The sequence below is a fragment of the Convolutriloba macropyga genome, chromosome 12 (assembly GCF_964194025.1).
Source record: "Convolutriloba macropyga chromosome 12, txConMacr16.3, whole genome shotgun sequence".
NCBI classification, from domain to species: domain Eukaryota; kingdom Metazoa; phylum Xenacoelomorpha; order Acoela; family Convolutidae; genus Convolutriloba; species Convolutriloba macropyga.
In genome coordinates, this window is record NC_134479.1 from 19,509,824 (window position 1) to 19,637,864 (window position 128,041).

Below are 128,041 nucleotides of genomic sequence, written 5' to 3' on the forward strand. Positions count from 1 at the left end.
TCCAGCATCTTCAGACTTGAACTCGTCTTTATTATAACCCATACAGTAACGTTGTGTCAACTTGTGGCAGCAGTCAGATAGCCGCCACTTCTGTCTTGTTACTTTGCTGCAATTTTAACAGGTCTCATCTTGCTTAGAGGCCAATCTTGACCGTTTACCAGGAATTACACAACTGGCAACTATTTAATATTGGATCTCAACTATTCTTTATCTAAGTTGATGCTCCTCTAATGCAAATAACAAAATGTAGTGAGTTCGGATACGGAAATCGTTTCAAACTTAGTACCATCAAAACAGGTGAAAATTCAAATCATTCTACCGTCCACTGAAGAATTATGTAGCAAAAATTTACTGAAATTGATTGAAAGTGGATGCTATGTACTGCCTGTTGAGCAAAAAGATAGCAGACACCAGTTTACTCTAAACTCAAAAGTTTTTGAGACTAAACGTCACATTTGAGGGTTACTTTTATAATCTTTGCAAAGTTGAACTTGGCCTTGTTAAGCTATAGTTTTTCTAAATTGAACATCAAAACCAAAATAAAATGATTTAAAAGAAGGTAATGTCTATAATCACTATCAATTTTTCGAGGTTACCAATCAGAACATCTTTACTGGTAAGGATTTAATCTAAAAGTCTGGGTGCAGCATTTGAAAAATTTACAATTTGCCGCAAATTGTATGCTTTGAGTATGTTAAGGAACGCGTTTTCAATAGGATGACCTGAACATAAGCTTGAGCAGTTGATGATTAGACCAATTGATGATTAGACCAGTTGATGGGTAGCTATATGCACATTTGCTGCGGGACGGAAGAAGACAGAGTAAAACTGTCAAATTTTTATCTTTTTTCGTTTCTTCCCATGGTTATGAAGCATGAGGTAGCTGGTCCCTTTCTACTGTAATTGAGAATAATTATCTCACAACCTATAGTACACAAGTCCATGTTCCCCGTGAGCTGCAGAAATTGCCGAAGTTTTTCTCTTGGAGCAAAAAACTGTTAGTTTGGTAAAAAGAAGTCTGCATTCTTCGAAATTGTCATTGAGCCATGTTTCAGAGATGCAGAAAAAGTCAAATTATGAGTGGTTAAAAAATTGGCTCACATTTTCTGCTTTCTATTTTAAACAAATTATCTATAATGTAGCAAAGAACACTGTGATATCGCTTGTGCGAGTTGTCAGTCAATAACCAAATTGTTCGGGGGTCCTTTTTAGATACATAATATTGTTTCCTATTTCAAAGTTTGACTGTTTTCTTTCTCCTGATTCTATAAGGTCTCGTTGCTTTCTGAGTGGCTACCAATCTTTTGCTTGTTCCTCTTTGTTTACTGATTGAGAACTAAAAACCTTGTAGTTGTGGCCATTAGTATCTGGCTCTAAGAGTTTATGCAACGATGCACGAGATCAGAATTCTTTTCTCGCATATCACATGGGGAACTTTGCTAAAATTTGACTGGGTTGTCTTCGTTCTGGTCTGAACTTTCCAAGCCTATGAAAGCTGACTATTTTTCCGACTGTAGTCCGATTTTACTAACGGCAATTAGTGACATTCTCCCATCATGCGCTAAAACTTTGTTTCTGTTAATGTTTGGCTTAACAGGCATTTTCTAAAGCCTTCTCTAAAAGCATTCTCTAAAATATTCTCTAAAATATCAAGCATTCTCTAAAATATTAATTCGACCGGATAATCATATGAGCTTTTATTAATAGGCGAATACTTAGCATCAAAGCTTGTAGGTCAGGCGGCTGTTTCGGGGACAGTTATTCGAAACTTATTAACAGCCTCCTTTAGAGACTGAACTGTACGCTTCCGCACGGAAAATAGTTCCTTCAGCTCGAGTGATTTTGCATCGATAGCCATGTTTCCAAGGCTGATGATAAAAATGGGTCACAGATGAACACATTTCTTCTCGTTTTTTCCCGCAGACTTGAACTCTTCTTTATTATAACTCATACAGTAACGTTGTGTCGGTTTTTGGCAGCAGTCAGATATAAGCCACTTCTGTCTTGTTACTTTGCTGCAATTTTAACAATTCTGATATCGCTTTGAGGCCAATCTTGGCCGTTTACCAGGAATTACACAACTGGCAACTATTTAATATTGGATCTCAACTATTCTTTATCTAAGTTGACACCCATCTAATGCAAATAACAAAATGTAGAGAGTTCGGATACGGAAATCGTTTCAAAGTTAGTACCGTCAAAACAGTTGAAAATTCAAATCTCTCTAGAGTCCATTGAAAATTTTGTAGCAAAATTTTATTGAAATTGATTGAAAGTGGATACTATGTACTGACTGTTTAGCAAAACGATAGCAAACACGAGTTTACTGTAAATTCAAAATTTTTTGAGACAAATCACATTTGGGAGTGCCTATTATAATCTTTAATATTATCCACAGATGCACGAGATCAGAACTCTTTTGTCGCATATCACATTGGGAACTTTGCTAAAATTTGACTGAGTTGTCTTTGGTCTGGTTTGAACTTTCCAAGCCTATAAAGCTGACTTTTTTCCGCCCCTATTCCGAGATTACTAATGGCATTTTACTGGCAGCTTCTCATCATGCACTAAAACTTTGTTTCTGTTAACGTTTGGCTTTCTGAGTTCACGCATTCTCTAAATTTTTAATTAGAACGGATAATCTTCTGAGTTTTTGGCACTAGGTGAAAATTTAGCATCCAAATTTTTAGATCGGGCGGCTGTTTCGGGCAGAGTTGTTCGAAACTCAATAACCGCCTCCTTGAGAGACTGAAATGTACGCTTGAGCTCGGAAACAATTTCCCTCAGCTCGAGGGATATTGCATCGCTAGCCCGGCTGATGATAAACATGGGTCACAGATGAACCCAGTGTTCCCCGCTTTTTCTAGCAACTTGAACTCGTTTTTAGTCTAACCCATTCAATATCATTGTATCTAATTGTAACTGCAGTCAGACGGAAGCCACTTTTGCCCTGTTACTTTGCTGCAATGTTAACGGTTCTCATCTTGCTTTTGAGGCCAGTCTTGAGACCGTTTACCGGGATTTACGCAACTGGAAACTATTAAATATTTGCTCTCAACTATTCTGTATGTAAGTTGATGCTCCTTTAATGGAAATAACCGGATGTAGTGAGTTCGGATAAGGTAATGGTTTCAAAATTGGTAACATCAAAACAGGAAATATTGCAAAACTAGAGTCCATTGAAAGTTTTTCTAGCAAAGATTTATTGAAATTTATTGAAAGTAGATGCTATGTACTGCCTGTTAAGCAAATAAATAGCAAAAGCCAGTTTTTGTAAATTCAAAAATTTTTGAGACTACCAGTCACATTTGGGGTGCTGATTATAATCTTTGCTAAATTAAAAAATATTTTGTATAGATGCGTTTGGCCTTGTTAAGCTAAAGTTTTTCTACATTGAACATCAAAACCACATGAAAATGATTTGAAAGAAGGCTAATATCTATAGTCCCTATCAATATTGTGAGATCATCAATTAGGACATCTTTACTGCTAAGCAATTAGTCTAAAACTCCGGTTGCAGCAGTTGAAAAATTTACAATTTGTCGCAAATGATTTGCCTCGAGTATTTTTAAGAACGCGTTTTCAATAGGATAACTTGCCGATAAGCTAGACCAGTTGATGGTTAGACCATTTGATGTTTAAAGCAGTTGGTGGTGATCTATACGCATATCTGCTACTGTACGGAAGACGATACTGTGAAACTGTTAAAAAAATTTTTTTCTTTTCTTCTCTTGCCAAGGTTATCATGCATGGTTTAGATGAACCCTGTGTTTTGCAATTCAGCATAATTCTCTCACAATTGATAGTACACAAGTCATTGTTCCACCTTGAGCTGTAGAGATTGCCGAAGTTTTTCTCTTGGAACACAAAAAACTGTTAGATTGGTAAAAAAAGATCTGCATTCTTCGAAATTGTCGTTAAACCACGTTTCAGAGATGCAGATAAACCCAAAATAATGGATATTTGAAAAAATTGGCAAACACTTGTCTGCTTTCCATTTTAAACAAAATACGTACATTGTAGCAAAGAACACTGATATTGTTTGTGCGAGTTGTCAGTCAATAATCAGCTTCTTCGGTTGTCTTCTTTGAATACAATACTGTTTCTTGTTTGAAAGTTTTACTGTTTTCCATCTGCTTATTCTATGAGGTCTCGTTGCTTTTTGAGTTGCTACTGATCCTTTGTTGTTCTTCTTTGCTTGCCGATTTAGAAAAAAAAACATTATATTTGTGGCCATTATTTTTTTGGCTCTTAAAGTGTATTCAGCGATGCACAAGATAAATAATTATTTATCAAAAATCAACTTGTGAACTTTGCTAAAACTTGCCTGGGACGTCTTTGGTCTGGCTTGAACATTCCTACGAACGCTGAATATTTTTTCAACCCTAATCAGATATTACTAACGGCATTTAGTAATAGCTTCCCAACATGCGCTAAAATGTTTGTTCTGTTAATGTTTGGCTTTCTGATTTCAAGCATTCCCTAAAATGTTAATTCGAGCGGATAGTCACGTGAGTTTTTATCAATAGGCCAATACTAAGCATCAAAACTTGAAAGTAGGGCGGCTGTTTCGGGCAGAGTTATTCGAAACTCATTAACTGCCTCCTTTAGAGACTGAACTGCACGCTTGAGCTCGGAAACAATTTTCTTCAGCTCGCAATATATTGCATCTCTAGCCCACTGGCTGATGATAAACATGGGCCACAGATGAACACAATGTTCCATGTTTTTTCCAGCAACTTGACCTCATCTTTAGTATAACCTTAATAACTGTCGGGATAGTGCATTGCTAGCCATGTTCCCGTGGCTTAAGATAAACCTGGGTCACAGATGAACACAACTCTTCTCGCAATTTCCAGCACAATCAGACCAAAACTCATCTCTGTTTTCACCCATACAATCACATTGTCTCCTTTTGTGGCGGCAGTCAGACAGAAGCCAACTCTGTCCGGTTACCTTGCTTCAATATTATTAGGTCTCTTCTGGCTTTGAGGCCAGATGACCGTTTACTAGGAATTGAACAACTGGAACCTATTTTTAATATTGAATCTCAATCATTCTCTATTTAAGTTGATGCTCTTCCGATGCAACTAACAGAGTGTAGTGAGTTCGGATGTGGAAATTGTTCCAAAATTAGTAAAATCAAAACAGGAGAAAAAGCAAAACAATCTAGGTTCAATTAAAAATTTATGTAGGGAAAATTTACAGAAATTGACTGAGATTAGATGCTATGTTTTGCATGTTAAACCAAAAAAAGCGAACACCAGATAACTCTAAACTTAAAAATGTCACATTTGGGAGACTGAATGTTCGGAATAAATGTTGAGACTAAATGTCACATTTTTCGAGACTAAATGTCACAATTGGGAGTGCTGACTATTATCTTTGCAAAACTAGAAATCTTTTGCGCAGATGCGTTTGGCCTGGTTAAGCTAAATTTTTTCTACATTGAACATCAAAACCAAAAAAAAAATGATTTGAAAGACGGTAATGTCTATAATCATAATCAATATTTCGGGGGTACTAATCAGGACACCTTTAGTTGTAAGGGTTTAGTCTAAAAGTCCGGTTGCAGCAGTTGAAAAATTTACAATTTGCCGCAAATTAAATGCCTTGAATATGTTTAGGAACGCGTTTCAACTACGATAACCTGACGAAAAGCTTGACCACTTGATGGTTAGACCATTTGATGGTTAGAACAGTTGATGGTTAGCTATATGCAATTCTGCTACTGGACGGAAAAGATATAGTGAAACTGCCAAAAAGTTTTTTTCTTCCCAAGGTTACCAAGCAAGAATTAGCTGGTCTCTTTGTTTTGCAATTGAGAATAACTGTCTCACAATCGATAGTACAGAGGTCATTATTCCGCCTTGAGCTTTAGAGATTGCCGAAGTTTTTCACTTGGAGCAAAAAAAAGTTAGTTTGGTAAAAAGAGATCTGCGTTCTTCGAAATTGTTGTTAGGCCACGTTTCAGAGATGCAGATAAAGTCAATATCATGAAAGGTTTAAAAAAAAATGGCAGACACTTGTCTGCTTTCTATTTTAAACAAAATATGTATAATGTGGCAAAGAACAGTGTGATATCGCTTGTGCAAGTTGTCAGTCAATAACTAAATTGTTCGGGGGTCCTTTTTAGATACATAACATTGTTTCCTATTTGAAAGTTTGACTGTTTTCCTTCTCCTGATTCTATAAAGTCTCGTTGCTATTTTAGTGGCTACTGATACTTTGCTTTTTCAGCAGTTGTCACCATTAAAATTTGGCTCGTAGAGTTTTTGCTGCGATGTAAGAGATAAAAATTTGTCTGTCGCATATCGACTGCGGAGTTTGCTAAAACTTGACTGAGTTGTCCTTGGTCTTATTTGATCTTTCCAAGCCTATGAAGGCTGACTATTTTTTTCGCGCTAATCCAATAATACTAACGTCATTTAGTAATAGTTTCTCATCATGCGCTAAAATGTTATCTCTGTTAATGCTTTGCTTTCTGAGTTCCGGCATTCCCTAAAATCTCAATTCAAGCGGATAATCATGTGAGCATTCAGTAATAAGCAAATACTTAGCATCAACTTTTGCAGGTCGGGCGGCCGTTTCGGGTACAGTTGTCCCAAACTGAATAACCGCCTCCTTTAGAGATTGAACTGTACGATTGAGCTCGGAAACAATTTCCTTCAGCTCGCCGGATATTGCATCGCTAGCCATGTTCCCACTGGCTGATGATAAACATGGGTCACAGATGTCGTGATCGTTTACCAGGAATTACAAAATATGAAAGTACTCTTTATTAGGATCTCTACTATGGATTATGTAATTTGACGATCTTCCAACTCAAAGAACAGAATGTTGTGAATTGGGATATGCATATGATTTCAAATAAATAAAATCAGAATCGGAGAAATGCAAAACCATCTGGTGTCCATTGAAAATTGTTGTGATGAATTTTTGAAGTTCATCGAAAGTAGCTGCTATGTGCTGCCTGTTAAGCCAAAAGATAGCAAACACCAGTTTACTCTAAACACAATATTTCTCGAGACGAAATGTGAACAGAAAGATCTTGGCATCATAATGGAGTCGAAGCCTGACTCGAAGCCAAACGATTACAAGCGTTGCACAAAACCCTGGAAGGAGTTCTATGTTCTGAAGAGAAATACCTCATTTCGAATTACACGATCTGCTGGTGATTTTAGACATGCTTAAATGCAAATATGATATCCGTCTTTCAATTAAGATCACTGAATGCTCTGGCAGACGTCATATTGAGCTCATAGCAACTGAAAAACAAAACGAGGATCTTTTCCGTTTGTGCCCCCCAGCTTAGTGGGCGCATATTATTTGCACCCCCAGACGCACGTGCGTTATTTTTACATAGTGATTTACTATGTAATGGCACGTGCTCTGTAACTGGGGGGTGCATAACGTACTGGGGGGGGGGGGGGCACAAACGGAAAAGATCCCAAAACGAAAAAAGCATATAATTTTTTCTGGGTAAGAGACAGTAAACTAATCAATATAATCAGAAAATGTAGTAATTAATAATTATTCGTGAAGTTATTGCAAAAATGTTTGAGTAATTTAAGAATTTTATATCGACTTTTAAACTCTTTTTAGCTGTAGTAATATCAGTTTTCAGGAAATCGATAAAATGTTTATAACAAATATGTACTGGAATTACTTCAAACAGGATCTTGGCATTATAATGGAGCAATTCTCAGAAGCCAATTCATGTTCCTGGACGATATTCTGCAACTGTGCCAACTGCAACCGAGTTCAGAAAATGTACTCAGCCTTGAAGTGAAGGGTACAAACCCTTGTGATTTATCACTAAAGCAGTATCTCTCTCTCTCTCTCTCTCTTAAAAAATGGGGCAATAAGTTATGGGGCTGAAACAAAATTTTTGAAATTGACTTATGAAAATTGAACTATCACTTTACTCTAACGCATACAATAGCTGTTCGTCCGAACTAGTAAAATTTTTCCGTTCTCTCCTCGGCAGTCCGCATACTTTGACCCTTACTGGGGAAGCTCATCAGAAATCCACCCAGGGGTGATTGACCCTTCAGTTTTCAAGTCGAGTATTTTCTCGGCCACAAGAACAGGATCGTCCAGGTGCACGAATCCTGTTAACTGTAGCTTCTCTTGAAGTTTCCGGTGTGCATTTTTGCGAGCATTGCTTTATATAGTAGCTGTATTAGTCTTATTATCTGGAAATGTTTCACCATGTAATGTTGAGGAGTCTTGGTGGTCGCGTCCTGAAGAGGCTCATCTGTTTCGATATTTTGGAGCTTGAACTCTAATCTTGACGTGTTCGTTGTTGACAACGGATCGGAAGTATGCCGAGGTATGTGGTAATTGCCATTAATTGCAGCCTACAGGAAGAGATCTTCGTGAAGTTCATATATATTCAACAAGGTAAATAATTTTAGTTCGTTTAAGCGTTTTTTGCAATGTTTCTGACTTTCAATTTCAGCAGGTCACTTTCTTCTGTACGTTCTCCAGAGCCTTCATTTCTGCTATGGATCTTTGGGATATCAGGGCTGTGAGCGCGCTGCAATGTTGTGTTTCAATCTTCATGAAAAAGTGGTAGTCCTCCTAAAGATTTGTTCATTTTCAGAGTATTTGTTGAAGACGAAACATTTCTGAGTAAGCAGGGCTCTAATGAATGATGATTCGATTGATAACTCTGCAGCTGGCAATACTAGGCGAGTTCTTCATACCTCAAATTGGTTTTTCCCGTGTAGCAATGAGAGTTCATCGAATGATCCGGACAATTTTGAGGTAATCACTCCTAACATGTGTCGAAAGCTCGCGAGAAATCTCTTCATGAACTCGCTAGTTGAAGCAGGCTTTTCCTCAACGAATATGGGGAGCTCACTCTTTACATGTTGCGAAGCTGTTATCGATTTGATGGATGACGTTTTATTCAAGGCCTGCGTCGATGCAAAAATTTTGTTCGAAAACTCAGAACCAAAACAAAATTCAGAATTGGTGTTTGTGGCTCGAAGTCTTAAATTACATGGCTTCAAAACTAATTGATGGAGTCCTTTATCTGTCTAGTTATTGAAAAACATTTAGTTGATATCTTTTTGGCTTTTGCGATGTCTGGTAAGCTTCCGATGTTCATTTCAGGTTTCTTTGTTTGCTTTAATGCGTGAGCTGAGCTAATAGCAACCAGCACTAGATACTGTACGCCTTATTTCCTATATAAATTTTTTGCTGGATCATTTGATTGCAAGTGAAAAAAATGGGAGACGCATCATTATATCCGGAATGCACTCCTGAAATAGATATAAATGCATTAAACAGTTGGGATCGAGTCAAGAGTTTTGTAATTGCTAAATTCAAACTCGTCAAGGAATCTAATTTTGAGGAGCAGAACGTTCGACCACCTTTGGAGCAGTTAGATAATTTACAATTCAGGCTTCATAGACGCGATGAGCGAATGTTTGAGCAATTTTGTGATCTAATGAACCGGCTTGGTTTAATTCAGTTATGCGTGAAGTTCATGGAAAAGATCCCCATTGAAGGGTATTTTAAAGAGCCTTGGTTCGGAAATGTGCAGAATCTCTTGGGTCTTATTGTCTGCACAGTTGATTGGAACAAAACTATCAGAAACCGTGTCACCTATTATGGATTGCATCGTGTTTTCAGACGTCATTTTAAACACGCAGCTTTGAGCCGTGACAAAATGAGTAACGAAAATGCATACAATGCTGTGTATCATTGCTTGACAATTCTCTACGACACTGCAGGCGTCGGAAATTGGTTGACAAAGCCGAATCCTGATAACTTAGTTTCCATTAAGGAAATGCGAAATGACGGAGTCATCGATGACTGCTTTTACTACACGAAATCTTCGGATGCTCAAATAGCGACAAAAGCGTTGATGGCATTGAGTTTTATGGTCACTGATGATAAAGACTTACTCGAGACAAATGAGAAAAACTTGAAGTTCATTTGTGATGATCTTTTATGTGGCGCAATTAAAGCATCAAATCATCACAATTTTTACGGGCAATCGGTTGATGATGTTTTAAATGTTGTCGTTCGGATTATTTGTAACGAGAAAAACTGCAAAAAACTGATAAAACTTGGAATTCTTGATAAGTGCTTTGAAGTTCTGACGGGGGGTTACGGTGATTCAGAAATTAGGGAAGCCTTGATTATATTGTACGGGGTGGCGTTGGTTGACAAAAGGAAAATTGCAGACGATGTAAGATTTCTCGATCTACTGAAAAAATGCAAGTCCTTGTGCAACTCGGAAATCAGTAACGCAGCCGCAGCCGTTTTGATACAGTGCGATATAAATGATAAATTGGAATTGCCGGAAAATGCTCTCGACTCAGGTACTCAAATTTTGATTAGCTACAGTGCGAAAGACCAGCGGGGTGCATTATCAATTCAAGAGAAATTGGTTCTGAATGGGAACTCGTGTTCAGTCAACGCAAATCTAGCGACAGACTCTTTACTGCAGCGTGGAGCCGAAGCAATTGAAAATGCCCGAGTAATTTTATGCTGTTTATCGAAAGAGTACTTTGAAAATCAATTTTGCCAATCGGAAGCACAGTATGCGTACAAGCTAAAAAAGAAAATGGTATTTGTTCAACTGGAACGAGGCTATGAACCAAGAGGTTGGGTCGGTATGCTAATAGGTGTGAGTGAAATGGTGCCAATGTATGACAGTTTTCTTCTGGGGTTGAATTTGCCAAAACTTATGCGATCCGTTGATAATTGTCACCAAGATTTAAATTTTTGATAAGTTGTTTTAAACAGTTACATCCTATTCGATTTTGTCTCTGTATAGTTTGCGCATATTTGTTTTTTTAATGAAATGCATCTTATAGGTTTTTGAATTGTATTTTCAATTTTGAGCTATGTTGTCTAGCTGCTTGAAAAATTTTCAGGAATAATTGAATTTCACGGATTCATATTTCAATAATTGCTCCAATCAAACTTGTCGCAATCCTAGCCTTTTATGTAGTTTATCGTTTCTTTTTCATCGGGCCGATTTAGTTTTTCATGTAGAGAAACTGTATGAACTTGAAAAGCCCGAGATAACTAAATAGCCACGCGGTTTTCTGACTCAGAGTACGTTTAACCGAAACTTTTTAGGACCCCCGCTCTTCCATCTAAACCAGTAAGGCTAGTAGCACACCCAAATATTAATCTAGTTTTTAACAAAACCAACCAGTTGGAAGTTGTATGAGAGCAATGCAATCAACGATTGCCGCCTATAAATTAATCTAAATTAATTTAGTAGTTGCTTGTCAAATTTGTAAATGAGGTGTTCGGTGGAGCAAATCTGCGACTGACTGTGTCTTAGTATGGTGCTTTTAGCCTAAAAAAATGTTTCCATTGCGAAAAAGAACGCCACCGAACATTCCAAATTTTGAAGAAAACTTAATGGAGGAAAGTCCTTTTAAAAAGCGTTCAGTTCAAATAGGAAACATATGTGCGACCAGATTAGAGACGAATCGATTTGTTTTTATCACATTTCTTTATATCATGTTTCTTATTTTTGATTTAGGAGTTGAATGTGTTCAGATCCTATCTAACGAAGTTTGAAGCACTTATTGGACTTTTTGAGCGACTTTTAGACCTTGACTTCGTATATGTTTACTTGAATTCTTAATTTAGTTACCCGAGGGACTTAGTGCCCTCACAAGAGAGCGTTTGCGCCCGCGTGCTGGGCAGGATGCCCAAGGGGGACAAAGTTTTAACTAACTTATTTAGAGAACCAAAGGGTACGAAAGTATTGAAGTGAAGAGTACAATTTTGCCGATTAATGTTAAATTTAAAAAAATTATAGGTGTTGACGTAAACCAAACTTCTCCCTCTCTGATAGCGAAGCAGCTGATTATTTTTGGCGGTTTGATTCAAGACGTTAAAGTCTAATTTTTTGTCTTGAATTTAGTGTCCCAATGGACACAAAGTTTAAGACAAAAAATTAGACTCATTTATTTAACTCCAACTTTTAAACTAAGCTCTCTGCCTCGAAGTTCTAGTGACCGATGAAATCATACCCTGGGTTCTCCAATTTTGATTGGCATAGATTTAGCTTATTATTCCATCACAATTTCTAGTTGCACACAACTTTTTTTTAAAATTAGATGCTGGTGACCGGCGACCTCTAAAATTAGAAAACAAAATCCGTTTTTTTTAAAGATCAGGAAAACAGGCGATGATAGTTTGTTGGTTTAAGATGATTGTTTTTTATCAATAAAACAGAATTTTAAAGCATACTTGCCACATAGCCTGATTTTAATCAATCAAGCAATTTCATTCATCCAGTTTCTCAAGTTATAACCCCGTGTCTAAAATCCATTTCAATTGGTTTTCTGGTCAATGATTATGAAAGTTAATTTGCGTTCTTTAGACTTAAGGTCAATTTCTAGGATCATTGAAAATCAATAGTGAAGTTGTGTCGTTTGCCGCAGAATAATGGACATGAGTTGAAATTTTTGAATGTCTGTGTTTTCATCAATATCAGATCTTATTTTACTACGAAATGTTTTGCTTTTTGCCATCATCTTATAGTTCGGATATTCTCTAGAAAACGTAACATTAACGACAGAAAATAGAGATATTTGTTCTTGATATTGCTGATAGATTAATCTTTTTTTTAAAGATGCCACGATCATTCGCTTAAAACAGTTCTTGGAATATCTCAGAAGAAAGATCGCCCAGGAATTTTGAAATCAAGTTAAAATACGTCTAATTGTTGAAGAGAGACTTGACTGACGTTTTTCCTCCAGCGTGTTCATTGCACTCAAAGTTTGTGACAGATGCTGTCGTTTGCACTCTTTTAAGGTGCTAATTGCAGCCCTCCCCCCGCCCACTTAAATTAGTCCTGTGATTTTTATGCGCTTTTTCGCTCGACCGATTTTTTGTCTGAGACATTAACATTTCGTCCTCAAAATGGGATAAACAGGCAACTCTCGGAGGACATCAAGTTCTCTTTGAGCTTTAACAGTATTCTAAGAATGCGATTCAGCAAAACTTGTAAGGAGACGATTTAATCGTGCGAAGAATCCTAAAAGTTTGACCTCAGTCACCCTCCCCACTCACCTGATCCCCCGGTGATTTTGATAGATTTCAATAGATGTCGATAAACATTTTTTGAGCATGTTCAAGCAAGTTATTCTTTTCTCAGCGTGTTAAGTTATCTGAATAATCCTTTCTGCGAGAAAAATGAATTCGATGTAACAAACTGATATGGCACATAGTTTGAGTCAGAGAAGAGAGGAGTAGTTTTTGATTGAACCCATTGTTTTAGCTGATGTTTGAAAATTTCAGATCCGTTGTTGAAATGGACGACTTGTTTGGAGCGGAGGAAAAGAGTCTGCCACCTTCTGCTGATCCCTTCGGATCTATAAGTTCACACGATCATTTTCCTCACTCGGTGTTATCTTCAACGAATGAGTCATTGACCCAAAACTCACAACTACCTTCATCAGCAGCTGTAAACTTCGTGACCTCGACCCAGATACCGCATGATGAGCAACAGTTCAAACCTCAGATGTCCGTTATTGCACCGTCCTCCGTATCGGGTAAATCTTTCAGAGTTTTTGACAAAGGTTTTGAATTGGACCGTAGCAATTTTTTGCATGATTACATCTACTGTAGTCAAGAAACAAAGCTTAATGTTTATAGGTCTTGGTCAACCCCTTTTTAATGTATTTAGATTTTGCATTCTCAAAAAGATGTGCGCTCAATAAATTTATTGATCGATTGAAAATGATACGAGAACAGGTCCCGAATCAAATTGAAAAGAAAACAAAATGTTGATAACCCCCCTTTCAACTTTTTAACGTTAACATCAGCCTTTGGCAGTGAGCAAAACTGAGGCGACGAAAACTCGAAACATAAAACAGTTCTGTACAAAGGAGGACTCCTATTACTTCGAAATATAGCGTTAAATTTATCCAAGCCAAATTTTGCCTGAAGAAATTTTCTTTTTTAGTCACCCAAAAACATCAATTTTTGTGTGATAAATAGCGAACAATCATCGAGAAAAAATAAGGCAAAGACCAGAAAACTCGCGAAGCTATTTTTTGGAAAAGTTGTGGCTTCGAAGCTAGAAAACTCGTAGCCTCATATTAAAATAGTACTCAGAAACCACTTTGGAGTATTCAGTAGCTGAAAACCACGTGAATCTTTTCTGAATTGCATTTAGCAAAAAAGTTAATCACCAAAATTTTTCAAAAATAGATGATTTCTGAGTCTGTAGTTTCAATTACAAAATAAAACCACTCAGACACCCTGATTAAGAGACAAGACGACAAATAACAAATATGTACCAAACTAAAAATTTACCTTTTTAATAGCCGCCCTCATCTCAGCCGGCTATTATTGCGCTCGTATTTTTTTTTTACTTCGTCAAACTTTTCGCTTTACCATTTTGCCGCTTTTTCGACATTTTGCGTGAAATCTTTTTGAATTCTCTAGGCTAGTTTCTCTCTTCTCTCATTCTGCTAAAAGTGAATTTGAACATCAGTTGCTAAGCAAAGCAATTCAAAATGAACAGAGTCGGTATAAAAAAATTGAAGTCAGAAATAGAAACGGGATAAACCCATAAAGCCCAATTTTAGATGCACGCTATTTGAACGTCGTTCCTATAAGTCTTAGTTACAATCTCTAATGCCTATCGGTATTGATAGTAGCCCTTGTAGCCGCTCTCTAAGAAACAGAAGTATGTTCAACTACGAAATGCCATCAAAATAAATCGGACTTAAAAAATATTTTTGTACAAAAATCTTTTTTTTTTCAATATATTCTGTTCGTTCAATCCCAATCATGCTTATTGGAATCAACGGCGGCTATTTTCCGGCAATCTGCCGGGTATGTTTTTTAAAAGTGAGTATCAATGTAAAAAAATTTGATTGTCAGTCATGAGACTATAATGCAAAACTTAAAAATTGTTTATTAATAGCCACGAAACGATAGTGGCTATTATTGGGGACTTCGTGGTTTTTTTTAATTTGTCTTCTCAATCGATGATTGTTGCGACCATTGAGATCTTCAATTTCAGTGACTTCCACTGCTTTCCAGTTAAAATTTGTGTGCGTGACTTCATTTGTTCTGCTTTTACGTCAATTGCGTGACTTACCTCACTCAAAAAGTGACTTCTGAACTCACTTAATGAACATTAAGTTTTATGAACATTTACTAATTAAAGGTCAATAGTGTGCATCTAAGTGGTGCCAAACTTATATTCCCTAGTTCCTGAGTAATATAGTCTTGAGTTTTAATATCGAATATTAATTTTGAAAAAGCTCCATTAGGGTTTTTTCCTTATAGAGCGTATGTGTCTCATAAAAATGACTTTCCGTATCTAACCCAAAAAGTCTAGTGGTCTATTAAAGGACTGGTGGTCTATCTGCCTATCTTGTTTCTTTAGTTTTTTCTATTCCATGGAAGGCCACAAGCGGCTATTTTCCGGCAATCTGCCAGCTATGTTCATTTTTTGTAAATAGTGATTTCAAAATTGTAACCATCATAAATTATTGACCCCAAGGGATATTAATGTTATTAGTGGCTCATCAGTAAACCAATGGATGCCTTCAATCAGGAGACTTAGTGTTAATACCAGAAAAAAAATGCAAAAAAGCCAAAACAAGAATTAGGAAAGCCTAAAAATACATGTTGTCGAAGCCACAAAAGCCATGATATTGACTGAAAACATAATATAAGCTCATTTGTGCCACGCCAGAAATCCTGATGTTACTTTTCGATGATGACATTTAATAATGAGAAAACAAAAGGTACACGAATGGAGGCAAAACTCAAGAATTAATCAAGTTTTTTGAAACCATTATGTCAATATAATAAAGCAATTATCTTGTTCAATTCAAACATTATATAAGTTCACTGAAACCTTTTTAACCGTCAATTGAATTTTCTCTACTGAAACGAAACGACATGACAACAAAATTATTAACGAAAACGAGTAAACAAAGAGTCGCAAAATATTTGTTGATAAAAAAGAGTAGAAGCCACGGTAATCATTTGCTATTTTTTGTTCGATTTAAACAGTAGCATCTAAGGACATCTAAGGAGCTTATATTTAAGAGCATTTACTGTAAATGAAAAGAATAAAACATCGTGAGCAACAGTCAGTTTGCTCTTCGGGAAAAGATAACTCTAAAATCTAATAAGATATCTCTAAAATGTGCTCTAAAAAACAAACAACAGTCAGTTTGCTCTTCGGGAAAAGATAACTCTAAAATCTAATAAGATATCTCTAAAATGTGCTCTAAAAAACAAACAACAGTCAGTTTGCTCTTCGGGAAAAGATAACTCTAAAATGATAATAAGATATCTCTAAAATGTGCTCTAAAAAACAAACAACAGTCAGTTTGCTCTTCGGGAAAAGATAACTCTAAAATGCTAATAAGATATCTCTAAAATGTGCTCTAAAAACAAAGATATTTACGCTTTGAAATAACTCATTGATTTTATGCTGTTTTTATGGGTTACCAAAATTGCTACTTCAATTTGACTTCTAATTGACTTTAATAAATTGAAAAAAAATTGAAGATCTTCAAAAACAATTGTCTCCCCTGTGTCATCCAAATCCTTTCGAGTCTAAAAACCATAAGGATACTAATAACAGCCTGGCTATTGGATTGCACGGTCACTAGTAATAGAAACATGTCACTAGTTTTAAAATAATAGGGCAAATATATCAAAAAAGGGTCAAAATGAACATAATTGCGGTAAAACGTGCAATGTTCACAACCTGCATGATTCCCCGCAAACCACAAAAATTGAAAAATTCTTTTTTGTACGCTCAATGTGATTTATATTGATACCACTCATGTCTTTATACATTCAATATTTTGATCGACCAAAATTGACTACAAAAACTTAATTGAAAGTATATCTCGCCCCCCCCCCCCCCCACTACTAAGTGGGGTCTGAACAGTGGAGTTTTTGTTTGAAAATAAAGCCTTTCTTTTTCCCCAATGAGGAACTTGAAAATGGATTTTGAAGTTCTGTTACCGATCTTTTGTTGCTGTCATTTATTACTCCTTTTTAGTTTCTTAAATTAGGTTAAAAGAATAATTAACTGCGACACCAGAAAAGTTATTAATTGCTCTCAAACGAAGTTTCAATTGTATTACTTCTGCCTCTTTTTTCATACGATTTTTCGTCCTGCCCACTTATCGTCTGATAGCTAAGCTGCAGCCACCCACTGATGAAGCCAACCGCGCGCCAGTCGTTTGATACCAATTTGCACGCCGTTCGTCGGTTATGTTCATTTTTAATTCTGAAGACCCAATATTATTATCCTTCATGATAAGCATAAACTAAATTTTAATTCTAACGTCTTATATTTAATGGGAATTCTTTTGTCATTAGGTCTGAGTGCACACTTGAACCCACCAAGTGTCATGCCAATCACCCCAAAAAGTATCCAATCACAGATGAGCTCCATCACCGATTCCATAACACCTGTCCTACAAAACATTGTTGCCACAGTTAACTTATGCTGCAAGCTAGACCTTCGAAAAATAGCCCAAGGAGCTCGAAACGCGGAGTATAACCCGAAGCGATTTGCAGCTGTGATTATGAGGATACGAGAGCCAAGAACCACAGCTTTAGTGTTTTCATCGGGCAAATTGGTCATAACGGGGGCAAGGAGCGAGGAAGCGGCCAAACTTGCAGCCAGAAAATATGCCAGAGTTATCCAAAAGCTATCATTTCCAGCCAAGTTTGCAGAGTTTAAAATTCAGAACATGGTCGGATCTTGCGATGTTAAGTTTCCAATTAGACTCGAAGGTTTGATGTTGATGCACGGACAGTTTTGCAGCTATGAACCGGAGTTATTTCCAGGACTGATTTACAGAATGGTGAAGCCTCGAATCGTTCTGCTGATTTTTGTGTCCGGCAAAGTTGTGATTACTGGTGCCAAAACTAGAGAGGAAATTTATCTTGGGTTCACAAATATTTACCCAATTTTGAAGTCATTCAAAAAGAAGTGAATTCACCAGCAAAACTTCACAAATATGGAGATTTTTACTGGTCGTAAAACGCTAAAGGGACAGTAGTATAAGGTTTTCTCCATGACTCTTGGCTTTGTGCTTATTGGTAACAGCGAAAATAATCAGAAAGGGTGCATTTCAAATCTTATCGGCTTTTTAGTGGTGATCAATTTAGTCTCATTACGACCATAGAAAACTTTTGTCCTTAAATGGAGCAATCATCTTACTGTTCAAGCTATATTTAGTGATATCAATGTTAAACTCAACTTTTAATAGTTTAAAGAATTTGATTTATGTTTTCATTTATATTATTTTTTGTCGAGGGCACAATTTACATGGTTGTCACCAAAAAGTTTTGCATTTCCAGAAAGTAAGCTTTTTTAATAACCGCGAAGCGATAGCCGAGGCTATTATTGGCCTTCTCTTGGTTTTTGCAATTCAAAGAATTTGAATTGTTTTGGGCGCTCTTTTTTTTAAGATCTGTTCGCACATTTTCATGATTGTTGAAGTCAAATTGGAGTGTTGATTTTGGTCACGCCGAAGCAGGAAGTGGAGCGAAAAATCGAGTGATTTTGCGGCGTAAAATTTTTTCGCTTTAATTTTAAAGTAGAGTGAGAAAACGGTGTTTGAACAAAAATTCGCTTTCTCGCTAGTGGTTTTTTGTTCACATGCGGCAATTTCACTTTGATTTTTGCAGTTTTTTTGATTTTTTGGATAGGATTCTTTTAAATGGTTTTCCCAATCCATTCATAGTTCATTCTAGGCCTAGTTATTTGTTTGAACTAGTTTTCTATTTCTCGCTAGTGGTTTTTTGTTCACATGCGGCATTTTGACATTGACTTTCTGTTTTTCTTTTTCTTTGGTCTGATTTTTTAGAAATGGTTTTCCCAATTCGCTCATAGTCCATTCTAGGTCTAGTTTTTTTTTAATTCAATGAAGATTCTCTGAATTGTACGTCATGACTTGTCCTGCTATGTTTTTTATTTTGGTACGACCATATGACGTCACAATCACTTCAAATCTGCTTTTTGTTCATTCGTTCATGCAATTTGAACTGAATTGCGTGCGTGACGTCAGTTTTCACTCTTAGTGGAGCGAGTTTTTTGTTCATTCGCGTAATTTAGTTTTTGGTCACATGTGACTTAGTCTCATTACGACCATAGACAACTTTTGTCCTTAAAGGAGCAATCATCTTACTGTTCGAGCTATATTTAGTGATATCAATGTTAATCTCAACTTTTAATAGTTTAAAGAATTTGATTTATGTGTTCATTTATATTATTTTTTGTCGTGGGCACTATTTACATGGTTGTCACCAAAAAGTTTTGCATTTCCAGAAAGTAAGCTTTTTTAATAACCGCGAAGCGATAGCTGAGGCTATTATTGGCCTTCTTTTGGTTTTTGCAGTTCAAAGAATTTGAATTGTTTTGGGCGCTTTTTTTAAGATCTGTTCGCACATTTTCATGATTGTTGAAGTCAAATTGGAGTGGTGATTTTGGTCACGCCGAAGCAGGAAGTGGAGCGAAAAATCAAGTGGTTTTTCGGCGTAAATTTTTTTCGCTTTAATTTTAAAGTAGAGTGAGAAAACGGTTTTTGAACAAAAATTCGCTTTCTCGCTGGTGGTTATTTGTTCACATGCGGCAATTTCACTTTGATTTTTACAGTTTTTTGATTTTTTGGATAGGATTCTTTAAAATGGTTTTCCCAATCCATTCATAGTTCAGTCTGGGCCCAGTTCTTTGTTTGAACTAGTTTTCCATTTCTCGCTAGTGGTTTTTGTTCACATGCGGCATTTTGACATTGACTTTGTTTTTCTTTTTCTTTGATCTGATTTTTTAGAAATGGTTATCCCAATTCGCTCATAGTCCATTCTAGGTCTAGTTTTTTTCTAATTCAATGAAGATTCTTTGAATTGTACGTCATGACTTGTCCTGCTATGTTTTTTATTTTGGTACGACCATATGACGTCACAATCACTTCAAATCTGCTTTTTGTTCATTCGTTCATGCAATTTGAACTGAATTGCGTGCGTGACGTCAGTTTTCACTCTTAGTGGAGCGAGTTTTTTGTTGATTCGCGTGATTTAGTTTTTGGTCACACGTGACTTACCTCACTCTGAAAAATGACTTCCTCATTCTGAAATTGACTTTTCTTTATTTTAATTCAATGAGATAAGGTCAAGTGAGTGTATATCCCTCTAAATTGAAAGTTATTTTAAGAGCAGCTAATAGAAACAGCAATAAGTTATACAGATTCTTAATCAAAATTCAAAATCTTAGCCCTTAATGAAAAGAATAAATTTATTTTTGGTCTGTCTTTTTTACTTTCTTTTAGACTGCAAATCTACGAAGCTATTGCGGCTATTTTCTGGCAATCTGCCAGCTATGTTCTGTTTTATTTTACGGAGGCTTTCTATAAGATTTGTGGAAAAAAATTTACTGTAGATACTTTTCGTTGAATTTCAAAAATGTAGGAGTTTACATTGAAGGCCGTCTTTGGACAAAGTTCATATATATTGGTAAAATATTTTTTTTCAAGTTAATTGAAAGATATTTTTTTCAAGTGAATTGAAAATTAGGCGATGAGATTTGATATCTGTTCTCCCTGATTTAATCGTAGAAAATTGCGTTGAAATTGAGTTGAAACTGAATTGAAGCCAATTTACGTTGTATTAAGTATGTGTTAGGGCTGTTCTTGAGATCGAGTTATAAATGGAAAGTGAGCTATCAACAGCTTTTTATTACAACCCTAAAAGTTATCAAGTCATCAGAAAATTTCCCGTGCAAGTGGATCAGAAACACGTTACTCACTCATAATTTGTGTTCTTGCTTCTCTTGTTAATACAGAATATATCTAATCTTTGTGAAGTGCTATTAATCAAAGGTCTGCGATGTTCATCAAATGTAAATTGAGGCTTAAAGAGCCAAACAGGAACAAATAAAACTGAATTTTTCATTCTAGGAACACAGCGCTCTTTTGAATCCCAATGAGTGAATGTTTTCAGCCGTCGGTGTATGAAATCAGTAGGTACCAACAAATCTGTGGAATTGCATTTTTTTAAAAACAAAAAGCGCCTTTTCGGTAAAAGCCAAAATTGTAGTTTTTAGCCAAAATTGTAGTTGAATATTTGCTGAATGACTTTTTAAATCGATTATTTGTGTGAATCCTGTACAGGAGTTAAACCGTGCAAGAATTTGTAGATTTTTGATACTATTTTTTGTCATTTTCCTCGTTTTTTCCTCGTTTGCCAATTTTCCGCACTTGCATAAAATAAAATTTTTCGATGGTTTTTGTACTTATTTTACATGAACGTGGTAGTAAATAATAGTTTTTTCTGTTTACTTATTCGGGCGAGCTGTGCTATTCGAGTTTTTGGAATTCTTCTGGCTGTTTAGAATCCCTTCACTTTTGATGAATTTTGAACGACGATTTTGGGTCACACCGCAACACTAAAAAGGAGAGGAAATTAAATCGTTTTGTGGCGTTAATGTCTTTAAGTTTAAAATTTGAGAGAAAAACGGCATTCGAGCAAAGTTTGCTTTATTGATTGTGGTTTCTCTTCACGTGCGGCAATTTGATTTCGTGTTTGTCGTAATTTTGATTGGGTTTTCAAATTTTATTCTTATTGATTGCGTGATATAGATCTGGTATATTCAATGAAAATTTTTGAATTGAACGTCCTACTTTATTGTTTTAATTCGTCATCTCCATTGTTATGCGACCTTTTGTATGATTTTTGTTTAAAGATCTCATTGATTACTACCGCGCGACAATTTAATTTGTGTGCGTACAACTTTTTATTCTGTTTTTCATCAGCGTTTAGGTTATTGCGTAGTAAATCTTAGAATTTACCCACTCGAAAAAAGTTTCTTTACTTACTAGATGAAGTGTAAACTTTAAGAACATGCCGGAAATACTGGATTATAGAGTAGATAAACAAAGCCCCAATTTTATCGGCTGTAATTTTTGAGTTTTTCGAAATTTTAATTGAGAACTAGATTAACAGAGCTCTGCTCTTGCAGCTTTTCATGTCATATAAAAGTTGCACTTCGAATCCAAACCTCAGATTCTGGAAATTAACAGACGGTCAATTTATTGTTTCATTTTTTCTTTGCTTGTTTCAGTGCAATTGGAGGTCAACCATCTCCATCGTGCCCTTTTGCTTGCAATGAGGCGTCTGTTTGAAAATATGGCAAAAATAGCAAATTTCAGTAGGTGTTTACGGCGTTCCATTTTTTCGGCAAAGAACTTATATTACAAATAGGTAACCAGACAGTTTTAGTTAAAAATTGAAAGTGGTCAAATTATCGCTAACAGAAGAAAGCGCGAAAAAATACCTGCCAATATCTAACCTTTCAATTTTAACTATTTTTAAGAAACAAATCCCAGTAATGGGTTTTTTGCTTGAGTTCCGCAGAAAAAACGTTCAGAAGCATTGAATGATTGCAATTATTCTGAACCCTCGAAAATAATACCGAAAGCTTGTCTATCATATGTGTGCCAAAGGTCTTCTCTTTTTCCAATTTCTGTACAATATCAGAAAAGTTGAAAATTTGTAAAAAATGAAAAGTTGAATATCATAAAAGTTGAAAAATTAACAGGCGATATAATTTCAGATTATTGGTATTTCAAACAATCGCGTTTGATTGCTGTGAAGTCGGGGCAACGTCCTGATTCAATTTTTTTAAAACTTTTTGAATGAACTACGACGGATTTTTCCCCACAGACTCACACGAAACGTGTTGTTTCAGGATGGTCTGGCCTATAGGTAGCGTTTCTTCCAAATTTTTAATTGCTCTCAAACAAAGTTTATATAAATTGTATTAGTCCTGTGTTTTTTAATGCGTTTTTTTGTTTGAGCGACTTTTTGTCTGACCCGTTTGACTTTTTCTCAAAAACGGGATAAACAGGTAACGCTCGGAGGGCATTAAGTTCTCTTAGAGCCGTACACCTAACCTAAAAATGTGATTCACTAAAACTGTTTTGAGGAGGAGACATTTTTTTGGTGTGAAGGGCGGTTCTTGGTCTTGAAAGTTTGTTCCGCCAGTCACCTCCCCAAATCCGACCCCCACCTGGAGGTTGAGACTCCCTTTTTTTCCCTCGGAAAGAGTTTTGTTGACCAGAATGACGCCAGCATGCAGCCATTAAGGACTTGGCACAACTTCAGGTCATAGCCCTTAATAAGATAGAAACCATTTTATTTGCTATATGTGCAATTTCTGGATATCGGTAATGCTGCGTACATAGTTTAAGTTTTTAAGTACTATATCTACTAACCTATGAAAGCTGTTTTTGACAACTACCACCCATACTTTCATATTCGACCCAAAACAAGGTTATTATTCTTAAGGTTTTCTGAAAGGATTAAACTTCTGCTCTGGAGACATTTTGAAAAACGTTATCTAGGGAAAGATAGTATACTCAATTACCTATAGGCTGTTTGTCTGGACGCAGAAAATGGTTTCTAGCATGTTTCCGATATTGTGACGGCTTGATGATTATGCACTCTTGACTTGGCCTATTTGATTGCATCTCTTAGATGTGCTATCTTGACAAACTTAATTTGACAAAGCAAACATGCTAGTTGATAACAGCGAAATCGAGGCAGCTTTGGAACGTATTAAGCACTACATTCATCAAACGCCAATTTTGACATCTCAAACATTCGAACACACGTTTTGTCCTGGTAAAAATATATTCTTCAAATGCGACAACTTTCAAAAATGTGGAAGCTTCAAAATCAGAGGAGCCTTGAATGCAGTGATGAAACTGAAAGAGAGGGAGCCTGATGTGGAAGCAGTGGTGACTCATAGCAGTGGGAATTTTGCCCAGGCGTTGGGTAAGTTGACGGATGGTTTTACTTCTTCGCCTGACGGGTTGGATTTTTCTAATAATTCTTTCCACTCTTGAGATCCTGATTGTTCAAATCGGAAACAAGTAATTAAAGATAACCAGGTGGTAATGAAGTAGCGCGTTAGAAAATTAGAAATCGAAAGACAAGTCATTTTTTAATAGCCCCTATTGGCCTTCTCTTGGAGAAAGTGAGTAAAATTGCCGTGTGCACTAATTTTTTCTGAGCGAGAGAAGTTTTTTATCATGCGCTGCCGCTAGTGAATGACTTTTTGACTTTGAAAAGTACTTTTTGACTGAATGGCACATAAAGATAACCTTTTTTAGGTGGCGCAGTTTTTTTGGTTGCAATTTGGTTTGTTGTTGAAATAATTTTTATTGGATGCTATATGGCGATAAACCTAGAAAATTCATACCACAGTATTTTGCAGAGCCGTAAAATGCGTTTTACGTTCAAAATTGGCACATTTTTCTTGATTTTTTGGTTAAGTTTTTGACTTTTTTTTTATTAATTTCTTCATTTTTGGATCTTTCAGCCGTCTTTTTGTCAAAAATCAGTTAATATGGCAACTTCCGTTTGATAATTCATTCTTTTTATCTCGATTTAGTTTTGTTTTTTTTATAAAATTGTACATATGCTAATCCGATTTTGACAGTTTTTTTTCCCAATTTTTGTCGGTTTTTTGTTTGCATTAATTTTTGTTTTAATTACTAGAAATAGTCTTTTTGTACAACATGAGGGACTTTAATTTCGTTTCAATAAAAATTCAATCATTTTTGGCGTCAAGTTTTTTTTTAAAAAACTTGTTTCAATAATTCGCATGTTTGAATTCTGCCTTTTCTTTTTTTGTTTTATTCGAAGAATAGATCTTTGTCTCGGATGACTCGTTGTCTTTTCTAAGTCTCGAATGCTGAACAATGGAATGCATTCGTATTTCTTGATTTCTTAAGTTTGGCTTTTAACTTTGTCCATATTCTTCACATTCTAATTTGTATCATTCTAGCTTTGTCGTGGCACCTACAATTATTTTCGTTACTTCGATTTTTCGTTATATTGTTGAAGAATTGAAAGGTTTCAGCTTTTCTTAAATTTTTCTGCATTTCTTTGGTTTGAATTGATTTCATTCAACATAAGGCAGTACTGAGAGTATGCTAGAAAGCCTCATCCAAAATTACCATTTAATACTATTTATTGCCTTTTTTTCCGGCCTTGGTATTGTTTTTAAACGATTTTCTGTTCTGTTGTTTGTCTTTTCTATGGTTAGTTTAACTTTTGAATTCGTATGAAATCATGTTGTCTAGCATATATATTTATACACACACACACACACATATATATATATATATATATATATATATATATATATATAATATATATATCAAGGAAGAAGTATGTGTTGTTTTGTAATAATTGCAGTGATTAGAAATCTAATTGTGGTTTTCTGATTCTTAAATTTAAGCATTCTTTTTTTAAAAAAATTCAACTTATTTTTGAAGATGACTATCTGCCGTTTGCTTTTGCGATCTTTGAGATTAGAATCATGAATTATTTTGGGGCAATTGGTAGCCCTGTCAGCTTTTTTCAGCCTATCAGTATTCTGACCATCCTAATTATTTCGGACTTTTTAACGTTACCAAACGTTTTCAATAATATAAAATTTTGATTTATTTTGTTTCTCTTGGTGACAGTGGTTTAAATTTCATCAATATTAAGATCAAGCCTGGGGAGGTTTTGAGTTATTGGTTGAATACAAAAGTTAAAGGCTTCAGATTCAATTACGGATTTTTTGAAATTTTGTTACAACCATATGACGTCACAACCACTTTTTGTTCATTCGTTCATGCAATTTCAACTGAAGTGCGTGCGTGACGTCATTTTCCACTCTTAGTGGAGCTAGTTTTTTGTTCATTCGTGTGATTAAATTTTTGGTCACATCTGATTTACCTCACTCTTAAAATGACTTCCTCACTCTGAAATTGAATTTTATTTGCTTTATTTCAAAGAGATAACTTCAAATGAGTGGGTGTCACTCTAATTGAAGCTTATTTAAGAGCATCTAATAGAAACATCTAATAAATTATACCGATTCTTAATCAAAATTTAACATATCAGCCCTTTATGAAAAGAATAAGTTTCTTTTTTGATCTGTCTTTTTTACCTTCTTTTTGGGACTACGGATCTATAAAGCTATTGCGGCTATTTTCTGGCAATTTGCCAGCTATGTTTGAGTTTTGCCCCAATTTGTTGTCTTTGTTGGTTGGAACTTAATTGACAGGCCTCATTGGTTTCCTAATAAGGCATAAATGGCATTAATGTTTTGTTTCAGTGTGTTGCCTCTTCTATAACTCTGAAACTACATTTTTTCAAAAGAGGTTGAATTTTTGAGTTTTGCGCTTAATTTCCGTTCTTTTTGTTGTGTTTCTAAATATTTTCATTGAAGACAGGCTCCGTCGACTTTCAACTTTTTGATTAGAAGCGAGAACTTTTTAAAAGTTTTTGTTGATAGCTTATAGTTTTCCTGACTTGCCCCATGTGTTTTTCATAAAATTTAATGAGTTTTTTCTTTGCCCTACTTTTTTGTTGTCTCGGAGTTTGGTCTCATTTGTGACATCTCCGTTTGGCTTTCTGATGAAGAGCAAAAGAACCTATTTAATGTAGTCCAATTCGATTGATAAGAATTGCAGTGATTTTTTTGAGTTTTACCCGTACTTTGTTTTGTCGCCTGATCATGCTAATGAATGGTCTCTTCGCCCTTCTCATGCTGCAGTGTTTGATTAATTTTTCGGTTCAATTTTTTCAAGGGATTTGAGATAATTTTGAATCTTGCATTTTTAGATGTAACTTTTGTCACTTTGTTCCTGGGTAGAAATAAAGAAAAGATATTACATGGCTTCTTCAGGTTGAAATTTATGATATTGTCAAGGACTCTAATATGTGTTCATAAACATATAGCTGGCACTGTTTTGCGTTTTCATTCTTTTCCAGATATCTCTTTGTAGGTTGTTTTGAATTTTTGTAGCTCTGAATTTTTTCCTTAGTTTTTCTCGGCCTTCCTGTTTTGTGTGTGATTTCCAATGAAATGGAGCGTGGATTAATGTTATTGGTTTTGATAATTTTGACAATCACTAGTTTTCAAAATACTTATTTTTCGTTTAAGACTTTTCTCATTTTTTGTTTACGTTCATGCATATAGAGTCATATGCCTAATTTTGAAAAGCTGTTTCTGTTTCTTATGAGGACATTTAAGTTGGTTCATTTGGTGTTCATCGGATTATAATTCATAGCTTGCCCTGCTGTGTTTTTAATTCGCCATCTTGCCGTTTTTTATGATGACCATTTGATCACGCGCCAAGAGGTTAAAGTTCAATTTTTCGGTGACTTCTACTGCTCAGCATTTAATTTTGTGAGCGTGACGTGAATGGATGATCTGTTGTACTGAGTTTTTAGGTCAATCGTGTGATGTTTTTTATCATACATGCCCTCACTCAATAAAATCACTTAGCACTCATTTATAAAATCTAAATGGAGAATTTAAACTATTGATGTTTTTGAATTTCATCCTAACTAGATAATTGCAAGCTTATTTTGCTTGAGAGACATTAGTGCTTAGAATTGTATTTGAAAATAAGCGTAAAATTTGAATTCAATTCTTTTTAAAAAATGCCTCTGTTCTGTGACTTTTTGAAACTCAGAGTGTCAAACGTCCAATTTTCCGGCAATGTTATGTTTCATAGGTGCGATAGCAATTGATTATCAGAGATAATCTTTTTTTTCTTACGAATCAATAAATTTTTGGTCACACGTGCCTTAACTCACTCTCAAAATGACTCCTCCCTCACTATCAAATTTACTTCTGCTATCTTTAATGTGAGGAGTTAAGATCATCTCAATCTCACTGAAAGATATCTGAAGGTAATTTTAATTTAGTTGTTCCGACCCCTCTTGAGGGGGGAGGAACTATATACTCAAATGGGTTCTTTTTTGTTCAGTCAATTTTGGCCGATCGATATAATCATCGTAGAGAGTTGTGAGTGGTATCATTAGAAAGCTCGTCCAGCGTAGAATCTGCAATTAAAAAGATTTTTTCAATTTTCGCTTTCTATAGGGAGTTATCGAGGTTTAAAGTTTTGTGAATATTAGACGTATTTCAGCTGTTTTATTCACATTTTGACCAAATTTTCGCCAATTTCGATCAAATTTTCGTCAATTTTGCTAAAATATGTTAAAATTATTAACTGTAGTGTTATAGATTCTATCTCTGATGATAGAGGAGGGTTGTTGAGTTGTTCGATTCCAGTTTTTTGGCTAGAATTTACGCTAAATTTTTCAAAATTCAGACTTTTTTTCGTCAAAAATGGAACCAAATTTGCTTTTAACCCACTTGCTTTAAATTTGCTGGAAGAAGACACCTTAAAACTCCGACCAGATTCTATTTAAGCTCAAAAAAGGACTAGTTGTACTCCCGCTGGCCTTAAGGGTCTTCTGGAATTATAATTTTGCCAATTTTTTTTGCAAATTCATACTCGATAATTATACAAAATGCATTATTTATTTTTGACAAACTGAAAAGTTTATATTGAATTGATCTATTTCACAACCATTTCAACAATTGAGTGTTTTGCAAGACGCGCAGCAACATCTGGGCTGATCTTGATCTCACTATGGATCCTCAGATAAAATTTTTTTAGATTTCAACGGGGCGCGACCTTTCTTTCAAAATATTTCCGCTATGTAATTTTTTTTGGTAGATTAAGGACAAGAATATCAAATCAGGGCTCAATTAACGACGGACACTATTTACAATAAACGATACGCAACGAGATTTTATTATGGTTTTAAAGTTAAGCTCATGGTTTTTATGACTCTGACCAATTGTATTCGTAAAAATTTTATGAACTTCTTGCGTTTTGCTTTCACTTCCTTTACTTTTCGTAGCCCAATGACTTAGTGTCCTCAATCAAAGATCCAGCTAGCTTTTAGAAGGTATAAAAGAACCTAGAGATTTTTCTCAGTTTTTATCTAGTGTCTGTTATGATTTTGAATATAATTCTTTTGAGAAAATATCGATTTTTTTTCAAATTTGCCACTATTTTATCTTATTTCTCTCAACTTCGGGCGTAGTCTCAGTGGAAACATGGTTTTAAAATTAAGCTCATGGTTTTTATGACTCTGACCAATTGTATTTGTAAAAATTTTATGAACTTCTTGCGTTTTGCTTTCACTTCCTTTACTTTTCGTAGCCCAATGACTTAGTGTCCTCAATCAAAGATCCAGCTAGCTTTTAGAAGGTATAAAAGAACCTAGAGATTTTTCTCAGTTTTTATCTAGTGTCTGTTATGATTTTGAATATAATTCTTTTGAGAAAATATCGATTTTTTTTTCAAATTTGCCACTATTTTATTTCTCTCAACTTCGGGCGTAGTCTCAGTAGAAACAGGCGGAAATTGACTTCCTGTAAGTTATTTATTAATGTCGGTAACGGTTTCATATTCAACTTATGGTTTCTTTATTTTGGTACTACCCGTTTTCAGTTTTCCTTTTATTTTTGATCATAGCTGCATATTTTTTGAGTTTATTTTGTTTCCTTGTCGAATTATCAAATTATTGAAAAGTGCAATTAAAGGAAGGCATTGCAGGGAAAATGCACAACGTTGGAAAAAGGCGTATCAGGATATGTTAATTGTTTTTGTTGATGGTTTATGCTTTTTGGGCTGAGACAAAGTTATCTCGCGAAACTTGGTGGTTTTTTTTTATTTTGCCTGTTTTTCTTTCTTTTCGTTTTTGTGCGCCATACCTGACAGCGATAGATCTTCCCCATTATGTATAACTTAACCTAATTAAAGATTTCAAATTATAGCTGTTTGCTCTAATGACTTTCAAATCAAATTTAAAAAATATATATATTTTTCATCTGTCTACTTTTTGCTTTTATTTTCGTCGCCATGTAAATCAATCTCACTCATTGGAAGTATCTATTATTTTTGTTGATTCAAACACTTTTTTGGCGCTTGGTTATACGTTGTGGCTGATTGCTTCGACCATTTATTTTCATAAGAAGTTTTCGAGATTTTTAACACTGTTCAATTTTTGGGTATCTTTTTGTTGTCATGTCTAAGTAGTCCTCTTATAAGAAACCCTCGTTGATGTTAAGATGAAAACAAAATGATCATTTACAGTTCCCTGCAGGTAACATCTTATAATTATGGTGCCTTGAATAGTGTCATGTCGTCAAATTGTTTGAAGTTTTGGCTTCTTCATGTATTTTTTGTGGGCTCGTGACTCAGTCTCATTATTAGTAGGCCCAATTGGCTCCCTGAGGTGTTGAAACTTCATCCGTTGATTTTTGTTGTACTCATACGTCTGTTATGACTTTTGAAAAAATTTGTTTTCAAAAATAAATTTGAGTTTTGCGGTCGATTTATAGATCAGTCTCTGTAAACACAGGTCACAACCCGTTTCAAGTGAGCTATACCTCAATCTTTATAACGGTTTTATCTTGAAACATTGGTTGCTCGGCTTTGTTACTACTGTTACTACGAGGTTTCATAAAATGAATTCATGAATTGATTTTATATTTGTACATTTCAAAAGATTTTTGGTTTTTTGGTTTCTTTTCAAATTATAACAAAAATCGTTGATGTCATTAGCTTTGAAATTTTGAGCAGTGGAACTTTGGCTAATGACATGTCTCAATTGCTTCCTATGTAGGTATAAATCAATATTTTAGTGATTTCATTTGATATCTAATGACATTAATAACTGTGAAATTGAATGTTTTCAAAAGTATTTTTCAACTCCGCACCTATTTGTTTTTTTTCCGACCTGTTAACCGGTCGCAGTGGGGACAGGTCTCATATCTTTTCTAATGAAGTCTAGGTTTAATTTTTTTTTATGTTTTCATCTGATGCGAGTTTGATTTTGTTTTGATTTTTTTATTATAGACATCGAGTTTTGGTCGTAAATAATGTTTGTTGTTTGATTTTTATCATTGTCCTTACTAGTAGTCCTATCATCAACAACTTTCATCGACCCTCTAGCGTGGCTTTATCGTGTTTCTTTGGTTGTTTATTCAACGATGTGTATGTTTTTGAAAGTTTTCTATCTCTTCATCATTTGGTAGCCAATTAAGTAAAGAATATGGATGTGCAGGGTCGGAACATTATGTGCGTACGCACATTACCGAGCCTCCTTGTTTAAATCTATTATGCGGCAATTATTAGCAAAAACGTTTTCTTAAAATAAAATTTTAAGTCCCATTCTTTTTATTCGCATTTCGAGACTACTGGTCTACCAATCCATGGCATGTATTGTCTGCAAATCTGCAGCTATGGTTGAATTTTTCAATTTGGAGTTGTGGAAGAGTTTCTGTTTCAACAATATATAGTGCAGTATAATATTGAGTTTTATGAAAGCAAAATTTTACCCCAACTTTGTTTGAATTACTTCTGTCAATTGAATACGATAGTAAGTTTTGAAAAACAATAAAGCGCTAGTGTGCAGTTGTAACACTTAGTGATTTGAAAAGATTTGTTGTTCTTGAAAATGTATAGTTTTCACCAGTTAAAGTACTCTAAGACGACAATAACTCTAATAATTTGGCTTTGGTATGTCAATTCATTATCCAGAATTTCACCCAAATATCTTCAATACTTCAATGATTTGTAGCTTAAAGACCATTATTTCAGCCTTTCACATAATCCTTGTTGATTTGTCCATATTTGTTCCATATGAATATCGGTGTTCTCTAACATAATTTCGGTCGTTGTTTGCAGTCGCATCTTTTTTTTTGTGTCACATAAAATTGTATCTAAAACTTTCATACTTTTTCATGAATTTAAATCTGATCTTTAACTGAGCGCTAAATTCAATAAAAATGTTCGCTCTAAGTCGTTTTTGGGCGATACAATGGAGCATCGGTTCCTTTAAAGGCAACTTGTTTATGACCCCACTTTTAAAAGCAAATCGTCCAACATCAGTACTATGTCTAAAGTTTCGCTAAACGAACCAAAATCGAGAAACGAAAGAAGAACTCAAAAGAAGTGAAGCTAAACCCTTGTTCTCGGCTTTATGGCTTTTTTATTTGCTCATTTTTAAATCTAGGACGAATTCGTGGTCAACACATGGAGACGTGAATAACAAACAACATTACGTTTGTTGAACTTCTACAATTTCCCCCACCTTTTCTCGTGTTTTGGCTAGCAAAGGGTTTTGTTTTTTTTTAACGTGCTCGTCCGAGAGAAAACACACAGAAAAGTATTTGCTGTTGAAATTTTAGGCTTCAAAGGGTCGTTAGATGCACTCTCCTGAAAGGGGAGCCGTTTGGTAACACTAATCGGAAGTAACAAACCACAAAATTTGCATATTATTTCAAAAATTTTTCAAGTTAAGCAGTGTTTTGCGAAACACGGAGCGTCAGTGGTGTGCGTTCGCACATAATGTTCCGACCCCGCTCATCCACATTTTTGGCTTAATTGACTACCAAATGTGGACGAGATGGAAAACTTTCAAAAATTCAATTGCTAAAATTAATTTGTTTATGAATAAAAAATTTGCTTCCAACTCCAGTCACTTAGTCAAGTAAATAATGCCATAATATAGTGCCGATGAGACCTGCCATTATGAAGGCTGCGAGGCAAGCCAAACAACAAAATCGTAAAACTGCAAAAACAAAATTTCAATTGTTGTTCTTGAATATATATATATATATATATATATATATATATATTATATATATATATATATATATATATATATATATATGTATATATATATATATGTATATATATATATATATATATATATATATATATATATTATATATAGCAAACTAATTGTACTTCAACTAACAGTCCTTAACGAGGCTCGACAAAAAGAACGAAAACGGCGAAATTAAGAAATGCATTTTTGAGAAAAAATTCAAACAAAGGAAACCAATATATATCAACTGAAGTCTTCAAATAGTTTCATGGTCAGCCATTCCTCCATTTGGAGACATTAAGATCTGTCGTTGTCCAGAAAACGTTGTACGTCCACATAATCAGACGACAAATACAGACCAAAGACAAAAATTCATTATATTGTGATAGAAAGCGGTGCTGAAGCGGTTAAAAACTTAATCTATTCCATGGAAAATAAGATGAATTCGATTGCGTTTTTTGAACACCAATTATTAGTTATTAGTTACATTCAGTTAGATTAACAATTAGTTACTATGAACAATTAATGTGATATGTGACCTCTGAATTTTGAGTCAAGGCAGTGAGAACACAAAAAACATGTGTTTTTTAGAACAATTAATTTCAAGTAATTGCATTGAGATGTGTCATTTTTGGGAGTATGTCACACGTCTGCAAAAAGAACGACAGACACAGACAAAACTTAAGATAAAGTTCATTTTTTACAACAAACCGGTGTCAAGAGACGTTAAAGCATTAAGGAATGCGCTAAGAAAAATAAATATAATCAATTGTGCCTTTCTTGAAAATATATAATATGATATGCGACTTCTAATTGTTTAGACTAGTAAACAAGAAAAAACAGCAAAGTGCAAATTAAAAAATTCGTCTATTTTTTAAAAACATTTGATTTAGAAATCAGGGAAAACTTTAGCTATCAACTTAAATTAAATAATTATGTTCTTTTTTATCCATAGGACAAAGCTAAGACCTGCGATCATCCAGAGTTTTTCATACAACTACCAGATGAACGCCAAATAGAAACAAAAATGAACAATTCAGTAATTTTTGCTAGAAGACGGTGTCGAAGCCGTTAAAACCATTATCTTTTTACTGAAAAAGTTTATTTTCAATTTTGCTTTTATTTTGAGCGGCAAAGATGTGATAACTGACCTGTCGATAGTGTGTGAATCAAGAAAAGAAACCTCGAAATGGGAAATGTCAAAAAACTGAAAATTAGCAGTACTGAAAGGGAAAAACCAGTACGTAAAGCGTAAAGCGTAAATACAAAAATTAACCCCATGAGAAAGACAATTCGACCTTTCTTGGCTGATTTTAAGCTAAATTTCGACCAAAATGAGAAAGAAGAGCAGAGCTCTTTAAACCGTTATTTATTTTGAAAACAAGTTTAACGATAAAACGACCATAAGCTTTTAACTGAAAAACTAGATAGGTTTCTTCAAACCCCCGAGGACGCCAATCGGAGCTGTCATTAATAGGCCTTGATTTGATTAGTTCTTTTCTGTAATTAACATACGAAAAGTAAAAAAAATAAGAAACAGTGACTGATTACAGTCGGAATTATTTTTGGACTGTTAAAAACTACGATCTGACCACAACTAGCCTTGATGTTGCTCTTTCTTCATTAGTAATTTTTCCGAATATCGTTTTTATCACGATTATCTGGATAATTTGACAAAAAAGTCATTATATCAAAATGAAATGATGTACTTTTGAAAATTATTGAATTTCCAATCGGTTCCATCCGATTTATTTTTTAAATGTAAAAACAACGATTTGACCAAAAACGTCCTGGCTATCGCTGTTCTTTCATTAGTATTTTCTCCGAATATCAAGAAAATTACGATTATCTGGATAATTTGACGGAAAAGCCAATTTAGCAAAAATAAATGATACTTTTTTGGAAATTATCGAGTTAAATTAGTTGAACACCGGCAATTTTTTTCAAAAATACTTTCAAAGGAAATGCAAGTAAACTTTGCCCTCTTTGGAGTTAGAGAAGGTTTTGTCAGCATTTTTAATGTGTTTATACTGCAAATTTAAACAAATTGGACTAAAGAAGCTTTCATGCCATTTTGATGAAAAAAGGCTGTATTTTGAAAAAGTTAGCAAAAATTTTAGCCAAAAATGGACCAAATAGTTCAACAACTCTTCTATCTTTAGAAGCAAAACCAACAACACTATCGTTAATTTTTTAAAAATATTTTTAATCAAATTTGGCACGAAATTGCGTGAAAATTCTGAAATGTTAACAAAAACGAACAAAATCAGTCAGATGTTCCGAAAAGTTTAAACCTCGATAACTCGAGGTAGAAAAAATGCAATTAAAAAATTTTCTTAATTATATATTGTGCGCTGGACGGGCTTTCTAATGATACTAATCACAACCTTCTACGATGAATATATCGATCGGCCAAAGTTGACTGGACAAAAAAGAAAACACCCATTCGATTTTATAATTTTCCTCCCCCACTAAAGCGGGTCGCAACAATTAGTCATCCTATAGCCTATTTGTTCAGCCATAGACTCGTGCAATGAAAAAAAATGGTGGCACTTAAAAAAGTCTTACAATTTTTCCGGACTTTGAAAATGTGCGGCTGAATGCTTTTTAGTCCACTTTTCTTCAATAACCTCTAAAACTAACGATCAGGGGACTAATTTTTTGATTTAATTTTTGCAAAAGACCGTTGTCAGACCCTTAAAACATTAAGCAATCCGCTTAAAAATATATAATCAGTTGTGCCTTTCTTGAAAACAATTAATGTGATATGCGACCTGTAATTGATGAGACTAGTTGACAAGTTAACAAGAAAAAACTGCAAAGTGCAAAAATAAAAAATTCGTCTACATTTTATGAAAGCATTTGATTTAAAAACCATGAAAAAATCCTTGTGAAAAACACCTTTTGAGTATATAGTTTTCCTCCCCCAATAAAGTGGGTCGGAAGAATTGGCCATCCTAAAGCGTATCGGTTGAGCCACAGACGGCACTATCGGTGGAGCAATAGCGGCACTAAAAATAATCTTAATTTTTACCAGACTTCGAGAATTGTTGGTCGAATGCTTTTTAGTCCACGTTTCTTCAATAACCTCTAAAATCAACGATGAGGGAATTAATTTTACTTCCCTCATTAAACAAGTATTTCACAATTGTATCATAGAGCAATTAATTCTAAAAAAATTTTTAACCCCATTGATTGCTATAATTCTCATGTTTGCCACCAAATCACTCAAGGGTAGCATTGCGTGACAAAGCAATTGAGTTCTAAAAACCTTTCTGCGAAAAACTTTTGTTGTTTTTCCCAAAAAACTTTTAAACAATTTTTCATTTTAATAAATAATTTAACTATGTCAACAAATTGTAAATATGAGTACGCAGTTTTCTGAGTTTGACTGCGTTTCTGAGGCTCAAATATGCAAAAATTAGAACTCTTTGCAGTTTTTTCGCACATGGTTTCTCAAGAGAAATATGTAAGCTTTTTTTCTTATCTGATGTATGTAACTATGGCAAATAGACTTTTAATTTAAGGAAAATTAACCGTTTCCTCTGGTGATTGAGAAATTTCATGCATTTTTGCGAATAAACCCCTCAGCCGACCGTTATTGGTCGATCTTATGTATCTTCAGTTATATCACCCGTTTTCCTTCAAATTCGCAAACCTTTTTCCCCTAATTTTCTGGAATTCTATGTTTTCAGCGTACGCAGCGAAACTCACCGGTGTCTCGTGTTACGTTGTTTGCCCTTCAAACACAGTACAAGCTAAGAAGGATGCTGCTAAGGAGTATGGTGCACATGTTACCGAATGTGAACCAACTGAGGCAGCGAGGGAGGAGGGCGCCAATGCTATTATACAGGTTGGAATTCTTTTCGATACTGAAGTCTGATGCAAAGAACTTGCGGTAACTGTGCAAGATAACCCTTCTTTCAGCCAGAATATCGCAAAATACCATTTTTCTGACGGAATCTTCCAAGATTTACATGTGGTCTCGTGTTGGTAAGTTTGATTAAATTCGCTTTGATTATATGCACCTAGGTTTTTGTGCACTCCATTATTATTCCGCTTTGATTTGCGGAAGGGCGTGTATTTTGCGAATGTAATTATTTTAGTCCTGCTAGTGTTTTTATGCTGTTTTGGTCTGACCGATTCGATTCGAATTTTTGGCTTTGTGTAGGGAAATGGAGCAAGTTGGTGAAGCCCAATGGTATTAAATTGCTGCTCAGTTCTCTTAGCTTTCGAATTCTCTAAGTGTGGGGTTCATCAAAACTGGCAACGACAAATTTGAATTTCGATGAAATGAAATGTTGATAGTTTGGGACCCCGATATCTGAGTCATCGGAGTTTTGCTTCTGTTACTACTCATTTAGTTGCTCTGAAGTTTATAACAATCATAGTTAGGCTGTTCTTTTTAATGCATATTTTTTCTCACTTTTTTGTATTGTGTCTGACCAATTCGACATCTCTCGTGGTTTTTTACGCTTCTTTCCTGCGCTATTGCGTGATTTGAATTGCTCTCATTCAAGTTTTTAGTGAGCAGAACTGAATTGACGGCTATTTAGTACTAAATGTTCAATCGAAATTCGACGAAGTTATACGTTTTTAACTTTGAATCTTATGACTGTTCTCAAAGCATCATTTAAATCCCTATAGTTAGCCCACAGCATCAGCAGGCTACAATAGTCTCTTATTCGTGCCACGTAAGTGGCTAATGTTTTTAATTATACTAATATAAGTTGCGCAATCTATACTATATCCTGTCGAACAGTATATAATAATTAGCCCGATTGCTGTGATAAACTTATTAAATTGACATTGCTTAAGACCTGCGCTTCTACGCCATGTTTAACCTTCAAAGCGCTGTTGATCAACTGAGTTGTAATAACCCCATCCTGAACAATAAATTAAATCTCGTGAACAGTGAGATGACTGCCCTGAAGAATGACATCCAGAGAAAAGATGAAGATAGTGTAGTATCTGACACACTGTGTGGAGAACCTCTCCGAAAGAGTGCTGCAATTAGAGCGCTAAAGTAGAAAAGACAGTCTCATATTCAAACATTTTCCCTGTGATTGGTGATTTAACAAGACGCTGCATGACCAGGTAATCGGTTTCATGAACCACATCTTATATTCAAACATACTGCCGGAAAAATCTGAAAGCTTATCATTTCCTCAAGAGTGGACTAGAAAGGCAGTGCTCGTTGATTGTTAAATTTGATTATATCGCTGTCAAGAACTTTCTGTAGAGATCTCAATCATTTCTCTATGGAGCTCAACAGAAGAACACAACAGTTTATAAGTTTGAAAGAATGCCTCCCTGAAAAAGACAGAAATTTTGAAGTATACCGTAACCGCGAAACATCTCAAAGAATTGTGCTGTAAAAGTTGGAGTCACTAACAACGAAGGAAAACGAGAGTTAGTGGAGGTACGAACAAAAAATGATGTCAGTAGATTTGAAAACGTGGCAACTATGAAGAGGACTCGAACACAAGTGAACTCTCTGCCATCACAACCAATGGAAGTAAATGCATTGGGCAATCCAAAATTCCAATCAAACAACTTTACTGCTTCAAGCCTTCAACTACCAATGTTTACGTATCATCCGATCGCAACGTGCCTATAACCAATAATCGGCCGTAAAAGAGGACGAGAGCCTACTCCAGCAGAAGACCGGTATGAGGCGCTACTTCAGGCCTAAGGGAAAAAGTATCAGATGGAAAACTGATGGACTTTGTAGTGGGTATGGTAGGAAACTGCCCAAGTCCTAAAATTTGTGCTGTAGATAATGAACATATCTCCTCCAATAATACTTTTCGTTCTGAAATCTCTGAAGGTGTCACTTGTTTTCTCAGAAAACAGTATAATGATCTGGAGGCAGTTTTAACGAGTCAGCAGCAATCTCAGAAATCAGCTCTCACTGAAACTTGATTAAACGCTGATGATGCACCCAAGTACTTCGCTCTTCTAAATTACAAACTGTTTAACAAGCCTAGAGATATCTTTGAAGGACGTGTAATGATACAATGTTTCAATTATGTCTCTGTTGCTGAAAAACTTGACTCCGTTTCAAGAATGCGTGCTCCTAAAGGTCTTTTACCATGGTAATATAAATATATTTGATTGCTGTGGTTAACAATCCAGTGAGAATAAACAAATTGCTTTTGTCGAGGGACTTTCGTTTTTGGATAATTTGTCAAACTGTTTGGCTGTCCTGATTATTGGAGACATCAGTTTAGACATACCAAAGCAAAACTTTGCAACTCTTGGATACTCTTCCAAGCGGATCTCAATTGAAAGAACGATTGTTCCAGAAAATGTATTACTATCTACTTGTACATGACACTATAGAAGAAGCAATTATCAGTCCTGCGCAGTTGTTAGAATTTAATGAATTTTCAATTTGGCTGAGAGCTACATCTATTTGGCGATTTGCATACATCATAGAAGGTCTCGATAACCAAACCTCATCTTGTGCTGATCATATAAGCAATGTGATCGTTAAAAGCTGTTCCCAGCAAATAGCGAATGTTTTGTCTGGTATTATCAAAATTTTATTCAAAACATGTTTTGCCATTGGTGTTGAAGCAATTAATTATAATCCCATCTAACAAATGTGATCGCAAAAGTGATTTGAATAATTATCGTCCAATCTCTCTGCTCATGATTTTAATCAAAGTGTTGGAAACAGCAATGTAAAACATAGTATACTCATTTGTACAAAGTTTTGATCTTTTGCCTAAAAAGTAAATTGGATTCCGAAAAAAGCAGTCGACAGTCGGCGCTTCAACAAGTGTTGAAGCAATTAATTATAATCCCATCTAGCAAATGTGATTGCAAAAGTGATTTGAATAATTATCGTCCAATCTTTCTGCTCATGATTTTAAGCAAAGTGTTGGAAACAGCAATGTAAAACATAGTATGCTCATTTGTACAAAGTTTTGATCTTTTGCCTAAAAAGTAAATTGGATTCCGAAAAAAGCAGTCGACAGTCGGCGCTATTGCAGAAATCACGGAAAATTAAAAACTATCGATCCAATCACGTGGCTAATTTTTTCGATTTCATCAACGCCATTTGGTAACAAAAGCTACTCGCTGGTATTACAGGATCATCCAAAGAATGGTTGAGCATTTACGTAAAAGATAGGATGCAATGTGTTTCCTACAATGGCGTTTTCTCTAACGAGAAGTCAGTTAACTGTGGTAAACCAAAATTTAGTACCAGGTCCACTCCTTTTTTGCGTAAATGAGCTAGCGCTTGCGTGTAAGACCAGTGAGAATTTTCAGTTTGCGGATGACACAGACTTGACAGTGGTCAAGTGCGACCCTGAAGAACTAAAACATCAGACATTAAATCTGTGTTCAACTGGCTCGATAGCAAAAGGCTTCAACTAAATATCAAAAACAAACAGGCCACCCCTTGTTTTAATGGGCGTTGAAGTGAAAATAGAGAGCTCATGTCGTTATCTGGGCGTTATCATTGACTGTAAACTAAACTTCGAGCAGAGTGTAATTTTCATTATCAAAAAACTCAGTCGACATGTTTAAGAGTTGGTTAAACTTTTTTCACGATCTATCCTCAAGATGCACTCAAAGTTTTCTTATTAATTTGTTGTTGTTTGAAAAACTTATTCAACTGGAAGGTCAAATAAAAATTATTTCAGTTTTTCAATGTTAAAATATAAACTACAGCGATGCTCTATAAAAAATCGTGGAAGTAAACTGTTTAATATTTTGCAGAAAAGTTTCATCCTTGACGGCGAAGTCCTTACCAACCAAAACTTTTCGCCCACTGTCCATAGGGTTAAATATAACTGTATTTTAGGCAGTCAAGAGCAGTCAAGGGAAGTTTTCGGTCAATAGCCATATAAATAATTTTTTTGTTTCATTGTGCTCAACGGTTCAACTTCTTGCAACTGAATGACTTTAAACTCTTTAGCTGTGGTGTAGTCAATCGTGTTGGATGATTTTTCGATTTCGAAATACTTCATGTAATTTTCAAATGAATTACTTAAACTTATTTAGGGTATGGCTTAAACTTCTATCAAAAGATATTGCATCAAGTTCAATCATTAGCCAAATCACAATTTGCGAACATAATTTAAGACTTCATGCAAATGATGAAGTTTTTGGCTAATTTTGGCAAACCTGTTATGCCTGATGCGTGATTTTATAAAAATGAGGAGAAATTACGAAAAAATAGTTGCTATACTTTCGTAAAAGGCACCGCGATTCAATTTCTGCTGTCAAAATTTAACTTTTCTAAGTTCTAAATGTTCTTATGTTCTAACGAAGTTTGGGTGTTCCTTTAAGTCAGCTCTATTATGCCGTAGAAGCCGAAAAACAGTAGCGAATTGCTTTATTTAAGTTTGGCGTAATGCTTTGAATCGAATTTGTTTTGAAATATCTTGATTTTAAATACTAGTAATTTAGAAAGTTCATTGTCCATGATCCTTCTGGGCACGTTGTGAAGTAGGTCGAACGACCTCACTGTGTCTCTTTTTCTAGCTTGAAGTTTAGTATACTCTGCTAAATGTGCTATTCTATTATAATTTTGTTTTAATAGTTTTTGTTATTCTGAATTTAATTTATATATACTTTGCAAACGAGGAAAAATTCACTCTATCTCTCTCAGTTTGAATAACATGTATTCAGAAATGTTTAGCGTGTTCAGGTAAAAAATATGAAGATATCTTGTATTCAAAACAGTTCTCACCGCGCACGCATATACACGCACCCACACGCAATCAAACGCACACACACACCACACATACATATACACTCACAATACGCCAGACACAAACACACACCCGCGCACACATACTCACATACTAGCCCAAGTTTACAAGCTGGTAAAAATACTTTCGTAGTAGTAAAACGATTAAGTTCCTGTAATTGCTGATTTTGTTAGACTTATTATGAGTTCAGTTTGGAGGGGTTTCACGTTTTTATTGGTCTAAAACCTGCAGTGCTCTGAATATACTACAAATCTTAATGCTGATCCCATTGCGGATCATTTTTCGCTGTGTTCCGCTTATTCTGTTCGCTCTATTGTTGCTACCCGGGTCGCAGCTTCCTTGGTTCCATACAAGGATCTTATATGATGTCATTCAAATCATTTCCTAGTTCGATCGCATGGAGCCAAGGAAATCATATATGATTCTTGCATGAAACCGAGGAACTCATATATGATTCTTGTATGAAACCTAGGAAATCATATATGATTCTTGAATGAAGTCCGGGAAACCATATATGATCCCTGCATGAAATCGACGAAATTTTTAATGATCCTTATGGAAAATGAAGGATTTGAAGTAGGAAAAACCTCTCACGATACCTCAAAGAACGCGGAAAAGCAATTTTTGTAGATGTGTCAGAGCCAGAAAACACATGATTTTGTACAAGGATCATCTAGAACTTCCTGGGTTTCATACAAGGATCATAAAAAAGTTTAGTTTGTGAGCAGTCTCATTCTTACTGGATGCCAAACAAATAATTATCAAACCAAGATTCAGTTTAATCGTGATCAAACGCCTTAGTTCTACTGCAAATAAAACGTCCTTTTGCACAGAAAAAGCCAAAAGTAAAACAGAAATATTCAATCACATACTGGGCGTGGTCTAAAGTGGCTCACATTTACGCACTTGCCATGTGAGATGAGACAAGGCATGCGTTTTAGCAGAAAAAACGGTTTCTGTTTACTCCAGTTTCGTATGTCCCAGAGACCGATTAATCTGATTCTCTGCTTCATTGCAAAAAATTGAGTCTAACCTCGTAGTCGAATTGCGTAACTAAGTACACAAAAACTTTTAGCTCTCGTTTTATAAATTGCTTCGCTGGAAAGTGCTGGCCCGATATATAACAACCAAACTTTCAGCTCATTTGCCTTGAAGTACTAAATCATTGAGCGACCTCAGCGACTTTTTGAACTCCAACGGTATCTTAATATTTGAAACTGTGCGTCACAAACACTCGATGTCAGTTCGATGCGTTTCCTTTACGATAACTTGGAGCAGAATTTGTAGTTATGCCCAGATATGCTTGATGCATTACGTCTGGTGGAGCCATCAGCGGTAAGTTGTTGACCAGTTTAGACGACGGGTTGAACCACTTGACACCCACGTAATGCTGCAGATTTTCCATTTAAAACCTATCATGTTGTTCCCAATAGATCTGTCGCAAGGGCATGTGATACGTTTTAAGTGGATAAAATCATGAGCGCTAGTACACGTCCGTTTCAATCAAACATAGTGTGCAGCCGTATTTAGCTAGATGGTGTCGCGTGTTCAGCATAGATGCTGTTACTGGGATATCAGCTACCAGAAGAATTATATTAAAAGTATCATTCGAGCTCATTTGCTTGTTCTCTAATGTCAGTCGACGCGACAAAAGTCGACCTAAGTCATTGAAATGTGGATCCCAATCTGGTTTATTTGCTCCACGCCATTAAGCGGTCGGAACAATGTTTTCATAGGAGCTTCTCATAACTGGATGCACATCAGCAATAGCTAACCAGACGGGCCATAGCTGGTCTCTACTGGAGTTCACAAAGCGGACACCATCAGATTTGAGAACAGGCGTTGTTGTTATGTTTTTGTTATCGAAGTTCAAACAGGGCTGTAGTTTGACATCTTTGTTGGGATCACGATGTTGCAAGTATTCCTCAATAATTGCAAGGTTGCTTTGAACAATCTCGTGAAGCTCACTCACAAAATGAAGTACACAATATTCATCGTCAGAACAAGATTTAACAAAATTCTGATGCTCAGACTTGAATACGTGATAGCGGCGTTTTTAAATTTGAAAAATTTGATAATTTAGCCTCAGGGAAAGCTGATCTGATAAGATATAACCAATCTTTCGTCTTTTGATCAGAGGTGCCATGTTTTGCGACAATTGAGTTTATGGCTGTCGCGAAATTGTCTTCAACCAAAGAACAGGTCAGATCAGGGCTGTCAGGTGGAACAGTTGAGGAATCAGAAATATCTGGCGGAATGTCCTGTGTATGTCAGGGGCATTCTCATCACGCATTTTAATGACTTCATCATTATTCTCCAGTTCAGGATTATCGTTGCTGTCCTCATCTGTGAACAAAATAGAACTGTTCTCCAAAACAGCCGAGACGTCTTCATGGTCAATTGACGACTGCGACTCCCCTCCCGTTGAAAAACGCATATAATATGACCTCATTCTCTTGGGAGCAGTTTCATCCCGCTTTTTACGGTTGTATAGCCTAACGAATCTCTTTTCTAAGTTCGCTGATATTAATTAAAGCTGCTTGTTGCTGGAAGTCAACGGGTGTTCAGCGTGCATATCTGAATGTGGGCATTGGCAATCCGATTTCCTTTGCCGAAATTGTTTTCCCAGTAAAAGACAGTCAGTTCCTCATTCTTTTGTATATTTTGAGTTATGTTAAACGTGACACACTTCCGGTTTTTGTAGGTTGAAGCAACGTATTGAGTATTGGGTCTACAGGAATGATTTGCGAATCTGACCCTGCAAAAAGTGAAATGGGCTGAAACAGGTAAAGCACTTCACCTTTAACACTTTGAAGGAGAGCATGAAGGTTCGGCTACAACAGGTCACGACTCCCTGGGAATGATATTTTCATCCCTGCCGTAAAACAGTCCGTATCCTCCAAAGTCATCCTGCTCAACAATAAGTCCTGCTCCCAATGCTTCGTGCTAACTGGATCTTATTAGGTTATAGGTTTTTATCTGACATCTTGGTATCTAGCAGTTTTTTGAAGGCTTCATCGTCAATTTCAGCTACCATCGACCTCACGCGCCTGTTTTTTTGGTATCAAGTCATTTGAGACGTGAGGATTGCATTGAGCTCAGATAACTGATCGACTTTCTTTACTCTCCTGTATATCCTGCTCTCAAAACTTTTATTGGTCTTCATTAACAGGTTTAAAAAAGAACCAAACTCTGTCCGACGTAGCAATTTTCGTTTTTGTCTTAGTCGAATTGAGGTTATAACTAAAAATAAAAGTAAAATTAAAGTAGAATTAGCCTCAAAATATATAATAAAGCTAAAGGTCCGAATACTACTTGGCGTTTATTATGGCAACAATCAGCAGTTCACCTATCTGAGAATTTTGTCAAACCGTAATGTCATGCGGTTTGAAAAAGGTCTGAAAAATAGGCTTTTTACATTAATTTTCGTCACCACACTCGGTCCTTTTTTTAGGATGACATGAGGACATTGGAAGGAAAGTTATGGAAGGCTCCTCAACAAATTTTGTCTTAGCATATCTTTAGGGCCTCTAAAAGTGAGCGAAACATCAATAAAAGCGGCGGATAAACTATTGAATTGAAAATGGCGGAGTAGACATCAACTCTACAAATAATAAAGCTACCACCTGCATAGAATATAAATCAAAACTATCAATTGTGAAAGTTATTTGAACTTGCATTTCCACTGTTGCTCAACAATAAACTTTTGCTTAACAACAAAACATCGATCAGCACTTTATGGAGAGGCGGACAACATTTTTTAGAAAATTGCACAACAGAAAATTTTTTTTCGATAAGTTTCTTTCGAACAATTGCGAATTCGGGGCATTCGTTTCATCGCAATTTTTACAAGTTTCTTCTGTTTCCTTCACAGGCTACGGACAGAAAAATTAAATAAAAACGAGCACCCAATTGAACCTTTCTGATAATTTGTGGTTGGATGCAAAAAGGCTCCCTAAAAGTTTACTCTTAGTGATTACAATACTAAGAATGATCAGCAATACGAATTGATTGGTCCAGCACGCTTTGTAATGAGTTAATTCAGATGTTCAAAAGAAGAATTGAAGATGGAAAACGTGAAAGCTGGTTGGTACTTCTTATAGGAATAAACGATACAAACTGCATTCACGTTGGTTCAAGGTTGGATCACCACTGCTGCAGAAAGGTCACTCTGTTATCGCACAAAGAAAAATAGATTTTTACTTCACAAACTTCCAGATAAATAGGTTTTTTACATAAAGGAATTTATGTTTAGAAAATGTCGGCATCTGCAAATCGGCAATCGTGATTATCGCTTAAATCTGATTGCTCTTACAGAAGAGTTTCGTTCGATTAACAGAGTGCCGCGCACAGCAGAATTGCATGGAGGGCGCGCATATAATTCTTTTTTAATAGATGACCGATCATCTGATTTCATCAAACCACGCTTCTCAAATAGATGACAGTTCGCCTAAGAAAAAGCAATAGAAAGAATCCGCAAATCAAATCAGAAGTTGCTTTTAAAAATGTAATAAAGTTTTTCCAGGAAGCGTGGTACTAGTAAAATATTGAAAGAATTAACTTAGCATCAAACACATTTATTACGGTGCAAAAATTGTGCAAAGCAAATCAAATTTAGTTTACAGAAGTCTTGCCATAATCGGCTATTCAATACAATTGCGAACGTCTCACTTGTCAGCTTTCTTCGACGCTTTCGCGCATTTCTTTTTGTTATCCAATCCCAATTGTTTGGCGGCACTTCTGGCTTCCCGCAAGCGATATTTCGGCACGCGTGGGTTTTTTTGTTTAACAACTGTTTTGAACATTTTCTCTAACGCAAAGTCAATGCGAGGTATTGACTTTATCTTATATCTTTGCTGCCCGATCATGTAATCCTGGAGCAATTAGTTCCCGTTTTCCCCAATCAGAGCTTTCACCAGTTCTCTACCAAATCGACAAGGATCCGAATCAGCTACAAGATCCATTAAATTACATCCCAGTCGAGTCGAGAATACCGTCGAGTGCTGAGAGCGTTAATTATGGAGCATTGCTTTCGTGTAGAGGTCATCTAAACCGTACCTGCAGAGACGAGGTTTTTGGACGGCGGAAGCGTAACGTCGAGACCTATGTTGGATTCGTTATCTTTATTTGGAGGCAGCTCATGGTTTCCTTCAATGAGAAGAGGGCATAGGCTCATTTTCACTCTCTCAGTCGGAATTGTGCAGCAGTTGTTTATTGCTTATACGCGGCATGATGATTTCTTAAAAGCCGGTAAAAACTTGAAGACGCTAGAAAACGATATCCATAAGAATAATTTTCAGGCGAACGGCAAAACTGGTTTTTTTAAAAAAAAGCACACCCGAAACTAACCGTTTCTTTCAGACAACTAGCTGAACAAATTTTAAAATTTTAGAAGTCCCCCCATAGTCTGGAACACAATTTAAAATGAATGAGAGAAAAAGAGAAAACAAATGAAGTAATTTTTTCAAAATACCGCAATGTAGTCTTCAAATAAATAAATAACGAAAAAGCAACAAATTGTTATGATAATGAATAGTACAACTTAAAGAATCAGTTTCCACTACTCTAGAGGGAAAATTACCGATATCAGTTTAATCCGTCGAGACATTATAAATACTGTCAATTTCGGTATTTTCAAGGGAAACGTCTGATTGACTCAAGACAACGAATTTATTTAAAGAAAACTGGTGCTAACGAAAAGTACAATAAGAAGAGAACTGATCAACAAGCAAAAATGCAGTTTGCGAGTTGAACAGAGACAAATCGAAATGGTCCTGCAAATTAGAACTCAAATTGGAAAAAAATTTTTGGCTTTCATGTTTATTAGTATAGCCATAATAACGCCTAACAAAGTCTATAAAAACTAATAGCCAATAGCCACAAAATAGCCAATTGAAGTTCTTTTTTTGAAGACTTTTTCTCGTGAGTGGAACGAGTCACATTAAGAAAAACAGCTGCAGAGCAACTCAGTTCATCAGCCTCTATCTCTGCAAACAAATATATTCTATGCAATTGACAAAACCATTTACAACCTCTAATGGTAATTCACAAGTAACAAATTCAATCACAACTTTTTGTGAAAGTAAAGCAGATTTTGCAACAAAGGAAAGATGCTCCGAAGAAAAAGTATTTAAGAAACTGCTACTAGCATCGGACAATAACTGAAGAAAGCATAACTTCAATAAGTTTTTCCTGGCAGTATTTAAAAGCACTTTCAAAAACTTTAAATTGACATTTTGCCCTCAATAGATTCCCAACTTTCTATTCATGTCTGCACCATGTTCATTGGCACCACACACTGCTTCTCAGAGTGCCGAAATCATTTCAAGCGGAAAAGATTGAACCACACAATCTTTGAACAGAGCTGCTTTTGTAGTTGGAGAGGACCTATTTTTTCCCATTACTGATATTGATTTCGAAGTCGTTGGCCAATCATTTTGCACCGTATAATGTTGAGGTCAATTTACGACCGGAAGATGAATGGCGAAACTGAGCCAGTAGTGAGATTTGTTCTGATTGTTGCACTGAAAAGGCAATCCATGAGTTGTCACTGTATCCACAGGAACACCAAATTGCCGACCTCACTTTCTGCAACTCTTAGTTTCTCTATCAAGCTCGTTTCCTTGGGTCAAAAAAGCCTTAGAGTATAGAATGACAACCTGTTTGTTACTTCTGAGATTCACAAACACCCACCTCAGATCCTTGCAACGATTCATTAAATCATTTTCGGATACAGGATTTTCCGATTACTGGATCTCAATGGGTGACTTGGATGCAACAGACATATGCATAATTTATCTATGACAAAAATTATTTGAAAGAAATACTGCCAGTCCAATCAAAGACAACCTGCAGATTTCTAAACAGATTCCACAGCCAAATGCCCTAGTTTTCTCAATATGCTGTTGTGTTGAGTTCAAGTGAAAGTTGTTGACAGCTATAGGCAACAAGAACACTCCTACGCTGCTTCAGCAATTTTAAAAAAATACAATCAAAATGCCACATGTTTCTAAATCCTTTCTCAAGAGAGCAAAATTTTGAGGCACAATAAAGACGCTATTTATGATTAGGAAAACCTTGATCCAAACATTGCAAAAATTGCGGACAGAATTAGACAAAGAACGACGAGAGCAAGGGCCTCAACCGGTCCTTCGAAAAAAGTAGTTTTGTTAACCCAAAAACGTCTCCTACCGATCAAATCAATTTGCCTCTACAAAACATCCAGTGGAGATTCCAAACAAAAACAAAAAATAAGCACTCATGAAAACAAATCTGACTAGATTTTGGCAAATTTTCACAAAAGAGCGCGTACGGATTTGTGTATAAATCTATGAGCAATCATATCAAACTTTTAGCACACAGAAAGAGTGCAGATGAACACTTCAGGCGAATAAACTTACAAATCAGAATCCTCCAAATAGAAAAAAGTCAACAAAGCAGCAAAAACATGATTTTAAGGATAACAGCAAATAAAACTCACAGCACTGATAAATAAATACAATAACGACGCAAGTGGCTCTTTCGAAAAGCAGATAGCCTCAGTTGGCTCTTCTTTTTTCTTTACTGACTGCTTCAACATTTCTGCTTAGAACGTCAACATCAGAATTGATTCGCAGAGTTTGTTCTTCGTTGAGGAAGTGCCCGATGCATTTTCAAATTTTCTTACTTTTTGTAGCATCTGGTTCCAATCAACTGCTCGTACTGATCGCTCCAACGCAGAACAAATTTATTCAGTTGACAATAATCTTATTTCAAGAAATAGAGTCGTGAAGAGTCACTGAAAAGAGGCCGGTCAATTTGTTCGATTCAGTGTCCTCAGCATCTTGAAATTGATCAACATTGACATTTATTGTGGACAATTTAAACGGCTTTCCTCGAAATGAGAGCAGCCGTCGATTCCATTTTCGTCTAAAGAGTACCATTTTGTAAAATAAGAAATTTTGAGGGCAACAAAAGATAAACATTCTGTCAAAAGGTTCTTGAAAGTCTCTATCCGTTCACAAGAGCTCCGAGAACTCAACTTGAAAAATAGTTCACAGAAAAAATTATACGGTAATTTTTGAAATTGAAGATTAATGAAACGCAAAGTGTCTGATCAACGCAAAATCGTTTGTAAATAAAACGACAGAACATATGTCTTCAAAGTTTTCAACAAGCTTACAAACAAATAACCCGCATTACAGCAACTTCTTTCAAGGCAGTCGGTGCTTGCAGAGGCAAATTGATATAAACAGATTAAATTAACAGGAACAAAGCTGCACTTCACAGAAGATTTTTGAGAACCTAATTGTAGATTTTAATCAGCAATATCATGACAAATTGAGTGACAATTAGAATCCTGTCAACAAATGGGCCCATGATTTGATGAAATTGGGATATAGAACAGCGTAACGGCAATCAAGTTTATTAAGTTTTGCCGGTATCTATTAAAATCAGATTATTGCGAAATATAGTTCAGAGAAGAGTTAACGGAGTAACTGTTGAAACCCCAGGTCAAACTCAAACCGGTTCAACGCAAAACTATTTATTATCAAAATGTTAAAAGAACAAATGTAATCGGAATTCTCAAAAACCTACAAAGATCTATACTGAATTACAGCCATTTCATTTCAGGCACTCGGTGCTGGCACAGGCAAATTGATACAAAGAGTTTTGATATATAGACATAGCAAAGACGCGATTATAATACTATTTTGAGAGCCTATTTGTAGACCTCTGATACGCAATGTGTCAAATCCGGTGACAGTGACAAAACGAAAAAATACTCATCAATAATAAATGACATTAGAAGATCATATCAAAAATTTATGGCCATTTTTTCTGTAACTTAGGAAATAGAAAGGCATAGCGGTAGGCACACTGATGAGAAATTAACATTGCTGATAACTATATAATCAGTTTAGTTTGATGGCGTATATTGCACAAAAACTTGCGATACAAAATTAATAGTCTCAAGCGACAAATTTTTTAGCAAGCATGTTTCTGTCGCCTCAGTTAGCGACTTACTTGATTTACAAGGCCACAGTTAGTCCTACAGATCATCTTGTTCGCTGTTTTTGTCAACTGAGTGCGAATACTTGGTCTTCTTGTCTGTTTCCTTGTAAAGACTCTTTTTCAGTATCGGCCGCATTTCGACAGTTGTTTTGGCAACTTTTATGCCCAGCCTTTGAGTTATCAGGGCACGAGCTTTCTGCGCCAAAAATAGTTGCAGCTAGCAAGCGCCCAAACGATGACGGTCCACCAACAGGCTTCAAGCTCATTAGATCAAGTGAGTTGAAGATCAGAGGTTCCAATGACTGAGGCACTACAGCCTCGATAGTTTGATCTCGCTTCTGCTTCCGCAGCAATTCAGCAATCGGATTCGAAATCGTTTTTTGTACAAGGAGATTTTTCTCGCGTGCTCTTCGTGAACAGCGATCAGGCGACTCATTTTTGTTTCCATCAGTTTGACAAGCTCGTCCAATAACTCCTCCATCTGAGGATTCAAAGTGTGTTGACTTGCTTCATTTGAATCATCATTGACTTGTGTTTGCTCGAAGTACGAGACAGGTTCAGACGCAATCTCTGCTTATTTCGATGGGATCACTTTAATATTTTTTTTTGATTTAGTATTAGCTGGGAAGCGCTCGCCTACTTTCTGCTAACAGCAGTGCCTTGTTCTTCTTGTTCTTCGACTTCAGAAGCTGCTGTTGTAACGTTCGCAAAAGTCTTGGACTGCGTCTTATTTTCATGTAGACTGACATCACTCAGTGCTCCTCCTGCATCTACCATCAGTTTATGTACGTAGGCTATTGCACCGTCAATGACTGTATTAGCAATGAAACGCGTTAATGAACATTCGATTGGTTTACCTTCGTACTGTAGTGATTTTCGTTTTAGCAGGCTTTTTCTCCAAGTTTAAATTTTGCCGAACAGTCATTCCCGTCGGCCACATCAAGGTATTAAACAGTGTGACTAATGGTTGGAGGTCAACTTTATTGACAAAGAGCCATTTCAACGACCTTTCATTTGTCATCAGTTCGTCATCAAAATCCTCATAATTTTGTGAACCTTGACCTTTCGTGCTTCTCGGTGGTGCTTCTTTTCATGTTCAATCTATGGTAAAAAAGCAACTAAAGATAATTTTTGGCTGAGGACCCGCAAAAAGACTGTAAACGAGTAAAAAAATTTTGAATTGTTCTCACAAATTTTTGTCAGCTTTTCACTCATAACGCTTTTATTTTAAGATTGTCATCCTCTTTTGAGCTTTCCTCGTTCTCTGCAAAACTTGTTGCAAACAGTAAAAGTTAACTGGGAAACTAAACCAGATCCAGCTAATTAGATTAAACAGCAGAAGTATGGCAAAAATGACCGAGAGTGAATTGGCCTGTACTCATTGCGCATAGTTAGTCAACAGCCGTCTCAATACAAGAAAAAAGCATCGATTAACACAATTTTTTTTGCTAAGCATTGAAGAAGAAACACCAGCATAAGTAAAATGTTTTGTCACTTTGTGGCTTCCTGGCACTCATGAACTCAGAATAAACTTTCAAGTAAATGAATAAACTCACAAAATTTTCAATTCCATTTCAAAAATTGTCAACAAGATATCAAATCCGGCAGAAATGAACGTTAGTTCACAGTTTTAATATGCAAGTTTTTCAAATTATTTTTGAGTAGCGAGGTATTCTGCCTCTTCAATTAGTAGGAGGCCTTAAATTGGCGTTACAGTTCTCTGTAATTATCGCTTTTACAAGTTGCGGAGTCATCTTGGGAAACCTTAGCCATTGCAGATATGGAAGGATGCTGATTTTCAAGGCTCAACGAGCTGATTGCATCTACATGCTTCTCAACATCACGAAATTTTGCAGAATCAAGAAGGACAGTAGAAATTACCTCAATTAGCAAAGAACGAATTTGTTTTTCTTTTTAGTTCAGAGTCACCTTCGTTTTATAGGGCTCTTTTTCGAGAGTGACTTTCTCTGAACGGTTTCTGCGGCCGGCCTTATCACCCTTTTGTATGATATAACCATCACTTGAAATTCGCCTTCAATAATAAAAATCCCGCTCAGCCAGCTCGCGTAATCCAACAGTGCCTCATCACACTCCTCGTCTGTATGGGTAGCTTGATCTTTGATGGACTTTGAGGGCATTTCTGATCTTTTGTTGTGAAAACTGATTGATGTTCATTGTTTAAAAGGGGAAATGAGGTGTAGGAAGTTTAGATTATCTCATTTTAATCTACATGCAGAACTATTAATATCAGGAAGATGAATGGAAGAACAACAAGTGCGACTAAAATCGTGCCAAAAAGTTAAACCTCTGACTCTCACTCATATTTCTAAAGAAACTCAGCTATTCAGCCGAAATTCAAAAACGTGACATGTTATTCTTCACAACAGTTTATTAGTTTAGAAGAGAGAATCCACGACCAGAAAGATTCAAACCACAATTGATATCAGATTTGAAGCAATTAGAACTTTGAAGGACCTTCTGAAAGACACGTTTTGGCGTGAGAAAAACATGTTTTGACCCACCGTAGAACGAAATTAGCCCTGCAAATCTTTTGGATCGATGTTTTCGTCAACTGTGTGCGAATACTTGGTATTCTTGTCTCTTTCCTTGAAAAGAGACTCTTTTTCAGGATCGACCGCCTTTCGAAAGTTGTTTTTGGTAACTTTTATGCCTAGCCTTTGAGTTATCAGGTCACGAGCTTTCTGCGCCAAAAATAGTTGCAGCTAGCAGGCGCACAAACGATGACGGTCAAACAACAGGCTTCAAGCTCATTAGATCGAGTGAGTTGAAGATCAGAGGTTTCAATGACTGAGGCACTACAGCCTCGATAGTATGATCTCGCTTCTGCTTCCGCAGCAATTCAGCAATCGGATTCGAAATCGATTGTTCTCCAAGAAGATTTTTCTCGCTTGCTCTTCGTGAACAGCGATCAGGCGCCTCATTTTTGTTTCCATCAGTTTGACAAGCTCGTCCAATAACTCCTTCATCTGAGGATTCAAAGAGTTTTGACTTACTTCATTTGAATTATCATTGACTTGTGTTTGCTCGAAGGACGAGACAGGTTAATACGCAATATCTGCTTTTTTCGATGGGATCACTTTAATAATCTGTTTCGATTTAGTATTAGCTGGGAAAGCGCTCGCCTCCTTTCTGCTAACAGCGGTGCCTTGTTCTTTTTGTTCTTCGACTTCAGAAGCTGCTGTTGAAACGTTCGCAAAAGCCTTGGACTGCGTCTTATTTTCGTGTAGACTGACATCACTCAGTGCTCCTCCTGCATCTGCCATCAGTTTATGTACGTAGGCTATTGCACCGTCAATGACTGTATTAGCAATGAAACGCGTTAATGAACATTCGATTGGTTTGCCTTCGTACTGTAGTGATTTTCGTTTTAGCAGGCTTTTTCTCCAAGTTTAAGTTTTGCCGAACAGTCATTCCCGTCGGCCACATCACGGTATTATACAGTGTGACTATTGGTTGCAGGTCACCTTTATTGACAAAGAGCCAACTCAACGACCTTGCACTTGTCAACAGTTCGTCATGAAAATCCTTATAATTTTTTGAACATTGACCTTTCTTGCTTCTCGATGGTCTTTTCGTTTTCAATCTATGGTAAAAAAGCAAATAAAGATGGTTTTTGGCTGAGGTCCCGCAAAAAGACTTTAAACGTGTCAGGAAAAAAATTTGAAAAGTTCTCAAAAGTTTTTTTCAGCTTTTCACTCATTACGCTTTTACTTTTTTAAGGTTGACATCCTCTTTTGAGCTTTCCTCGGTCTCTGAAAAACTTGTTGCAAACAGTAAAAGTTTACTGGGAAACTAAACCAGATCCAGTTAATTAGATTAAACAGCAGAAGTATGGCAAAAATGACCGAGAGTGAATTGGCCTTCTCAATACAAGAAAAAAGATCGATCAACACAAATTTTTTTGCTAAGCATTGAAGAATTAACACCAGCATTTGTAAAATGTTAGGTCACTTTGTGGCTCCTTGGCACTCAGAATAAACTTACAAGTAGATGTATAACCTTACAAAATTTTTATACCCATTTCAAAAATTGTCAACAAGATATCAAATGCGACAGAAATGAACGTTAGTTCACAGTTTTAATATGCGAGTTTCTCAGAAAATTTTTGAGTAGCGAGGTATTTTGCCTCTTCAACGAGTAGGAGGCCTTATATTGGCCTTAGAGTTATCTGTAATGATCGCTTTTACAAGTTGCGGCCTCATCTTGGGAAACCGTAGCCATTGCAGATGTGGAAGGCTGCTGATTTTCAAGGCTCAACGAGCTGATTGCATCTACATGCTTCTCAACATCACGAAATTTTGCAGAATCAAGAAGGACAGTAGAAATTATCTCAATTAGCAAAGAACGAATTTGTTTTACTTTTTAGTTCAGAGTCAACTTCGTTTTTTTAGGGCTCTTTTTCGAGAGTGACATTCTCTGAACGGTTTTTGCGGCCGGCCATATCACCCTTTTGTATGGTATAACCATCACTTGAAATTCGCCTTCAATAATAAAAATCCCGCTCAGCCAGCTCACGTAATCCAACAGTGCCTCATCACACTCCTTGTCTGTATGGGTAGCTTGATCTTTGATGGACTTTGAGGGCATTTCTGATCTTTTGTTGTGAAAACTGATTGATGTTCATTGTTTAAAAGGGGAAATGAGGTGTAGGAGGTTTAGATTATCTCATTTTAATCTACATGCAGAACTATTAATATCAGGAAGATGAATGGAAGAACAACAAGTGCGACTAAAATCGTGCCAAAAAGTTAAACCTCTGACTCTCACTCATATTTCTAAAGAAACTCAGCTATTCAGCCGAAATTCAAAAACGTGAGATGTTATTCTTCACAACAGTTTATTAGTTTGGAAGAGAGAATTCACGACCAGAAAGACTCAAACCACAACTGATATCAGATTTGAAGCAATTAGAACTTTGAAGGACCTTCTGAAAGAAACGTTTTGGCGTGAGAAAAACACCTTTTGACCCACCGTAGAACGAAATTAGCCCTGCAGATCTTTTGGATCAATTTTTTCGTCAACTGAGTGCGAATACTTGGTCTTATTGTCTCTTTCCTTGAAAAGAGACTCTTTTTCAGGATCAGCCATCTTTCGACAGTTGTTTTTGGTAACTTTTATGCCCAGCCTTTGAGCTATCAGGTCACACGAGCTTTCTGCGCCAAAAAAGGTGCAGCTAGCAAGCGCCAAAACGATGACGGTCCACCAACAGGCTTCAAGCTCATTAGATCGAGTGAGTTGAAGATCAGAGATTCCAATGACTGAGGCACTACAGCCTCGATAGTATGATCTCGCTTCTGCTTCCGCAGCAGTTCAGCAATGGGATTCGAAATCGATTGTTCTCCAAGAAGATTTTTCTCGCTTGCTCTTCGTGAACAGCGATCAGGCGCCTCATTTTTGTTTCCGTCAGTTTGACAAGCTCGTCCAATAACTCCTTCATCTGAGGATTCAAAGAGTTTTGACTTGCTTTTCTTTGAATTATCATTGACTTGTGTTTGCTCGAAGGACGAGACAGATTCATACGCAATCTCTGCTTATTTCGATGGGATCAGTTTAATAACCTCTTTCGGTTTAGTATTAGCTGGGAAAGCGCTCGCCTCCTTTCTGCTAACAGCAGTGCCTTGTTCTTTTTGTTCTTCGACTTCAGAAGCTGCTGTTGAAACGTTCGCAAAAGTCTTGGACTGTGTCTTATTTTCGTGTAGACTGACATCACTCAGTGCTCCTCCTGCATCTACCATCAGTTTATGTACGTAGGCTATTGCACCTTCAATGACTGTATTAGCGATGAAACGCGTTAATGAACATTCGATTGGTTTGCCTTCGTACTGTAGAGTGATTTTCGTTTTAGCAGGCTTTTTCTCCATGTTTAAGTTTTGTCGAACAGTCATTCCCCTCGGGCACTTCACGGTATTATACAGTGTGACTATTGGTTGGAGATCACCTTTTTTGACAAAGAGCCAACTCAACGACCTTGCACTTGTCTTCAGTTCGTCATCAAAATCCTCATAATTTTGTGAACCATGACCCTTCGTGCTTCTCGATGGTCTTTTCATTTTCAATCTATGGTAAAAAAACAAATAAAGATAATATTTGGCTGAGATCCCGCAACAAGACTTTAAACGATTCAAAAAAATTTTGAAAAATTAACAAAAAACTTTTTCAGCTTCTCACTCATTACGCTTTTGTTTTTTTAAGATTTGCATCCTCTTTTGAGCTTTCCTCGGTCTTAGTATGACCGAGCTTTCCTCGGTCATAGTAAAAATTTACTGGGAAACTAAACCAGATCCAGCTAATTAGATTAAACAGCAGAAGTATGGCAAAAATGACCGAGAGTGAATTGGCCTTTGTTCATTTGCGCATAGTTAGTCAACAGCCGTCTCAATACAAGAAAAAGCTTCGATTAACACAAATTTTTTGCTAAGCATTGAAGAAGAAACACCAGCATAAGTAAAATGTTTTGTCACTTTGTGGCTTCCTGGCACTCATGAACTCAGAATAAACTTTCAAGTAAATGAATAAACTCACAAAATTTTCAATTCCATTTCAAAAATGGTCAACAAGATGTCAAATGCGGCAGAAATGAACGTTAGTTCACAATTTCAATCTGCAAGTTTTTCAGAGAATTTTTGAGTAGCGAGGTATGCTGCCTCTTCAACGGGTAGGAGGCCTTCAATTGTCCTCACAGTTTTCTGTAATGATCGCTTTTACAAGTTGCGGCGTCTTCTTGGAAACCGTAGCCATTGCAGATGTGGAAGGCTGCTGATTTTCAAGGCTCAACGAGCTGATTGCATCTACATGCTTCTCAACATCACGAAATTTTGCAGAATCAAGAAGGACAGTAGAAATTATCTCAATTAGCAAAGAACGAATTTGTTTTACTTTTTAGTTCAGAGTCAACTTCGTTTTTTTAGGGCTCTTTTTCGAGAGTGACATTCTCTGAACGGTTTTTGCGGCCGGCCATATCACCCTTTTGTATGGTATAACCATCACTTGAAATTCGCCTTCAATAATAAAAATCCCGCTCAGCCAGCTCACGTAATCCAACAGTGCCTCATCACACTCCTTGTCTGTATGGGTAGCTTGATCTTTGATGGACTTTGAGGGCATTTCTGATCTGTGGTTGTGAAAACTGATTGATGTTCCTTGCTTAAAAGAGGAAATGAGGTGTAAGAAGTTTAGATTATGTCAATTTAATCTACATGCAGGACTATTAAATACAGGAGGAAGATGAATGGAATAACAACATGCGCGACTAAAATGCTGTCCAAAACTTAAACCTCTGACTCTCACTCATTTTTCCGAAGAAAAACTCAACTATTCAGTCAAAATTCAGAAACGTGACATGTTATTCTTCACAACAGTTTATCAGTTTAGAAGAGAAGCCACGACCAGAAAGACCCAAACCATAATTGATATCAGATTTGAAGCAATGATAACTTTGAAGGACCTTCTGAAAGAAACGTTTTGGCGTGAGAATAACATCTTTTGACCCACCGTAGAACGAAAAACCATCCCGATCACCTCCATCCAGTTCATTATTTAGAAAAATTGATTCCCGTCAGGTTTTAACAGACATAGAGCAATGCAAAGTGAAGTTGGAAGGGGAATCAGACAAAAACGAGGAATAATTGGAGTGAAAAGCTGACCTCATTCAGACAAATTGCGAACCAAAATGAAATCGTGATGGCTCAGATTTCAAATTCATCGGGTTCCTTATACTTAGAAAACGATTCGTTCTTAGACAACTATCAGAAACTAATAAAAGTTACACCATATTGGCCTAAAAAAGGATAAACCTGTACCTCCCAGAGAGAAGGCCTTTTTCCGTGAAACTAAAGAACTATTCAGCCAAATTTTTGAAATCTGACCCACTTTTTCTGCAATGCGGCATTTATTAGTCTATTAGAGTTAAGCTACAACAATAAAGCTATCAAAAACGACAAGTGATATCAGATTTGAAGCAATTTAATTCTTCAAAAGATCTTGTGAAAGAACACTTTTGGCAAGAGGAACATATCTTTTGACCCACCGAAAGAGAAATCAGCCCTATCACCTCCAACCAGTTCATTAGTTAGTAAAATTGATTCGCCGTCGGGTTTTGAAAGATTTAGAGCAATGAAAAGGTAAGTGGCAAGGGAAATTAGGCAAAGAAAAACAGAATAAAAGAATTGAAAAGCTCACCTTATTTAGACAAGTTGCCAACGAATAAGATGAAGTATGTGATGGCTCAAATTTCGTATGCATCCGTTTCAATATACATGCAAAACGATTCAAGCCGAGAATAACTATCAGAAACTAATTAAGGTTACTCCAGTTTGGCCTAAAAGAGGACAAACCTGTAACCTGTACTTGCCAGAGAGAAAAGGCCAATTTCCTTGAAAAAAACAACTATGCAGAAAAATTTTGAAAACCTGGCCCACTTGTTCTGATATGCAGCATTTCTTAGTCTATTAGAGAGAAGCTACAATCAGAAAGCTCCCAAAAACAACTGCTGATATCAGATTTGAAGCAATTTAAATCTTCGAAAGATCTTCTGAAAATCTTCTGGCGAGAGAAACACATCTTTTGGCCCAGCGAAAAAAGAAAAACCAGCCCTATTACCTCCCGTCAGTTCATTAAAAAATACAACTGGTTAAGAGGCATAGAGAAAATTAAGCGGGAAGGGAAATTAGGCAAAAAAACAATAAAAAAAGAGAAAAGCTCGCCTGATTCAGACAAATTGCGAACCAAGAAGATGAAGTTTGTGATTTTGGGAACCAACTGCCTAGAGCATTCAAAAAAACTTCAGTATCAACAAGTTAAGTCTACGTTTGTTTTGTTTGTATAATATTTTGAAAAGAAATCAACAAACATAGGAACTGTTCCCATTTTGAGACACAATTGTCTCACAAAGTTGCGCAAAACAGCTAGACGCGACTCCTTAAACGTAAATCGGAACGCAATTATGGTCCACTATTTATTTTTTAAACACCAAAAACCATTATCGGTATGTTGGAAAAATTCCTAGATGGCCATGAAGGCCGGGGTTCTCTGGGTGTTTTTATAAAAAAGCAACAAGAGCAAGAAATTCCTGTAAAGCCGACAATTGGAAAATTGAAATGTAAATTGCACACAATTATGGGTTTAAATAGCTTCACGCGCACTGTTGGAGGCTGATTAGCACATTATATTTGTAACATCAAAACCCAAAATAGCATAACATCAATTGTAATGTATTAAATCGGCGGGTGTTAGATTTGTTTTGAGAGTTTAGAAACAAAACAAACTTTTAATGACCCAAATAAATAGAAGAACTCATTTGCTCAAGCTTGTTCAGCACTTTTAAGGCAGAAGGGAACCCTGAATGTTCAATTTGTTTGGTTTGTTGCATGGGAATCAGTAAAACTCCCAAAAGATATCTTATTTTCGAGTGGACACCCAATTTTCGCAAATTCATGTCAGTTTTTCAGAAAACAAGCTTCCTTCCACAAACTAAGAGGCTTCTTTCATCTAAACTCCACACTTATCGAGAAGTTGCTTGCATAGTAACTCGCCCGTTTTGTTGTACCAGAAAACTGATGTCCAAGAATATGCCAAAAATCAGCAACCTATACAAGTTTGAACCTCTATAACTTTTTGCCCCGACTGATTGAGGGAACCAAGTGCCTGGAGCTGTCAAGAATAATTTAGTATGAACAAATTAGTTTAACGTTTGTTCTGCTTGTTAAAATAGCTTAACAGAAATCAACAAACATATGAACTGTACCCCTTTTTTGGTTTTTAAGAGACATTAATTTTAATGTAAAATATTTCACTAAGGAACAAATATGTAAACAGGAAGGAATAACTTTGTTCAATCACTAAACATCAACACGTTTTTTTTGAGTTTGTTAATTTCAAGTGTGTTCTGACTTGATAAAAAGCTCCTATCTTTGAGGGCTTCTAGAGTTTTTCCAGGCAGTAATTTTGTACAAATCTTTTTAATCATCCTGTTAACTAATTTTTGAAAACAGTACAATGATGTTTCACTTCGGGAATACCTTTCTTGTAAGTTGATTTTGATAGTACAAAAAGCTACCAGGGGTTGCTGAGGCCGGTTTTACCTGCATATGTGCAAATGTAACGGTTAAAAGAACAATGATGGAAAGAAAAAAAAAAGCTGCAAAATTTTTGTTTGAAAGCTCCAATTTTCATCAAAAGTTGTTTTGTCTGTTTCAGTTTTTTTTTCATGCTCTATCAAGCCAAATTTGGTTCTTATGCAGCTGTTATTGCAAAGTTAGGAAAGAAAAAAGCCTTACATCTTGTACCGACTTACAATAGAAAGTTGGTCTGCAACCAACATCTGGTGGTCTAAACTGCAAATAAGTTCTTGAAACACTCTTCCATTTTAGCATAAAGAGCTAACCGTTATGTTTTGAGGCGTAAAAGATTTTTTTCTCCGAATAATTGCTTCGCTCTACGAATGTTTTTTCTCATATTTAGAGTTTTCTGCAATTAGCTTGAATCATAACCAACAAATGTTGCTGCGGCCATTAAACAAAAACTGGTGCTCTAAACTGCAAAAAATTCCTTGAAAGACTCCTCCAGTTTAGGAAAAATAGGCTTTTTGTTGTTTTTTGTAGTTTCATGTGGGAATTTTTCATCGAATTATTGTTGCCCACTACTAATAATTTGTGCAAGTTTGTTATTTTTTTGCAAATAGTTTAAATTCTCATGTTGACAAAAACCGGTAAAAGAATGTTGTTTTGAGCTAAGATTTTTGTTCAAATAATTCACTTCAAAAAAACCAAAATAATACAAACCATTTCTTTTATGGATTTGATCTCAGTGAAGCACCTTTAAGGACTAAATGCTCACTAAATGCAAAATGTCACTGTTTTTCAGCCAACTGAAAGCATCGATTTTGAGCAAAAAAAATGTTGTACTAAACTCTGGGTAGTACAAGCTCTGTCAGAACTTTCTTGCTGGTTCCGTGGGCTTTATGCCAAAGTTGGGAGGAAACCAGTTAAAGGAGGTACGTGTTTTGATGTGAATATATTGGTGTTGTGAAGTGCAGATAGGTCATTTAAACGATCACCCACATTAGTAACTCCGTTTATAGTTGGAGAATATGGTTTCTTTGATTAATTGTTTCGCAGTACGAAACATTTCATCATCTTTAAATCTTAAACTTGTGCATAGTGTAAATCCTCTTGCCAACCATAAACGGTACATGGCAGGTTGATATTTTCAGCTGAGAACTCTGTTCCAACAAGTTACTCTAACTGCAACAATTTGATACAAATTAGTTCCGTTGGTGGCTTGAACTACAGAGAGGCCTATGTAATGATTAAAACGTCATTAAAAGCAAACAAAAATTTTTCCTGATGGCGTTGATTTGCTTAAACTGTGATTGTTCATGTTTTTTTTTGTGTAACGAAGAGTTTGAACAAGCGAAAAATGGCTTTTGAATTATTTTTTTCAATTCCTTACGATCCTTGTATGACTACCAAGAATTCATGGAAATCATATATGACCTAGTACGATTACAAATTTATTTTCTCATTTTTTCTTTTTTTAACCACAGAAGTGCCATATATGGTTTTATTTGTTGCTTCTGAAACCCACTACATTTTTTAAAAGTCTGAGATAACTTTTGAAAATTTTTGTTTGATCCTTGTATGAGTACTAAGAATTCATACAAATCATATATGACCTAGTATGATTACTAAGAAAAAAATTAATTCTACGCTTTATGCGCCTTTGATTGATTTTTCCGTATCAGTAACCTGGAACATAGCGATTGAAGCCGTTTGAGAGTGGGTTTTATTATTTGTATGATCCTCATTTGACTACCGAGAAATCATACAAATCATATCTGACCTTGTATGATTACCGGAAAAAATGAATCTCAAGAACTCATCGTCGGGTTACTCTGGTGTTTTTTTTTAGCGTTATAGCTTTTACGATTAGAGTGGTTTACAACTATTTAAATTTTTTGTATGAAACTTGTACGATTACGGGGAAATCATACAAATCGTATATGACCTTGTATGGTTACCGGGGATCATATATGACCTTTTTTGAAATCAAGGAAAGTTGTAAGATGGGCAATCCGGGAAGATGTTGCTTGAAAGGTTCCGTCGGTTCTGTTGCAAAGGTATTTATAAATGAAAGTTTTAATTGAACTTAATTCAGAGTTAACTTTATATCAGCCGTTTTATAATTATCTTGTATCCAATTTATTGTGAAGTTTACTGTAACCAAAGTTTTTGTGTTGTTTGTCTCTGAATTTTTAGCAATCATAGAAAATTTTGTATCAATTTTTTTCTTTAGCTTTTGATTTGTTGCTGATGTCTTTGTTTTGGCGACATCAACAAAATTTTATGATAATTTATTAGCGATTTCTAATCTTTGAGACTTTAGGTTTGTTTTTTTTTAATACCTGAAAGCAAATTTTTTAGTAATTTTTTGTGGTTTTAAATAAAACTTTTTTTTTATTCCCGTAAGTATTCATATCTCTTTTAGGAGCAAAAATGTTTGTTTATCTGATGAAGATTTTTTGCATGCCTTTTTTGTGGTAACTTGACATGTTTTTGCAAATTAAAAAGCGTGAACAGCGTGCGCGATTAGGCTGCTTCCGTTTTTAGTTTGTTGATTTTTTTAAATACAATGTAATGTATAGAAGCTACTATTTTTTTGAAGAATGAACAATTGTGCTCTTACAGTGGCAATGGAAATCAAAATGCTATGACAAAGTTACGTTTGCTTTTTAATTTTTTCAAAAATTGATAGAGCGTATTAGTAAACAAAAATTGAAGAGTGGAGCGAAGAGTGATTTTTTCTTGAGCTGTTGAAAAGTTTTTAAAGTTAACAAAACTTTTTTTTCAAGTTCGACTTTTTCTAGCTAGTTTTGATATTTCTTATAAGTTTATTTGAGGCTCTAGTAATAGTAAAGTTGATTTGAGAGCGTTCTGATGATTTTTTGAAGAATGAACAATTCTGCTCTTATAGTGGCAATGGAAATCAAAATGCTATAACAAAGTTGCGTTTAATTTTTAATTTTTTCAAAAATTGATAGAACGTATTAGTAAACAAAAATTGAATTCTGACCCAAAATTTTGTATAGTTTTTTCAACCTAAGATTGATGGCACTTAAGCTGAATTTTAAAACAAGAAACTGGGAAAAATTTACAAACCTTTGAATTTCAAATAAATTTTTATTTAACGAATAAATCGAGTTCCCAATACATGTGCAGCCTGTCATATTTTGTATCTTTATTTGTTGCTGAAAAATCTTGTTATTCATTTCATTTTTTCTGGCGCTCTTCATGCTAGAACTTTTTTTGCACACTCAGAGTTACGCGCTCCTTGTTAATGAAGTTCAAGCAGTTACGATTAATTACAATTACAAGTTGCCAAATTACAATAGGTTATAGTTACAATAGGCTTGTTTCCCGGGCCAAGGATTTTCCCCAAAAATAACGGCGAAAAGAGTGTGAAAAGTGTAAAAATAATTACACTCTATTTCTCCGCTTAATTAAACGTGTAAGAGTGTTTTAAAAAATAAAAGTGAAAGGAGGTAATGCGGATTGATCCTCAATACTCCCTAAGTCGAATATGTTACTTTCTTTTTGAGCATTTACCATTGCGCCAACCGATACTAGTATTCAACGCTTCACTTTAGTGATATTGGTAATTGTGTAAGAGTGTAATTTTCTATCAGTCCATTCTAAATTACACACTTTGCAAAGAGTGTAAAACAGCACATTTTAAGCTTAAAAACTTAATTCAGTTCTGGAACATTGCATTTCCAGAAAATTTCAAGTTTCTTCACGTGCAGTTTTTTCATTATGATCATTTTGAGGTCATAGAGTTCGCCCGGACTAAACTTATCCCGCATAGTCTGAAAACTACTCATACCCCAAAATTAATTCTGAGCAGGATAATGTCATAATTTTGTAGCTTATAACTGGTAATTACTATAGTAGTATACACACTTTTTATGTATAAACTAGTGTGTACGCAATTACCACAAATACCGTGTAGCTCAGTGGTTACGTCTTGATACGCAAATAAATGTTACAAGCACCCACGCGGGAGTTCAATTCGAATTTCAAGCAGACCTTGTAGGCGGGCGTTTAGCTGAACATATTATTTTTCATGCAGTAAATTTTACGCAGAAATCAAGGCTGGCCAGTGTAAATTGGGACATGAAAAGAGTACAGGTCATCCTAAAAACAGAATGTCTCTATACTGATTCAGCGGTGATTTGATCTACCACCAACCTCCGGGTAATAAAATGATCATCTGTAGTTCTTACTAACTATGAAAATTCTTATAGGATTCTCTCTATCAATTGCAAGACCATAGATCATACTAAGAAGAATTAATTGTTAATTGACGTGTTTATGCAAATTAAAAAGCGTGAACAGCGTGCGCGATTAGGCTGCTTCCGTTTTTAGTTTGTTGATTTTTTTAAATACAATGTAATGTATAGAAGCTACTATTTTTGCAATTGTGCTCTTACAGTGGCAATGGAAATCAAAATGCTATGACAAAGTTACGTTTGCTTTTTAATTTTTTCAAAAATTGATAGAGCGTATTAGTAAACAAAAATTGAATTCTGACCCAAAATTGTGTATAGTATTTTTAAACTAAAATTGATGGCACTTAAGCTGAATTTTAAAACAAGAAACTTAGAAAAATTTACATCTGTAGTTCTTATTAACTATGAAAATTCCTATAGGATTCTTTCTATCAATTGCAAGACTATAGATCATACTAAGAAGAATTAGTTGTTAATTACTAGTGTTGTACACCCCGGATGGTTTTTTCTTAATCTGTCCATTTTCTCTCTATATGTAATACGTCCACATTACAAAAAAATAAAGAAAAAATTTATTTCGCTATTCAAGGATTTATAATCAGAATCGAGAATCAGCAAAAGGAGCGTCAAGCTTCCATTAGCAGCTTATCCTGTTACGTGTTTTTCGGAAATAAAAACTCGGAATTATTGTTCAGATTCGAATTCCTTCGGTTCAGGGAATCAGACAAAGATTGGTATCAGCGGTTTTAAATCTTTTAAATATTAACTAACAGTATGACTATTTGAAAATATATCTACAAAGTGATTAACTTAAATTGGATGGTGAAAGTACAGAAGGAAAGGGCTCAAGCTGTTTAAGATTACTGTCGCGCATTTTGCTTTTTTAAGATTACTTATGTCTATGAAAGATAAGGTTAAAATTGTTTGACACTAATTGTTGCTTTACTGTTATTGTTTGCAGTCTACGGGTGCAGTATTTGTTCACCCTTATGCACACCCGGACATCATATGTGGCCAGGGAACAGCAGGACTTGAGATGATCTCCCAGGTGCGACAGCAACTCGAGAATGGTGATATAGGAACACAGATCGACGCTGTGTTAGTGCCCGTTGGAGGAGGGGGACTTCTGAGGTATACTCATGATCTCTAATCACGCTTTTCCGGTCATTAATAGAACATCAGTTATGTGTTCAGGAGGCGAAGAGGTCATTTTAAATTCTGTGATAAACATTTTCTCTTGGTTCTTTCACTCTTTCGGTTTAGATGCGAGATTTATCTTAATTGCAGAATGCTGAAAGGTTATTCGAATTTTCTAGTTATGTCTTTTTAGGACTCGGAGTGTTTTTCAATCAGTATTTTTGGAGTGAATTTGAAGCAGGAAATGCAGTACGCGTTAAGATTTGTAGCTGAACAGATTTGAAGAGTGGAGCGAAGAGTGATTTTTTTCTTGAGCTGTTGAAAAGTTTTTAAAGTTAACGAAACTTTTTATTCAAGTTCGACTTTTTCAGCTAGTTTTGATATTTCTTATAAGTTTATATGAGGCTCTAGTAATAGTAAAGTTGATTTGATAACGTTCTGGTGATTTTTGTATGAACTGAATTGATACCTATTTGGCCTCATATACATTTTTTCGTTAATAATCTTATTTCCTGTTAGTGTAGTTGATCAGAAAGCTGAGAATAAATTGCAAAATTTTTTAAATATTTATGCCATTTTCTTGCAGTTTTTATTCTTGAAAGTTGGTGAACTTTGTGAGGTATCATGTTTTCGCTATAGCTTGTTATATCCATCGAGAAATCCTTGCGTAGCTGTCGACAATGCGTATTTGATTATGCTATGAAATTTCGCCACCTTCCACAGAGCAGAAAAGGTGACATGGTTCTTAAATTTTGATCTAATTTCAAAGCAGAGTCGTGCCAGTGTTTCAGATTTCCGAAGTCCACCCCCTCCCCAGATTAGTGGGTGCATTTTTCACCCCCAGACTCTCAAGCCATATTTTAATTTACATAATGATTTACTATGTAATGGCACGGGCTCTGCAACTAGGGGCGCATGTTTTTTGTAGGGGGTTGGGGTGCTTATCATTCATTCATCGATAAAATATGCAACTGTGTTAACACAAAGAGTTCGTTCAAGGCAGCTGGCTTCATCGAGAACCGGCCGTTGAAAATGTGTGCGATGAATCCTTCCCTTGTGCTTAACTCCAGTTAGACTCTTGTGGAATAATTATTTACTCGATGCCTGGTATTTTTTATTTTTACAGAAAGTTAAAAAATATTACAAAATGTAAAAAAATAATATTTGAATTTTTTATCTGTATGATGAATTAGAAAAAAAATTATTGCTAATTGTCAGTATATAATTATTTTTGGAACTCAATAAGGCAAATCGGTTGACCTTATTTTGAATCTATAAAATTAGGGTGTTAATCAAGAGTTTTGCAAATTTTTGTTGGTTTCGCCCCTTTTGTAGCCCTTTTAGTCTACGTGTATAAGAAAAAATTATTCATTCGTTTGAGAAAAATGTTTTTTGTTTTCTCTACCACCAAAAATGTGATAATCAGTTTTTAATGAAAGAAGTTCATAGCAATTATTGTAAACGTGTGTGTCTTTTTTATGCAAAATTTTCGCTTGATAATATTGACTTTTCGAATTATTTTACGCCCTTGACTTTTTGCCTTTCGCGAGATCTAAAATTCTCTCTCAATCACAATTTCAAGCAGCTGAACTCAATTGGCTGCAATTTAATACTAAAAGTCAAATGAAAAGTGCGCCGAAGCTGGCGCCATTTCTTACTTAAAATCTTAATAGTGGTATATGTTAACCTCTTATGTGGTTATTTGAAGTCCACTATTGAACTTCTTAGTCCCATTTAGGCTCCCCCTCCCTCCCTCCCTCCCCCCTCCCCCTCCCCCCCCCCACCGACTGAAGCAGGCTGCAATTGATTAGAGCTCCCACTAGTCGTTCGAGAGCAATTCTTCCGACGCTTAGTCGGTAATGTTTAATATCCTACCCCGCGGCCAAAGAGAGCTTTGAACGCGTACGGCGCGCGACGACGGATTATAGAGATAGAGTAGCAAAATTATTTTTTCTTTGTTACCTGTGAAAAAAATTGCATTTCATAGAAAAACTATTACTTTCATATTTTTTGAAATTTAGTTACAAACACGAATTTTTATTGATAAGGCGCTGTTGCAAGATGTAATAGCCTTCATAGCCTTGGTTTGTATTTTGGTATATTTTAAGAAAAATTATGCCAGTACGTTGACCTTTATTTTTTGTGCTTGAATTGATTTTTTAATCATATAAAACGTTGCTCACTTGGCAGTAGTGTTTTGCTTAGTTTTAGGGGGTGTTTAATTTTAGCGGGATATCAACCGCTATCAAATACAAGTACCCAAATGCTAAAGTGTTTGCAGTGGAACCAGAAACAGCTAACGATGCCAAACGTTCCTTCGATACGCGAACTCTGACACCTAATGAGAATTATCCGACCACAATCTGCGATGGACTACGGACCTCCATGAGTGAAATAACTTTCAATCACATGATGGCTAATGTCGATAACGTCATGCTAGGCAAATATTTGTTCTCTCATTTGGTGAAAGTTAATAAGACTGTAAATCATTTCCAGACTTTCTAATGGCTAAACCGTCATTGGTGCACTGAAAATGTCTGCCAAAATGTCAGCAAAAAATCTCTTTGAGGTTGCTTTCCTTAAAGTTCTCCATGAATTTTTGGCAAATTAATTCAAAATAAGTTGTATGTTGAATTGAAAGTGTCTCTAACCGTAAACACCATTGAGGTTGCAAGTTAAACAGCCCGGGTTCATCATACCAGGTTGTATTAGTCTTACAACTAAGTCATGTATGATTTGCAATCGCTTAATAGGGTATTTGTATTTTGTATGATTTCTTAGTAGTCATGCAAGGACCGTACAAAGAGTCAGACTTACTTCAAAAACGCTTTAATCGTTACGCAGAAATGGTTAAGTAGTGTCACAGTTTAATTTTTCTAGTCTCAGACGAAGAGACAGCCAAGGCGACTCGATTCCTCCTTTCTCGAATGAAAATGTGTGTTGAACCATCGGGTGCAGTCGGAGTGGCAGCTTTGATGAATGACAACAACGTGAACAAATACCTGAAAGGGCTGAAAAATATTGTCGTGTTCATATCTGGAGGGAATTTCGACTTCCTTACTCAAAGTGACTTGATTAATCAATATTTGTAGTAATTCAAAATTATAACCTCTTTCGATTTAATAGAAGAAAATAGAATCTCTAAAATTTCCGGTAATTTAAATTCATAAATTAAATTCTTTCAGTGGCATATTTCAAAGTCGAAGCTGCCGAATCATTTTGAGACTTAGATTTCGCGGAGATATCCATTGTTTTGAATTACCTTGTCGCGCGTGAGCTCAATGACAAGAAAGTATGTAGGGAGCCGCTCTAGAAACCAGATTTGACGCTGAACAGATTTAATATAATTACTTTAAAAAAGTGCTCTGAAAGTTAATATAAGTACTCTAAGTACTTATAAGTTAATATAAGTTAATCTGATAAAATTTTTGGAAATTTGTTAGATCTTCTGTAGCCTCAGACTCGCTGCTTTGCCAGGAGGTGCGAGTAGCAAAACTCTAATTTCGAGCAGCTTGGAACCCGTTTTTCCTCTAACACTGATTAACAAAATTTGGTATCTATTCTGTTTTCTCGCGCAGTGTTTTTGGCCTCACATTGCCTATTATGTGATTTTATATATCACGTTTCTATGTAACCACTGGCACGTGCGCCTTGGGATGTTAAAGATAGCTGCCCACAAAATCCAAAATTTCTACCGATGACGTCATCAAATTCTAACAGGATTTTATGCTTCTTTGGTAAGATGTATCTTTTCATTAGTTTGTGGTTGCCAAAATAGATGAGGGCGACTTATTTACGCTTGGCACGGAAACAATTAAAAAATGAATTGAAATCAAATTTTCTTGGAAACGTTCTTCACCAAAAACGATTAGAAACGCATTTTTCTAAGCAAACTAAAAAAAGTTAGTGAGGCTAATCGAAGCTAATTTGACTAAATGGTGAGGCTCAAAACTGTTTCATAAAATGAATTTCGCAGCTTAAAAAGTTGAACTTGTCCCACGTATAAATTTCTCAGTTGTTTGCACGGCGAGGTAAATTTTCAAGAGTGCGGCCTTTATGATTAAACTAGTTATAATAGGCAAGATCATTTTTGAGCTAAAATTGTAATTTCCAAATTTTAATTATCGCTTCTCATACTTTTGATAAGAACAAAAATCGAGACTCGACTTATCATCCAACTAAAGTTTTCCGTATGATAGCTCAATGCAATAGAATCGCAGATAAATCTTTCGTTTAACATGGTCATGAAAAAATCTTGGAGCTTTTTAATAGGTTTAACCGTCAGCTTCAGCAGGTGTCTCTTTGGAATTATCGGAATATACGTGCTGTGCGTTAATAAATTGTGCTAAAGTATGTATAAACAAACAGCATTGTTCAATGAGATTTACATATACATACTCAAAAGGCCATCAAAAGGCAAAAAAGCCTAGTCGTGTGATGCCTTTGGGAAGCAGTTCAAGTTTGTTAGCAAATAGGGGTGGGGGTAGGGGGTTGATATTGGTTTCTTTTTAAGGTTTAAAAAGATTTTCACTCTTGGTTTTTCAAGTGTGATATCTCAGTCAGCTATAATCAAAGTCTTGTCTTTGAAAATAACCAGCACCTCGCCTCATTCGTTTCCTTCGGTGATTTCGAAGTTTCTCTGCTGATGGATGAGGACAAAAACTAGTAAAATTAACTGAAGTCTCCACTCATTGGGTGACTTTTTTGACCCTCTCATTGGGCATAGCGGCATAATTGGTTTCGACAGTCCCCATCATTTCTGGCGCATAATCGCAAATCTCTTGCAATCAGCATTGTAGCTGAGCCACGCACTAGATCTCATTTCGTTCTGCTGGAGTCCAGACTTATGTCAATTGCGCTACGAATCGGTGCCCTTGCAAAATAACCTGAACCCTTTGATCAAATTTTAGCTGGAATTCCGCAAAAATTAATACATGTAAACAGGCCTTAATGTGTGGATTATTGCAACAAAAGAACGAATGGTCTCGCGAATGTTCTTTCGTGCCCAATTCTGCAAAATAGCGAAATAGGGTTTTGTAATATCGGTTAGCAAACGTTTTTCTCTTAGATTCCACACTGCAAAGACATAGTAATTTACAGTTGGGGGTCTTTAATCCCAGGAGCTAGAGCGCTCACAATAAAAAAATTAAGACCAGTTCTAACTTGAGCATGTTAGGTATCATACCATTGCTTTTGACCATTTAAAGCAAGATTCTGTTTAGAGTCGGCACTAAACCGGCAAATACCTATTTGAAGCGTACATTTGCCTAAGGTGGGCGTGAACTGCTGGCATGTTCTATAATATTAGTAATTTAAATTCATAAGTTCAATCTGGTTTATTAACTGAATAACTGAACTATAAGTTTTTCAGCAAATAAACATTTCCTTGAGAATCCTTTTTCCGATTAATTTCACATCAGTGTCTAAAAATGCTTTAACCTAAATAAGGGAAGTAGCGAGTAGTTTTTGAAGTCCGCTTTAAACCTATGCGAATTAAAGAGTTTTGACAAAAAAGTTGCTTAATAATCGTTTTTGTTTCCCTTAATAATATATGATTTGAGCCTGAACTTGAGGAAAGAGCCTAGAACGAATGTTGCTAATCACCAAATTAGTAATTATGCATGGAAATTTAATGTTTTACTTATCGCATGCATACATCAGCTGTATTAAGGTTGAATAGGATTTCATAATTTGGAAGTGGATTAGCTTTGAAGTGGGATTAGCTTACATCAATTTACCTGTTACGATCAAAAAAAATCCCCTTCCTAAATTTTGATCAACCTTGAACCCACCCCACTCCCGTCTATCAAAAAATCGAGGGAATTTATGGCGAAAATTCAAGCCTGTTTTATGTACGCAAAATTGCAATTGACCTCTTGTGCCCTAGAGATTCTACTTTCTGCTAAACCCTGATTGTTTCTCAACTGTTGCCAGCAATGCTGTTACTCGAACCACCCACTGTTTGATTAACAGAGCGATCATTTGCTGAAGGTTTGTCTTATCTCAATTGGTCAACAGACGTTACTGAAATTCATGCCAAAATCATTCAATTAGTATTATCTGTTAAAATTTTTGAACCTTAATTTTTGACACAATACCATTGGGTTTGTCATTGGAGCTATCATACCAAGTTCAAAAACAAAACATTAGTGTATCCAGGGTATAGGTGTTTGTCTTGAATGAAGTTTTGAATATAACTGAAAATCAAGATTGCCCAAAACGAACTCATTTTTTAGCAGATTTTATAAAAATTTTTGTTATCAGATAAACCCTTGAAATAAATTTCACCTGAAGCTAGATGTCAGAAGAGTCTGAACACTTTCAAACAGAGCACAAAAGCTCAAGTAGAAAAAGTAAATTTTCGTAAGACTTTTTACGGCCAATTTATTGTAAATGTCTCTTAAGTTTTTTTGTTTTTCGTTTGCCATAATAATTGCAATTAAAATGACAAATCAGTGTGAATCGAAATTTGATAAACCTCGATAATTATGCACGGTACTCCTCGATAATTATGCACGATAATTATGCACCTCGATAATTATGCACGGTGCCGCTTGTTTATGAAAAAAACAACAGCTTCCTTAGTTTGATCAGCATCACCAAACTACGACTTAACTTATATTTATAATTTATAGTAAAATCTCAGTAGCCATTTTTTTCAGTTTAATCTGGTTTTGTTTTTGTCTAACCTGTTTTATTTTTGTAGCGGAAAACAGCCTGCACCTTACTCTAAGTGCACTTCAGTACTGGGCCAATATAAATGCAATTACTCATCATTACTGAATCATAGACTGATTCATGTCACTTTTTTTTTACTCGAAGACGTTCTTTCATCCTGTTTTTACAATGACCGGACTTTTGCCAATTCTGATTTTTGCTTGCCAGACTGATTTCCGCAATTTTGCTTTTAGACTCAAAAATACGTCAACAATAGTCGTGAAAAATGTCAAAAATTGCCGAAAAAACAGGTAAAAAATATCCGAAAAAAGTCCTAGGGAGTGGTAAACATAGTGGAAAGCAGAAACACCTTAAAGTAACACTCAGCGAATTACTTTATCTCTGAAGTCGATTCCATCGCATAAAAGTTACTTTCAACATAGAAATAACGATCATTAATTTGAAGTCATTTTAAATTTTCTCTGCTCAGCGATTACAGTTTATCTTGTTCATTTTGTTCCGTACCTGGCTAATTATTTCTTATTGTGTTTCAATTGAAATTATATTGACATGATGTTGTCAATTACTATCATCTACTCTTATTTCTTGTTAGCATCAGCTGATTTTAAATCTGAATTCGGTCAGCCGTTTACCGGAGAATGTGTTGAGAAAAATGAACAGCGCTCAAACTTCGGCTCACGTAAGTAGCGTCAATTGCAATGCAGTTTTGAATTAACAGTAAAAATAAGTTAAAATGCTCATGTTTTTATCTCTTCAATGAATCCTAACTCTTTTCACTAAACACTGAATTAAAAAATTTCAAAGGATACCTTTTTGAGTATTGTACTGATGTTGAAATACCAATCCTTCCAACGAGAAAAAAAAATCAAAACGCTCATTTGAGCAGAAATATTTGACTATATGAAATTTTTCATTTTTCGCGCCCTGAAGACTGTCGGTTATCGGCACATTTTTAAATGCATTTAAGAATTTATTAGTTTTGGAGCAAATATCAATATATCTTATTCAAATTTACTTAGTCAAAATTACTTGAAAACATTCGAGAAAAGCAAATTCATGCAAAGTTAGGATCTACTCTGTTCCCCTCCCGTGTTTTTTACGCCACCAATTAAAAATTAAGTCTTGTTATATAGCAAATCACTACGTAAAAATTAGCACGTGGGCGTGAGAGCGTAAAAATTATATGCCCAATAATCTGGGAGATAGCAGAATTTAAACCAAATTTGCTCTCAAATGTAAGTAAAAATTACAGACTAGGTTTTTACATGAGCTCTTGATTACCATAACTATACGTTCACGACTCTGAGAGGTGTGGCTTGAGAGGAGCATCAATTTCAACAGCAAGAAGAAAATTAAAGTGTATTTTGTAGGAGTAAAAAGTAAAGTAAAAATTGATTGTTTGCTTGAAGAAGTGTATTGACAAGTTTCCCATGTAAGAGTTATTCACAAATATTTGCGTATGTTTCATAAATTCGTGAAAGCTATTTGACCCCCTCCCCTTCCCGTAGACCAATCCTTTGTGCGTCATCCTGTAATTGATACGATCCTACAGAATTTTTGGTTTAATTATGATAAGTAAAACAAAATTATGTAGATTTTTCAGCATTTGTAACGCTTTTTGTTGGTTTAAAATTGCTATTTTATTGTTATTTGAATCGATCTGGCTGAAGTAACTGTCTATTTTGAAATAAGAAAAATGTCGATCAATATTTACAGAAACAAAACTTTGATTTTTTTTGAACTTTACTGTTTTCTTAGGTGTACAAAAATGCGGCTTCGTAAAACAGAAAAGACTAAACTGGCGGTTTTTTAACTAAAATTAAAAAAAAAAAAACGTTCAAAAAGTGAAACGAATAAATGATAGGTGCTGTTGGATGCTTCTACATGTACAGGTGGGTCTGGCCAAAAGCCTGGCCTTGGTTCTGTTGTCTGAATGTAATCAGAGCTCAATCCAGACATTGCATGATCGGATTCAAATCTCATCATGACAGTCTCTTCAGAGCACATTCTAGAACCTTGTCATCGACTGATTTCCGTTATGATTATGAATTTCCGAAGAGAGCCTTGATTAGACTATTCAATCCGCAGAGTTGCAGCCCCATTATAAGACTAATGAGAACTTTTGAATCACGAGTCTTTTCATACGTGTACACCATTCATTAATTTAGTGTAATAAAATTAATTTGATGTAGTATTTTAGTTCAAATTATAGCTCAGAGATGTTTTTGTAACAAATAAAATTGACGCAGAGATCCAAAAAGATCTGCTGAAACAAACGGTGGAACCCAAAAAGGCCAAGGCCCTTGAGCTAGCTATCACTATGGAAATGGAGATGCGAAATCAAAAGCAAATCCAAGCACTTAACAAAACGCTTGTCCCGGCAAGCTTAAGCGCGATCCAAAACCAAACTAGCACCTGTTCCGCGAATTGGTCAACTACCAAATAGTTTCCAAAGATATTGCGGCTGAGCTTAACAAATCAGAAATCAAATTGAATAGCGCTTCAAGGTCATTTCAAGCCTTAAAGCTAGAATAGTGTGACAAGCGAAATTTAATACTACATTCTATCGAAGCCAAACGGATTTGGTCATTTTGTTCAACATTTATATTTAGCAACTATTATTACTACACAATCGTCATTCATGAAGTATAACTCAAACTGGAACTACCTCAACCACCAGCAAAACAATACTACGACTTAACATTATTGCATCAGATTCTCTGCGATTGGATTGCGAATCAACCTGTTATTGATACAGAATATTCGACAAAACTTCTACATGGTTAACAAACTTCCCATGACATCAAATTTACACTGAAAAAATGACGTTATGGAAAAGTGTTCACATTCTGTCGACATTATTATCTACAACCAATCAACAGTTGAATTTGACATGTAAATCCACGTGACTAGCAGCATAAAAAGAGCTTGAAAAACTACCCAAAAATCAGTTGAAACTTGGTAATTTGTCTTATTAAACTGACATAAAGTGCGTATTGAAGCACACTTTCTTGAGCGATAAATTACTTGTTATCGTGTCTTTTTTCTGTAGATCATATTAGTGATTGTACAGTTTTAACTTTATTTTGACTTGTGAAAAGAGAATTAACTTTGATATTCTCAAAACTTTCTTTCTGAGGAACGAAGTTCCTAAGTAAGAGAAACTTTGTGCAAAGCATAAAGTCAGTTTCTCTTACTGGCTTTAACGAAGCCTACTCTAGTTCGAAATTGGTGTTACTGAAACCAATAGAGAGACTTGCTAACATTAAAGTTAGAAGAATATTATTATTGTCAGATTTCCAACTGGTAAGACTTACCGTTTTACAACTGCTGACTGCAGAAGATTGAAACTTTGTATAGTTATAGCCAAGTTATAGGGCTACAATTTGTAGGATTGGGAATTCCTAAATTCGGTTTTTAACTTGAGTTATTAACAAAGAACTCAACAAAAATTTGATTGTTTTAATTTGAATTATTTTGTTATTCTGAGAGAAACAAGTTTGTTATAACAGCAAAGCTGTATAATTGGTTATCAAGAGTAATTGAGCAACAAGTAATGCAACGGTATTCTCCAGTATAGCGGATAATACAGTTCACAAAAGTTAACTGCAAAAATACAATATCTGGACAGATTTGAAACCGCTGAAACGAACTGGGTGGTGTAAAGTTTTCCTTGACTTTGATAGGAGAGCAGCCGTTACATTTGGTCCGCCGACCCGGACAGTGGAAGGTAAATTGCTGTCCAATCTGATGAAAAGAGTGCCGAAGGCACCTCCCAAAGAGAATCAAGCAAATCAACACCAACAGGCCAGCGAGGCGAACAGAAGAGTGAAATTCAATAAAGAAATTGAAGTGCGAACCCTGCTCAAAGGAAACCAACAAAGCAAAAGCGAACAGCAACCAGGCAAGTCAAGCACAACCAGCAGAGACGAGCTTCAATCAACAGCTCACAGGTACGATAAGATGCTTCAAGAGTTAGTGGAAGAAGTTAACACTAAAAGAAGGCTTGGCTACAAAATAATTGAAGATTCAGATCGACCCAACAAACTAAAGGTCCTCTATCAACAGATTGTCCACATCCTAGAGGAAGAAGTACCCAAGCAACTGCAGCGTCGAAACAAGCTTGTGCCCTACCAAGCAAATTTCGTTGAAGAGCATCTGAAAAAGCAAGAAAGTGCAAAGCAAGTTTGGACTATCATTGGCTTGCATATATAAGCAAAGGCACGCAACCAGAAATGAATGCCGAGCAAAGCAACGCAACCCAAGCAATGAACGACATTGAGGGCAACAAAAACTACCCAACGGACAACCCAGTTGCTCAAACAGTGCAAAATGGAGCAACAGCAAGCGGCCAAGAGACGGAGAATGCTTCGGAAATATCTTCAGCAAAGCAAAGGCGAGAGGAAAGATGAAGAAATTTGCTATCGAATTCGAAACCAAGATGCGACTCGAACAAGCACGGTTTGAGCGGAGGAGGCTAGAGCTGGAAATGCAAATGAAGGAACTGGAAACCAAGCATCAACTGCTGGAGGAAGAGCGTGAGCTAGAGCGCAAAGTGAAGAGAACAGCATTAGAGAACGATGATGCTCGTTCCCAATCAACCAGTGCTCGAGACAAATCACCCTCTAACTGGACACCCAAGAAGAGAGATGTCTCTGACTGGGCCAGCAGAATCGACAACCTTCTAACGAAGGGTTTTCAGCTTTCAAGGGAGAGCGAAGAGAAGAAGACCGAAGAAGCACAAATAGAGACAAACGGTTCTCGAAAACGTCGAACTTCAGCGCAAGTTCCAACGTTAAAGAAACGAAGCAAACGCAAAGTGATCACTGTCCGCTAGCTGTTGGCACTCATAAAATATGGAACTGTCCGCTATTCAGGAACATGAGTGTGAATGATCGGTACGCAGCAGTGAGAAAGCAACGCTTATGTTACGGATGTCTAGGTAAAGGACATGCAATCAAAGATTGTAAAGTCAATGCGTGCGGCATCAATGGATGCATCAAGAAGCACAACCGATTGCTACACTCAGAAAACCAAATGGACGAGGGCAATCAAGCAGTCAACGTAAGCGCAGCAACAATCAACCAGAGTAACGAAGTTACTAGTTTTCTTCAGATAGTTCCTGTCTCAATACAGAGCGGTGGCAACAGGCTAGACACATATGCTTTCCTCGATAGTGGATCAACGGTTTCATTCATCGATCAAAGTGTGCAAGAGAAGTTACGGGCCCAAGGCACCGGTGTGACGCTCAACATAGCTGGCATACACGGAACGAAGGATCTGAAGACAGAAAGGGTTCCTCTCAAAATAAAGGGACTACATTCAAAGGTGCATTCAATCGAAGCGTTTGCACACCCGTCAATCTCCTTGGGAAACACAAACTACAACTACAACAAGCTGAAGCAAACCTTCAACCACTTGAGTGTTTTAGCCAACAAAAGCTTCAACTTGATGGAAGTTGGCATCATCCTTGGTCAAGATGCTTATGAGCTACAACGCCCATTGGACTGTAAGATAGGAACACGAAGTGAACCTTTCGCCGTTCTAACAGAGCTAGGATGGGTAGTCAGTGGACCCATGGCGGGCAAAAGAAGACAAAATGTTTGTCATTTCGCCTTCACTGTAGATGTGAAAGTGGCGGAGAACCTGGTGGGACATAGAAACCTATGCTTCCAAAATCAACGTCGTCAGTCAGTCAAAAAAGGAACTGCAGGCACACAAGATGCTAGAGAGTACGACAAAGTTCACAGGCGAGCGGTACGAAGTGGGAATGCTGTGGAGTGAACCAGAGCCGAACCTACCGAACAACTACAGCTCAGCCTTGGGTCAGCTTTACTCACTGGAGCGAAGATTCCAAAGGGACCCAAACCTGAAGAATTTGTATCAACAGTCAATACATACAGAGGTAGAAAAAGGATTCGTTAAGATATTGGACGAGTCCGAAAAGAAAGGCACTTTCGGGAAAGAATGGTATTTGCCGCACCATCCAGTGCTAAACCCGAACAAGCCTGGCAAAGTAAGACGTGTTTGCAATGCTGCCTCAAAGTACAAAGAAGTATGCCTTAATGATAAGCTACTAGCAGGACCTGATCTGCTACATGGGTTGATTGGAACAATGTTCAGATTCCGTGAAGGACCAATAGCCCTGACAGCTGACATCGAATCGATGTTTCTACAAGTGCAAGTTCCCGAACAGGACAGAAGTTGCTTGAGATTCTTATGGCGTCCAAGAACTAACGAACCTGTTCAGATATACGAATATCAGCGTCACGTATTTGGAGCTAAAAGTTCTCCAACTTGTGCAAACTATGCTCTCAAGCGAGTGGGACTGGACAACGAAAAAGAGTATCCGATTGCAGCAAAGGCAATACAAAACAACTTCTACATGGACGATTTCATCAAATCGGTAGAAACCTCTGAAGAAGCAATTGAAGTCTTCAATCAACTACAACCTCTTCTCTCACGACATGGATTTGAATTGAAGAAGTGGATAAGCAACAACGAGGCAGTTACCGAAGCAATCCCAGAGGACTTGAAGTCAATCAGCAACACAAAGCAAGTCGAAGTGGAACCCAATACGGAGGGATCCTCAGTGCTAGGACTACAATGAACCGTTACTGATGACAGTCTTCAAGCATGCAGAGGTACAAACAAGGAAGTTGAAGCACCTATAACCCAGAGGAAGATTCTGTCACTGGTATCTTCAGTATTCGACCCGATCGGATTGTTTGCTCCGTTCAGTGTTCATATGAGACGACTTCTGAAAGGCATCTGGACTAAGAATGGACAACATTGGGACAACGAAGTGGAGCCTAGTGAAGAAGAAGAATTCCTGAGATGGAAAGAACAACTTCCAATAGTGGCTGAAACAAGCATCGATAGAAGATACTTCAACGGAGAGAGGGATAAAACTGAGCTACATGTGTTTGCTGACGCATCTGAAGACACGATGTGTGCAGTGGCTTATCTACGTTCACAACCAAAAGAACACTCAGCGGACTTAGCATTTGTTATTGGAAAATGCAGAGTGGCACCGATGAGGCATCTTTCAATACCACGATTGGAGTTGCAAGCGGCAGTCATGGCAGTGAGGTTGAAAGAACAGATAGTCAAGGAACATGAAATGAAGATAAATAGTTGCAGTTTTTGGTCAGACTCAACTACGGTACTGCAGTGGGTACACAGTTCCCATCGTAAACAACAAGTGTTTGTGGCCAATCGGGTAGCTGAGATACTAGATACAACTGATGTTTCACAGTGGAAACATGTGAGCGGTATCAACAACCCAGCGGACATTGGTACCAGAGCAATCAACATTGAAGAACTCAAGAGAAGTGAGTGGCTCACTGGGCCGGTTTGGCTAAAACGACCAGAAAGTGAATGGCCAGAGCAGGTGAACCTAATCTTTGCATCAGATGAAGAGAATATAGCCTCATCAGTATTCATGATACAGGCTGAAGAAAAGAAAGCTGTTATTCAGTGGGAACGATTCAGTATTTTTAACAGACTAGTAAATACAGTGGCATACGTACAGCGAGCATTGAACAAAGACAAACCTGCAACACTCGTAGTCAACATTGAAGAAAGAGAAAAAGCAAAAGCAACAATCTTCAAGTTACTACAACAAGAACAGTTTGGTGAAGAGATGAAATCTCTCAAAGCTGAAAAGGAAATTCCAAAAGTCAGCAAAATTCTACAATTCTCCCCCTTCCTGGATGATGAAGGACTTATTCGAGCCAAAGGCAGAATAGGAAAAAGTCAGTTGGACTTCAATGCAAAGCATCCAATACTGTTACATTGGAAACATCGTGCGATTGAATTATTCTTGCGAAACGAGCACAAGGACAATCAACACGAAGGCACTGAGCATGTGAGAAACATTGTTCAGCAAAAGATGTGGATCCTAGGCATACGGAACGCCTTAAGATCAATCAAGAACAAGTGCATTACCTGCAGAAAAGGCAGAGCACAAACGATAGCACCAGTAATGGCAGGTCTACCCGAAGAGCGGCTAGATGCTTCAACAGCCTTTACAAATGTTGGAGTCGAATACTTTGGCGCTTTCATTGTGAAGATTGGGCGAAGAAATGAAAAGCGATGGTGTTGTCTCTTTACTTGTCTAACTATGAGAGCGGTGCATATAGAAGTGGTACCTAAGTTGGACACAGACAGTTGTCTCAATGCAAAAATGAGATTAATTGCCCGAATAGGCAAACCAAGTACAATCATCAGTGACAACGGAACAAACTTTGTTGGAGCTGAAAGAGAGTTTGCGGAGTATGTTGCGGCATGGAACAAAGAGGGGATCGAAGAACATCTAATTCAACGAGGGATCAGATGGAAGTTCAACCCACCCGCAGCACCTCACTTTGGAGGAGTATGGGAGCGGTTGGTGAGAAGTTGCAAGAAAGCAATGTATGCAGTGTTGGGGAACAGATCAGTCACCGAGGACGTTCTTTCAACCACGATGTGCATCGTTGAGCAGACTTTGAATGCGAGACCTTTGACTCCAGTCAGTTCAGATGTTAATGACTTAGAAGCATTGACTCCCAATCACTTTTTGCTTGGCAACAGGAACGTTTGCTTACCCTATCTACCATGTGCGGAAGAATTTGTTGATCATCGAAAGCTCTTTCGACAAACTCAAGCCTATGCAAATCTCATATGGGACAGATTTCGTAAAGAATATCTGCCAACTCTGAATAATCGGCAAAAAATGGCGATCTACGGCGAACGAAACCCTTAAAGAAGGCGATCTCGTTTGGTTGATTGAATACAGCGATAAGCGTGGATATTACAATCTAGGTCGAGTTGCGGAGACCATCGATGGGTCTGACGGTGTGATTCGATCAGCTATAGTTCGAACGAACGACGGAGTGTACAAGAGACCAGTAGTGAAGCTCGCCCCAGTACTACCTGGAAAAGATGTTTTCGCGATAGAATACAGGGCCGGCGATATTGCGGCTGAGCTCAACAAATCAGAAATCAAAATGAATAGCGCTTCAAGGTCATTTCAAGCCTTAAAGCTAGAATAGTATGACATGCGAAATTTAATACTACATTCTATCGAAGCCAAACGGATTTGGTCATTTTGTTCAACATTTATATTTAGCAACTATTATTAATACACAATCGTCATTCATGAAGTATAACTCAAACTCGAACTACCTCAACCACCAGCAAAACAATACTACGACTTAACATTATTGCATCAGATTCTCTGCGATTGGATTGCGAATCAACCTGTTATTGATACAGAATATTCGACAAAACTTCTACATGGTTAACAAACTTCCCATGACATCAAATTTACACTGAAAAAATGACGTTATGGAAAAGTGTTCACATTCTGTCGACATTATTATCTACAACCAATCAACAGTTGAATTTGACATGTAAATCCACGTGACTAGCAGCATAAAAAGAGCTTGAAAAACTACCCAAAAATCAGTTGAAACTTGGTAATTTGTCTTATTAAACTGACATAAAGTGCGTATTGAAGCACACTTTCTTGAGCGGTAAATTACTTGTTATCGTGTCTTGTTTCTGTAGATCATATTAGTGATTGTACAGGAATTAACGGGAATTAACGGGAATTCCTAAATTCGGTTTTTAACTTGAGTTATTAACAAAGAACTCAACAAAAATTTGATTGTTTCAATTTGAATTTTTTTGTTATTCTGAGAGAAACAAGTTTGTTATAACAGCAAAGCTGTATAATTGGTTATCAAGAGTAATTGAGCAATAAGTAATGCAACGGTATTCTACAGTATAGCGGATAATACAGTTCACAAAAGTTAACTGCAAAAATACAATATCCGGACAGATTTGAAACCGCTGAAACGAACTGGGCGGTGTAAAGTTTTCCTTGACTTTGATAGGAGAGCAGCCGTTATAAAAGCAGTCGACCCAAACCCCAGAAGAATTTTCAATGCCGAAATTGCTGATTAGTTTGGATCCCAGGTAACAAGGACAAATTTTTTGCTTGTGGTGGGACATGCAATGACTGCGGCATAATGAATATTTTCGCAAAGGTTTGTAGAAAACCGAAATAAGCATTGTCTCAATTCGAAATAAAAAATCAGTAAATACATTAGAAGAAGAAAGCCCAACGGATGACTCGGTAAGTTTAGTGCAATCATCATCAGGTAAAGGACTGCACCAGTCAGACTATAGTAGCAGGGATGACAACATGGTGGCTACGATCGATGGTGGTAACAAAAAAAATTCAACCTTAGATCATGCCAATCAAAATAGGGAATATTTCCTTTACCCTACAAGTTACTTCAAGAATCACATGCAGTTTTTTAGAAAAGTCATGGGCAACGCGAGTGGTATAAATTAACCTGCAAGCATTCTGGTTGAGCAAAGAAATCAAATCTCAATTGCGCACGATCTCTCAATTGCGCCAATCCAGAAAAAAAGAGAAGTTTGTACCACGATGACAAACAACGGCCGTCATGTCCCACTTGCAGAGTTCACAGTTGTGGCAGACGGACTGTAGCCCTTAATTCGCCGCAATTTTTTTTTTACTATATCCGACTTGCTGTTACACAGCTTCCATGTACAAAAGGTAACCAAGTGAACAATAATACAGCCTATTTTGAAATAAAAAACAGGGAGCAAAACAGTTTCCTAACCTTATAGCTCGCATTGGAAGATCAAGAACTTCTAAAGCTAAATCGAAACTGCGTAGGTGCATAAACACTTTCAACTAAGACATCCAAAAGGAATGCGGTTTCTCATTGACTAACTAAATAAAGTAGACCTTGAACTTGATGAGAACAATATAGTTAGACAAACAAGTTCTCCACATCGGTACTTTATTTCTTACATTGTAGCCAACGTTAAGAACAATAAAGTTAGCAGTGGAGTCTGAAGTTCTTAATAAAGCCATTCTCAAAATTAACACCAAATGCCAAACTTAGAAACGTTAATCGTATCAGTATCTCCACAAATTATGGATGCCGCACCCCAAATCACCACATACGTTTCAACAATAGATCTTAATTATGCTTATAGCCAACTTAATCTACACTCTGAAACTGCTAACTTTTGTAACTTTAATATTATTAGCGGCGATATGACATGTAAATTCAAATACAGATTTCAAACTTGATTTTATGGCCTTGCTGATGTACCAGTAGAATCCCGAAAGGCAATAAAATATACTGTGATCGGATTTAAAGAAAAAACTTACTGCTTCTTAGAGGACATCTTAATAAATACCAAAGGTACAGAAGACGAGCACAAAAAATATATCTTTGACTGTGTCCGTCCATAGATGAGGAAAACCTCAATTTAAATTTACCTAAATGCAACTCTGAAAAAAGAAAAAAGATTGGTTTGGCTATCACAATTCACGCACAGAGTTTTTGCCTATTGAATGCAAAAAATCCGCTATTTTGTCACTTGTAAATTTTTTTAAAAGAGTTTTGATAATTTCTTAGTTCATTTTATTACATAAGCAAAATTTTTTCCAAATCTTGCCCAATTAGGTGGTCAGTTGCGTCCCCTACTACGCAGTTTAGTGAAGTTTTTGTGGACTGAAACACACGAAAACTGTTTTGAGGATATTAAAAATTGCATCGCGAAAGCTACAGAATTTGATCACTGAAATGGTCGAAATCCGAGTAAAATGTGACGACCTCAAAGCAGCTCTGGAACAGTTAACAGTAGAAGGGTTGAAATCTACTGCTTTTACGTCTTGATTTTCAAAATCTTGCTGAGAACCGTACAACGTAAATGGTTGCGAATTGGTATGAGTAGTTTGGTCTGTCAAATTTTTTAAAAAGTACATTTGCGGACAACAATTTAAACTAAGTTCTGATCATAGAGCATTACTTTCTGTACTTAAGGATAACCGTTCCAACTAATTCTATAACAGCCATCTAATTTGGTGGGTTGATAGACTTTGGCCATATAAATTTCCACTTCAACACATGCCAGGTGCAAAAATGGGTCCTGTGGATTTTTTTTCTTGACGTCCGAACCAAAATCCCAAAGAAGTATCTGCTATAATAAGTAATTTCTAGTCTCAAAATTACAACTAATTTTTGCGTCCGCAAAGTCCATAGAATTGAAATCAATAATTTTCTTACCCCAGTTACATTCTTTACTTAAAACACATGGTCCCGCACCGCAAATAAACATATTAAACAAATCTGGGCAAATTTCAGTGCATAAAACTAAGCAAGTTCTTAACCCAATCAGCAATTTTCTGTAACAACTGCCAGTCTACATTCAAACATTTGTATGCGTATTCTGCGCCACAAATACCAATTAGCACAGCATTGGCTCGACGAAATCCATCTGAAGTCAATCTTAACTACCCATTATAAGAATTATAGCTCAGACGCTTGGCGAGAAATTCATTTACTTCACAACAATTTCCCGCAAAATAATAGACATTCCAATCTTAATTTTAAAAGCCAAACAGCAAATGTAAAATCAGTTTTTTTGCTCAATTTGCTAGTAAAAACCAGTTGAAATCTTAAAACCCTCAAACGAACTCCATTATTGAAAAAGCCAAGCAAAAAAGCGAAAATCAACTCAAGTAAGATTTGACGAATAATCCAAAAACACAAATCTTCCTTCTATCCCAATACCCAAATCGCCGGGCGCCTCATCCAACATCAGTACACCACTCACAAATAGCCCCCGAATCCCAATTTTTTTTTATATAATGGGGGAAGTCTTAAGTAAAAGTTTAATAGCTTTTCTCACAAGCAAAGATGCTGTATTAAAAGAGGAGCACGACTGCGTCCTAAACAATAATGGGGAGCGATTAAACAGGAAATATTTGTGTTTTCACTACTACTGGTGGGACTTACATGTGCTATCCGGTTGCCTCTGCATTATTGAGAAAATTGCTATCCCAAACGTCTCTTATCGATGATATACACGCTAGCCATCGGGGTACCTATTGCATGATATGTAAATCTACACAAAGCTAGTGGCCATACATGAATGGTGAAATGATTGTTAAAAGAACAGATCTCAAACCTTTCAATGCAATTGCTAAGGGTCTTAAATCAGCAATTCCCGCTGAGCATTTCACTTCTCATTTACTTTGTGCTGAGCCGAACAAGGAAATACAAATTGATTTTGGGGGAGGGCATGTTTTTGATTAAAAAGGGCCAAGAAATGTACTTTCTAGAAGCAGTAGACGGTAGAATACCTTCCAATAGACCAATAAAGACCGGTCTAAGTACCTTAGAGCATGTATCGTCGGGAAAACAATTGAAAAGGCAAATGTAACAAATCTATTGGTTATTTGTATCGAATATCATGGCGTACCACGTACAATCCGATTAGACCAAGCAAAAAGACTTGTGGGCAACAAAGAAAAGTACTTGTAACAAAAACAAAAGATATTATTGAGGCTACAGTTAATAATCATTGGGCAATTGGACTGGCAGAAAGACTAATACAGACTATAGAGCTGCATTTAGAGTAGCATGTATCAAAGAAGAAAAATTTGCTCCAAATTCGTTTATCATAAATCAGGCGCCAGGGATTATGATACATCAATTTCGAAAACAAAAATATTAAAAATCATGCGCATCGAAGCGCAATTTGGTAAAAAACCTAACTTTTCGCTTAACGTAGTATGTACTATTCCTAATCTGTCTAATCTCTCATACGAGGATACTATAAAAATTTATTTAGATGAGGACAACGGGCTCTGTAACTGAGAAAAAAATTTGGCAGAAAGGATCCAGCGTGACGCTAAAGAGTTCACGAGGAAAATCCAAAGAGATACGATAGTCAAACATAAACAGCGTGAACCCGGCAGAGGAGTATAATCCTCCAAATCGAATATAGTACGCGCAATGCAAGGCCGTAGGCATAGGATTCCCAATGTCGTCATCAAAAAAAACAACCTTTTTCTCAAATCCCACCCATGCGGCAAATGTAATGCTGAAAAAAGAACGAGCAAGCGAGCCAGAAGGAGTCCAAACTGTTTTGGAAACTTCAAAACGTCATCAGATTTGTTAACAAACACTCCGACAAAACGCCATCGACGAACTGGGGACGTTGAAAACGTCCAAACACTTTCCACATTCGTTATTGAAACCGTACAAGTGGAACAGGCTCAAGAAGAAAGAAATATCTTGCGGGTCAATGGACAGGTCTCCCCTCCCGATCCGCGAATTCGATACTTCAGCAACCCACAATTTGACGACTCTATCTCCATGACTGTGTATTAAGCTGAAATAAACAACGATTCGACATAAAAGTGCTACTGGAAAATTGTTAGAACTGTATATTATTACCTGTCACTAGCTATCATAACCAGCAAATTTTTTGTTATTACCTATTTAACTGGGGACAAGTTGTTGATATTGTAAATATACTATTACTCATAAAATTTCATCCTTGTGCAATTTTATTCATAACTCTAGGGGTATGTCATCACACATGCTTGTTCATACATTTTCCGTTGCACAGCAAAATTCTGTACCAACTACCAATGTCACAAGTTAAACAATTTTAAGTTTGCGCACTCTGCGCCGCATATATCAATAAACACAGCATTCGCTTGACAAAATTCATCTGAAATCAACATTAACTACCATAAAAAGAGTGATAGCACTGACGCTAGGCGCAAAAAGCAATTATTTCAGAAAAATTTAACGCAAATAATAGTTAATCCAATCATACTTTTAAAAAACTAAACACCAAAAGTAAAATGAGAGTTTTTTGCCCAACTTGCTAGTAAAAATCAGTTGATATCTGATAAATCTCGAACGAACTCCATTAATAGAATTGCTATTTCTTCTAAGCAAAACAAGAGATGATCAAATCGAGTAAGATTTGGGGAACTATCTAATAACACAAATCCTCCGTCTACCCCAATACTCAGTTCGCCGGCCGCCTCATTCAACATCAGTACACCACTCACAAATAGCCCTCAAATCCCAACGTTCTATTATATAGTGGTGGAAAGTCTTAGGTAAAAAGTTTGATAGCCATTCTCACTAGCAAAGATGCTGTATTGAAAGAAGTGCTCGATTGCGTCCTAAACAATAATGAGGAGCGACTAAAAGATAAAATGTTGTGTTTTCACTGGTACTGGTGGGACTTATATGTGTTATCCTGGTGCTTGTGCATTTATGAGAAAATTGCTATCCCGAATGTTCCGCGAGAGGCTCTCATCGATGATATACACGCTAGTCATCGAGGTACCTGTTTCTTGATATGTAAGGCTATACAATATTGATGGTCATACATGGATAGTGAATTGATTGCCCAATCAACAGATTTTAAACCTTGCATTGCAAATCATAAGAATCTTAAATCAGCGATTCCCGCTTTGCAATTCACCTCCCATATACCTTGTGCTGAACCCAACAAGTAATTACAAAGTGATTTAGGGGGTATTTTTTTGATGAAAAGGGGCAATGAAATATACCTTCTAGCAGCAATAAATCGTAAAAAACATTTAAATAGACCGTACAAAACCAATTTAATTGCCTTACAGCATGTATCTTTGGAAAAACAAATAAAAAGGCAAATGTAACAAATTTTTTGGACCTTTTAACGATAATCATGGTGTATCACGTACAGTCCACTCAAAGTAAGCAAAAAGTCTTGTGGGCAACCAAATAAACAACTTTTGTAACCAAAAACATTAATAGATAATTGAAGCTCCATTTAATGATCATCGGGCATTTGATTCGTTGAAAAACTAAACAAAAGCAAACGAACGGAAAAAAACAACAAGGACGGCGAATCACGATTTCAGCGTTCAAATTTTTGTGTCCAATTCCCCTATCTGAACGCTTTGTCCAACTCAAACTAGCTCTGAAAACACACGGAAAAAGAGGTCAAAGCAAAAACCTGGAAGGCATCTACGGGATGCCCGCCCGGGGCTCAAATATCGTGAAAGTGAGCGCCACAACATTGACCGGCTCGCAAAAGCGACATCGCCAAATTTGCCACCCTACTTGAGCGCCAAACACTAATAAAATCTCATGCGAACAGATGCGGGCTCTGTACCGGAGAAAAACTTGTGGCAGAAAAGATCCAGAAACACGTTAAAGAGTTCACGCGGAAGATCAAAGGAAATACTAAAGTCGAACATACACGACGTGAACCAGGCAGCGGAGTATCCTTTTCCAAATCAAATACAGCACGCGCAATGCAAGGCGGTATGCATAAGATTCACAATATCGCCGTCATCAGAGAACAACCTCTCTCAATTCCCACCCATTCGGCAAACGTATTCCTGAAAAATGAACAAGCAGACGAGCCAGAGGGAGTCCAAACTGTTTCGGAAACTTCAAAACGTCATCAGATTTTTTAATGAACACTCCACCAAAACGCAAACGACGAACTTGAGACTTTGAAAACGTCCAATTACTTTCCTCATTCGTTATTGGAACCAAGCAAGCGCAACAAGCTCAACAAGAAAGAAATATCTTGCTGGTCATTGAACAGGTCTCCCCTCCCGATCCGCGAATCCAATACCTCGGCGCCAACATTAGCCCAAAACTCGACGATATTATTTCAATGACTGTGTATAAAGCTGAATTAAACAACGATTCGGATTAAATAGGCTATTGGGAAACTGTTTAAACTGTATATTGATATGTATCACTAGCTGTCATAACCAGCAAAATTATTGTGATTTCATATTTAGCCGGGGTTAAATTATTAATATTGTAAAGATAATAATACTCTTAAATTCCATCATTTTTCAATTTTAATCATAACTCTAGGTGTTATGTCATACGTCTACATTATTCGTAAATTTACTGCAGTAAAATTAGTATGATGCAGTATTTTAGTTCAAAATATTTGCGCTTCATTTCTTTATTAATCATATTTCATTTTGTTACTTCCCGCCGTCTGAGTTTAGTGTTTGTTCACCCCTGCCTTACCTCCCGCAAACGTTTTTGTTCACTAACGCCTTTTGTTGACACCTAATTCACTTTTCATTCCCTTTCATCCACCAGTTCAATTTCAGTCGTTATTCCTGTCTCTTGATTTCGCGCGGCAAAATTAGCCCAAAATATAGGCACGTATTTTGCTTGCCGAAATCCATTTAGAAAATAATTTGTCATCTGGCCCCGCGAAGGCTATAGTAAAAAAAATGAAGTACGAAAGGTGTATGCTTGGGTAGCGCTTTAACCTGTTCGCGTCTTGTTCGCGTCCTAATTTGGTCTCCTGAGAGCTAGTTTAAGTCAACTAATTCAGCGGGGAAAGAGTGCTAAAAATCATTTACAATAGGTCAGGTGTTTTATCTGCTCGTATACTTGATCTACTTTTTGTCTCCGGAAAACCATGGCAGTGTGTGCGTAATCATTATTCGCACCAGAATCATTTAAAAAATTCTTTGTGTTAGTCTGGTCTTGGTGGTCTGAACATAGATAATCCAGTGTTGGTACTGTCGGATGATTACCAAAATGCCCGGTAGCAGAAAAAATTTTCCCTCAAAAAAGGCTTTAGGCTGCGCTGCGAAGAGACATTGTTAAGAAGTAGTATTTAACTGCTAATTAGAGAAGAGCGCGTCTTGGACAGTGTGTTGCTTTTTGGAGCTGACCTGTTGGGTAGAAAAATTTGTTTGCTCAGGTACTTAGAGGATTCAAAATTGATTAGCCTCTATTTTCCTGGAAACATTTCATTAAATCAATCTTCAGTGTGTCCTCTTTTGCATCTTTTTTAAACTTTTCGATCTGCGCTTATTATAGAAAACCTAATGATTTTACTGATTTTGTTGTTTCGACAGATAGTGGCTCATTATGTCCATTCGAGGCCAAATGGACAAAAACTGGATACAAGTCACTTCAGGAATGGTTTCCAAATTCCGACAAGTTCTTGGAATTGTATGAGGGATACCTGGATGCAGTTTACAATAGTGATTACAGCTATGGTTTTGAAGAGTATCACAAAATGGATTTCTTCATATGCTCTATAATAATGCCACCGTGTTTGAATGTCACGGAAATTTCCTCAGAGGAGGGAGAAATTCGACTTGTTCCGCCGTGTCGATCTTTGTGTTCATACGCCAAGCCGGATAATATGTCACTATTAAATTTTTGCAATTTAGAATACACCTGAACTGGTTCAGACAAATTCACTGATAATGTGTTCAATACTACGGCAATAGATTAGTGGAACCGGTTAGCAAAAGGTAGAACGCTAATTAGTTAGATGTCATATCCTGCTTAAGATAGCAAACTTTGTCACACAACAAATTTTGGTTAAATTTTTGGAAATTCATTCGAGATTTTTTTCTGTTTATTTTCTTTTTTCATTTGTTTGAAGTTTTTATTAAGAATTATGTATAAACAATTAATATATTTAGTGTTTATGTTAGTTTTATTAACTTGTTTTTATTGTTTATTATCGAATTAACTATTTTTAATTTTTGTAAATTTAAGAGTTTGAAAATTGCATAAGCGTACAAACATTTTTATATATAGTTTTTGGTCAATACAAACTGACAGCAGATCTTTACCAATGGCTTGTCGTCGTGCCTTCAATTCTTATCTGTTTTATTTGTACACAGGGTGTGGACTTCTTGGGACAATTGTATGGGTAATTATATAATGACAGAAATGCTTGAAAATATGTTATGTCATTTTTCCAAAAAAATTGTCATTTTTTGATGTTTCATGAGTATAATAGGCCAATCGTTTTTTAAAACACAATTTTGATTTTAAACATGATTAAAACAGCAATTTGCAGCAAATAAGTTTTTTCTAATTGTTCAAGATTTTTTTTGTTGTCGTTTTTTCATGAGGAGTATCACAATCAAGGAACCTGAGGAACCTGGCGATCTATAAAAAATCTTACTCTCAAAATTTTCTCTATTGCTAGAGAACGTTAATTCGAATGATCTGCTCTGACAATATAGGGAATACAAACAAAAGATAAGAAAAGATTTCCAATTTTACTTTTCAATAATTAATAATGTTGATTTGTTGTTCGTTCCTTGAAACTGGCCGATTTTGCATCTCAGCTGTTCTGAAGAACTGAAATTTTCAATTCTGATGAAATAGGAAGAACTGTTTGCAAAACCAGCTCTAGAATTTAGAGAAGAATCCATTCTTCTGCTTTTAGTTTTTTTTAAATTTTCAAAGTATTTTATTGTTTTTTAGTTATTATTGTTGAGAGCTATTAATTGCTTGAAGTCGTCTGTTTTTCAAAAACTCTGTTGCATAGAGAGTAACATCGGTTGTAACAATACTTTCTTTTTAATCGGCAGAAATCAGCGCGATCGGTGAAAAGACGTTTAAACAAAATTTTGAGAAAAAAATGAACTAATCGATTTTTTTTTCAATCAAATAGTTAGTTTTGAGGCTGAAAACTGAAAAAATTGCTCGTGACAGTAAGCGTTTTTTACTATCTTTAGTTTTTCTCAATTTTCGACACGACCTGTCAACCCCCGCTCCCTGCTGTATTTTTTCTTTACAATTTCTCCTTCCAAACTTTAAATTTTGAAGTGTTCCCCCTTTTTCAAATTTCTGATAGTTTTTATATAAATTAAAACTAGATCCTGCGGTCTACAGAAAGGTGCTTTCCTTTTTTCTCTACAAAGCGTTAGCAAAATTGAAAAATTTGACTGAAGAAAAAAGCCAGCTCGCATATACATTCCTCGACTTTTGAACAAAATATTGGAACGAATAATTCCTGACCTGGTCATGTTTATTGTGTAAAGGCTGAAAAATTTTGTATCCTAAATTTGTTGTCATAGTTACTTGGATTCTATCAAATAAACCCCCACAGAAAAGACCTTTTGTTAAGTTGTGATAGTTTCATATCCAGTTTCAGTTTTTTTCCTTAACAGACCTCTAATTAGGTGGGATTAGGATGGAATTCTGATTCCACTCTTACATTCCGAGGAAAGAAGCAAGAGAGTGTAATAATAAAGTGAAAGGCTATAAACTTAGTCTTAATACGCTCTTCGTAAGGATTGAAATAATAAAAGTTACACTCCTCATTACATCTTTGCATTAGATTTTTCTCAACTTTTGACTCTTCTATAGATTGTTAAATTCATTATTTCGCTTTTTATGAGAGCTGTATTAATAATACAAATTGCAGATCTCAGTTAACCGTTGACTTGTATTTTAAAAATTCTGTTTGTTTTTTTTTGAGAAAATCCTTGACTTGGGTAAGTTCCACGGACCGCTAAGGCATGGTCACTTCGCGCTGCGCATGGCCAAATGCGCTTAATGAGCAGCTCTTAAATATTTTTTCTCTGAGGTTATTTTCCCTTGGATGTTCTCTTCTTAGCTACAGTTAAGTGGCTTTTTTCCGGACCGGGCTCTTTTTTCGAAATCAAGTTTCTTGTGGTTACTTATGTAGCGATTCATGTTATATAGTGTTCATGATTTATAGTCATTTATATTGTAGATTCCTAAAAATGACTAAAAAATGTGTCCGAAAAAATGTGACCAAAAGTGATCTTTTATAGTGACATATTCGTTTACATTTTCTGAAGACCAAATTGCGGCGAGAACTCCCGGATTTATTTTGAGGGTGCAGATAACATTGCAGATGTATGCTGGCCCTTTCCCTGTGAGGAATTCCCCAGGCCCAAAGACGTGAACGGATCGTGTGTTCCACCAAAAGGATTCACCATGAGTGCGTTCTCACTGAGGGATTTATACCCCCTGACTGATTTTGATTTGTTGGGTGATGGAGGGATATGGAATGGCAGCTAGAGTAAATCTCCGTCGGTGGTAAAAAGTGAAGAGCTTCAAATTATGAAAATATTTTCGATCCAAAAAATCTACCAAACTGATCATTTAATATTGAGGTAAGCAAAAAATCAAATTTACATTTTCTTGCTGTTTTTTGAAGTATCGAGTTATTGATGGATGAAAAGGAAGCTGATAACCTGGTCAAATTATTTATAACGAAGATCAAAAGGCAGTGAATACATTGCCAATTTCATTGAAAATAGCGTTTTGTGGAAACAAAACCATTTTGAGCATAAAATTAGCCTAACACGTTATTGCCGGAATTTTCTTAATTCAAAGATTTAATTGTTCTTGTGAACAGTGCTATGGCAATTTTAAGTGATGTCGCGCTTTTTCAGCCCTATTCATTTAACCTCTTATCATTTAACCCCAATATATTCACCCCAGGTATCATTTAACCACTCTATCATTAAATGATACCTCCGATTTTAATTTTTCTATAAAAATCACTCCGATTTTAATCTTTCTATAACATAAGGATTATTAAATTAGCAATATAATCATTTGGCCACGCCTCTTGGACCATGGTCATACCTCAGGCCAAAATAACGGCCAAATTAATTACCAATTAGGCTTTCTTTAGATTCTGTATCCGTGGAAAATGTTTAATTTTAGGCATTTTTGAACTAACTACTCAATTTTTCAACATTGGCCGCGTAAGGATAGTTCAAAAATATATCTGTAATTTACAGACTTAAATGACAGAAGTGTCTACAATTGTATGGGTAATTATATAATGACAGAAATGCTTGAAAAAATTTTATGTCATTTTTCAAAAAAAGTCATTTTTTGATGTTTCATGAGTATAATAGGCCAATCGTTTTTAAAATCTCACAAATGTTTTACAAGCAAGACTTAAAAACACATTTTTGATTTTAAACATAATTAAAACAGCAATTTGCAGCAAATAATAAGTTTTTTCTAAATGTTCAAGAAAAGTTTCCCTATTGCTAGAGAACGTTAATTCGAACGATCTGCTCTGACAATATAGGGAATACAAACAAAAGATAAGAAAAGGTTTCCATTTTTACTTTTCAATAATTAATAATGTTGATTTGTTGTTCGTTCCATGAAACTGGCCAATTTTGCATCTCAGCTGTTCTGATGAACTGAAATTTTCAATTCTGATGAAATAGGAAGAACTGTTTGCAAAACGAGCTCTAGAATTTAGAGAGGAATCCATTCTTCTGCTTTTAGTTTTTTTTTTAAATTTTCAAAGTGTTTTATTGTTTTTTAGTTATTATTGTTGAGAGCTATTAATTGCTTGAAGTCGCCTGTTTTTCAAAAACTTTGTTGCATAGATAGTAACATCAGTTGTTACAATACTTTATTTTTAATTGGCAGAAATCAGCGTGATCGATGAAAAAGACGTTTAAACAAAATTTTCAGAAAAAACCGAACCAATCGATTTTTTTTTCCAATCGAATAGTTAGTTTTAAGGCTGAGAACTGAAAAAATTGCTCGTGATAGTAAACGTTTCTTACTATCGTTCGTTTTCTTCCCAATTTTTGACGCGACCAGTCAACCCCCGCTCCCTGCTGTATTTTTTCTTTACAATTTCTCCTTCCAAACTTTAAATTTTGAAGTGTTCCCCCTTTTTCAAATTTCTGATAGTTTTTATATAAATTAAAACTAGATCCTGCGGTCTACAGAAAGGTGCTTTCCTTTTTTCTCTACAAAGCGTTAGCAAAATTGAGAATTTGACTGAAGAAAAAAGCCAGCTCGCATATACATTCCTCGACTTTTGAACAAAATATTGGAACGAATAATTCCTGACCTGGTCATGTTTATTGTGTAAAGGCTGAAAAATTTTGCATCCTAAATTTGTTGTCATAGTTACTTGGATTCTATCAAATAAACCCCCACAGAAAAGACCTTTTGTTAAGTTGTGATAGTTTCATATCCTGTTCCAGTTTTTTTCCTTAACAGACCTCTAATTAGGTGGGATTAGGATGGAATTCTGATTCCACTCTTACATTCCGAGGAAAGAAGCAAGAGAGTGTAATAATAAAGCAAAAGGCTATAAACTTAGTCTTAATACGCTCTTCGTAAGGATTGAAATAATAAAAGTTACACTCCTCATAACATCTTTGCATTAGATTTTTCTCAACTTTTGACTCTTCTATAGAGTTTTACAATCATTATTTCTCTTTTTATGAGAGCTTTATTAACGATATTTGTTTTTGCATACAAATTCGAGATTTCCACTCCTTAAGTGTATGTTAGCGTATTCACACAAAATAAAGTTAAGGTATTTTTACCTTAAAAAACATCCTAACTCACCTTAACTGTTAAGGTAGATTTGCCTTTCCTTAACTCACCTTAACTAACCTTAACTTTACCTGAACTTTACATGAAACGTTAAGGCCTCACATTGATCATAAGGAAAACACTATATGGACAAATTATTTGGAACAAAATATTTGGAAGGAATTAAATCTACTTTCCTGGTAATAGCTAGGTTGAAATACAAAACGGAAGCCGGCTCTATTTACTCTATCCCTTGCCAGTTTAATCTCGCTTCAAGAAAGAAAGAAGGAATTTGTTTTGAAGTTCAAGGATTACTACTCAAAATCGAGAATCAGCAAAATAAACGTCAATCTTCCAGTAGCAGCCTATCCTGCTTCTTGATTTTTTGAAATAAAAACTTGGAATTATTGTTTGTTTCAGATTATTAGTTAGCAAATAAGAATTCCATCGACTCAAGGAATCATTAAAGATTGGTCGTGGTGGTTGTAAATCTTTTAACCTATTAATTAACACACTATGACTCTTAAAAATGCTTATTTACAATGTGGTAAAATAGAATAAGATGGTTAAAGTACAGAAACAAAATGCTCTTTGTAAGTTACGCTAATTGAATTGTTTTTCGGTGGCTTCTGGAATATCATATTTAAGATTACTGTTGCGCATTCCGTAAGCAAAATAAACAGCAATTCCCATAACAACCCAAAACAGACCAAAAAGTAAATATGGCACATCGAAAAGAGCCATAATGCAAATATTCAGCCAAATTGAAACTCCAGGTAGAAACGGCACAAATGGTGTTCTAAACATTGATGTTGATTTTTGTTGATCTGAATTTTTCGCGAAGTAAATAATAACTCCCATCGAAATTACGGAAAAACTAAGGAAGCCTGAAATGCAAAAGTAACAAACAATTTTTATGTCAACAAGGTATAAAGGGGGTATAAATAAAGCAGCCACTACAGTCAAAATCATGAAAAGGAAAAATGTTTGAACATTTTTGCGGTTCCAACCAAAGTCCGATTTTGCTATCAGCGAATCAGTTTCTGAGGAAACACCATCTGATTCTTGCGTCGATGATAATAGTAAAATGTCTGTTTCATTTTTGTCAGGCAACAATAACGGATTGCCACCATACCGTACAATAATAATTGCACAAGCCAGCAACGTATGGTTGAAAAGGTTGCCAAATGAAACCAGTTCTGTGAGTTCATCTAAGTTTAGAAACGTACCCACAATTGCAACAAGCACCGACCCCACGATTGTCGAAATCACTGGAACTTGGGTAGTTTTGTTCACTTTGCTGAAAATTTTGGGTAACATGCCATCTTGAGACATTGCATATATAGTGCGCGAAAAGCATAATACACGCCCCATTATTAGTCCGACCAGTGAGCATAAGGCGCCTATAGTCACTATGTATTCGGCCCAATTCCAATTGTGAAACCCGAAAACGGAGATGAGGGGGTAGCTTTCGGTGACTTCGTAGTAAGGAGTTATAAGAGAAACAGCGGTCGAAACACAGCAGTATAAAATGGCAACTAAAGATATTTGAGATACTAGTGCCACCGGAACCGATTTTGAGGGTTCAACCGACTCCTCGCTCGATATCGTGATCAAATCGTACCCAGTATATGCGAAGTAGGTTTTGGTAGTAGCTTTGAAAACGGAAGAAAGGCCAAATGGGAAAAAAATAGCCCAGTTTTCAAGGTCAGAAAGAGCAAAAGTACATAGTGTAACGAAAGCTAAAGTTGAGATATTAATCGACCAAAGAATGGTATTGACAAGCGTTGATTGCCGGATGCCTGAAATAAAAAAATAAAATAATCTGAAAATAAACTTGATGATGTTAAATTTGGATCTGCTGATTCTGTTAACAACCACAGTTCAATTAACAACAGAAACATGACCTACCGATGAAACAAATTCTGGCACTCTTTGCCTGCCGAATTTGCTCTATGAATTGTGAAGAAACTACAGGATAGCAATGTAAGTCATTAAGAGTCAACGTACTACTTTTGCAAGTAGTAACGAAAAGATCAAACTTCTCGAAACCTTATTTTTAATATATCATGTTTTTTATATGTAATATATTTCTTTCAAATTTTACAAAGTCTTCAGAACAAAGCATCAGTTTAAAAGCTAACTGAAAGAACCGCGTGTTCCTCTCATGCTTAAAATTATAAAATTTACAGAAATTTACACAAAACTATTTTGGAAAAAAAACCGTAGCGGCTGCTCTCACGGCCCAATTCATTTCACGACCCAATTCATTTCGGTGGTTCCAAAGTTGTCCGGATATATTGTTTTGCAGTTCGCTTTAGTAACTTTATTTCCAATTTGTGTTTACTGTTGCATAAAATGTTCAGTTTATGACTATATACTCTTCTTTAATACGGGATATCTTTATATGTGATGCTGTTTTGTCTTTTTTTAAAAATTTTTTCCACCCGACTATATCTGTACAACTAATTAAAACTAGAATTATTACTATTACTGAACAAATACTAGGATATCGTAAAATGGGCAAAGTGAACAACTATTACAAGGGAGATTTCCCTTTTCAGTTTTTCTCTGATATATTATCCCTTTCTACGCAAGTACATCTCCAACATCGACGGCATTGATTTTTCTGAAATTTTTCTGCACAATTGGTAGCACTGCGTGGGCTTCACGCCAGGCCTCTTCAAGCCTGTTTTTTGCGTTAGAATCTTTGTTGATCAAATTGCTTCGTCAGAACCCTCAAATGTCTCTGTCACTCAGCCGAGTTTGTAATACACTCACATGTCACTCTATTCGAAATATTAAACGAGATAACCTTCGTGAAGGATCTTCTTGCGATAAATTCTAGTTTTGTGCTGTTTTTCAAAGTCGGAAGTTATGCTTTTCTGAATCTGTTCTAGATGAGTTTGGAGTAAGCTTGTATTTGTTGAAAAAGTTTTGTATGTTTAGCCAACATTTCTGTGCATGGAAAAATGAGAGACAACATTTTTGCTGCCAATCAAAAAACAGATTTGGGGTATAGGGTAAGTCGTTCCCATCAGAATTGACTGTTATCAGTGGAGTGGCATTCGAAGATATATCCGTGAGACATATGGTTCGACTGAATGCACATATTCAGTATTGAATCACAACAGTGCATACATTACTTTCTTGCAAACTTTGACTAATGGCCCCCACAAATCTCCGAATACCTCTGTTCATTTTTTTTGCAAAAAGGCCAAATTAGTCTACTCAAACTCTTGCAAAATCTGTTGAAGCAACAAACTTTCCATGTAGATTGCCCAGCCATCATTGAAGCAGTTATGAGTTCTCTTTCTATTCATTAGTTTATACATTTTGTCTTTAGCGATATTAAGTCATATTCTACTCCAAAAATCCCTAATTTTTGCTGAATCTAGTTGATCACATATTCAGTCCCCTTATAAAATTTCTTGTTGCGCAACACTAGTTCAACGACGGCATGATCCTAAGGTAACAGTATTGGGTGCTATCCATTGAAATCCAATAGGTTTTTTACCTACTCTGCATTTAGCATATATATGTCCCTGTTCCCAATGAAGAATAAGCACTGTAAATTCCTGCTGCTTTTCTGAATTTCCTTTCCAGCTATGAGAAATTTATATTCCTCAGTAAAATTTTCTTTCTTAAGTGGCTTGAAAATGCTTTTCTTTGCGTCCTCTGGTTCTTTAATGCCAATTAATTTTGTTTCATTCAACTGTCGTTTTTTAACTAGAAGATTGAATATCCTTCGTCGTTCACACTGATTTTTTGTTTTCATTTTTTAGCCTGCTTTTTGCTGACTTAGGGTATGTAAACTTCAGCTGAGACAATGACTTGGTTTTTTTGTTGAGTTCTTTTGCCTTCTGGTTGCTGATTCAACAGGTTTGGCTCTGTAAGACGCTTGCTTCCTTTGATTGCCTAATTTTTAATTTTTCTTGTTGCAATGTCCACAGCGTTGTGAATACCACTCACGTGTTTTGTCTCCAAAGTTTCAGCCAATCAATTGGTGAAAAACATGTAATTTTAACAGTGTGAGCTATGTAATCAATGCAGTTCTGTAATTGAGTCCAACAGGAAACAGCAATTGTGTATCTCGATCGCGTATTTTTCTGTCCTTTCTTTCATTCGCCCTGCCATGACCACTGCTTGTCAATCAAAGCGAATTATTGAATTGTCTCCCTGATCTAAACCTGAATTATCCAATTACAAACGCTAATTTGGCTGCGAGGAAATTTTCGGAAAACAAACTGGCCGCTGAACACACCCTGTTTTCAGATGTCTCAGCAATCAAATGAAGTTTTGCTCTGTATTTCACGGTTTTAAAGCCTTCTATCGACGCTGGTTTCAGCTAAAATTGGAAGCTTTTCCGTTTTGGATTTCTGCTTCTCCAGTCATTCTTTTCTTTCTAGTACAGATGTTAATGAAAAACTGTCTCTTGTAAACACTGAGTGGAGCAATTAAATCAGGTGGGTCAAAAACCGATGATGCCAGAGACAAGATTTTCCTTTGTGTCGTAGCAATTTCGATTTCTTTGCTGGTACCTCTGCAGACAGCTGTCTGAAACGTTCAATTAGAGCTCGAGTAAAGATAATGCCGCTGCACCAACTTAGAGATAGAATTTATCTCCTCTGATATTGGTGCATTTTATTGATAATTGTTGGCCAATTATTTCTGCAGCTCAAGACCATGTTTCGAGAAGAAAAATATTAGCTGATTGAAATACTCAATGAGGCCTTATGATGTTTCTACATATTTGTCTGAATTCTCCACGTAGAATTTGCTTCATAATGTTTTCTGCAATAGAAAGCTCCCCATAATTGTCATTTTAAACTTTATAGTTGGATCAATTTGTTGATTGCTTGCTACAAAAATCCGGCGCTTTTACTCGTATGAACAGATTCAATAAAAAGTTGGCCTGTATTACAGGAAATTGAAGATTTTGTGTCGTGTTCGGATTGTCGCATTTGCAGAAACATTAATTTGATGTTGGCCGTCAGGGCTGCCGGTTTTCTCGAAATCTAAAAAATGGTTCCAAACAATTCACTGAGTAAATCATCACCGACCAGTAGCCTGACTTTCAGGCATAGTTATTGAAATTTTGATGCAGTGTTGCTACAATTCCGGGTTTGGCCAGGTTTAGCACTGGATGGTGTTGTAATTGCCAACTTTTCCATGAGTGCATCTCAATTTCCCGATGGAATCTTTCCATCAAAGAAATTAGCAGACATGTAATTGTTTGATATGTCTTTCTCTGGTTTTTTTCCCACAGCATTCCCAACCATACCACTCGCCAGTAGTTTTTGTCGCGTTTTTTAGCATCTTTCGTGCTGGCAATTTTGTCTCTTATTTAATGATTGATTTTGAAAACGTAGTTTTCTATTTCCCACCTTGTTTTATTTTTATGTCATTTATGATTTATTTGTAACTTGGGCGTCGTTTATGAGAGACACATGAAAAATATTCCATTTTTCTCTGACATGTCAAGGCTCAACTGAATACCCAACTTGATTTCCTTGGGACAGCAAATTGTTCGCTTTGTTTTCCTATCTTGTATTATAATGGCATTGTAAGTTCGTGAGCAAACTGAACTAAAATATTTCAGTTCTATGTTATTATAGTTTGTTATTGCCCATTCAAAATAATGCTTAAAAATTGCTTTATGCGAGTGGACTTTTGAACGTGGTCTCTTCTTTCTAGGTTCTCTTTTGTCATTAGATCCTTTGTTTTGGGTAAGCCTGCTGTAATGAGCGTAACATCTTAACAACGGTATGACCAATTAATGATACTGTTGATCTATTATAAAGAAAAGCGAACATTTTTTCGACAGCCTACATTGACTGCTTGACTGACATCGTTAATCTGGTTTTCTGATAGTAGCAATCATTTGTGCTTTTTGGTACATCTCTTTCCATAACATGTCCTTTTTAAAAGACGGATGTTGGTTGCGTTTAAAAAAGGGTTGCTTTTACGCTGTAGGATAGTCATGAGCGGCATGATTGTTGTGAACTATTCACAGGTCCGTTTTCGATGAGTGCCATCAACTAGCAGACAGTAATAATTTTGTGTTAACTTAATTGTTTCTCTTACAATCGAGCTTGCTCTGAAACTTGTTTTTTTTTCGAGATTCGCCCTTTTGTTTTGAGTCGGCTATCCTTTTTGCGCTATTATTATAACGCAGAAAACCGTCTGGAAGCCCTTCGTTCTAGCAACCTTTCGAAATAAATATGCCAGTCTTATCATGCTGGCAGTCATCTACATAAACAACCGTTCCGTTCCTTTGTGTGCTTTAAGGTAATTTTTTAAATCTCAAAATGAAGTTTTTCTATTGATTGTAAATTGCCTGCATAACTGTTTTACTTTAAAACGATAATGAAGTTGCTGCTTGGCATTAAAGAGTTCAGACCAACAGATGAATGGAGAGCTTAAACTGGCTTTTGACTAGGCCACTTCTTAAGAAAAGCCTCAACAGACAGATGTGAGCTGCCCAAAAACTGTCATAGTAGTGACCTATCTTGAGTATAAAGAACCCAAGCAACCCATACTTGATACGGATAATTTAGTTTTACAACCTTTCAGTGATTCAGGAAAATAAGGCCGATACATGGTAACAAGAAAATTACTCTACCAATCTGGTTCTTCCAGGAATCGCCATCAAAGTAACTCTCTTAAAATTTGGTTGTTTGACAGGTGCTACAAGGTTTCTATTGCACAATACTTTGACCGTGGTTGAAATTGAAGCGTTTTTTGCTTGATGACTGTGGCTTGCGCGACCACTGGAGATCGAATGTTATCAGATGATCAGCTTTCTCAGCTTCATTTTTATAATGCTTGCTACGTTATAGATGTAGGTCTTTTCAGTTTTTTCCAATCGTTCATCCCCAGACAATGCATCTCAGCTTCTTGTTTCCTCCCATTTGAATGATGTTTGATCGGCTGTGTATGCTAGTGGAATGATAATTTTCAGGGAGTATGAGTAATTAGCTAGGATAGTCTTCTTGGCTAGAATAATCTTCTGGAAGTATGAGGACAATCTTCTGGGAGTATAATCTTCGATGATTATGAGTGTATTATATCTAGGGTTTTTTTGGTACCCAAAGCTTAGCGCACCTTTGCCTCCAAAAATTCAATCCTAGATCAACTTATTCTTATCAATTTGAACGCTATCTTCTTCTAGCCAAGCTTGGGCAAGAAAAATTTTCCGGAGAAACAGGTTCCTTGGCTTTTTTTGACTTCTTACTTTAGATATTTGATCAGTTGTTGTCCTTTTCATTACCAATCCTCACTGACAGGTTATTTTTAGGCGGGTTTTCATCACTGATCTGAAGAATTGATTGACTTCGCTGATTTCACCTAATTTTTTAACAAAGGATATATGTGTCATATATTGCATATAGAAACTACTATACCAGAGGAGAGCCAATCCGTGCAGTGAATAATAGCGATTAAAAAACAAGAGCAGTGAAAAATAGTTGAGAATAAGAGACAGTTGAAAAAGGGGATTGAACTAAAAGATGCTTGAACACTCTGCTTTTAACCAAAAACGCACCCAAATAAAGAAAGAGAAAAGGAATAGATTTACCTTCAAAAATAAGAGATATAACATGGCGACAGAGATTAAAGCAGAAAGTTCTCTAAATATTTAGATAATTTTCAGAGTTTTAAACTCACCAAAAGCTATACATTTTCTCTTCCGCATAAACGTTTTCAATTAAATGCAACAAACATATCTGACATAATTGTAATTCCTTTTAACCATCGCCAAACAAGTGTTTATTCTTTTATTTTGATTTAAATTACAAATTTTCGAATGGATCCGGAAATTTTTTTGCAAATGCAGTACTCAGAACCACCCGCACCACCAGCGCCGGGACCAATTATACCTGCAGCAGGAGTTGCTATGCATCATGCCCCTGTTCATGGTAATCAGCCTTTACCAGTACCTTTTATTAAATTTAGCGGTTTACCCTCCGAAGATTTGGCAGTTTTTGAACAACAAATTAGAAGTTTCATTGGTCTTTCTGCAGTTTCAAACGGCCGCCGACATCTTTTCCTACATTTCAGATTACAAGAGGGAGCGCTACAATTTTACGAACAGCTGCCAAATGCAGTAAAAACTGCATACCAGACAGCAATCCTTCGTCTTAGTTTTCCGGAAATAAAATTCAATACACAGTACGCCACACTAGAGGATTATTTGACGCATCTTCAAAGAGTAGCAGCAGAGTCTTTCCAGTTAGTCAACGAATTTCACGAGTAAGACAACAGTTCCTAAGTGGAATGTCAGCGACAATCCCACCAAAATTAGACGAAATAGAAGAGCCAGCAATGACAGTGAATGATTTGTGCAACAGGGTAGCGCGAATTATAATGATCGAGAAACTAGTCCCTGAGAACGATTTTGCTAACGCGTTTAATGAATTCAATTCACAGTCAACTAGATCGGAAGATTTCATTTTTCTACAAACTCAGCAACAATCTCTACAGGAAACCCAACAAGCAATTGTTTCTCAAATAGCCCAAATTAGTTCCCTACTGGAAAGCATGGAAGTAACGCGACAACAAGACAAAGCAAACCCAACTCAAAGTGAGAGTAGAGCCAGTTACAACCAACAACAAGGGAACTACCATTCCCGTTTTGGCTAACACCGCGGCGGTCAGTATAATTCCAGAGGAAACGGACGAGTAATCTGTCGAAACTTTGGCAAAAGGGGTCATTATCAAAAATTTTGCTGGTACAGATACCCACCGCAGAGAAATACACAAATACCTTTCGAACAGCAACAACAATCATCTAGTGCGGTCAATCATTATTCTAATTCTACACAAAATTGAAAAAAAGCTATTATACCCAACCATGAATAAATCAAAGGAGCAAAACCCACTGTTTTAGATTCAAATTGTAATTGGAAACCTAAGGTTTGGCGCTCTCGTCGACACTTTTTTTTCACTAATGCCTTGCCGATGAGAATTTACAACCAAATTGCAGACAGTATTGTATCCAAAAACTCAACGCCAACAACTGAAATTTACACAGCAGCTGGCCAAAAGGAACGATGTCTATTCAGCACAGAAATACCATTCAGAGTTAGCATAGCAGAATTCAAATCCCAATTTCTTGTAATCCAACGGTTGAATACACCCATATTAGGAGCCCCATTTTTGTCAGAGAACAATCTTATGGTTGACATGAAACGAAAATTACTTCTAACGCCCGATCTAACTTTTACAACTAACGAAATACAACAAACGGACGGAAAGAAATTTGTTCGACAGGAAGAACAAACTTTCAACATTTACACAAAAACGAAAACATCATTAGGCCCTTTTAAACAGGACCTCGATATTTGTCTTTGTGCGTCCAAAACATTCGATTAGCAAACATTATTCGTATTATAGAGCCCTTCGATTTCTTCGAACAAAACTCCGGAGTGTTCGTTACATCGTCATTAAACCGCGTTGATCACAAAAATCAGGCTCAGATTTCGTTCCTGAACACTAATTCTCACAAAGCGACCATGCCAGCAGGTACAAAAGTAGCAGTCTTCACAGTGCTTACACTAAAAATGCAAATTTCATTACACCTATTGACCCACAAATAGCAGCCCTCATTCAAATCAATCCAAATCCTTCGGATTAAAACAAACTTGCTACAATTTAAGGGGAAAAGTATGCAGATTCGTTTTGGTTTAAAACGCCAGAATTATGCGAAAACCCAGAATTTTTAACTGGAATCGAAAAAATAATATATGATGAAATCCTCGATTGTAAAAGGCAAGCAGCAAAGAAACCTTTGGAGAATGAGGCAGATTGCACTGAATTCTGTTCTCAGTTTTCTTGGAAAGACTCAGTTCCATCTGAACCTGCAAGGAAGTCAGTAGAAATGCTTTTTGTCAGCTACCATCACATTTTCGGTAATCAAAGATTTGATGTAGGCTTGGCCTCGAATTTTAGTGTTAGACTGAAACCTGAACATGATCGCCCCGTCTACTCAGCTTGACCAATACACTTCCGAGATGATATTCTAGTAGAGTTAGCCCTGATGACATACTTTGGAATTGGAAAACCCTAACATACTCGAAATACAGCAATCCACTATTCTGCCAACGCAAAGCTTCTGGCAATCTTCGCATGTTGATCGATCTCAGGAAGATAAGCCATTGAATTCGGCACGACTACGAAAGTCATAATTTTCCTATTTCGACAATAGCAGACGCTGGAAATCATCTAGCAGGAAAAACATTATTCGCTAAACTGGATTGTAGACAAGCCTAACACTGCATATCAAGGGCTGATGAACTGTCCGTTCAACTCTTAGCATTTACTTTTGGATCTAGGACCTACGCCCCTAGCCGACTAGCCCAAGGACATATCGAGCCCCAACGGCTTTCTGCAGTTTTGGTCGACAACATTTGGACCCACGCATCGCAAAAGATATCTGATACCAGTACATGGACGATATTGGTTGCGGACCAAAGTCAGTGAAAGATCTATTGGAGAAACTTGATCAAATTTTTCAGTGCATCAACAAATCCGGTTTAAAACTCTCCCCCTCTAAATATGAGTTCGGTGTTAAATCTCTGCAATTCTTGGGCAATCTAATTACGGCAAACGGTCTAACCCCAGATACAAATAAGGTGACAAAATTTCTGAAGGATCTAGAAATGCCCAAGACCACTAAAAAAGTGAAATGGATTATCGGGTTTTTGCAATTTTTCTGCGCCTTCATTCCGAAGCTGGAACAGCATCTGCTACCATTTTACAAACTACTCAAAAAAACCATAAGTTCATTATAACGCAAGGGCATCACGAATGTCTCGATATTCTGAAGAAATCGTTAATCGATGCAACCAAAATTTCACTGCGGTTCCCATTTGAAGGACAAACAGTTCGTGATAATGACCGATGCCAGTATGCACGCAGCGGGATACGCCTTGCTTATCGAAGACTACACTCAAAAGGAAGGAAATGAAGGGGAAAAACGCCAATACGCACCCGTTATGTTCGGATCCCACGCGTTCAACGAAGCTCAACTGAAAATGAGCATTTACTGTAAGGAATTTTTAGATGTCTACTTTGCCTTCGAAAACTTTTGTCATCTTTTTTGGGGCTGCTCAAAGAAAGTTGTTGTTCTTACTGACAACCGAAGCTTGATCCATCTCTTTCAAGCAAAACACATCCCACGTAATCTTTGGTTAATGGTGGACCGCCTCATGTCATACGATTTCATATTGGGGATTATTCAAGGGAAGGCAAATGCAGCAGCTGACTTTCTTCACGAGTTCCTCAAACACCAAACGAAGCAATCGAGCTAATGATCAGAAACACAATTCCAATCCAACAGATTCAGACCATTTCAGTAAAGCTCCAATATTACCAAACGTTCAATACACGGGAAACTCACAAAGTGTGGTAAGTTGCCTCCAAAACACAACAGGAAACAACAACGAAATTGAATTTTATCAAGTAGTGGAAACAAACAGGGTCAACCTGCAAATTTCAGCAATTGGTACTTCAGACCCACTAAACAATTTTCATGTCCTGGATTGCACTAAACACCTCAACATTGCCGAGGAACAGAAAAAAGACAGCGAAATACAACAAGTTCGAACCTGGATTAATAACCGGAAATCGTTGCCGAGAACGAAATACTTGACTCTTTCTCAACGAATATACATAAAACAACTAGAAAGACTTTGTGTCAACAACGATATTGTGTATCGGAAATTTTTCAATCATGCCGGTCACGTGTCGCACAAACAGATCTTGGTCCCAAAATATCTTCGGTATGAACTGTTGTATCGCATGCATAACAGCCCCGAAGCCAGTCACCCAAACTGTTTACCTGTTTCGGAAACACTTCCATTTTCCTGGATTTCAAGAGTTTCCCATCGACTACTTTAAAAATGGCCTGACCTGTCTCCAAAATACGCCAATCCAAAAGTCTCATCTAACTCCTCCACTTTTGCCAATTACCAGTTTACAGAATTTCCCTGAAGAACTTTTACAGATTGATATTGTTGGAGCACTCCCTGTTTCTGGGGGATTCAAATACATTCTAACAGCAATCGACGTCTTCAGCAAATACCTGTTTGCTGTCCCACTGAAACACCCAGATGCCGAAAGTGTGACTCAGAAACTAGTATCTATATTTCATCAACACTGCTACATTCCAGATACAATCTTATCAGATCTTGGATCAGTGTTTACATCAAAAATTGTTCAAGGAACTGACAGTCGTCCTTCAGATTCAATTGAATCAAGCAACACTAAAGCACCCCCAGACCATTGGCCTTTTGGTACGAAGCCATGCAGTACTTAAGAAAAACTTAAAGATGAACATCAACTCACCGGGTGTAATTTGGCTTAATCAAATAGAAGTTGCATATTTCGCACATAATACGAGTTTCAACAGCGAGGCAAGTTGCACACCAGTCCTACTGTTCCACGGCCGAAAACCAATGTCAGCAATTGAACAAAGATTTAATGTCGGGAAAACTATTGAAAAAACACCACAATGCTCAACTAGTCAAGAAATACAAGACCAGATGCTGCAGTACTATCAACCGCAGAAAGACACTATAGTCAACGCCTACCAAAAATACCGATCTTATTTCGATCGGAAGGTCAAAGCGTCACCTCTAGCCATACACATTTACTACTTACTAATTGACCCGAAAATCACCCATCTGCCGTCGACTCTTCACGGCTTCAGCAAACCGAGCTGGATTCCCTTTTATCGGATTGAGGCTGTCTACACTCATTCAAACTATCTAATACGGTAAGTGGGAACTAAAGACACCCAATGCATTAAAAGAATTTGACTCCGCCCAATTATACCCAAGTACACAAAACAAGATATTAGCTACCTCAACCCAAAAAACTTTAAACCAGACCCAATGCAAAATTTATATGGCGCTGAACCCAAACTATTCGACAACATCCTACCGCAATTGCTGAAGCCACCACAGCAGACAGTTGGCAAAAACTGTACGTGGAATGACGTCGAGTATATTACTATTTTCAACCCCAGAGATACGGTCCAACAACAAAATAACCGCCTCATACACAACCTGCTCTTCAACCAATGATTCCTGCCAACAACGTGGAACCAGCACTACCTCTCCAGATTACTCCTGCTCATGGCATAGCCGAGAATACAAAACAACTACCAGTCACAATCCACGCACCAAATCAACCATCAGACCGCAATAATAAGACACTACCGCCTTTCTCCTACAGGACTCCTGCAGCAACTAGCGGAAACAGCAGAGGAGCTGGACCTTACAACTTGAGGTTGAACCCTGCCCCACCACAACAACTCTACCGCAGTTATCAGTTTTGAAAACAAATTAGTTTTTTTTACCTCTCGTTATTATCCTAAGTGATCCACTTTTGCAATAAATTACACAATTGAGGAAAACTTGTTATGGTAAGTTGCCAAATGGTGGCCACTACATTTTCTTGGAGCCAGAATTGCGATTCCTTGCAATTAAAATGAATAATCTTAAAATTACTTGATTTGACTTAATATATTTGACATAATTTTTCTGCCAGGAAACGAAAATTATGCTCGAAACGTCCCCTGATATGCGCTCTTTGATTTGTTGAGCCCAATTTTCGCACTGGATCTCAAAAATATCAACATTGGCAAAAAGCTTAGATTTGGCTCACAAAATTGTTCATATCCTTCATATTCTAAGTGATCCGCTTTTATGATTTTTAATTAAATAAATCAAAAATTACTATCAATGGTTCCCAAAAAGAGTCTGCTAGAGCTTCTTGGAGCCAGAATTGAGATTAAGTTTCAGAAGATCGAGATTTCACTCATTACCTATACCAAACCTCCACATTTTCTCACTTCTTCTTTATTCAAGTGATCAGTTATATTTCAACTTTTACAAATGAAAATTTATTTTACATCGCCTATCTTCATTTAACGCCCTTTCAACCTTTGTCGGGACCGGTTCTCCGAAATAGGTCCAAAAAAACTTTGAAGACGAAATAATTCACTAAAATGTTTTCATATTTACCATAGCCTATACAAATTACTTACACTCAAAGTGACCCACTTTTATCAGAATTTCATTTACATAGGAAATCTCACATTTCCAAGGTCCTCTTAGTTACCCTCAGTACTTTCGTGGATCTATTTTTTTCGATTAGTCTTGTTATTTATTGAAAAAAATTAAAGAAAAAAAAACAAAAAAACAAAAAGAAACAAAACAAGAGGCATAGAGTTCTTACCTGACAATGAAATTGTGAAAATTCTTACCTGTTATTGTGACGTTTGCTCCATTATCCATATATAATTTTATAATTAGCAGTTAAAATAATTCGTAATAAGAGAATTTGTAATATTGAAGACACGCTATTTTATTTCATTGCGATTGTGGTAACAAAGGGAGTTGCAATTACTCAAGCTGAAATGTATTGAAAGCGAAATTTTTTATTTCCAGAAACAGCAAGAAGCAAGAAAAAAATAATTGACTAACCTTATGATGAAGAAGGGCCGGCACTTTTTCTTCTTTTTGCTGACTTTTCCTTTATTTGCCTCCATGTCATTGTTACCAAAATCAGCACACATTTCAATTAGTGTTCTGAGGTTTCCAGTGGTCTCATTTTCCCTATAACTCATTATTTGCTGCCTGCTCCTGCACACATTTTCATCCTCTTTTTCCAGCCGCTTTAGGTACTCTTTTGGGCCCAGCTTACCCAGTTTTTGCTTCAAGTTTTTTCTATCTTTTTCCCTAAAAACATTAAATAGCGCTGATATATGCGTTTTCGTGTACTTCCGACCCGCTTCGCAACCGCCCACAATTGTTATAACACCTAAAAAGAATAAAACATAGTCAATTTCCTTATCAATAACATCATTGTAATACTATGTTGTGTTTTTTCGTCGAATTGGATCTCCGTTTCACATGTATTAAAAGTGGGAACTGTGTGCACTGCTAATTCTGGCGGAATAATAGCGTCCCCAGGCTGAACATAGTGCCAAGCCCAGTTTTTACAGACACCGGTGCACTCATTTTCTCAATAAAACTTCAGGTCCTTTATGCTCTTTATTAAGGTTTTCATCTGTTGCCCTTTCCTTTTAGTTTTTGCGATTAGCCACAATTTTTTCCCTCTGAATAAATAAGCAATTGAATAGGCACCCCACACTCCATGTGAGGCAACGTAAACCATTCTCGATTCATCATTAGAATACTCTCATGAATTTTGTTCAGTCCTTTGAATACTGAGCAGCTGGATGAATAATTTATTTGCCCGCCCACATTGAATTTCCCAAGAGACCATGCGCAAATTCATACCCATTGCATTTGACATAATTTTCCAAATTAAACAAATTATTTTCAACAGATACATGTTTGTCAAAATATTCGTAAAAATTCCGAACTTGGAGTGAATGTATATAAAATTGAAGGCTAAACTGGGCTCAGAAGGAGGAGATATTTGAGACGCAGTTTCCCCCCAAAATTTACCACATTTAGTTTCTGTTCTTTCCACGATGCATGAAAAGGAAAGTTACCACTTTCTAGAGACATATACGATTCATGCATCCATTCCAAGTTACTTTGTAACGTTATTTGTTCCCTTTTTCCGCAAAAAGGAAAATGCGAAAGTTCATTAAGTAATTATGTTATCATTAAAAGAGTTACATATAGTGGAAATTGCAGATTACTTCATCCATTGCATTATTTTGTTGATTGTTTCAGTATGACATAATTTATCAACGTCACAAAACATTCCGATGACGCATTTTACCAACGTCACAACAGTTTTCCTATGACGCAGTTCACCAACGTCATCAAAATGTCCCAGGTTGAAAACAAAATTGAATTACTTCACAAAAAAATCAATTTTTATTCAAAACAATGGAGAACCACAAATTATGGCCATCTAAATAAATCAAGTAGACCTCTCAGAACAATCTGAGACCCAGTAACAAACCATATAATTGCCATCTGAATTTCAAAAGTACCCTCCGATTCTGATTTAAAACAATTTTGATTTTGAAATTACCATCTGATTTTGATGAAAAGAATCAAAATTTCAGCTGAGACCTCCTTGAGTTATGGGACTTGTTATTAAAATGAATCTATATTACCCGCGGAGAACTAATGATGAAAACCAAAATTGAGACCTCCTACGCAAGGGGACAGGGAAATACTAGAGCAATAAATTTGATAAACCTAGATGAGATGAGCTCCTGATACTTCCAAAAGAACAAAATTAGTTCTGCGAAAAAGGAAGCAGATTACACAAGCATTTCATAATTCGTTTTGGAAAATATTTTTTCATCTTTAAATCAAAAATGTAATCCTAATTGCCGGCAACAAATTTCTCTTCTTTATTCCTATCCATATTATGTTTCCTTGCATTGTTTTCTATCTCTATCAGTTTCGTTTGATTGTAATTGTTCTGAAGACTTATTTCATAGAGCGCCATCAGAAGTGTTATGTTATTGGCTCAATATAGTGAACTGGAATGTTTAATTTTGTTTCTATAGATTACTTCTTCCTTTTCTTTTTTATCTCTCCAGCAACACCAAGCCCTAACGCAGTTACAAAGGAAGGAATTGTTTTCAATTTTCACCGGAGAGTACTACTTGCGGACAACTTCATCTGTGTTCAGTTTATAGTTCCCTACCTTGTTATCGAAATACAGCTACCCGAGAACTTAACTGCATTACTAGACAAATTCAACAAATCTTGGAAAGTACGAGCGGGATGTTGTCACGATCTAGCATTTCCAGACCTTGAAGAACTGGACGCCACAGATAACATTAATTTCACTTGGTTAGTGACGAAAATCATCGAAGAACATGGAAACGCACTTACGGACCTGAGATCAATCAAAAAGTACATAGAAAAGACTATCGCCCTACACAACTATGCACCAAGTCAATCGGAATTATCAAGGCAGAAACGCACTGCTCCCCTCCTTTTAGCGGGTGGAGCCGCTACAGTTCTTGGCTCTGGAGTTGGACTAGGCAGCAAGATCGGATGTGCTATCAAAGGAATTTTTGGTAGTTGTACAGAGTTTTCCAGGAGTGACAAGGAAAATATCTGAAAAGGCATTCAGAGAATCTGAGAAATTCAGGATGGGTTCCAAAAACTGACGACATCATCTAACAAAAAGTTTTTCTTGGTCGGAAAACAACTGAATTCATTGAATGCAGTGACAAAACGCCTAACAGAACTTCAAAAACTCAACTCACCAAAAATTGAGGCAGAGTTCGATAGCATCAAAAAGGAGATGAAGGGTCTAACAAGTTGCGTTCGACGTCTACAACTGCGAGGGAAGCAAACCTACAGTTCAGTGAAATTTTTGCCTGGTTACTGATGCTAAAAGAGAAACCTAGAGAAAGTCTTTGTCTCTGTCCAACGATCATTGGGAAATGACGACCAAATGTTGAGCTTGGCAATACCAATAAACAACATTCTCACGTACTATGAGTCAAAATTGCTGCGTGAAGTCACAAACAATGATCTCGGAATTGTTTTGAAAATGGCAATACCACTAGCATCACGGGAGACCTTCTAGAAGTTTACGAGGCAACTTACTGCCTATGCCACAGTCAGAGTCCGACGACAATCTGGCCATGCTGTGGCGGACGGAATCAAAAGATATTGGGATCTCAAAAGACAAATCCAAATTAGCTCTACTTAATGATGAGGATCTAAATCAATGCATTGGATTGAGTGTTTATGCTATCTGCGATCAAGCGTTTCTCATGCTGAAAACAAGAAGCTGTTGTCTTGAAACATTATTTGTATATCATGACTCGAACACAGATTTACAATATTGCGATGTTGATTTTCAGCCTCTACCAGTTCAAGAGAAAGCAATCAATAGTGGGTATAGCCACTGGCTAATATTAGCAGCGTCCTCCAACTACCAACTAAGTAACATTTAGTAACTAAGTAACATTAAGTCGAACCACAGCGGCTTGAACACCCTCAGCAGTGTTATTATTCAAGGTTGGAAGGCATGCATTATGTTATTGAAATGTGGAGAACAAATTGAGGGACCAAACGTCTTGATGAGAAGCGACGCAAAATCTTGTTCGGAGATGCCTGCATTGCGAATTGATGTGAAGCTGCCCACAGCTATTGATCACTTATTCAAAGCGTTACCACCGCTGCGCAACTTAGTGAGCTACGATAATTCAAAACCGGCTAAGGAGGAACTCGTCTCAAACTTTCGTTTGGAGGTGATGAAAAATTCCGACATGCCAAAAAGTGATATTGAAGTGGAGCAAATTGCCCAACCTATCATAACAAAACCGCAACAACTTAAGCCAATTTACGAGCAGCAGTTCGCTAGCACGATAAACTGGCAAATGTCAGTGAAAATTGGGATAATCAGTTTTATACTAAACGTTCTCCTGCATACTGCAATATCTTATTGGGTTAAAATTCGAGTTAAAGTTCATAGAATGCATCCCTTCAGAGTTAAAGAAAACTAACGCGAGATTAGATCTCGTCCTGTTATTGCAGTCAGCGAAAGTGACTATGAATTTCTACGAGCGAACCCAGAGCATCCTCTTAAGCGGAAAACTTGTGTTTTTCCAAACGATGGATCAGAGAATTCAGCTGCGCAAACGTCTGCACCTGACTCGGCCGAACTGGAAAACGCAACTACGTTCAAACAACTGCGGAAGTATATTCAAAGACTCAAAGATTCCGAAAACGGTAGAAAAAATCAGAATGAGATTAAAGAAGACACATAGAAACTACAATAACTGCTACGCAAAAACAATTTCTCGAAGAGAAGCAGAGAAATCAAATCACTTGATTTCCTATTCTCCTAGTTTATTGCTACTTGTGGGTTTCAGAGCAGATTTTGCTGTATTTCAAAGCAGATTTTGCTGTATTTGAAATGACTACTTATAACTACAGCCTGTCATTTTCGCTTTAATTCTCATAGAGAAATTGCAACCCCCTTTGAAATTTGGTAGTAGTGTGTGCTATTCAAAATTGAAAATTTTTTGTAAACTGACTATGAATTTACAAAACTTAAAAATTTTCAAGGCTAAAGTGTAAAGAAAACGGCTTGAAAAGTTATAAGTTTGGAAGTGTGAAGTGGTTGAAAAATGATCCAAAGTGTAATCTAACAACGTATATTATATACACTTGAAATTTTCAATTCAGTGTTGATAAAAAAAACAGAGCGGAACTTTTAATCTTATTCAATATAAAAGATTTATAAAAAAACATCTGATACCGATGATACCAACTTTGTACGTGTGTGTTTAGATTTGCATCAGAGGTGCTTCTTTTCATTTAGAGTGGTAGTGTCATATATTGCATATATGAACGTATTATACCAGAGGAGAGCCAACTCATGCAGTGAATAATTGCGATTGTGAAAAATAAGAGCAGTGAAAAACAGTTGAGAATAAGAGACAGTTGAAAAAGGGGATTGAATTAAAAGATGCTTGAACACTCTCCTTTTACCCAAAAACGCACCCAAAGAAAGAAAGAGAAAATGAATAGATTTACCTTCAAAAATAAGAGATATAACAATATGATAACCAAACGTCGTTTAGGTGGCTAAAGATTTTGGTTCTTCTCTGCAGGACAAATTCCAACCACTCAGTTTGTCAAGCAACTATTGTGAAGTCAATCTGTTGTTACTGCTGATTGATAACTTTGACTTTGCTGAGCCGCTCCGAGCAGGTCTCAATCTGCTTATCAAAGTTGCTCAGACTCCGAGCTTGGTTCGTTTTCGTTTCCTATTTTAGACAGCAGCTCGAATGTTTACTATAAGTCTCATGTACAAAAGAAGCTATCTTTGTAATTTCCTAATCAAAAGGGACAGCAGTTTTTGTTCCAATGTCGGCTTAGGTGAACAAATGCAACGGCTGCTCTAGCAGTCGTTTGCGACTACAAAAAATTTACGACAATTCATTTTGGGGGTTTTAAGTCTGTCCGGACAATTTGCTTTTGCTGTTTGCTTTTGTTACTGTTTATCCGTTGTACACTCATCTATATTCAGCTTCAGACTTGTTCTTAAACTTAGTTTTTTAATATCGAATTGGATTGGGTTTTTACAGATCACAATACGGTATTTTTTATGTATATCAGTTTATTGCGATAGGGAATCCAATCGAAGACAAAGATATTTTTCTAAGACCAGTGAATGCAATTTTTTTTCAACTATAACTTAAGTTACATGTTGCTCCCTGTACTCATGAGTTTAAATACAAGAAGCCGGCGTTCAAAACAACTGAAATGCGACTCAACTAATTTGCAGATACAGGACATGGCTACCAATAATTTACTACTGAAGGTCAATACAAGACACAGTAAAAATTTGCCGCTCAGAAATATTTGAAGTATACGACACTGTCAAACGTTTGTTAATGCTCACGTTCTTTTATATCTGCAATAGTTTTGCTGAGAAGGAAAACCGTTTTCAATGATGTGTGTTATTGAGTGCAGGTTGGGTTGCTGTTTTAGCCAATATTTTTCCTATGTCTTTGAGACTATGACTGCAAGGGTAACTAGAACTAGAAATACAACTCTGACTGAACAGTTGCGATGACAATAGAATGATGAAAAAGAACAGCTATTACAAGAGAGTTTTCCTTTCTCAGTTTGTCATGCTGATGTGTTTTTCACACCTACGCGGTCTCAACTTTAACAAAAGTGTTGCTTTGTGACCTCGGTGTTTTTAGTATACAGTAGTCGTTAACTCAAAAGCAAAAAAACTACGGTAAAACAGCACAATCAACCCTTTGTGACCCAAGAGGTGCACCTTGAAATTGGATTATGGCGGAGAGGCCAATGCAACCATCTTTCATTGGAGAGATTGTTAGAAGAGAACAACCTTTTACTTCAGTATCGATAAACAACGTCTCCGGAGTTTTTTGAGGCATATTGTGCCGAGAAATTTTTCATTTTGTGACAGGATGGGATTTTTTTAGCTCAATTTTGATGCTCCATTGGAAATCATTTCTGCGATGCATACTTCCATTTCCAAGAACAACTCTTTCTAATTAATTTTGTTTCTGGAGGTTGAATGAAACAGTGTCCTGATTTGGGCAACTAGACCATCGCAGAAAAAAGTATATCCCTCTTTCTGGTGACATTTGTACAAATTTTGCTCACAAATTTCTCCCAATTTTGTTTCTAAATTACACCCTGGGTGCGAGCAATTGAAGTAACCTGATTAGAGGGTGGTATAACTAACGGGTTGATGCAATGCAGAGCCGTTTATTCCAAGTTTGTTTCTATTTTATTTATGCTTAAATAAGACTTCTTCCATCTTTTCTGAGGTGTGAACCAACTGAACAAGAAACCTACTTTCACACTTTTTTTTGGAGGTAAAGTCAATCAAGCGCTTGTACCAATCCCTTAATATAATGTTCTCTAACGCTGAGCGCTTACCAAAAGATGCAGAAATGGCGACAAACAGAACCGCTATTGACGAAAATGGATCCCAGTTATGGTCAATGAAGACCTGAGGTCTGACATTGTCCAGAACTTCGTCTGAAATACCATTTATGTACCCAGTAATCCCTCGACAAGCGAGACCCGCCTCAAAAATGTGATTTATTAGAAAAGTCCAGCCAGATAAAAACGCTATCAATTCCCCCATTGACATATACATGTAGAGATATATGGATCCGGCTTTAGGAACCTGACACCCAAACTCAGCTAAGCATAGACCAGTAAGCATGTGAGGAATCGCAGCCAAAACGAATGCGAGAATGGTTGAAGGTCCGGCAATTCGACCAATAAGTAGACCGAGTGCTACGTATATTCCACCACCGACAGTATTACTGAAGCCAAGAATAATTAAATCAAAAGTGGTCAAACATCTTTTAAGTTCGGTTTCCATAAAACTGTTGTCTTTGATCAGCTTTTTCTTCCTGGTGCAATTTGCCCAAATCGTTTTATCGTCCATATTTTGTTCGGAAACTGCTCATAAAATCTGACAGTTTCTAACTATACAGTTGTGAACAAATTAACGACTTTTATGAATCAGTTATAAGTGCTTTTGATCAGACTCTCAGACATGTATCTAATTAGTAAGTCTAATACATGTAGTGTTGCTTTCGTTGCTGTACTTATTTTCTAATTTTCTGCTTCAATTTTATGGCTGTTCGATGCCGCTCGAACATTTGTCTGTATATTAATTTAACAATGACAAATTTATACGTGCAAGCGCCACAAGCCAAAAAATAAAAAAAAAACTATTGGTTATTAATTTTTTAATGCAACAACATAACAAAACATCTTCGCATTTTTGAATTGGCATATTCAGCAAATTTTCTTTTAGTTTCCTCTTAATTGTCTCAATTAGGGCCATCCCGCTCGATTTTTTTTAATGCCACGCCTGAGGTTATTCTCAGTCTCCCAGTTTCTTCATGTGATAATGTTTGTTCAAAAACGAGCAAAGGTAATCGTACGCAAAACATAGTTTCACAATTTCCTCTGATGTATGAAGATTGAAAAAGAAGTTTCACCTATTAATCCGAGTTAATTTAGCTCCGTGGAATAAGCTCAAATTTCAATTAAGAGCTGAAGAGCTTTCAATAGAAAAAGAGGAACTGATACAGTGTTGAAAAAGTGGGTCATTCCCATTCTAACTCCCCCTCTCCCAGCTTAGTGGTCAGATAACCTATAGCCCCCAATCGCTGTAAATAAACCATAATGGAGGGCCATAAATTAAATTTGGGGCTGTTATGGAAAATGTCGGCTAATGGGAACGCAGAGACAAATCTTCTAATCAAATATTTAAATTAGAAAAGATGGTTGACAACTGTGGCAATTGGCACAAAATTCAGCCCCTATTTATTACCCCAAAGTACCGCACTTTCACATTCATGATGATCACAACTATTTATAACTTCCATGACTTCTCATGACATCCGATCTTTACTAGCTATTTATACTGATAAATTACTTCTTCAAAAGATCAAGGGTCAATACTTGACACATAAGACTATGAAAAGTTGAGGATAAAGTTGGTATAAATAGCACATGTTAGCTTCACTCATTTCATAAATAATCAAGATGTAAATCAGCACGTGGATTGATGTACGTATATCTTTTCTTACTTTAAACAATTAACTTTATACTTCCAATACTCCTCCTATCATGTAAAGTGTTTGTTCCGGGAAGGACATCTCGAATAAGTGACACTTTACTCCTTCCCAATGATTTTGTAAGTGTGTCTGCCGGCATCCGATCGGTATGTAAGTATTTTAGCTCTGAAAGTCGACTTTCGACTAAATTCCGAACGAAGTGCACTTTTATTGCAAAATGCTTTGTCTTTCCGTGATTCACCGAATTTTTTTAGGGGCAATACAAAATTGATTGTCTACAACGGCGTTAAGCTCAGCTTCGGCTGTTGAAGTAGATTCCCAACTTGCTAGCCCAACTGATTGCACCTGAACTATTGTTTAGTTTAAAACAAAAAAACACTAGTACTTTTCTTTTGTCTATGTTTCCTGCCCAATCTGAGTCTGAAAATTCTGTTAACTCCAGTTTTTCACAAAGAAGGCATTAAATTAGCTGCATGCGAAATATCTGGTCTGATTGTTTAAGCTAAAAAGTTCAAACATCCCAATATACCCCTGAAATCACAAGATTGCATTTGTCTATGCTTATTTCAGCCTATTTCTGGTGAACCTAGTTTTGACAGTTTCAGGCTACATCTAATGGTGTTGCCAGTGTCTATAATTCGCTCATGTTGAACTTCTCTAACAATTTTTCAACATAAGCTTCTTGACTTAGCATTATTTCGTTTTCTGTTCGCTCAAATTTTATATTTAAGAACCAACTAAGATCTCCGTAACTACTAATTTGAAAACTCTAACTTACTTTATTTTTAAAGTTTTCACAAAAGTCTTCCGGCAATCCTAATATCACCATATCATCTACCCGAAAACACACTATTCCCTCTGTACCATTTTCACTTCTTTTAGAAAGAGACACTCATCTTGAATAGCCGCTGTGAAACCCAATTGGCTAAGAAAACTTTTGATTGTCAAGTACCAATTTCTAAAGGACTGTTGTAATCTATATAAACTTTTTCTCAACTTACAAATTTATGGATTTCTTTGCTTGTCAATTTTTTCGAACCCTTCGGGCTGTTGCATGAAGATTTCTTCTTCGATGTCAGCATTTAAGTATGCTGTTTTCATATCCATTTGTTTCAACTCATTGTTTTTAAATACTGCGTAGCTTATAAGTACTAGAAATGTTGAGAGGCGTATTTTGTTGAGTATGTTTCGTTGTAATCCCGGCCGGGAACTTGGCTGAGCCCCTTAGCTACGAATATTGCCTTATACCTTGTTATCTCCCCGCTAGGACCAAACTTAAGAGCGAAGTTGCAAAGACTATCAATGGGTTTTTCCCTTTTTTCTACCAAATCCTAAACTTTATTTTCCACTAATGAGTTGTATTCTAATTTCATTGCTTGGTACCAATTTTTATCTTTAATTGCTTCATCAATAGACGTAGGTAATAATTCTTTGTTCACAACTTCGCCAAGAAAAGCTACCAGCTTTGAATCTCTATCACTTTGTGACTGATGCTTTTTGACTATCTCCTCCTTCATTTCTTTAACTTCAATAAACAATTCGTTTTTGTTGAAAGTTACATTCCAAGATTTTCTAACCTGAAAGAACCCTTTGTCATTTGGAATAACTACAAGATAAGTCATACTATTGTCTGAAGACCCCCAAAATTTTCCTTTTTGAGAAATTCTATCAATCTTGCCTCGGAAACTTGTTTCAACATGAACAAAAGTTGAACAACCAAACAGTTTGATAGATTCTAAGTTTGGTTTCTTCATGTACATTGCCTCAAAAGGTGTCTTCTGAATACCTGAAAGAAAACAAATGTTTTTATTTGCACTTGCCATATTAAGCGCATAGTTCCAATACTCTTTTTCTAAACCTGCCTGCTCTAAAAGACATCTAGCCATTCGGTTGGTTGTCCCCCAATTCCTCTCAACTTTTCCATTTTCTTGTGGTGTATACGGTGCCGAGAACTCGATTCTAACACCTTTTCGTCTACATAATTATTTTATGTCATTTGAGATATATGCCCCTGCTCCATTACAAACTAAGGTTTGTGATGGACCTGATTGTCCTATATCCGCAGAGAACTGTTCAACTTTTTCAATGGCCTCATCCCTTGACCTCAAAAAATAAAGTTCTTGGTGCCTGCTAAAACTAACCACGAACCCTATTGTGTACCTGTTGCCATCAACAGCTTCCGGTTGGATTGGTCCTAAAATGTCGGTATGGACAATTTTTAAGACTTCACTTGCTCTTGTTCCTGAGTCTTTTAGTACTGGAAGCTTCTTTGATTTATTTAATGGACATGTTTTGCAGTTTATTAAATCGTGGTTGCTTAGTTTTAGTCCTACTATGTGATCCTTTAGTTTGTAAATGTCCTCAACATTTTTATGGCCCGAACGCTTACGCAACAAATTAAGGGGATCGCCGTTTGCTAAATTGCACTGCTCTGAGTTTTCTTCGTAATTAATGTTTTTCCAGATAAACAGACTATCTATTTCCTCAAAAGGGAAAACTGTTCCGTTCTTAGTTCGTATTTCTAAAGTCCTACAAAAGAAGACCTCATTGCCTGTTGCTCTAAGTTTTGACACTGATACCTTTTTGTTGTTTTGTTTCCTTGTTTTGTTGGGAACAAGCAACGCATTATTTATCTCACTGAACCACTGGAATCCAAAACTCTGATTTCAACTGTTCCTTTCCCACTAATTAAACTTTTACTGCTGATTGAATTAGTGATGGTACCAGAATACTCTTTGTCTATGTCTATGAATAAACTTTTATCTTCAATCATATGACTGGTAGCACCTGAGTCCAAAACTAGCTCATTTGTAAGATTGCTTCCCGAAGTTTGAAAGAAGGAAAAGAACTTTTCTTCTTCGTTTACATTGTGCTCCTCAATTATATTTTGCGAACGTATCTGAGTGGTTCTCCTACTTTGATTATCAAAGTTTTTCTCAGGTTTTTGATGTTTTCTACAACAATTGGCTATATGTCCATGCTCACCACACTTTATAAATTTCATTACGGGGCGTTAGTTTCTTCATGAAATGTTTTCTTAAGCCTACAGTCTTTTGCGATATGTCCCGTTTTCCGGCAGTTGAAACTTTTTCTTTCATTATTGATGAATACGCTCTCTGTTTTTGTTTTTAAATTCTCATTATTGAAGGTTATCGGGTCTCATTTGTTTTCTGCTAGAGTTTTCTCGCCTTTGCTGTAGTTCACAAGTGTTGCGAAATTTTCATATTCCTTCGGAAGCTCTTTCAGAATTATTGAGACAAACATTTTTTCACTGATTTCTTCCTTCACTTGTGTTAAGTTGTATTACATATCATCAGCCCTGATGAGATAATCTACTATACTCCTACTTGAAGTCTTCCTACAGCTCGTTAACTGTGCTATCAATTTATGTAGCTGAGGTCTCTCGAAAATTTTGAAGCGTTTACACTGCACATCCCAAGCTCTAGTGCCATCACCCTTATATGGTCTAAGAAAAAGTGATGTTTTGTCTAAATCCTGAACTGACTCGTACCACAAAGTCTTCTTCTTCTCTTCTAATTCTTCCCACCCCTTTTCTATAACTAGCCTGCCTAGCACCTCCGAAGAATTATTTCTAACAGCTTGTACATAATCTAGATAGGAGGCTTCTCCACTAAGAACCTTGCCAAGTATTAAGGAATGCATACGAGTCTCAAACTGATCAGCAAAACACACGAAATCATCCTCACGAACGCTGAATGCCTATCTTTCTGTTTTAAAGCTCATTGTTGAGACTGTCGTACTTTATTTTAATCTCTGTTTGACAAAAACTAACTCCTAAAACTAATTGTTCCCTACTGAACCAAAGACTTATGCTGCCCCAACAACAGTGTACTTTGTTTTGTTAAGCTAATACTGCTCTAGGTAAACATTCTTTTGTAAAAAGGGTGGGGCTGCGAAAAAATCTTGTTTGGACTTTGATCAAAATTTCTTTCCTTTTTTACAGCGTTTTTGAATCTGGTGGCTTTGTTGTAAGACGACGAAGCGGTGAGTCGTTATATTTGTGTATCAAAAAATGCTTTATAGCACCATTAGCGTTTGTTGTAATATGGTAGCACTTGTTAGAGAAACAAAAAAAAACACTAAGCAAAAAGAGTTTGTTCGACTAAAATAATCTAGAAACTGGTGTTCTGTTCGAGTTCTGTAGTATTCCTTTCAAAATCGAAAGCAGGAAATTGACATTGAGCCAGGATTTTTCCGCCGTGAATAAACATGATGAGGACACCAACAGCCTCTGAGGATAATGTACTCGAACCCTAATCCTAGTCCTATTTAGGAAATGTTTTACCACCAACTTATGTGTCTTTCGACCAAACATGTATCTTACAAAAGCACAGCACAACCAATTGAAAATGAAAAAGTTGTTTAATTTGAGTTGTTCTCAGCTATACTAAGCAATCCTGGTTCCCCGACAGCTCTGTTATACAATTGAACCTCCGCGCTCCTTACTGATCCCCACAGCAGCTCCACTCACTCTTGACTTCACAAGCAGAATCCACTGCTTAGCTACACAAACTTAGCACTCCTCTATTGAAGTCCCTCAACCAGGTACACAAGCTCTCGACTCCACAGATGAAGTCCCCCAGTCAGCTACACAAGCTGCTCCCTTCACAAATGAAGTCCCCCAACCATTCACACAAGCTTCCAACTCCACAATTGAAGTCCCCAAACCATACACAAGCTTCCAACTCCACAACTTAAGTCCCCCAACCAACTACACAAGCTTCTTACTATTGCTTCTGGTCTCACTTGGCCCTTTCTTCACTACAAAGCTTGTCTCCCCTTGTCCTCTCTCTCTCTCTCTTCCTCACCCAGTGATTTCAGCGACCCTCTTATGTAGCAAAGAGGCGCAGCGACAATGTTATTTTATTTACGAGGGGTTTGATTACTTAACTTAGAAAAAATCTGGGCCAATAAAATGTGGGCTAATGAGAACGCAGTGTCAATTCTTGTAATCGAATATTTAAATTAGAAATGATGGTTGACAACTGTGGCAATTGGCGAAAAATTCAGCCCCCATTTATTGACCCAAAGTACTGCACTTTTAAATTCATGATGATCACATTTAAATTAGAACTTCCATGACTTCTCATGACATGCAATCTTTACTGGCTATTTATTCTGATAATTTACTTCTTCAAAAGATCAAGGGTCAATACTTCACACATAACACTATGAAAAGTTGGGGCCAAAGTTGGTATAAATAGCACATGTTAGCTTCACTCGTTTTATAAATAACCAAGATGTAAATCAGCACGTGTACGTATATCTTTTCTAACTTTCAACAATTAACTTTATACTTCCAATAGGAAAGACTCACAATTTTTTATAAATTTTGAACCATATGAGTACCATATCCGGTACCTAACTCCAAGTGCGTTTCAGTATTGGGCCAGTATAAATGCAATTCCTCATCATTAATGAAGCATAGACTGATTCAAGTCACTTTTTTGACTTCTCAGACTGACAGTCAGTCTGATTTTACAATGGTCAGACTTGGGCCAAGTGTAAAAATAAATTTCCTTACGGGGATTGCAGCCACAATCTCTCGCTTCCTAGCCGTTTTTCTTCTTTTCTGCGCCACTACGACAGCTGAAGTTTTTAGCAATTCCGGAATAGTAGTCCCCCTGTAGAGTTCGGTGAGTAGTCGTCAAGAGTTGTCTGTAAATAGTTGTTCTCAAAGTAAGAGGAAAATTTTTGTCTAGTTGTGGTTGTTTCTTTGATACCGCTATAGTTTAAACTAGAGGAGATAAGTTCTTGAAAAATCAGAAAAACAAGGAAAGGCTCTTGTCTGCGGTCAGGGATCAATAATTCATCTGATCCCAATTTTTTCCAACATCGTTTGGGTTAAAAATTTAGCCGATAGGGTTGGAAGACTACGTTCAAGTTCATAGTGAGTCGATTTTCTACTTTTCCTATTGGCCGAGAAGCCAGCAGAATTAATTCAGCTTATCTCAAAAAAGTTATTGTTTTTCCTTTGAAACCGGGAGCCTTTGAGACTGTTTCATCATCGTGTGGGTGCCTGATGTCTTCCCATTTTGTTCTTTGTATATAGATAACCTGAAGTCTGAAGTTTGTGGGGAACTTTTTGTTTTTCGCCTGGTCTTAGTAATTTTCCTATTTCCTGCTTTGTTCTTTGTAGTTTCCTTGAGTTGCAAATTTCAATTTAAAAACCGAAAACTGAGTGGTCTTTGCGGCGCTTATGTAAATTCAGTTCCTGTTCTAGATTAAAAGTGGTCCACAATAATCCAGGCCTAAACTGACGCTCGTTAATTTTTTTAAAAAGAAAAACATAAAACTTTTTTTTCTAGCAGCCCCATTACTACACTCCAATTTTAGTCAAAACCCGGGAAGTGAGGTCGAGGAGAGAGGCTTTATTCGAACCTTTAACGAATTTTAATTACCATCAGATCCTGCAAGACCAAATAGCCTCTGAGAGCGAAATTGAGAGGCTCCAGTGAGAACAATGAATTTCGGAGCTGCCTCCGATCAGACGTTCGTTCAACCAGATTTCTGATTTGATTTTGTTTCGAATCTTTTTATTTGCAACACTAGTGCGACCCGTGCTCCACTGACCAGAGTTTTTTTAGCCATCTTTCATACAACTCTCACATATCTAGAACGCTTATTGGAGAAAAGTCTGATCTGGAGGCAAAGTTCTCTAAGGAACTAGAGAGTATTATGAACAATATATGCAATTCTAGCCAAAAGTATTTAAATTAGCTTCAGAAAAAACAAAAATGGACAGTAGGTTGGGTTTTGTTGATGAAAAAATTGAGAAACTCATTACAATACTTTTTTCAAAGAGATGTTTCAAAAGTTGATGAAAAGTTTTTAGTTGTATCCCTATGAGTTAATGATCATTATTCTTAGCTGCGTTAAGCACTTTTTGCATAATAAAACATAGTCGTAATTTTTGATTTCTCCCCTCCACACTTTGTTAATGTTTTCTTTCGAAAAAATCCACTGAAGTAGTTCAAACTAAAATTTCGAAAACCGTTTTTTTGTCATTTTCTCCGCAAGACCACAAAACAAAACAGTTTGCTGTCAATCAGTACCTTTCAATATCATAGGCAATTTTTGAATGCAACATCCGATCTCAATTTAAAGATTGGGGGACTGAAAGTGTTATGTTATGAAAGGATGAGTATAATTATACACGCTTACAAAGTACCAGTTAAATGGGGTCGAGTTGTTACGGATTGTGAAAATAGTCCCCCTTTAGAGTGCAGTGAGTAGTCGTCAAGAATTGGCAGTTCAAATTTGTTCTCAAAACAAAAGGGAAATTTTTAAATTTTTGTCTAATTGTTGTTGTGTCTTTGATTATTGCTCTAGCTCAAATTAGAGAACATGAGCTCTTGAAAAATCTGAGAAAGAAGCGGAAACTGTTGTCGGCAATCATGGTTGGGAACAATAATAATGCTTCTCATCCCGCATTTTTCCATTAGTGCATCCTTCCAGTTAAGCATTTAGCCGATAGGGGCGGAAAACCACGTTCACGTTTATTGTGAACTGGTTTCCTGCTTTATCTTGATGGCCGGAAGGGAGGGTGAACCTAAATTGGACTAAGAAGTTCAATAGTGTGCTTCAAATAACCACATTGGAGCTTAACAAACACCACTACTAAGATTTGAAGTGAAAAACGGAACCAATTTCTTTGCACTTTTCATTCGACTTTTAGTATTAAATTGCCACCAATTGATTTCAGTTGCTTGAAATTGTGATTGCGAGAGAATTTTAGATCACGCGAAACGCAAAAAGTCATGGGAATGAAAGTCACCCAAAAAATCAAAACGGTCCAGCAAAAAATTTGCAAAAAAAGACACATTTAAAAAAATTGCCTCTCTACGAGAAGAATTGTTAAACTGAGGTTTGTGACGGAATTTTGTGCTTACCCCTGGTCCAACTGCTTGGCTCTTGGTAGTTTCCTTGATTTGAAAATGTCTTTTTAAGAGGGGAAAACTGAGCTGTCTTTGCGGCTCCCACGTAAATTCAGTTCTTGTTATATATTAAAAGTGGTCCTCAATGAACCAGGCCTAAACTGATACTCGTTTCTTTTTTAGTTGTTAACTTGTTCGAGGGGTGCTAAGAGTTGTGATAGTTAACGCTTTAAACTATGCGGTTGATAATCCAGATTAATTATCCGTTTACTTCTAGCAAACCTAATACTACACTTAATTTTTGAAACGAATACCGGCAACTGAGGTTGAGGTGAGAGGAACCTTTATTGAAACCTTTACCGAATTTTCCTTCCATCAGATCCTGCCAGTCCAAATAGCCTCGGAGAGCGAAAGTGTGAGCCTCTCGTGGGAACCATAAAACAATGAGCGGCTTCTGACCAGATCTTCGTGCGACTAGATCTTCTTTATTTGGCCTCTTTTGTATCCCTATTTTCTGTTGCGACTCTAGTATGACCCGTGGTCCACTGATCAGAATTTTTTTGTCACCTTTTATACAACTTTCAAATACCTTGAACACATATTAGAGAGTTATGAGGGCAAAGTTCTCTTAGGTACTTGGGAGCAGTATAAGCAATATTTGTAGTTCTAGCCAAGAGTATTTAACTTAGCTTGTGATTTTTTGACAGCTTGTGATTTGAATCAGGTTGTGTTTTGTCAATGCAAAATTAATTGAGAAAACTTTACAATATTTTTTTAGTTTGAACAGATGTTTCAAAAATTGATGAAAAGTCTTTTGTTGTATCCGTAGGTGTTGATGATGTTTTCCCTTAACTGCCTTAATCAAGTCCACCTTCCGCATAATAAGACATAGTCGACGTTGTTTGCTTCCTCCCTTCCACACATTGTTCATTTTTTTAAAAGTCCACTGATGTAGTTCACCCTAAAATTTCGCAAACCGTTGCTTTCTAATTTCTTCGAAAGGCCACAGAAAGAGCACAATTCGCCTTTAATCAGCACCAATCAATACAATAGGCACACTTTGAAAGCAAAATGAGATGAGAAGATCATTCACAAAATTTTCGGATCTCAATTTAAAGATTGAGGGACTGAAAGTGTTAAGTTATGAAAGGATGAAAATAAATAAACACGCTTTCTATTTACCTGTTAAATGGTGTCATTTTGTTACGGATTGTGAAAGTAGTCCCCCTGTAGAATGCGGCAAAGCATCGTCAAGAATTGTCCGTCTATAGTGTTTCTCAAAACAAGAGGAAGTTTTTTGTCTGGTTGTAGTTGTGTCTTTGATTATTGCTCTAGTTCAAACTAGAGGAGGTGAGCTCTTGAAAAATCAGAAAAAAAAGAAACGGGTGTTGTCTGCGGTCATGGTTTGGACCATTAGTCCATCTCATTCCGCCTCTTTTCAGCATTGCATCTTGTCAATTAAGCATTTAGCCGATAGGGGCGGAAATTCACGTTCACATGCATTGTGAATCGGTTTCCTACTTTTTCTATTGGCCGAGAAATCAACAGTATTAGCTCTGCTTATTTCAATAAAATGTTGTTTATTTTCCTTAGAAAAACAATTAAAAGGCGGACGCCTTTGAGTCTGTTTCATCATCTTGTAGGCGCCTGATGTCTTCCCATCCTGCTCTTTATATTTAGAACATAACCGACTAGATGTCTGAAGAATTGCTCTCGAACGACTGGCGGGAGCTCTA

General features: G+C 36.4%; 5 protein-coding genes across 17 annotated transcripts; 4 read left to right on the forward strand and 1 right to left on the reverse strand.

Annotated features, from left to right (window-relative positions):
- The first annotated feature begins 8,538 nt into the window (after positions 1-8,538).
- LOC142350338 (uncharacterized) lies at positions 8,539-10,865 on the forward strand. Its single transcript, XM_075402171.1, has one exon. The coding sequence runs from the start codon at positions 9,239-9,241 to the stop codon at positions 10,748-10,750; it is 1,512 nt and encodes a 503-aa protein (XP_075258286.1). The 5' UTR covers positions 8,539-9,238; the 3' UTR covers positions 10,751-10,865.
- Positions 10,866-13,264: 2,399 nt separating this feature from the next.
- Positions 13,265-18,333, forward strand: LOC142350952 (uncharacterized). The gene is made up of 2 exons (XM_075402978.1): positions 13,265-13,544; positions 17,359-18,333. The coding sequence occupies exons 1-2, from the start codon at positions 13,274-13,276 to the stop codon at positions 17,979-17,981; spliced, it is 894 nt and encodes a 297-aa protein (XP_075259093.1). The 5' UTR covers positions 13,265-13,273; the 3' UTR covers positions 17,982-18,333.
- Positions 18,334-23,436: 5,103 nt separating this feature from the next.
- Positions 23,437-68,873, forward strand: LOC142350255 (serine racemase-like). The gene is made up of 5 exons (XM_075402030.1): positions 23,437-23,820; positions 36,225-36,382; positions 65,522-65,691; positions 67,926-68,137; positions 68,578-68,873. The coding sequence occupies exons 1-5, from the start codon at positions 23,559-23,561 to the stop codon at positions 68,787-68,789; spliced, it is 1,014 nt and encodes a 337-aa protein (XP_075258145.1). The 5' UTR covers positions 23,437-23,558; the 3' UTR covers positions 68,790-68,873.
- Positions 68,874-71,648: 2,775 nt separating this feature from the next.
- LOC142350616 (uncharacterized) lies at positions 71,649-93,185 on the forward strand. 13 transcript variants are annotated; one of them, XM_075402512.1, is made up of 4 exons: positions 71,649-71,750; positions 72,687-73,054; positions 90,113-90,407; positions 92,834-93,185. In XM_075402512.1, the coding sequence occupies exons 2-4, from the start codon at positions 72,925-72,927 to the stop codon at positions 93,054-93,056; spliced, it is 648 nt and encodes a 215-aa protein (XP_075258627.1). In that variant the 5' UTR covers positions 71,649-71,750; positions 72,687-72,924; the 3' UTR covers positions 93,057-93,185. The 13 variants fall into 13 exon arrangements, with proteins under 13 accessions (XP_075258627.1, XP_075258623.1, XP_075258624.1 ...); XM_075402508.1 differs by having other exon boundaries at positions 71,708-71,801; XM_075402509.1 differs by having other exon boundaries at positions 71,720-71,759; positions 72,693-73,054.
- A 2,463-nt stretch (positions 93,186-95,648) lies between these two features.
- LOC142350621 (cationic amino acid transporter 4-like) lies at positions 95,649-117,349 on the reverse strand. Its single transcript, XM_075402523.1, has 2 exons — positions 116,744-117,349; positions 95,649-97,147 (listed from the first exon to the last, which is right to left on the reverse strand). The coding sequence occupies exons 1-2, from the start codon at positions 117,261-117,263 to the stop codon at positions 95,949-95,951; spliced, it is 1,719 nt and encodes a 572-aa protein (XP_075258638.1). The 5' UTR covers positions 117,264-117,349; the 3' UTR covers positions 95,649-95,948.
- Positions 117,350-128,041: the final 10,692 nt, after the last annotated feature.

What these genes read in the sequence shown, in the direction of transcription:
- LOC142350952 (XM_075402978.1), top strand. Translation starts at nt 13,274, where the DNA reads ATGTTTGAAAATTTCAGATCCGTTGTTGAAATGGACGACTTGTTTGGA. An exon ending in TGCACCGTCCTCCGTATCGG is followed by an intron (nt 13,545 to 17,358) that starts GTAAATCTTTCA and finishes TTTTGTCATTAG; the next exon opens with GTCTGAGTGCACACTTGAAC.
- LOC142350338 (XM_075402171.1), top strand. Translation starts at nt 9,239, where the DNA reads ATGGGAGACGCATCATTATATCCGGAATGCACTCCTGAAATAGATATA.
- LOC142350616 (XM_075402512.1), top strand. Translation starts at nt 72,925, where the DNA reads ATGATGTTGTCAATTACTATCATCTACTCTTATTTCTTGTTAGCATCA. An exon ending in GCGCTCAAACTTCGGCTCAC is followed by an intron (nt 73,055 to 90,112) that starts GTAAGTAGCGTC and finishes TTGTTTCGACAG; the next exon opens with ATAGTGGCTCATTATGTCCA. An exon ending in TACGCCAAGCCGGATAATAT is followed by an intron (nt 90,408 to 92,833) that starts GTCACTATTAAA and finishes CATTTTCTGAAG; the next exon opens with ACCAAATTGCGGCGAGAACT.
- LOC142350255 (XM_075402030.1), top strand. Translation starts at nt 23,559, where the DNA reads ATGCTAGTTGATAACAGCGAAATCGAGGCAGCTTTGGAACGTATTAAG. An exon ending in GCGCCAATGCTATTATACAG is followed by an intron (nt 36,383 to 65,521) that starts GTTGGAATTCTT and finishes TATTGTTTGCAG; the next exon opens with TCTACGGGTGCAGTATTTGT. An exon ending in GGAGGAGGGGGACTTCTGAG is followed by an intron (nt 65,692 to 67,925) that starts GTATACTCATGA and finishes GTTTAATTTTAG; the next exon opens with CGGGATATCAACCGCTATCA.
- LOC142350621 (XM_075402523.1), bottom strand. Translation starts at nt 117,263, where the DNA reads ATGGACGATAAAACGATTTGGGCAAATTGCACCAGGAAGAAAAAGCTG. An exon ending in CGCCATTTCTGCATCTTTTG is followed by an intron (nt 97,148 to 116,743) that starts GTAAGCGCTCAG and finishes TTTTTATTTCAG; the next exon opens with GCATCCGGCAATCAACGCTT.